Source organism: Mustela erminea, chromosome 12 (genome assembly GCF_009829155.1).
Source record: "Mustela erminea isolate mMusErm1 chromosome 12, mMusErm1.Pri, whole genome shotgun sequence".
Classification (NCBI taxonomy): Eukaryota; Metazoa; Chordata; class Mammalia; order Carnivora; family Mustelidae; genus Mustela; species Mustela erminea.
Window position 1 is genome coordinate 3,711,996 of NC_045625.1, and position 101,079 is coordinate 3,813,074.

At 52.4% G+C, this 101,079-nt stretch overlaps 3 protein-coding genes and 1 non-coding gene across 6 annotated transcripts; 1 reads left to right on the top strand and 3 right to left on the bottom strand.

Moving 5' to 3' along the window:
* Positions 1–1,531: 1,531 nt before the first annotated feature.
* GTF3C4 (general transcription factor IIIC subunit 4) lies at positions 1,532–20,819 on the bottom strand. Of its 2 annotated transcripts, XM_032306453.1 has the most exons (5): positions 19,880–20,818; positions 10,757–12,583; positions 7,633–7,763; positions 4,120–4,208; positions 1,532–2,710 (listed from the first exon to the last, which is right to left on the bottom strand). In XM_032306453.1, the coding sequence occupies exons 1-5, from the start codon at positions 20,234–20,236 to the stop codon at positions 2,646–2,648; spliced, it is 2,469 nt and encodes an 822-aa protein (XP_032162344.1). In that variant the 5' UTR covers positions 20,237–20,818; the 3' UTR covers positions 1,532–2,645. The 2 variants fall into 2 exon arrangements, with proteins under 2 accessions (XP_032162344.1, XP_032162345.1); XM_032306454.1 differs by lacking the exons at positions 1,532–2,710; positions 4,120–4,208 and adding an exon at positions 4,222–5,242 and having other exon boundaries at positions 19,880–20,819.
* Positions 20,818–88,325, top strand: DDX31 (DEAD-box helicase 31). Of its 2 annotated transcripts, XM_032306455.1 has the most exons (20): positions 20,832–21,052; positions 25,657–25,913; positions 26,020–26,095; positions 27,090–27,133; positions 28,278–28,348; positions 29,315–29,379; positions 34,437–34,481; positions 35,832–35,873; positions 36,868–36,932; positions 38,465–38,584; positions 38,693–38,799; positions 40,055–40,290; positions 41,043–41,219; positions 44,424–44,483; positions 54,144–54,194; positions 55,771–55,910; positions 61,195–61,276; positions 67,589–67,700; positions 72,814–72,982; positions 88,114–88,325. In XM_032306455.1, the coding sequence occupies exons 1-20, from the start codon at positions 20,957–20,959 to the stop codon at positions 88,313–88,315; spliced, it is 2,217 nt and encodes a 738-aa protein (XP_032162346.1). In that variant the 5' UTR covers positions 20,832–20,956; the 3' UTR covers positions 88,316–88,325. The 2 variants fall into 2 exon arrangements, with proteins under 2 accessions (XP_032162347.1, XP_032162346.1); XM_032306456.1 differs by lacking the exons at positions 67,589–67,700; positions 72,814–72,982; positions 88,114–88,325 and adding an exon at positions 61,677–62,018 and having other exon boundaries at positions 20,818–21,052.
* LOC116571265 lies at positions 60,461–60,565 on the bottom strand. Its single transcript, XR_004277823.1, has one exon. It is a non-coding gene; the product is annotated as a small nucleolar RNA U13 (small nucleolar RNA).
* A 3,148-nt stretch (positions 88,326–91,473) lies between the features above and the next one.
* BARHL1 (BarH like homeobox 1) lies at positions 91,474–100,736 on the bottom strand. The gene is made up of 3 exons (XM_032306457.1): positions 99,552–100,736; positions 95,440–95,662; positions 91,474–93,796 (listed from the first exon to the last, which is right to left on the bottom strand). The coding sequence occupies exons 1-3, from the start codon at positions 100,015–100,017 to the stop codon at positions 93,502–93,504; spliced, it is 984 nt and encodes a 327-aa protein (XP_032162348.1). The 5' UTR covers positions 100,018–100,736; the 3' UTR covers positions 91,474–93,501.
* Positions 100,737–101,079: the final 343 nt, after the last annotated feature.

A 101,079-nucleotide genomic window follows, 5' to 3' on the forward strand; every position in this document is an offset into this window, starting at 1 on the left:
TGTCACACTCAGCCACAAGCTTCGCCAGCGGTTCTAATAACTCCTGACACTGAAAAATAATTGGTAGCTTTGGCAGATGTGATAGTAGGTAGAGACGGCTTGAAGAGCGGGTGCCGGGCACAGGAGGGTTTTGGAAGGAGTATCAAGCGTAACAAGCCATCAATTTCTTATCTGGAGTAATGGGGACAAATTAACCCCAGGCAGAGAGCGCAGGATACAGGTGTGGGTATCAGACGCCCCGAACGCAAGCGTGTTGTAGCTGGAAAGGTCTAATTGCATCCGGTCTTCATGCCTGACTCCCGGGCAGCACTGCAACACGGCCTCCACCATCTCTGCCGCTTCTCACCCAGTTCTTAGGTGACAGCCGAGATAAACCTGAAATCCACGAAACGGATCAGGCACGTTCTAGGAAGCATGGAGGGCAGGACAAGTGTAAGCCAGGAGAGCCAGTGGGCCGGAAGATTCGGGGTGTCACCCCTGCTTTCCCCAAGTCCCACTGATGGGCAAGCAGAAGCTGGCTGTGTGCGCGATGCGGCCATGCACGATGGGGGCGTGCTGGGGCGGGGGCGGGGGGGGGCCCTCCTGCTCCAGGCACGGAATTCAGGCTGAGGTGGTGGGTGGATTTTTGAGTCTGCAGAATGCCTACCCCCATGCAGAGAGAAGTCACGTTCTAGTAAAACAGTTGCCATGTTTATTCCTACAGAAAATACATAATAATTCAGGAGACCCTTTTAGTTAACTCCCAAGAGGTCCATCTCCCCCAAAACGTACAACTGCTTTAAATAAAAACTTAATGTAAGTTTTAAATGGCAGCGGCACAAAATTCCCCGTAAGAACAACTCAAACACTGACCCTGATAAGGAACAAAGAGTAAGTGAAACTAAGCAGCCATGATTATGAAAAACTTCCTTGACATGATCTCCACGTTTACCGCCTGGTCCCCGGGACGTGAGACAGCGACGGGCCATGTGATGTCTGAGCTGTGCAGCTCGCGATCCCCGTGCCGCCTGCTTCTCTTTCTGGAAAACCAATTCAATGTGCGGCCCCCGTATCTGGATCAACACTATTCTTGAAATGACTGAGGAGAGAAAGTGAAGCAGGAGACTCCAGCAAAGACAGAATTAAGCACAGGAGACAAGACACAATCTGAACAGGAAACAGAAGCCATTTCAGGGCAGGCCGCTCAGAGGCGCCTCGGAAGGGCTCTGGGGGCCGGTGCCTGTGGCGGGGAGGAGGGGGAGAGGTGCGGGGGAGGGGGACCCACAGCGGTCTGCGGTTGTGTGTCTTGTCCACAGAGCAAGTTTTCTAAAGCAAGGACAAGAAGTCCTTCACTGAGGAATCACGACAGAGGCAGGAGTAAGTGTTAGAATAAAGGCGAAATAGCCAGCATGTAAGCGGAGTGAGACTCTCCCATTTTGTACTTCCTTCCTACGCCCCAGAAGGACGCACCATTTCCACACGTGGGCAGCACAGTCCTGTTGCTTAGCACCGAGCTCTAGGACGCTATTTTCGCAATCCAAGAACACTGTAATTCCCAAATGTCCATTTTTAATTTTAGATTTTAAGACCAATTAATGTCTAACGTCTCTGAACAGCCCACAGGAAAAGAGCTACATTCTAAGTATCAGGGACCCTTGCGGGGAAGAAATTCCTGGGCGCTCCTCCACGGAGCTGCCGGCGGCACTGGGGCACGAGCACCCGCACGCCGGGGCTGCCCGTCGCTTTCTGCGAGTTTTCTGAAAGTCTCTAGATGGCCTGCAGGTTCTTATAGCGGATACAACTGAAATGTCTGGACACATCAACATTAAAAACACTAGAAGTTTAAAGGAGAAAATATTCTTTTTCTTCTGTGTACAAATATCTCATCTGGGCTACGACAGTCAGGAGCAGGAAGGTGAGAGCGCGGAGAGGAATCCCCGACCTCCCTGACGGGGCAAGGAGTCAGGACTGGAGATCCAATCACGCAGAGCTCATCAAAAATAAGTCACCATTATCTACTTACAGGAATCACCTGATCTTTTGACACATTAAAACCAACTTAGTCTTGGCCTCGACCTCTTAAAAATACCGTTTTATGAACACGTTTTCAGTACGCAGCAGAGACGAGACTCCGTGGGATACAGATCTGTGGCCGTTCGTGGGAACAGAGGATCGGGGTCAAGCGCCGTTTCGGACACGCGCCGTGTCTGCTGGCGCACGACCGCCCGGGCCCGTGACCCACGCTCTGCGGAGCCGCGGGGCAGTTCCAGTCCAAGGCAGGCATCAAAGCCCAACTCGGTCCAGCAAGGCCCTTACCCCCACTCTCCAGAAGAGATCATTCTGTTCCCAGAAATGACAGGGCATTCTTTCTGTTCAGGTTGCTTCAGTCAAAACACTTGAAAAGTAAGTGTTCCTCCCCGGGGGAGGAGTGGGGGGCTAGCGCTCCGCTCACAATGACTTACAATCTCTGCGTTCGGTCGTTTCAGAGATATCCCGTAGTCCCTGGAGACGAGACGGGACTTCAGAAAGGAGTTCCCAGGCCCTGTCTCCGCTCCCGAGGAGGCCGGCCCACGCGCAGGCCGGGCTCAGCCAGCACATCCCACGTCCTCAGCCCGAGGGGGTTTTCCGCAACGCAGCGCGCCCGTCCCGGCTCCCACCGCCGCCGCTCAGAAGACCGGAGAATCGCAGAAAGGGCAGGGGCTCTGCAGTAGCCTCTTAATCCAGTCAGGATCTGCAAGAGAGAGACAAGCGGTACCCAGCGTGAGCTTCAGAGAGGGCAGGCGGCCGGGCTGCCGAGGCCGGGGACGGGCCCGCCGGGCCGGCTCTGTGTTCTCAGACGCGCCTCACTCCCGCGCTCCCGAGAGGCTGGAAGAAAGCGCGCTGCGCACAGCCACGTGTGTGGGGACATTTGCATCCCTATGCGAGGGGATGGGAACGCAAGGACCACGAGCGAGGGATTCACAAAGCTCCGTTTCTTTGGCTGAAAGGACTGAGCTTCGTTCCGAGAAGACATCCTTCCTACGCTGTTAATGTGCAAATCCTCTTGGATAAAATGGCAGTAACGGTCCTTTTCTAGATGCGTGACTCGGACAGGCGCGACCGTACTGGGGCAACACCTTCTCCCGGTCCCTGTGAGCGCCCTGCTCCCTGACCGTCCCCCGGACCCCGCAGGTTCTCTTCTCTCCCAAAACTGCACGGAGCGCAACCCCACGGCCGCCGGCAGCTGCTTCTCTGACCCGTCTCGATCTTTTCCCGATTTCCCGTCTCGTCAGCACAGCGACTCAGCTGCACGGAGTGTTTGCGCGTTCCCCAAATTGGTTTCAAAATAATGCAGTGTTGGGGAAGGATGGGGGACTACGGACCAGATGGAAAAGGCCACGAGCTGACACCAGCGGAGCCGAGGGACGGGCACGTAACGGTTCTTACACGCTCCTCTCTGCCCCAGTACGTAACAAGCCAGAACACAAGCTGCCAACGCACCGACTTCTCAGAGCGAGACAGTTCTGGAGTAAAAATAAAAGGGCAGTTTCATGTGGAATGTTTTCTGTTTTAGGTCCCCGAGACCACAAATCTTCCCCAAACACGTGTATAACCGCGTGACGCTCACATCTAGTCAGCTCGTGTGGTGGGGGTGTGATGTGACTGAGCCTCAGGTCATGAACCTGACGTTCATGTGACAATTTCAGTCACTGAGTCCTGGCTCGTGTCTGTGATCTTATTTCTAACTCATCATCTCAGCAACGGGCTCTGTCACCCGGGCTATCAGAAAGGAGAATACGGACCAACCCGAAAAACCCCAGCGTGGCTACTGAAGAATGACTCCACGTGCGCGTGTGGACACTCCGCCTTAGCGACTGTGTCTTTGTGTACCCTACCATCTGCAGACCTCCCCTCCAAATATAACCTCTATCTGCCATCTAAAACAAGCTCTGGCATTTTCTTGAACGGACGCTCTGTCTGCAGGGACAGACGAGCCCACTGCAGCCCTCCTCGTGCGCTGAAATGCACGCGACCTGCTCCAGTTCTCATCTTTTAATGAGTTGTTGCTTCCTGACCATCCCGTCGAGAGCGGAACGAGCCTGCCGCCCCGCACGGCCGTAGGCAAGGCCAGGCGAAGCCCGAGGCTGGGGAAGCACTCACCGTCCGGAGCCGGATGGCGGGCAATGCTGTCGTGGAGCAAACACCTTCTGTAGATCAAGCTCTGGCAGGACTGGTAGGTTAAAAAGCACCTGAGAGAAGGCAGACGCTATCATCAGGAGGAAGCCACAGATGATGGTACCGCCGACCCGCACACTAACCAGGAAAGCACAGAAAGAGTTCTCAAGCCTGTGGCAACCGCGTATCCCTCTGCACAAAGCTGGCCAGACTCGCCCACATTTAGCAAGGGTCTGCATGCTGAACCAGGAGATAGAAAGCTTCCAATCCAGTCGGGGCAGCTTCTTTTTGGCCAATTGCAAGTCTGAGAAAGAGTTTATTCTGTCCATATTTTGAATTTTTAACATGTTAAAAAAGATGAACATGTATTATATGGAAAATTATTCTTGTATGTGATTTTTAAGATTAGGTAAAAGCACTATCTTTAAGAATCTGACAGTACAGTGGGGAAAACCTGAAAGATACAAAATTAATGGTGCAAAAAACGAGATGGGACATGAACAAATGTTCACAGGCTCAGCTCTATGCTGTGACCACTCCCTGGGCATCCACCGGGACCAGGCTAGTGAGGGAAGGGGAGACGCCAGGCGATGGCAGAGTGCACGGTGGGTTGTGTAGGTAAGGCTTCCCAACAGATCAGTTCTTCAGCTGAGTAACTAAGGAGCAGAGAAACACAGAGAGGAAGGGGGTGAGGGAAACAGTCCAAGTAGGGGTACCTCGAGAAAAGACTTGGGTATTACAGGAAGAAAGGCTACACCTGAGTGAGAGCAAGCACCCATTCTCCCATGGAGAAATTACACTGAGACCTTCCAGCATTAACTCCATCCAGCAAATGTGAAGATAATTTCTGTGGAAGAACCCATCGAGAGACAATGGTGCACCGTGGTGACACATGTGAACTCTGGAGCCAGACCGCCAGGCTCTCAGCTCTGCGGTCACCAGCTGGATGACCCTGGGCAAGTTATTCATGTCCCCCAGGCCCCCCTTTCCTCACCTGTAAACACAGAAACGACTGCAGTGCCCCCATGCATGCTTGCTGTGCTCAACAGATGTTAGCTGTTACTACCACAAGCCTACTACTACTACAAACTGGCTTCCCATTCGTCCCCTAAAAATCAAATTAGAAAAAAGCATAAGAACACAGTAAAATTCCGAAGAAATCCAAGTATCTATCAACAAGGAAGTAAGTAACAGAACGTCTGTACTGGGAAACCTCTACAGCCACTGGAAATGGGGTCTAGGGGCGCTTGGGTGACTCGGTAGAGTCCGACTTGATTTCGGCTCAGGTCATGATCTTGGGCTCATGGAGCCTAGCCCCGCATCGGCTCCACGCTCAGCAGGCAGCCTGCTTAAGATGCTCTCTCTCTCCCTCTGCCCCCCGACCCTGCTCACACCAGCCCCCTCTAAAGTAGACCTATCTTAAAAAAAAAAGGATCTACGTAGTAATGTGAAAAAAATGTCCACAATATTTTGAGAAGAGAATTGTCAGGTTGATAAGATAGGATGTGCAGCAGGATGCCTGGGTGGCTCTTGATTCCGGCTCAGGTCATGATCTCAGGGTCCTGAGGCTCTGCATACAGCACAAAGTCTGCCTGAGGATTCCCTCTCTCTCTCCCCCCACCCCCCCCCCACCTCTCCTCCTGCTCACATGCTTACTCCCTCTTTCGAATAAATACATCTTCAAAAAAAAGAAAAGAAGTGTAGCACAATCCTGTTTCTGTTAAAAATAAATTTAAAAAATTAAATGGGTGGGGGCGCTGGGGTGGTGCAGTCGGCTGGGCATCCAGCTCTTGGTTTTGGCTCAGGCTGTGATCTCAGGGGCGTGACACCGAGCTGCGTCTGCTGGGGCTTCTCTCTCCCTCACCCCTCCCCACTGAGAGCACACATTCTTAAATAAATAAATAATTTTAAAAGATTAAATGGGTGCCTACCATGGACCAGGCATTGTTCTAGGAACAGCTGTGGACAAAACAAGCTTCTCTGTCCTCATGGGGCTTTCTACTCCAGAGGAGGGGGAGAACCAGGAAGTAAAGCATCTGTGAAGTGGTGATGGCCACTTGGGAGGCCAATATGGCAAGGAAGAGCAACTCGAAACACTAGGGCATGCCAGGGGGTGCTGGCAGGGCACGCCGGGGGGGTTGCTACAGTGCTGGCAGTGTGGCCACGAAGGCAGGCTAACTGATAAAGGGGCACTTGAGGAAGCCATGCGGCCACCCGCTGGGACAGCAATCCAGGCGGACACCCTGAAGTAGGAGAGGCGCCTTGTACACGTGCGGAACCATGAGGCCGGTACGCGGAGAGTGAAGTGACGTAAGCAAGGCGGGGAAACGGGAGATGAGGTGAGAGCGGGGCCGGGTTGTGCAGCTCTGATCACTAAAGGGATTCGGGCTTTTACTCATCAGGAATGGGCGGCCTCCGGAGCGTTCTGAGCAGAGAGGGGTGGAGTGGGTGAATCTTAGCAGGCTTAGCAGCCGTGGCCACGCGGCACCCGGGCTGGAGGGCAAGGGAGGCAGCGGGAACCCCTGTGGGGAGGGAACCACAGAAATCTGGGCGAGAGTGTCTCACGCGAGGACTACAGAGGTGGAGGCAGTGAGGAAAGGCTGGATTCGTATCTGAAACCCCTCTGAATCTTCCAAGCAGAGACAGTGAACAGGGGACCGGCAGAAAAGCAGACGGTCCACGACTGCCAAGGAGTGTTGACAAAAGAGAAGCAGGTCCACGATGGACATCAAGGAGACGGGAGAGAATCAGGAAAGACAACAGAGAAAGAGGCAGAGGCGAGGGGAAAGCCGGGGGGACTGCGTGTGGGAAAGCCAGGAGATGAAGGGGCCGCGGGGAGGAAGGGGGAGCAACCACGGTGTCAAACGCAGCTCACGGGTCTCTAAAACCCGAACACAACTGAGCTGCCCTCTTACAGTGACTCGGGACGGTAAGAGAAGGAAGACCTCCACCTTCAGTATAAAGTTAAACCAAAAGAAGTGCATTCGCTCTTCTTTTGTATTCCATTAGCTTAAATAGGTACTACGTTTGTAGCAATTTTTAAAAATTTAATGCTCCTTCAAAGGAAAACAGTATTATCAAAATAAAGAAATCCCTCTTGGGGCACCTCGGTGGCTCCGGTGGTTAAGCCTCGGTCTTCAGCTCGGGTCCTGATCGCGGGGCCCTAGGATCAGGCCCCACATCGAGCGCTCCGCTCAGCGGGGGGCCTGCTTCTCCCTCTTCCCCGCTCATGATCTCTCTCTCTCTCTCAAATAAAATCTTAAAAACAAAAACAAAAACAAAAAAACACCCTATCTCAAGCAGTAAAAAAAAATCCTCTAAAAGAGTGTCCTGCCTAACTCAGACTGATAAAGTCTACATCTTGTTTTCTAACAGCCGCGTTTCTCCAACCCAGTGGCACAGGGAACATTATTCTGGATACACACTACCCAGGGGCTTGCACTATACAAAAGTGGAAAATGAGCAAAAACACGGGCTGGCTTACAATGAATGGCTTACCGGAGCCAAATGTGGCCGTTGGAGCAGACTGCCTGCTTGCGGTCTGTGAATGGCAAAATCTCTCTGCACAGACTACAGTGCTCAGGGAAAGTCTGTTTGTTCATCTTCTTTGAGATGTGTCCAATCAGCACCTAGTGGGACAAAGCAGTAGCAACACTGAGCGGCGCTGAGTGCGAGACTTCGCAGAAGCAGACCGGGGGCCGACAGAGAATGCAGTGCGAACCCGGGCTCGGAGGCCTGCATTTCCACGCAGGCTGGTCATACTGTCTGGAAGCAGCAAAGCTAGACCCTCACCGTGTGTGGACCGGCTGAGTAGGACAGATTCATTTGGTGACCCTGTGACAACAGGGTGAACCCCAACAACTAAAGAAAAAACTACTGAAAACACAAACCTTATCACTTGCCTTGTTTTAGCAGCTCCTGAAACACAGAGTTCAGAGTTCTACTGGAAGACCAAGTAGTTAGGTCTTCTGTAACGTGACTTTAAGAAGGAAAAGCATCATCTCTATGGGCCAAGTATTATGTGAAATTCTAACTTTGTAGAATTGTACAAACGTCCATTCTTATACAAAATTGTACAAAATACAAAATGCTCATTCTAAGACAGGTTTGCAAATATAACCAGGATTTTGAAAGATAATTCCCCTTTCTGACAGCCCCAGGACCTGTGAGCAACCTAGTCCAGCAGCCCGCAGCTCGTGGTCCACTGAGCCCCATCGCAGAGGCAGGGTGGGCCCCGCTGTGGCGCTGGGACTGGCAGAGAGAGAGGCCAACAGGGCAGGCTCTAGACCCTGGCCCTACTTCAGAACCGCTATTCTCTGCCTTGATTATTAGGATTATACCACTTTAAAAAATGGAAGTCTAAAACACGCTGCTCTACTTCATTATTTGGTTGAAAAAACCTTCACTGGCTACGTCATTCGAAGGTACGGGGTACACCAAGCCTTAAGGACTCTCATCTTACGAGGAGACAACGTCCTTTGAGGTTTTTAAACCATTTATACGTAAGTTCTCGCAGAGGAACTCTCTGCTTCAACCATTCACTGAAATTAGTTCACTGAAGTTTTGAGGGTTTCTTAATAGCTCAAAACGAGTGTCTTAACTACGCTGTATATAATTTACAAACTTAAAGCCCATTGGCTTTGGCCTTCTGTTTTTTCAGCCTTAAGAGTTCTAATCAATGATCCTTCCAGCAGGGACCACCACACTCCCTTCTCTTCCAGAGAGCCCAAATATCCTGGTACCGGTGCCATGGCAAAATCTGTTTAGAACTGCTCTAAGAGAGACGCGGTCCAACTTTACATGAGGAAGAACCGCTTCTATGTGCTCTCACCAGCCTCGCCCAGCACGCCCTCCTGTGTCAGCGCAACTCACACATCCCCAAAGGAGACATTCCTTCCAACACAGCAAATACTGGTTCTTGGGGGGACAAAAACTCTTACCCTTTTTATGCAGAAAGTACATTTAGGCAGTATCTACCACAAATATATACAAAATATAGCTGTGGAACTATTAAAATGTCACAGGCAGGAACAATTACGAAAAAAAGGTCTAAAAAGGCCAGGGGGGGCGGGGTGGCGGCGGCGGTAATAAACACCGCTGGTCTAACGGCACTGACACACCAGGCAGAGAATCTCACAAACAGTGCGCAATCACTAGTATGTCAGTGCACTAGGTGTGGAAAGGTTCATTTTGTGCACATGGTGGGATTTTTTTTGACATGAAACGCAGTGTTTCTACTCCAAACTCGGTTCTATCGATAAGCAGAGGCAACATCTTCCCTTCTTCAAACTGGCTCTGCTGGAGGCCCGGGACTGCTGGCCGTCCCCGCATTCACGCCACACGTGGACAACTGCCTAAGCTGTCACTGCCAACTCGCACCTCCTATTTCCTAAAATGTTTTGTCAATCTTTCACAGCCTCTTGTGATACTCCCTCGAGGTCCTGTGAAACAGTGATCACCAGGAAACTTTTCACAATGGTCTGCTGTGTGTGGTCTGCACAATTTGAGACCACAATGAAACAATTTTTAAAAGCTTTCAAAGATGGAAAATTAGTTACATGAAAATCTCCTGTGTGTAATGATTTCAGGGGTGGGGACACACACACACACACACTTTCCAATAAGAAAATGCAACAAGGAATTTGTGAGTGGTTTAACGTTAGGCAAGAAGATATTTTCATTTATTGCCTTCAATTTTAAGCAAGACTTTAGGCAGTGAGAATAAGTGTCAATCTTAACAGTAGTAAGGAACACAGGCTTTTGTGGTCTTGAATATTTTAGTATAAAATAAAGTATGTTCCTTGAAACAAGTTCTTCAGGATTTTGTTGTTGTTGGTGGTGGTGTTCTGGAGAATTTTAGCGGCTGTTCGTTCACAAAGAAAGGTTCCCTGATACCAGGATAACAATGAGCTACATAAAGTTAAGTGGTTTCTCTTCCACAGGAATTCTCAGAATCCTTAGAAGGATAAGGTGCACTGGGACCCTCTAAGAGGAGGACGGGAGTGTATGGCATTTCCTCAAGCTTGGAACCCTGGTGTTCTATCAGGGAACTTGAATTCTGTGGAATACATTTTGGATAAGACTCTAAGATGCTTATAAATCAAGATCAAGATTATGCCCAGTTTTTGTAAAAATAAACATTGTGAGTAATCATTTGCTTCCTTGAACACGCCCTCCCTCACTGTATCAAAGATCTCAAGTCCTCCCAAGTGTCACCAATCCCTGTGCTGCCGCCAGTGCTGACCCCCAGACCCCCAGAACCTTTGCAAACAGGAAGGAAAGAAAGCAGGGTGTCACCCTTCCCCTGCTGTGACCGCCCAGTCACATACTACTCGCTAACTGAAGCCTCCGCCAGCTCATCCCGGGCCTGGGGATCTCGGCCCGCCCGCAAGCCTTGCCTATCAGTGAAGGCTGTGGTGAATGGAAATATTTCCTGTGTGATCTGAATGTGTCCTCTGCATTAATCCGTGTTCTCTATTTATTCTCCTGCACTTCATGCCAATCAACTACCTACAAAACATCAAAGCGAAAGCTGGGTTAGGAATGCCACGTAGACCATTTCTCCCTCATGAAGAAAGCAGACCTCTTGCGGTTTTAGCATTTCTGCTGAGAAAACACGTACCCGTGCCGTTCGGTCATCACACTCCTCGTCAGACATCAGGAAGTTACAGAGGCCTCGAGTGGGGATGCTAGTGTTTTCTGTGATCCAGGTATGCAGGTACACCTCCCCTAAGACTCGCTTCATGTGCTCCCTGGTCAAGTGCATTTCCACAGCTTCGATCTTCCCTTGGATCTCCAGGAGCTTCTCTTCCATTGGCTCGCGGCCCCCGGCATCTCCAGCCTGGGTCAGGGAGTCGTCGGCGGGGTCCTCCGCGTCGCCCTCTCTGCTCCTGTCCTGCAGGCCCTGCCGGTTCGCCTGTTTGGAAGACGTGCCTTCCTCCTGCTGCTCTTCCTCGGCATTGCCCATCCCAGGGGAGTCAACCAATGAGATTTTGGAGTCCTCGTGGGTGGGTTTCCATAATGCTTCTGAAGGGGTTTTCTGCATGGACTGATATAAAATCCTCAGGAGGAAGAGTTTGAAACGCCAAAAATAGGTGGCTCCGCTGCTTTCAATCTTTTTTTCCAAAGCTTCTTGTAAAAACTGAGGGATATGTTTATCCTTTAAAATCTTCCAGCGCACAAGGTCTATTAAATCCACCTGCTTGAAGAGATTTTGAACGGAAGATTCCAAGAGCTGAGCAGCTGCCTCTTCAAAGGTTTTGAGAGTAACAAACTGGACCTGGTGGTTCTTGTTCACGGGGTGGAGGCCGTTGACCATGCCCTCGGTGGTGATGACAGCCAGGTATGCGCCGCAGGGGCTCACTGCTATCCCGTGTGTCCTCACCGAGCCGAACACATCCGAGAGTTTAATTAACTGGTGTTCAAACTTTAATGCGACATCGGTGAAAATGGGAATCAGCTGCCTCACCTTCCCGTCGCTGGAACAGGTATATACGGTTCCATTCTGCTTGTCTGCAGTCATGGAGACAATCGGCAGTGAGTGAAGGCCTGTGACGTGGGAATTGTGGACGTTGAGACCTGCTTTGGAGATCAGGAGAAGACACCAAAACACGTAGGATCCCCGTGCAGCCACCACTAAGCTACAGCTGCACTTCTGGTACGGGTGGTAAAGTGGAACACATTTAATGCTGTGCACGGGCAACTGGTCCATTTCTTTCCACAAGACAACGGGCTGCCTTAAGGTGAAATAGCCTTTAACTGCTTTGAGATTGACAGGAAGAATTTTTACAGGTCCAAAAGCACTCCCCACAATAAGGCCGCTCATTTTCCGATTATTGTGCTCATATTCCCACCAAAACAAAACACTAGGAGAGTTGATCCCTGACTCAATCGTGTTGCACGAAGAGATGGATTCCTTCCCTACAAAGGGCAGCTGAAACTGCCACACAGCAATGTTACCGTTCTCGAAGAGGACTGCCAGGAGCACACTGCCCACATCCCGGCACTCGTTGTTATGCTTGACCTGCTGCGTGGTACAGATGCCCGACCACTCCATCCGGACTGGGGTCTGCATGCTGTGCCGCCTCTGAAACTCCGCAAAGTCCCCGAGATTCCCCTCTGGAGCCTCACTTTTAGAGAGCCTGTAACTGGTCTCATAGAGTCGTTCTCCATAAATCTCAGTCAGATCAACCAGCTGGACCCACTGCAGTCTGTTGAGGTTCGCCTGGATGGTCAGGCGGTTGTCCATGGTCAGTGCTGCCAAGAGGCACCGGCCGTTTGCATCACAACCCATGGGGGACCAGCTGGTATACTTGAATCCTCTCATCGGTGGCAAGGCCTTCCCCTCAGGGTTGAACACCCTATCTAACATGAAAGTCTGACTGACTGTGGGGTCTTTGGAGGTGGCAAATTTCTCCTTACACTCAGCAACCTCTGCTTTTGAGCCAACCTGAAACGAAGAGATACAAAAACTCTCAGATAAATACTGCACTCTAGGAGGAATACATGGACATTACTTATGTACTAACTGATTAATCAGTTTTAACTGGGCCACATTAATATACACAGAATTTTGTATCAATTCCGTTAATTTTGAAAGACATACATTTAAAAGATCAAGTACATGTCTGAAAGGAAACAGGTACTTACTCGGAAAGTAAAAATTTTCTCAAGGATTAGAATACATGTCGCCATTATTCAAAGCCTGGCTCCCACACTCTCCTTAGAACTGCCACGAACAGCAGCCGTCACAGGGACGTACTTGATCCCTAAGTCAACACGGCACTTCGCTGACCTAGTCCCAAAGCCATAGATATGTGACATATTCATGAAAACACACCTCCGCATACATCATTGATACAACTGGGTATCTGGGTTTTTACAACGTCTTTGTGATACAAATGTCAGTTTTAAGTCTCTATTTAAAATTTCACTTAGGGATCATGCTGAAAGGCCACTTCCAACTGCTCTGTCCGCTGCTTCCATAGAATAATGTCCACTCCGATTAAACCACTTGCCATTCCTTGAGTACTCCCTCCTCGGCCTCCCGTGGGCCCTAGTCTGGGATGCTGCTCTCCTGTCTAAATCCCATCCGTCCTACCAGACCTAATTCTCTCTCTGAAGCCTTTGGAGATCTTTCTGGCTTTCTCCCATTTCTCCTTCTCCAATTCTGTGCCACATACCAGCGCGGCTGTTTATTTAGTGCCTGGCTGTATGATGGCAAGCTCTTCAAAGGAATTTTAAAGGAACATTAAAGACAAAGGAAGAGACAAATGACCAAAAAAGAGCGATCTGGAGCCAGGAAGGCTAAAGCCAAAATAAAGCGTAAGTCAACTGAACCATGTCTTCTGAGATGTGCAAAGCAGGAAGAGAAAAACACTTGACCCTACTGTCCTTAGGGAAATTGACCCAGAGCAAGAAAGCAGAATCATTCAGATTTAGTGACAATCTCCTTTTATGTAGAAGCGGATCTTCAAACTGGAAAGGGTAGTTATTACACAATTACAAAGGAATTCAAGCCTAAGACATATATGGATATAATAAAAATCACGTTAAATGAGTTTAAGTCCCCAAGCCCAGAGGAATTACACTCTAGGACACACAGGATAAACCTGGAAGATACTGAACTCCAAATGACTGACGAGTCTTTGATAAAGCTTGGATAACTGGGAATGTGTCAGAAAACCAGAGTACAAGAAACACTTTTAAAATATCTCCTAAATGAAAAATAGGTAACAAATACTACAGACCATAAAACCTGCTAGGGAATAAAATCCCTCAGTTGTTAACAAAAGAAAGGTTTGTGAAGCGCCTGGGTCGCTCAGTTGGTTAGGTGTTTGACTCTTAGTTTGGGCTCAGGTCATGACCTCCGGGCTGTAGGATGGAGCCCTGTGCTAGGCTCTGTGCTCAGCGGGGAGTCTGCTTGGGATTCTCTCTCCCTCTCCCTGCTCCCTCATGGTCGCATATGCTTTCTCTCTCTCTCTCTCTCACTCAAGTAATTATATTTTTTAAAATAAAGATTGACTTATTGGAGAGAGAGAGAGAGCATGCACAAGCAAGCCGGTTCAAGCAGGGGTGGGGGGATTCCGTGGGAAAGAGAGACACAGACTCCCACTGAGTAGGGAGCCCCGGAGCCAAGACGCCAGGCTGGATCCCAGAATCATGATCTGAGCCGAAGACAGATGCCTAACTGACAGAGGCACCCAGATGCCCCTAAACAAATATATCTTCAAACAAACAAACAAACAAGTTTGTGCAGACAGACGTGATCATTAAAAACCAGCATACGATAGCTGGAAAAATCTAATCTTATTCTCTTTTCTGCTGGAATTGCTAAATGACATAAGAAGTACAGAAAGGTTGGGCGCCTGGGTGGCTCAGTGGGTTAAGCCGCTGCCTTCGGCTCAGGTCATGATCTCAGGTTCCTGGGATCGAGCCCCGCATCGGGCTCTCTGCTCAGCAGGGAGTCTGCTTCCCTCTCTCTCTCTCTGCCTGCCTCTCCATCTACTTGTGATTTCTCTCTGTCAAATAAATAAATAAAATCTTTAAAAAAAAAAAAAAAGAAGTACAGAAAGGTAGATATAAAGGTATCCAACAAATGAGTCAGATGACTAACTTTTCCTAAAGTGTGTTACGTAGAACATTACTCCCCTAAATTGTCTCTTGAAAAAGAGTTCTGTGGCCACCTTAGTCTTGGGAACATCGTAAGTTACACATCATTTCTCCGTGAAGGCTCTCAGGAGCACATTAAATGCCTTGGCCAGGGAGCTTCTGACTTAACCAGTTTTCCAAACATTTTAAATTTTTATTTATTTATTTATTTTTAAAGATTTTATTTACTTATTTGGCAGACAGAGATCACAAGTAGGCAGAGAGGCAGGCAGAGAGAGAGGAAGGGAAGCAGGTTCCCTGCCAAGCGGCGAGCCCGATGCGGGGCTTGATCCCAGGACCCTGGGATCATGACCTGAGCCGGAAGCAGAGGCTTTAACCCACTGAGCCATCCAGGCGCCCCCCCACCCAAACTTTTTTTTAAACAATAAAACTTTGTCGGGTGGTATCATCCTATATTTTCCTAAAGAATACTCTGGAAATGGTGTCTTAGGCAGTATATCTTGATTTTGAAAGGCATTTAAGATAGCCTCTTAGATACACCTATGGACATGCCAGTGAAATAGACTGGAAATCCCAATTAAACAGAGGTGCAGCTGGCTAGCCTGTTAATAAAATAATGCTAATCAAAGCCCAGAGCTTTGTATGGGTAGATAAAATCTGAAGTATTACACAGAAGCACAGCATAACGACTAAAAATGCCAGACTACCTGGGTTCAAATCCTGGCTCTATCACACATGAGCTCTGTAACCCTGCACAAATTACTTAAACCTTCTGGCCCTAATTTTCTCATTCATAAAAAGAACACAATAATATATGTGTCACAGAGTTAGGAAAGTTAAATAAGTCAATATAAATAAAGCATCTTTTAAGTAGGCTTCGTGCCCAACTTGGGACTTGAACTCACCACCCTGAGATCAGAGTCCCTACAGGCTAAGCCGCCCGATGCCTGTACAGCATCTATTAATAAGGGTCAGTAGCTGTTAGTGAGGAGGAGGAGGGAGACTCTCTGGGGATTAAGTACAAGTTAATGAGCCCTAATAAAGTATGTAAAACGCAGAGTAGACATGAAATTGTCCACCAGATAAAGGGTAGATATAAAATCACCAAATCTTAAGACACCGTACACCAAGCAATAATCCTTAGGACAGGTAAATGTACTACAAATAAGTTACTCTAGGTCTAGGGAGTAAACTTGACAGGACCTATACCCCAGAACAGCAGCAGAGGACGACATAAAAGAAACACTAGGTCCTGCTCACTGTAGGAAGAATCCTTGACAGGATAGAGAGAATCTTGGATCTCAACAGCAGGGAAAACCTGAATGGTTTTGTGTAGCAATTACTGATGTATTAGTTTGAAGGAGTCCAGTGCCCCTCCTTTTAAGTCTCCATGTCACAAAACCAGCCATCAATTAAAACATGTGCTCAGATGGCCAAGGAGTACACTACATAGCAGTCCAGTTCCCAGAGGACCACACCCAGCCAGTCATTGAATTACAGACTACTGTTTTCAATTGGCCATTATGACTACTAATAGCTAATTCCTTCGTAAGCACCTAATGAACGGAAATTCACTTGAAGCTATTCTACAGGAAGCTTCTTGAAGGCAGGAGTAAGATTCCAAAGATAGCCAACAGTTATTTAACTTAATGTGGATGGAGTTAATGCTTTCTAAGAAGCCTGAAAATTCATGCAGAGTAAAATTAGTCACTCAAATTTTATTAGAATTTGGAATTGTATCCAATTAGATGAGTCACTAAATCAGCAGTCCAATGGGCAGAAAAATTGCAAATTACTCTTAAATCACAATTTTACTGCTTTTCACATCATTCACTTACATCGTTCTCCTTGGTACCATGTAACTTCGGTGTCCAGGACAGTAACTTGCAAATGGCAGATATTTGAACTACCATGAAACTGCACATTCTCCTGAAATTCATAATCTAAATAATGGGATCCCAGAGCAAAAGCTTCAGAGGGGCTGAGCATCTAGCCTTCTAGCAGGGCCCTGCAGTGAACTGATCCAGGCTGCAGAATGGCCGCCCACCTTTCATGTCAGAGCCAAGGCAAGCTGGACGTACAGAGCTGCTGAAATCCCTAGGCACTGCCAAGGGTAAAGGCATCAAAGTACGGATACAGACTACTTTACATTCCTACCACTGCGGCCCTGATTTACCCGACAGAGGCCTCTTTCAGAACTGCAGGGACGGCTCAGCATTCACTCACCAAATGCTCCTAGTCTGGTGAGACTGCAACTGATGGATGGTTTGTGTGACACGCATACCGAAGAACGGTATGCAAGGGGAAGGTGCCACTCATTAACTTCCAAGCGAGCCACTAATTACAAGCGGCATATGAAAAATTTCCTATTACTTATTATTTCCTATTACTTATTAGACAGTTGCACAACCAATGAGTCCAGTTTTTATCAGAGTATTACGGCTATCTTCATATCCACAGCTACAGTACTGATGGAGCCGTTGCTTTCTTCGTATCTGCATGACAGAGTTTATCACTTCAAGTATCTACAGCCTGCCCGTGCACTCCCTCAGCCCCTCCCCACCCCTTGTGCACACGCCTTCTTTCTTTCCCTAAAAAAAAAAAAAAAAAAAGTCGTCTAAACAACACAGGTTTTATCATCATCCTTGTATAGACAGGCCTATATTGCTGTTTTGTGCCAAAGCCCAAATTTGTACCCTCTATTTTATACTAACCCTAATCATCGTCTTCTGGCCCCCCCAGATTCATATTGCTGAACCATTCCAGGCCAGTCCATGCTCATGAAACTGTTACAGCACCTTTGGGCTTCCTAGATTGAAGCCAACTTCTTCAGACTGACCTTCGGAGTTCCTAAGTTGGCCTCACCTCACTTTCCCTCTCTAGAAGAGATTGTCTGTTGACCCATCATTACTCACACAAACGATAAAGTATGTCTACGACTTAATCACGTATGCGAGTCAGATGGACACCTCGCTCCTGCTACCCGGATGCCCCTCTGCTCCTCTTACAAGACAAATCCAATGTTCTCTCAGGTCTCCTTCAGATTCACCACCAGGTAACACTCCCTGATTAAGGGCCTCCCCTCATTATTCCTGCCATTCTTTAAATTCTCTCTGCTAGGGATGCCTGGGTGGCTCAGTCGGTTAGGCATCCCGACTGTTTCAGCTCAGATCATGATCTCAGGGTCGTGGGACTGAGCCCTGCGACAGGTTCTGCACTGAGTACAGAGCCTACTTAAGAGCCTCTCCCTCTCCCTCTGCTCCTTCCCCCACTTGAGAAATCCTCTCTGCTGGGGCACCTGGGTAGCTCAATCAGTTAAGTGTCTGCCTTTGGCTCGGGTTATGATCAAGCCCCAGATCCGTCTCTCTGCTCAGCAGGGAGCCTGATTCTCCCTCTCCCTGTCACTCTGCCTACTTGTGCTTTCTCTTTCTGTCAAGTAAATAAACAAAATCTTTTAAAGAAATTAAATTGAAAAAAAATTCTCCTTGCTAAATCATTAAATCTGGACCACGTTGGACACACACTTCAAGTTTTCTCTAGTTTGTGTACACATGAACATCCTTAGAAATGGTAAGGCTATTCCTTTTAAGCTACTTTCTTCTGCCTCCACCTGTTTCTCAATTTCATGGTATTAACAATATCTGTCTACCTGATGCGGTTACACTCGAGCCAATTTGTTCATACCTTCTCCAAGAAGATTTTCAGGGTTTAGTCTTATCAGTCTACCAGTGACTTAATGCAACAACAAACTGTTTGTTTAAAACATTTAAGTGTGAGACGCCTGGGTGGCTCAGTCTGTTAAGTGGCTGCCTTCGGCTCAGGTCATGATCCCAGCGTCCTGGGTTCAAGTCCCACATCGGGCTCCTTGCTCAGCAGGGAGCCTCCTTCTCCCTCTGCCTCTGCCTGCCTCTGCCTCCCTGTGCTCTCTGTCTCTCTGACAAATAAATAAAAATAAAAACTTAAAAAATAAATAAATGTAAAACGTTTAAGTGTGCTAAAGATATAAAAAGGGGGTGTGGGCTCCCTGCTCCCTACCCACAGCTAATGATTTCATGTCTAAAATGGCAGTGCAGAAAAAGTTTTAAAACCTTCCACTTTCAAATAAATACATTCGCTGGGCGTGGATATACACCTTTACAGTGCTTATCACCACCTGATATTACAGTCGTACTTGTTCATGACTTGCCAAAGAATGTAAGCTCCATGAAGGCAGGCACTTGGCTTGGTACGCTGCTTTATTTCCAGAACCGAGGTCAGCACCTAGCTCATACACGGTGCTATTCCAGTATCCGGGGAACGAATAAATACACACTCCTTATAGATCACATACACGCAAAAAGATTTATAAAGGAGACAGGAAACGTTTTTATACTTTAAAACCATTAATGAAGGATATGACTATCTGGGGAAAAAAAATAAATTCGAAGATAGTGATACTAAAACAGTAAAACTAGGAACCCTAAAGTTCTGAAAGCAAACTTGGCTTATATGAAGGTGAAAACACTAAATGTACACAGAAGCCCTGAAATCCGAGAACCGCATTTATTTCCGAAAGCTTTTCCTTCCATGCCAATCCCAAAGATTTCCCGCTGTGAAAGGAAAACCCTGGAATCCCCAGCTGCTCGAGGTGAGAAGGAACACTCATATACTCAAGTCGCTAGAGAAGGCCCAGATTGTCTTCTCCAAAGCAGAAGCGGCACAGGAGGAGGGCACGTCACAGTAAACAAAGCCAGACAAGGGCCCAGGGAGTCGGTTCCAAACAATGGGAGCCACGGTAGAGGCGAGGTCTGGGGTTGGGTCAAAGGGGGTGGAGTCTCAGAAGGCACCACCGAGTCATCAGCGCCAGCAGTGGGGCAGGCGCCGGGGCCAAGCGAGGACCTGGCTCCGACGAAGGCTCCGGGGATACCTGTGTGCGTCGGAAGGGGGTGGGTGGTCTGGAAAACGGGGCGCGAACGGCTGCGAGGTTTTCTGTTTTTAAATACGGCGACCCCGGCCCTCAGCCCCCAGCGCGGGATGCGACCAGGGGACTCCCCGGAATGGGAGCAGGCCAAGACTCCCCAGGGACCGGTAACGCGGCCGCGGGAGGGAGGCAGAAGCACCCCCTGGACCTGCTGGGGTCCGGGGGGTGACTTACTTTGAGGAGGCAGCTGTTGAGGGGAGCGGGCACCGAGGTGCGGTGGATAACCAGGTCCTGGCCCGGGTTGTGCACGTCGCAGATGAGCTCCAGCACAGCGATGCTCCGGGCCGTGGACACCGACACGCGGTGGTCCTCGGACCAGGCCAGCGGCTCTAAGCCGCTCACCGCGTACTGCAGCTTCACGGCCGGCTCCCGCCGACTCACCAGGAACCGGAACGCGGCACTGGGCCCGGGGGCCGCGTCTGCCGCCGGCTCCTTCCCGCCCGCCTCGCCGCCCCCCTCGCCCTCCTCCTCCTCCGGCGGCGCAGGCCCGTCGGCCGCGGGCCCCACCCGGGCCTTGTCGGCCGAGCTCATCTCCTCTCAAGTGCAGAGGCCGGTTCCGGGGCGCGCCAACCCCGCGCCGCCGTCCGGTTGCCGCCTCTTGCGCCGCCGCCGCCGCCGCCGCCGCCACCGGGCCCCGGCGCCCTCCGCGGCCGCTTTCTCCCCTCAGGCCCCGAGCGCCGCCGAGCCAGGAAGGACCCCGCCGTTGCTAGGCGACCCAGCCCTGCCAGGTGGCCAAGGCGCTGCCTGTCTAGAAAACGCGCCTCCTCGGTGGGGGGGACGGAGGAGCGGCCGGGGTGGGCGAGGGGAAGGGGGCCGCGAGGGCTCCCTCTCCGGGCGACCGAGCCCCAGGCCCCTGTGGAGACCTCCCGGGCAAGTAAAGTGCCGAGGCAGCGGCGGCCCGGCAGCAAGCGAAGGAAACGTCGGCTGGGCGGCAGGCGGCCCCTTGTTTCTAGACGCACTCGGAGAACTTCACCAGCATGAACTCCAGGGCTGGGTGTCCTGTGGCATCGCCCGCCGCGGGGCGAGCCGCGAGGGACGCCGAGCGGAGCGGCCACCCCGCCCCGAGTCCCCGGCGCCGTGGCCCGTGGGCCCTTAGGGACCCGGAAGGGGCGCGGCCGCAGGAGCCGGCGGGGCAGCTACGCGGGGTCCTCGCGCGCCGCCCACGTGGGGCCGAGGCGAGCCCCGGGCCGGGTTCCGGAGCTCCGGCCGCGCCCGCCCGTGTCCGCCTGAGCCCGCGCGCCGCCGTGCGCCATGGCAGCCGCCGGCGGGCTGCTCCTCCACGTTGCGGAGTCCCCGGCCGGCGGCCCCGGGACGCTCTCCGGACCCCGCCGGGCCCAGGCGAGGCGGGTGAGTTCTGACCCGGCTTCAGAGCCGTCCGCCGCCGCGGCCCCGCCGGCTGCACGACGCGAGCCGCCGCCTCGCCTCTGGGCGGGTTCCGAGCTACCGACCGAGTTACGGGGGAGGTGGGCTGTCTAGCAGCTTCTGGAGAAGTCGCTGAACGGCACGTGTCGCCGCGCCGCCGGGGCGCTCCGGGCGGCCGCGGAGCCGGGGTGGAGGGGCGGCTGCCTTCTCGGGCTGCCGGTCGGAGGGCCCCGAAGGTCGCGTAGGGGATGGGAGCGGACTCCCGCCCGAGTTAGGGACTGTCGCCGGGGTGTGCCAGCCGGGTGTGCCAGCCCGGGCGCCTGCTAGCCACACCTCCTGACTTCTCTCACCGCCGGTGCCTCGGAGGAAGGTCGTTCGGTGCAGGAACGGGGACCGGAGCCTAGAGGCCTCCTTCGAGAGCTTTCCGAAATGGCATAGATTCTCACCCACGTGCAGCGGGGAGGAACACGGCGCGTCCGTATAACCCGCTCCCTGGGGAGGGGAAAGATGCTTTAAGTTTCAACCGAGCCAGAGCTGGGAACTGGTTTGATGGTTGACTTCTCGCCTGGAAGGGAGCAGGGCTGCAGGGCAGAAAATCTGTTGTAGAATCCCGAGTTAACCACAGAGGCCAGAAATTACACCACCTCGTGCGGAGGAAGGTGTGTGTTTTCTCCAGAAAGCAACAGGTAATCCCAGCGTGTTGAAGCTGATACTCCTCGAGAGCGTAGAAGGATTGTCTTTGGTGACTTTTCAGAGATAGTCAAGTTTTAGGATATAGAGGTTTGGGAGTAGGAGTTTTCAGCTAAGCAGTGGGGTTGCTGCTTCTCTGGGAGGAGGAAACGGAAGCACTGAAGAGCCTCTGGGAGCCTGGGATTTGGAGTAACACAGACCTGGAGTTAGATGCCCACCTTGCAACACGCTGGTTCTGTGAACTTGGGGAAGTTATTTCACCTCTCTGGACCTTACTTTTCCAATCTGTAAAATGATTGTAAAATGCAGGGTAGACATAAAATTGTCCACCAAATAAAGAATAGATATAAACAAGTTTCTATTTTATATGAAGTTATTGTGAGGAGTAAATAAAATACACGAAAACTATATTTTCTGACCCAGAAAAGCACTTAATAAATGCCACTGGTAAGTAAAGTCGTGTTGGTTCCATTTTGAGTAACGGAATCGCTGTGTCCAGGGGTTATTGGGGTGCTTTTGCTGTGGAGGTGCCTGGTAACATAGGGGCAGCACTATTAACTCCTCCTTGAGTGAGCTGAAGGGATAAAAATAGGATGTCTGGCTTCATGATCGCTTGAACCGCCACGTCAAAAGGATGTGTATTAGTGAGATGATGCTGGGGATCTACATGGCCCTCATCTGCATCCACATTTTTTTGTCTTGAATGGGAATTACAGGTATGCCAGTCTCATTTGCCAGGGGCTCGAATTTGGGGCGGTTAACTAATACACTGCCTTTGGAGAGGCCTCGACAACTTAAGTGATGCTGTACATAACAGTATGTAGTGTTTTCATTCTAAAAAAATTTTTTTTATTATTCAGGTAATAGAAGTTTATTGTAGGAAATAGGGAAATAAGGACGTTAAAGGAAAAAACTCCATAACTGCTGTACTCAGAGGTGACTCTGGTTAACGTTTTGGTGTATATCCTCGTAGAAAGCAAACAAGAGATCAAGTTACACATGCTGTTTTCCAACCAAACAGGATACAGTTAATAAATAGTATTACAGCATAACCATCCGGAACCCTGGCTGTAGAATCAGGGCCTGAGCAAAGCCTGGATCCCTCAGCGATCCTGGGACAAATTACCTCGTATCTCTGCCTCCGTGTTCTCATCTTAAAATGGGATGATACATTAGCTAATTCACATAAGTATTTAGCATATTTCCGGGGCTCTAGTGTACTTATTAATATCAGAAGCATAGTATTTAGACTTTTAGGGCTAGGTGGGCCGTAGAGGTCATCTGCCAGAAGCCCCTTGTTTTACAGGTACAGGAAGGAACTCACAGGGAGGTAATTTGCTTAGTGTTGCGGAGCCGACGTTTTAGAAGTGCAGGTGTGTCCTTGCTCCTCATGAGGCATTTCTGTTCCCTCCTTTCCCTTATGACGTAGGCCGAGGTGGCCTTCTTGTTTCGTGCTTCCATAATCCTTTGTACAGACCTCTTCTGAGTACAAACACAGGTTTGGGTTTCTGGTTTTATACTTTTGTCTCTTCCACTAGCCTGTGAGTTCCTCAAGGGCTTGACTAGTTTTTCAGCCTTGTATCCTCAGAACCACACTACTTACACTACTTGACAGCTGCTGAGTGGTCAGTTTTTTTAAAAGAATGTGTTGTGGCTGCTGGGACAGAAAAGCTAACAAGCACTGGAATAGCGTCCACCTTATGGGAAGGGATAATCCCGTTGTTGTCATTCATCTTACAAGCATTTATTGAGCACTTACTCTGGGCAGAATTGAGCCCATACGAGGGTGCAGTGCCACGCAGGACAGACTTGTCCGTTTCCTTGTAGAGTTTACAGTCTAATGGGGATGACTGACATCACGTAACAAATTACATTTCATGCTTGTAATTGTCCTGAATGCTACAGTGAGGACAAAGGGTGCCTCCTAGGAGAGCCAAGAGTAGGAGTCCTGGCCTGACTTGGTGGAGAGAAGAGGAGAGGAAGGTTCTTCTGAGGACCCAGTAAGCCTAGATCTAGAGGATGAGTTTGAGTTAGCCAGCCAAAGGGTGGGGGAAGGGTGTTGCAGACATGGGTGTGGCAATAGCATGTGCAAAGGCCCTGAGGAAGGAAGAAGCATGGGGCTTTCTGGGAACTCAGGAAGACCAGGACGACTGAGGCACAAGACGAGGGCACTGAGATGAGCAGAGGCCAGCTTCTAGAGGGCTTTATAGATCATATTACAGGTTTTTTATTTTAGCCTAAGAGCAGCGGAGAGCCTGTGAGATATTGTGCCTAATTCTGAATACGTGCTTTTAGAGAACAGATGACGTGAGAATAGTGACTGGGATGAGAAAGGATTGAAAGCTTGTGTCCTATTTGGGCTACTAAGTCTGAAGAAGAAACAGGCAGTTAAACGATGTGTGAAGGAATGCGATGCCTCGGACTAGCAGAGAGTTGATCAAGGTGGCAGATCTTGTTCAAGTGTCAGAAATAGCTTCCTAACCCCTAGAATTTGGTGTCTCCGGCGATGGAGAATGGTAAGGGGAGATGTGTAGGCAAGGCCTACCGCAAGGCCACCTGTCGAGGAGCGTGGAGTAGGAAGTCCATGCCTGGTGGGAGTGCTCCGAAGAGTGTGTTGTCCCATAAATCAAGGAACGACAACACGTTTCATTCTGCCTTGTAAATGATTGAGCAGACCTGGAACGTGACTTTATCTCTTTCTTTAATCTGAACACTCATAAACTTGGGACTTTGTAAGAATAGATTTGTAAAATGATGGAGTAGGTCAGTACTTCCTTTATTACTAGTAAATTCTCAAAAGTGTATTTATTGAATTATTTAGACAGGAGTTCTGTAGTTGTCAGGAACAAACAAGTGTTGCTGTTGGTGGGTTAGCCTGCAGCTGACAGTCATGGCCAAAGCAAGCTGATGTGTAAATGGAATCCATCTTTTCAAGCTAAGGGGAAAATAGCATTCCAAGAGAAACCAAAATGCCAGGACAGTAAGTCCTGGCTACTCATGGGATGTTTTTTATTCATGTGGAAATTGGAAGAGAAGGCCAAAGAAAATAAAATGTTTCTTCAAAGAAAATTGGATGTTTCTTCTCCTGGGAGAAGTTTGGACATCGGGCATGTAACCACATCCACGTTTCAGAAATAAGCAACAGGCAGGAGAATGCCGAGTGTTGTAGCCTGTAATCGGTGATCAGGTGGGGACTTGAAAGGCAAGGAGAGTTGGAAGTAATTGTGGTAGAAGTGATGGATGGAGCAGAATTCTCATTTGGAATGGAAACGGCGAGTGGGAATCGTCTCCAAGCCATCTGAATCCGGGGAGCAGCGTGAGGGGAGGGTGACAGCGATCCAAGCACTCTGGGGTCGAGCAGTAATGAAGGTTCCCGCTTCCTGGGCATGGGCAGGCCTGCAGCGTCCCATGTCTAGTCACCGACAGGCTTTGTCGGTGGAGAAAGAGGATGTGCTCCCCCCTCCCCTGTTCTTTTTGTGTAGGTGGACATCTAGAGAGAAGGATTGACAGCGCGCACTCTTGACAAGGTGGGCTTCTCCTCCCTTAAAAAGAGACTCGCGTTTGTTCACATACAGCCCCACAAAGGGTTCTCCCTTCTTGATCCTTACCCTCATCTTGGTGGAGTTGATGGTGAAGATGGATGGTGAGGTCTAGTGGATGAATGAGCTCAGTGTTTGTGTTTCGATCTGTTTTATTTTGTTTGTTTTTTTCTTTTTGGGGGAAAAAAAAGGCTGAGTCAAAGAATCTGATTGCAGACCCTAAACTGTTGCTTGACATATGGGACATAATGATCTCTGCAGGGAGAGATGCAATTCCGTGGGCAGTCAGGCTTCACTCTGAGGTCTGTCTTCATGGACTAATGCATCTCTTGTTGCTCTTGCCTTTTGGGAACAACGCAGCAAGCAGAGGCCACCAAAAGAAAACACCAAGCATCCGGGGAGGCTCCCCCAGCGAAGCGGAGGAACAAGGCAGCGTTTCTCCTGGCCAAGAAAGCTACTGCTAAAGAAACACAAAGGACTTTTAAGGGGAAGGCACAGAAAACATTTTCTCCAAGGAAATCTTTGGTCGGTGTGAGTGACGGAACCCGAGAACAGAAACTGTGCGTTAGGACTTCGTCGTTATTTAAAAACAACCCTGAAATCCCAGAGCTCCACAGGTATGTTCAGGGGCAGGTGCGCTCAGCAACAGGAGGAGTTCAGTGTTTTCTGCCCTTTTTCTCTGTCAACGGGAACTGATGCCTGGGTTTTGTTCATCGTTTGCAGACCTGTAGTAAAGCAGGTACAAGAAGAGGTGTTCACTTCGGAAGCTTTCCATGAACTGGACCTGCACCCACATTTAGTAAGTGTCTCTTGGTTTTTTCAGTGTGGTTATTCCTTGGGAAGGTCTGTGAAATGACAGTTCTAGGAAGAAAAATCCAAGGCTGGTTACTTTGCTCTAAGTTACCTGAATGAAGTCAGATGGACAAGATGTTCTTCCCGGACGATCCCGGTGAGCTCAGCTCACCGTCTGCTGGCCTTCCCTCCATCCCCAGCCCTTTTCTCGAGAACGAAACACTTTCCTCACCTAATTCAAAGTAGGCCTGGGGCTCTGCTTATTGGACTCTAGGACAAGCTCCTAATTAGTGGGGGGATGGGACGTGGAAGCTCATGTGGGTGACAGGGGTCATAATGACTAGGAGGGGGGACTGAGCTGGCATCTTCCTATCAAGGGTAGTCTCTTGTTAACAAAGAATTGAGGGAAGATGAGGCTATTTTAACATACATTGTCTACAGACAAATGGGTGGGGGTTTTTTGTTTGTTCGGACTGTGAACTTTCCGCTCTTATTTATGAGTAAGAGAAAAATGCATTAACTTTTAGGGAGTCTGGATTTCCTCTATTCCTATGGTCACAGTTTACTTACCCCTTTAGGGTGGCTCACATAAGCTGTTTTCTTACCTATGGGTTTGAGCGAGAACATCGAACAGGTTTATGCTGTGGCCATTTGGGGATGGATAACTCACGGGCACTGCCCTGTGCGTGATAGGATGTCCAGCAGCCCTCCGTGCCTACTCATTTGATGCCAGTGGCGTCCCCTGCCCCACTTGGGACAACCAAAATTTCTCCAGACATTTCCGCTTGCGCGTGTGTGTATGTGCGTGTATGGGGGGGTGGGGAGTGGGGGTGGTGGGCAGAGCCACCCCCGGTGACACTCGCTGGTAGGAAGAACACGGGTTGGAGGGAGCACGGCCATTGTCTTTCTCCCGCTATCTTCTTCTTTGCATCCTCATTTGCATTAAATATATTTGTGCCAAAAAGTCAGTAGTTAAAAATATTTTGTGTGTTCTCTCCTAGATTTCCACAATAAATACGGTCTTAAACATGACTAGTATGACCAGGTAAGGGTTCTAGGCCAGCCTTGTTTTTGTTAAGACTTGAATGTATATGACCAGTGAAATCGGAGTTATCTGTGGAGCACTGAGCACATTTGTGTCTCGGTGTTAGAGAACACTGCTGGATTGTTGCCCGCTGAGGGCTTGAGACAGCACTCACCCACCCGGTTCTCCCACTTGTTAAATGGAGAGACTGAGTCCCCAACTGCCTCTGTTCGGAGCTCTGATCCGGTCCAGAAGATGTCTGCATGGATCCCGCTGGTGTCCTTGCCACACTGAAAATCACATGTCCACAATAGAGAATTTGTCACGTCATTTTTTAGTAGTAAGAACTAGAGGCAGCCAAAAAGAAAGGAGTAAATATTGTGGTCGGGTGTAATGGGATACGGACACAAATGTTTTCGAATGTTTAAGAGTGATGATTCTTGGAAAATGGAATAGTGAAAGGTACAGAGAAGAGATGAAATTCCTTTTCGTGAGTGTGTGTGCTTCATAGTTTAATTTTACTCGTTATCACATATAAGTCATAGGTACATATTAGTAAGGGTCTTGAATAAAAGGAGGACCCCTCTTACCCATTTTTTTTTGTTTAATTTTATCGATCAAATTTAAGTGAATTCTGTGCCCTTTTTGTTGTTTGTTTTTAAACACATGTGTGGACACACGTCTTTGTGTGTGATAGTCACACCTCGGTGTTTTGGAAACTGGGAAGCAGCTGCAGGCTGTGTGGTTGGCTCACAAGCTTCCTTGTATTCTTGCTGGGAATCGTCCTGTCACGTCTTACTGGGTCCCAGAGCCTGCCACGGGAGGCGGGGGTCGGGGGACGGGTATGCTCTCATGGGAGCTCGAGCTTGTCATCATGCCTGTGCCATTTTTCTTTGTGATCCGTTTGCTAGAGCGGCCAGTCCTGGCTCACCTCAGTATTTTCAGCTGAGTTCCAGAAACTGAACTGAGCTCTTATCCTTCCATTCATCAAAAGTTTTTCTCAGCACCTTCGTTTGAATGATTCAGTGACTTTTAAAGCAGCAGTTGGCAGACACAGCAAAGAATGGGGGCGGTTGTGGTTTGTGTGTCCTGCGTCTGTGCCTGTGAACAGGGGAGGGTAAAATGTTACAGCTCAGCATGTGTTCTTTCTTTTGGGCTGTCCAAGCGTTCAGAAGCAAAGTATTCCGGCGTTGCTGGAAGGCAGAGATGCTCTGGTGAGATCACAGACGGGCTCAGGTCAGTTGCCACTTAACTTCTGACCCTTTTCCCGGACACCCGGGCCACACTCACATGGTAGGTTCCATAGGGAGGTGTCTGTGGCAGCGGTGGCTTTACTTTGTTGGGGGAAGGAGGGAGGCCATGCCTGCTCTGGAGGAGAGCCCTGAATTTGTTCCCCTAGTGAAAGGAAGGGCAGGTGGGGAGGTTGGTGGTGCTGCGGTTAGGAATGATCAGGAGGTGGTCGGCCTCTGTCAGGACTGTGCCCAGTCCCACATCTGTGCACCCGAGCTGCCCTCCGCACTCCAGCGGGGATGAGTATTTTCCTCTGATCCCAGAGCACGGTGCCGGTGTGAGCTCACACTGTTTGGATACCAGTTCTGCTACCGCTTTTGCGGGTTCCAAAATTTTCTGCAGACTTGGTCTTCTGCCCCTCCTGTGCCCAGAATGGCAGGTTGGCTCTTCACCACGCTCCCCGCCCCCAGCTCAGCCACCATTCAGGTGTGTGGAAACCTGAAGCTTTTGCCATTCCTTGGTTTCTCCACGGTCTTTAGAGGCCGGCTCGGGGTTCAGGCTGTCTCCCAAGCATGTCAGCGCCGTGCAGGTCATTTACGTAACCGTGAAGTTCAGGTGCATGGTTAGGGGCGACCTTAAAGGGGTTTTCTAGCTTTGAGGGGCAGTCCTCAAGTCGAGCCTTTGTGTAACTTGAGACATGTGTCATTGTCTCCCTTTGTTAGCTGGATGAGGGATTTTAGCTGCAGGTTTTTTTGGGAAGTCCTGGATTTACAGACAAGATTGGGAATTGTGGCAGATGGGCAGATTCCGTTCCTGCCGCTCCTGGATGTTGGGTGTGCGCTTACCCGTCTCCGGAGTTCAGTGCTCTCCAAAGTAGCAGAGCCCTTTTCTTAACTTCCTTTGCTTTTCCTACATCTTTAGGGTCTATGATTTTAATTGCTTTTGTTCTTTTTTTTTTTTTTTTTTTTAAAGGTAAAACTCTTGCCTACTGCATCCCTGTGGTCCAGACGCTTCAAGCAATGAAATCAAAAATACAGGTGAGTATAGTGTTTTTCTGTTACTGCTCAGAGTACATAAGCAACATCCAACTGATCCAAAGTAGTTATACTGGGACCAAAAGAATCTGTCTCCATTTAGCAGTGTTTTTTTCTTTTTGACTCATTTATTACCTGAACACTTTGTGTCTGAGGATTGTGTCTGGAGAAACTAGAAAAACTATACTTGTAGTCATCACAGCAGGTCTAATAGGAAACATTTGTAAAGTACATGCTCCTTGTGTTGGACATTGTTCTGGATTCTTTGTCTATGTTTATCTTCTTGAATCTTAAACCCCACGCCTCGGTCTGGTGAGTTACAGGTATTACTGTTAGCCTGAGTTTACAGAAAGAAACGGAGGCTTGGGGAGCAGCGGGGAGTAGTACTTGTCTTTAGGTGGGAAACACAGTTAGTGCCCGGGCCAGAGGGGCCGAAAGTGGGGTCCCTGGGTCCTGTAGGAGGTGCGTTCACTGCCGGGCTCCAGGGGCACAGGCACTCTCTCAAAACCCAGCCCAGAGTCCCACAAATACGTTCTGGTTATCCTCTGTGGAGAGGACGTGGTGAGATCTGAACTAGGAAGTGAGGTGGGCGCACACGCAGGTGGGAGGAGCTCCTCCGTTACTTTTTTCCCCTCAGTTTGGGCAGACAGAATGAAGTGTGTGTCCAGCCCACCTGATACCGAGTGACAAGCAGGCAGTGGTAGCTTTGGATTATAGCCCAGAGGTTAAAACTAACACCCATGAGTACAAACTGAGAGATTATTGTAGATAGATAGATTGTATTGTAGATAGATTATATGTAGGTAGATAGTACAAAGTGATGAATTATTGAGGGAACAGATAAATAGGTGGGAAAAGGAGAAGCAGGTCTCACAGTGTCGTAGGAGAGCAGCACCATCGGCCGGTGCCTTAGTAACACAGTGTCACACGTCATAGATGCCAAAATGAGGGGTGAGAGTCTGATGAAAAATGGGGTATTTACCTAGGGAGATCTTTTGAGATCTCCCTGTAAAACACCTCTTAACCTCAAAGGGACAAACAGTCACTTCACACTGGGGAGGCCTGGCTGCCACCGCCTTCCCCAGGCAGCCAGTGTGGGCATCCCCAGTGCCAGGACGTGTCAGCCTGCACGTCTCCAGAGAGGTCACGGTCCCACTTGTGTGGTTTTCCTGCCCCACTCGCGTCTCCTGGATTTAATCACGAACAAATATCAGACAAACACAAATCTAGAGACCTATAAAGCAACAGGCCGCTAGTGTTCCAGAGTATTCCGGTCACTAAAAACAGAAATGCTGAAGAACTACCCTCGGTTGAAAGAGACGAAGGAGGCGTGACAGCTCAGTGCGATGCGTGGTCCTGCTCCGGGTCCTGGTCTGGGGGGGGACACGGAGAGGTCAGTCACTGAAGTCGGGGTGTGCGCTGTGGATTAAGTCGGTCTCACGTCAGTGCCAAGTCCCTGCTTTTGATCATCGTACTGGGATTTTGAGACTTGAGAACCGTAGGAGTAAGCTGGAAGAAAGTATAAGAGAGTTCTTTGCACTATTGATAGAGTTTTTTTGTAAGTCTTCATTTATTTCAAAATGAGTTTTTAAATTATACTTAAGTTTTATTTAAACAATTTTAAATCAATAAAATGAAATCCTACATAACATCTAAGTGGTGGGACCTTACATAGACATTAAAAGTGGTTTCTCTTTGTGAACTTGACAAGTGTTCTCGCATGTTAAAACGAAAAAGGCAGGGTACAAAACAGTATATACAGGATGATCTGATTTCATAAATAATACCCTGCGTGTGTACATAAAAAGACAAGGAAGAAACTATTCATACTGGTTTCCTCTGAGGTAGACAAATGAGGAATTTATTTCCTGCAGATGACTGATTTTTTCCTTCCCATTGGGCACTCTTCAGTGTGATAACTCAAATAAAGGACTTAGCACGGGACTCGTACCTCGCTAGAGAAGGAGAGAGGCCGAGTGTTGCCATAACGTAGGAAAGTCTCATCCATTTATAAATTCTAGGGGAGTTTCTTACTAACCATGGGTTTTGGGGGGCTTTTTGTTATGTTTTTTATAAGGTTGGAGAGTTGGGGAATCCTTGAGCTGGCGTGGGTCCTGTAGCTCCAGCACAGCTGTCTCATTTCGTAGGTCGGTGACCTGAGGGCAGGAGAGATTGGATTACGTACCTAAGGGCGACCGTGCGGTGGGCAGCTCTGCTCAAGGCCCGGATCTGAGTGTGTCTTTAGGCAAACCATTTCGTCCCTCTGTGTGTCAGTGACTTCACGTGTGGTGCGTGGCTCCAGGGATGCCGTGAGGCTCCTGAGCTAACGCACATGGAGGGCGGAGAGCCGGCTGGTAGCCAGCTTCTGCAACAGCACCTGCTCATGCGGCTTCGGCCGTGTGGCTCGTTTGAAAGGCAACAGTTTGATTTGCTTATTATCTAGAAATGTTCACCAGCCTGTCGTCGTTTTTATTCATTCCATATATTTTAGCATCCGTAGCAGTTCATCCTATTAAAGATTGAAATATTCTGTAAAAGAGTCCAAATTTAATTCATTTATTTCAAGTAATATTCAGTTAGAGACCCTTGGAGTTCATCGTAAAATGATTTGACCTGTGAAAAACCTATCTGGAGGGAGCGGCGAACTCAAGGCACCCAGCAGAGTCGTACATTACTTGGGTGATGGGATGAGAACGGATTGCTTTCCTGCGCTTTCACTCTTCCAGTTATGTGGGCTCTGATTTTCTTAACAACACATCCGTCCTTCTTTACTCACTTCTGCCCTGCGAGGAATTGATTTTCCTTTCTTCTTCTCTGTGTAGTAACACCTTTTGAAATGTCAGAATCTCCTAACGTCACACCGCGGCACGTTGATACTGTTGTACTAACATGTTTACTGTTCCTCGCCTGGGCCCCGCAGACTTGATGTCGAGTACAGACGGCTCTAGTTCGAATTCCAAATCCTTTTCTCCTTATGGGTAAATGTTGCCTATGCAAAACAGAAAGACCATGCTTGTGATTGAATCGGCTCGAAACCTGCACTTAGCTCCTGCGCTAACATCGTTTTGATTAATTCCTAAGTGTCTGTGAGCACTCTAGAGATGCAAGACACTGCTGAGCTGACCGAGGCCTTCACCGGCTTGCTTTTTGTTTTCTTATTATTATCTTTGTTATTATTTTTTAGATACAATGTACACGTTAAAAAAAAAAAAAGTATCAGACAATACATGCTGGGAAGTAAGTCTCACACTTCCTCTCCCCAGCAGCAGGGCAGCAGCCGGGCAGCAGCAGGGCACCACCGCTCTTTCAGGCGCGAGGGTCTTCTGCCAGTTGGGTGGTCCTCCCAGGGCTCATCTCGAAGGAGTGAGCCCACGGATTCCCCTTCCCGCTTTCCTTGGAGCTTTTGTGTGTGTGTGGTTTGATGCACAAGTGGTTGTGTGCTGTGCATTTTGTACCTTGCTTTGGTTCACTTAGTGTGTTCAGGGATAGTGTCTTAGCAGTGCCCCGCCCATCTGCCTTGCTTTTGTAACGGCCCCTAGTATCTCGATGCCTGTCGCCTCCACAAGGTACCACACCAGTCGCTAGTTGGTGGAACTTATGTTAGGGTCAGTTTTGCTACAAACAAGGCTAGTCTGCACACTTCACAGTCTGTAAAATATTTGACTTTTTTATGCGTGCTCACAGGAGCATCGTTTAGAGAAATCCCTGGAAGTGGAAGTGGCATGTTTACTTAGTAGATAAACACAGTTGAACTTGCAGTGGGCGAAGGCAAGGTACGTGCCCCACAGCAGGGCGCCCAGGAGCTCCTCGCCACGCCCTCCAGACGCTACCTGCTGTGCTGGTTTTCCTGCTCCTGTTTTCTATTTCAGTTGTTGTGGGTTTTTTTTTATTTTTATTTTTTATTTGAATCACAGACCTTTGTCAGCCAAGGAAATTGACCCTTTCTCTTACAAATGGCATGTTTTCCTCTCATTTCGTCATTTAGTACTTGATTTTGTTTAGGTATTATTTTTCCATTCTGAAGTTAAAAATTTTTATGTAATAGAATTTATTAGTGTTTTGTTTGATAGTTTCTGAGTTTTGCGTCGTCTGTAAAAAGGCCTACATAATTCCAACTTGACTTTCCTGACTTTGTTCTTGAAGTCTGAATAATTTGTCTTTCCACCACGGATGCAAGACGCAGCTTCCTTCTTCCCGTTCCGTGTAAACTGGATTCTGTTCTGGGCTGTTTGCTGTGTAATCCCAATTTATATTCCAGTGTCAATTTTTTAAATTAGAATGTCTTAAAGTGTTTTAACATCTGATGTTTTTCAGACATACTTTGGTTATTCTTGCACATTTATTTTTCATAGGAAGTTTTTAATCAGCTTGTCTGATTGTATGTATTTTTTACGTAAGTTGTGTGCACATGTGCATACGTGTGGCAGCTTTGTTAGGTTTATATCACAGTTGTGGGTTGACTTTGAATTAGCTTATCTTGTAATATGGCGTCCTCTTATCCAAGAATAGGATACATTTTGGATGTATCCATTTATTCAGATTTTATTCCCATTTATTCAGATTTTATTTTATGCTCCTCAGAAGTGTTTTAAAATGTGTGTCATGAAGATTTTGTACATTTTTTGTCAAGCTTGTTGCTGCTCTGGTGTGTTTTTTCCCCCCCTTCCATTGTATTTTGTAACTTTTGAGTCAGGCTATAGATTTGTGTACTATTAATTTTACGTTCAGCTACTCGACTAAGTTGTCTTTTTTATGGTAGATTTTCAGTTGATTCTCCAGGTTTTTGTTTTAGGCTAAAATGTCATCTGCTAACAATGACAGGTGTACCTCCTACTTTCCAAATTTATATGTATTTCTTTCTCTTGTCTGATTGCATGGGCCGGAACGTTTAGAACAAGGTTGCATAATAATAGGATAATAGGGTAGTGGGCGTCGTAGTCTCCTCCTTAATGAGACTACCGCTGACATGTGCAAGGGGCCACCGTCAAGTTCCGTCCACCTGGAGTCCTGTGACCTTCATCCATCCTGCTCACGGCATTTCTTTCCTTCTGTATTGATAGCGCAGTGATGGCCCCTATGCCCTGGTACTGGTGCCGACAAGAGAGGTAAGCTGTCTCATCTTCAGGTGGGATCTTAAGCAGGTACTTTCCTTTTGGAAGTAAGATCCTTTTGAATTTAAAGTGGGTTTTTTCCATTTTTTCTCCCTCCTGCATCCTTACCTTTGCCTGGGACCCTCCTTTTGATTCCCATCAAGGAGAAAAATTCAAATACTCTTTGAAAATCATAAGCTGAGTATGGAAAAGCATTCCCTTATTGTCTAAAAACTAATGACACTATAAATTTCTGTACTTTTAAGTGGAATTTAAATAATTACATTTTCTACTTTTTTGGTTTGTTTTATAACTTAATTAAAAATTAAAGCCATTGGCCCTAAAATAGGCTTTCTTTTTTTCTTTTTTTTAAGAGGCTGCTGTACTAAAGATTTTACTTGTTCTTCAAAGTTTAGCTTCTTAACGTTTTTCTTCTTTCTTGGTGGAAATCTCTCCCGTCTGATCTATTTTATTTGCCTAGAGAGGCGAGTTTCGATGAGGGCATCTGTTTTCTCTGTCAGATGCTGATTACTTCCTTGCAGAGAACAGATCTTGAAGACAGAGGGTTCTACTAGCCTGTCCTGCGGCCTGCATGCCCTGTCTTGACTCAGTCCTGTGAGGGAGCAGGCTGAAGCTATTTACATTTTTACAGCAGCAAACTTGCTACTTCCCTAGGATGCACCGTGAATACTAAGCATGTGGCAACTGTATACATACCCTCGGATAAAGGGATTATGTTGAGGCTTCTTGATGGCTGTTAGTGGTTATGACCTACATTAATTTTCACCTCCTCTAGTTTCCACTGGGATTGTTTGATTTTGTTCCTTTAATAAACTTGGGGAGTGACGACCTCTCCGTGCCCTGTTTGGCATATTTGAAGGGTACCTCATACCACCTTTAAAGAAGTGTGCCCAGAGGCTGGCCCGTTGAGCTCTGTTCCAGGTGATTTCCTCCTGCATGTTCTGTTGTCTCTTCCCGAAGGGAGGCACATTCAGGGTGACGCTGTTCACTTCTCCATCCATGTGCACCGTAGACTTGTGCTTCTCTGTGTGGCACTCTGGGAATTTGAGCCAGCAGAGGGAGCACAAGACACTAGTTTTGTACATGTCCAAGGAGTGGACGCAGTATCTCTGTCCGCAGTCTCCAAACTGACAAGTTCCAGAAGGAATATAACAATAGGATGTTCTGTTCTGAATAGATGCTGTGTATCCAATTTTGTTTTTCACAAATCTTAACTTAAGGTCTGAGTTGGAATCCTAATCACTTTACGTTGTCTAAAGGTTTTTAAAAGTTGGGGGTGAGGGGGTGCGGATGGGAGGAGGAACAGCCTCGTTTATTATCTGTAACTTTTCACTCTTTTTACAGCTGGCTCTGCAAAGCTTTGACACTGTCCAGAAACTGCTTAAGGTGAGGTGAGCCATGAGTTCAGTTTTATCCTTGTTTTCCTTTTTGAGAAAAGAGAAGTCTCCCAGTCTTATCTTTATTTTCAAAAAGCAAGAAATTCTTTCAGGTTTTCTGGATTCCCTGGGCCTCTCTGCTCTGCCCAGGTATAATTTGTAGGATTTTACTTATCTAGACTTTACTAACTGCCGGTTTCTAGCTGAGATGACAAGTGTTTCCTGGCACTTGCTATGCTGTAGTTTGCTCCCTGTGGTCCTTGGCAAGCCACATGTGGAGACTCACAGGGACAACCACGAAGGGATAGCATGGAAAGCTAAAGGACTTAAGAAAGAAGAGAGAGGGCTTCAGAGCCAAAGCCTGCCAGCCTACCAAACTGATCCAGAATTGAGCTGTCCTTTCTTTTGTCTAGGGTGGGGAATAAGGAAGGTTTGTGCTTGGGTTTTATTGTACCCAGGAAGGAGGAAGAGGCAGTAGACTTAGTGAAATGTGTTTTTAACTCAGGCTCCACGGGGAAAGGCAGAGAAGCTACTGGAATCATTTAGAAAGCTCCCATTTCTCTTGCTGTCCTAGAAGCTAGTTATAGAGCCGTAATTTAAGTGAATACTGCTGCTATCTATCCATGGCAGGGACGAGGCCTAGGAATTGTGTCTGCACAGTCGTACCTCCTACACTGAGAAGCCCAGGTCTTCTCTCCCAGCTTCTCTAAGAAAAAAGAATTTGGAATCAGTCTCTGTATCTTCAGTAAAGGGGGCTTTAATGGGGCGCCTGGGTGGCTCAGTGGGTTGTGTGTCTACCTTTGGCTCAGGTTGTGATCCCAGGGTTCTGGGATGGAGCCGCACCTGAGGTTCCCTTGTCCACAGGGAGCCTGCTTCTCCCTCTCCCTCTACCATTCGCTGCTCCCAACTTTGTGCTTTCTGGCGCTCTCTCTCTCTATCTATCAAATAAATAAATAAAATCTTTAAGGGCTTTGCAGTGATTTTTGTCTGCTATCATTCCGTAGCCATTTACCTGGATTGTGCCTGGAGTGTTGATGGGAGGAGAGAAAAGGAAATCAGAAAAGGCCAGGTATGCACGGGGACCCTTGTTTGTTACCCATTCCTGTTTGGATCTGTCTGTTCTGCCTTCCTAGTCACTGGGATTTGGTCCTTCTAACCTAGGAGAGAGCCTTATCTCAAACTGTGCTTCCTCGTCCCTAAGCGCAGGGATCAGTTGAGGCAGCAGGGAGTGGTCACCTCCTGACGGTGTTGTCCTGACAAATACTGATGAACCTACAAGGGTTTTCCTTCTGATGTGGTTGGTAGCAGTGCTCACTATCCTCTCAAGTTCTGCCACCCCACCGGCACCCCTGAGTCCCCCTTTTTTCGTGTCCACCCCCTTGACGATTCTCTTTTGTCTAATTGGGAGTTTAGGGTCTTGTTTGGCTCCACAAAAACAAGGTCATAAACTTATATAACGCTCTACACTTTGCTTCTTCTATCTAAAACACTGGTTCGGACTTCTGTATTGGAAGTGGTATTGAGGGTCAGGAGAAAATGTTGCAACAGGTAAATTCATCTGTATTCTTTTTGAAGCGTCTTTATCGTATTGTATCTTCGTGCTCAGTAGTAACCCCCAGTCACGTGTGTGCAGTTTGTAATGGAGGAGTAAATACTAAACTTGAAACCTAAGGGTATTGGTTAGGTTTGATTCAGCCATAAATAACAACAAAACAAAAAGCAGTGGCACAAACACGTGGCCGTTTTCTTTTTCTTTCACATTTAAGAAGCCAGCTGTAGCCCATCCCAGGCTGGCATGGTGCTCTGGGATCAGGATCTAAGTCGCTTCTATCTTTTTGTGCTGCCAAGCAAAGCTTCCATTTTCAAGGGTACTCCATAGTTTTAGGGTTGCTAGAGCTCCAGCCATCACATCTTGTTCCCTGCCAGCAGAAACAAAGATAATCATACTCCAAAGATACTTATGGTCTTTGTCCTTCTGCCCCAGGCTCGAATGTAGGCACACAGCCATATTTAACTTCAAAAGAGGCTGGAAATATACTCAGCTAAAAATTGGAAGCTTTTATTGCAATGGAAATATGGGATAAAGGATGTTTGGGAGTAAGAACTTTGATTTATTCTCCCTAGTCTACAGAACAAAGCTGGGCCTTGTCGTATGTAGGTTACAAAAAAGATTCAGTAGAAGTAAACATTTTAGCCGTCGGATCGCATTTGTGTCGGATAACTCATTAGGTCCCTGGCACAGAAACCTTCAAGAACAGGCTTAGATGATCATCGATCTGGACTGTTCTAGAAAGAAAGGATGCACGGATCAGATAAAGGACATTGATTTATGTAGTACAGATTCCTTTCAAATATAAGGTTTTATGAATTTAATATAATTTTGGATCTTAATAATTACATTCTATACAAGAGAAACTTTGGAGGAAAATGAAAACTCAGCTCTATCTTTGTATCCCTCCGTCATCGTGTTTGTCATGGCTGCACACTGTGCACGTTGGTGCTGGACATGAATCTGTCTCCCGTGCCGGTTTGCGGTGTTTTCTGTTGATACAGCTGGCCCCATGTGATTTACTTTCTTTCCCGATACATAATTTTAAACAGACTCCGCAAAGGAATAAATATCCTTATCTCGACTCCTGGGCGGCTGGTGGATCATATCAAATCCACGAAGAACATTCATTTTCGTCGGATACGGTGGCTGATTTTGGATGAAGCAGACAGGTGAGCCTCACCCAGGAGCCTGAAAACTGGGGAAAAGAGCTGCTTCTGCCGGCTCACGGCAGTCTTCCCTTCGCATGTGGAGTAAAATCCCCTCTCTTGAAACTGCAGAATCCTGGATTTGGGTTTTGAAAAGGATATCACGGTGATACTCAACGCTGTAAATGCTGAGTGCCAGAAACGACAGAACGTCTTACTATCGGCGACACTCACAGAAGGTGAGTTGAAAAGGAGTGCTCCTTGTTCCTAACCAGGAGGGAGGACATAGATGTAACAGGCGTCATTTGTCCGCGGTGGTTCTCGACGCTGGGGACAGGCTGAGGAGGGAGGTGTCCCTAAGGCACTGCCTTTTCAGACTCCTGTCCTGCCCTCCTCCTCTAGTCTTGTCAGGCCCTCCTGTGCTCCCCGGGCTTGGGGGGGTGGGGGAGGGGTAGGGCAGGGCCAGAGCCACGTCCATTAGGAGAGTGCTCCCCGAGCTCTTGGCAGGGCGAAAGGAGAGAACAGGCTGACTCCCATCTGTCCAGAGGTGTCATGAGGGGTTTTTGTGGGTGTTACCAGCCTACCTTCCTCTTAAAGAGCACTGACCCTTAAACAGAGATTTCAAGTTCATTTCTGTCTTTCCATCTGCATGAGATGGACATCTCGAGCTTTTCTTCATAGACGGGCACTGGGGCTTGGCAGAGTTACCCTCTCAAAACAACCCAGCCTGTGTGCTCTCAGGGCTGGTTCACTCGTTTTACTGGCCCTATGACAGTGTGTACATACTGGTTCTCAAAATGTCTCCTAAGTCACGTTAATTTTGAGAGATAATCCATGATTCTGTGCTCAGAAGTTTGGGGAATGCCACGCGTTTCCTCGTGCTCTTAGATATTCCTCGTGTGGGGGCACCTGGGTGGCTCCGTTGTTAGGCCTCTGCCTTCGGCTTGGGTCATGATCCCAGGGTCCTGGGACCAAGCCCCTCATCGGGCTCCCTGTTCGGCAGGAGGCCTGCTTCTCCCTCTCCCGCTCCCCCTGCTTGTGATCCCTCTCTTTCTGTCTCTCTCTCTGTCAAATAAATAAAATCTTTAAAAAAAAAAAAAGAAAGAAAGAAAAGGAAATTCTCTGGTGTGTGTCAATACAATAAAGTTTCTGAGAAGGCCTGTAAACCTATAAAACCCGTGACAGAAACCTGTGACACCCTTTTATCAGTAGATAGAACCATAGAACCCTTTAAGGGGGCTGGGGGGCGGGGAGAGAGCGCTATTAGTGACCCTTTCAGTGGTCCTGCCCAGGTCAGAGCTGAGAAACGCTGGTGTGGAATCGTCGGACCCCCCCCCCCCCCCATCGAGCACGGGGCAGGCCTCTGCGTCCCTGGTGTTCCCCATAGGGAGCCTCTTCATCAGCCTGGACGTGTGGTGTGGGCGGGTTGTATGTACGAGATTAGTCCCACAGTGTGTTCCTGTCACCGGTTTTGCCTGTCACTTTTGCTTCAAGGTGTGACCCGGCTAGCTGATATCAGCTTGCTCAATCCGGTCAGGATTTCTGTCCTGGATGAACACCGTGGCCAGTCTGAGCCACAGGGCGGAGCAGTTCCGGAGGCCTCCCTTCTCCCGGCTGGCAGCGAGCCGGACAGCTTTGCGATTCCGGAAAGTCTCCATCAGCACGTGGCCCTGGTTCCCAGCAAACTGAGGCTCGTCTCCCTGGCGGCCTTCATTCTGCAGAAGTGCAAGGTGGGCCCGCACCCGAGGCCCGCGCCCGAGGCCCACACCCGAGGCCCGGCTCTGTCAAGGGAAGAAGGTCCCGTCTTCCCGTGTCAGTTGTTGATGGCAGCAAACAGAGGGACCCTCACGGACACACACGCACGAGAGTTTTCCAGCTCACCCGTGTTTGCTGATGCAGACCTTACCAGTCAGCAGTTCCGGGGTTGTGGTAAAGAACCAGAGGTCAGGGCCAGCTGCCACGCTCGACACGAAATCTGCCCGAATCCTCTTCCGGGCCCGAGAACAGGAGCATCTCAGGCGGCAGAAACATGCTGAATGTGGGCAGACAGAGTTTTGTGCTCGTGGTTTTGGAAGAGTGCCAGTATTTCTGTGTTGATGAGATCTTGTGCCACCTTTGCCTGGTCGTGGCAGAGTAGCGGGTGCAGGGGCTGGAGGGCGAGGCCTCCCGACTGCTGCCCGCGCGGCGAGCCCTGGGTGGGCGCAGAGAGCCCCCAGCGTGTCTGTCTCAGATTCGGGAAGGCCGGTCGCAGTTTCAGCTCTGCCGGCTTCCTCTCATCTCCGCTGCGTAGCATGGTACATCGGGGTTATGTTTGTGAAATGATTCAGAGCTGTCCGTCGCCGCGTTTCCAAATCGGGGCCGGCAGGACTGTGTATTTTAGAGAAATACTCACTAAAATACTGTGTATCTTAGAGAAATACTCATTTTAGTGTCACCTGATCTTAAAAATGTGGTGGTTCTTTTCCTGTCTGTACTGATGTAGTTTGAAAAAGACCAGAAGATGATCGTCTTTTTCTCGAGCTGTGAGCTGGTGGAGTTCCACTACCACCTCTTCCTGCAGACCCTGCTGAGCCGCCTCGGGGCCCCGGCGTCCGGGCAGCCGCCATCTGCGTCCACGCGATTAACATTCCTGCGGCTGCACGGCAGCATGAAGCAGGAGGTGAGCAGCGCGCGGGGCCCCGAGAGCCGAGGCGGGAGCCGACCCGAGGCCCAGGAGCAGGAGCGTGTCCTCGGGGGTCGGGGGTCGGCGCCGCCCTCCCTCTCGGACCCCACCGGGCTGGGCAGGGGTGCGCCTCAGGTGGGCGAGTCGCCGGCCCTGGAAGCAAACCCCACGGCTGGGCGGGCCGGGCAAGGGCGTCCATTGTTCCCGTGTGCTCGTGCTCCGCGAGCTGCCCTCTTCCACCTGAGAGAGCTCGCAGGCCTGTCTTGGCCCGAGTCTGCCTCAACCAGCTGTTAAGGCAACAGAGTACCACTAAGTAGCTGGCACCGGGGAAGGGTTTTGCCTTTTTAGTACCCAGTGTGTAATTAGGGCTTGATGTCTTCAAATTAAGAGCATTAATGGAGCTAAATTGTGGATCCCATATGGTACTGCTGAGCGCGACTGCTGTCATTGTCAACAAGATACAGCGCTCTCACTCTTAACACCTTGGTCGGGAGAGGGGCTTCAGGGTCTCCGTTCTGTCTCGGCTTGGAGTGCTGTGTCGCTCGGGAAGAAGAGAGCGGCTCCCGGGTCTCAGGTTCTGGGCCATGAGGCCCGCGTTCCGTTGAGGTGGTCGGCAGAGAGCAGACTGAGGGGGACATGCTGGCGTGGAAGGGGACAGGCTCCTTCTTGTCCTCGACGGAGGTGACCAAGCGCTCAGACAGGGAGAGCCGACCAGGAGTCAGAGCGAGACTTGACTGGAACCAGCCTGAAAACACGCAGCATTTCTAGAACCGAAGGAGACGTTCAAGTTGAATCCAGGCCCCTTCTTGTGCTCACTTTTGTTGTGTTAATAATTAAGGATATGGAGCCTCAGAAGGGAGCTTGCTCAAGGTCACTCAAGGACACAGCTTCTTATTTACCACAAGATTGGGTAGAGTTTCCCGAACAGTCCAGCCTTTGTGCATTTTATACACTCTTGGTTTTCAGCTTCGAGGCCCCCAGTCCAGTTGGATTTGTTGATTTCCTAATTTCATGCCATTTACAGTGTTTGTTCCTCATCCTCTCCGCCTTGAATTCCTCCGAGACCCTCTGCAGGCTGGGCGTAAGGATGACAAGGCAACCGGCGCCGGGCCCGGGAGGATCTAGGAATTTGCAGAGGCCGTGCCGGAGCTCTGAGTGAAATTATCTCAGACCGTTTGCCTCACACTCGAAGGGCAATGGCCCGGCGTGGCGCTCACGGCTGCGTGCTCTGGTCCTGCCTCTGCCTTTCCCGGCTGTGCAGCCTCAGGAGAGCGTGCCACCTCCCTGTGCCCCAGTTAGCCCGTCTCTCAAAGCGAGGTGACACTGGTACTTACTTCACGGGGTCAGTGCGGTGACGCGCCGAGTGAATGCAGAGCACGTGCGCGGTGTAGGACCTGGTCCGTGTGTGCTCTGGGGGTTGGGTGCCCTTACCACTGTTCTCGCTCGTTCCCAAATGGTCAGCCTGCCCGTTGTTGTTGTTCTGTTTATTAAGTGTCTTGCCTCCACGGCCTTCTCCTGAGGTGGGTAGAAGATGGGCGGCAGGACCTCTAGATACCGTTTTACTGGCGTTCTCGTCCCACAGTCCCAGTCCCATCTGCCTGGCCGCTGTTCCGCGGGACCTTAGTATGTTCCCGCTGGGGTCAGTGTGGTCCTGACCGCATCTGTAAGTGTTTAAGAGAAGTTGCCACCGGAAGACGGTGTTGCCTGACCGCGTGAGGAATGCTCCGGGTTTCGCAGTGTTTCCTTATCCCAAATCTGAACACGTTACGTCTAGTCCATAGGGCATCTCACAGGCTTTTATGAGCTTTCCTGATTTTTTTCTAATCTTCAGTCTACAGTGGGTCCATTAAACATGATCCTTCCAAAGACGGCAGCACTCTGGGCAGATGCAGCTGTCTTCCCCGAGGCCTGGATGCCATTCGGGAGCACAGCCCCCTGGGTCCATGTGCCAGTCCAAACCTCTGCGGTGTACGTGTGCCTTGGACAAGAAGTGACTTCATCTTTCTGTGCCTCATGCCTTCATCTGGAAATGGGGGTGGTGATAGTTCTGCTCACGGGGTTTTGTGCGGATCAGGCGAAGTTCAGGCCTGCGGAGCACAGGCCACCGTGTAGGATGTGCTAGTGCTCTGTGCGTGCTGATGGCGTTCCCTGCTGTGCCCAGGGCCTCCAGTCAGATGACACGGGAGATGCATGTGAAGGACTGGAGTGAGGGAGACCCCATTCCTGTTCCCGAGCCACCCACATGTTTAGTGCTTTGGTTGTATTCCTTTTCAGTTGCTGATAGACGGACACGGCCAGGTCTGAGCTGTTCGCCGTGCTGTGGCTCGGGCCACATGGGGCGTGCTCTTGGCAGGCCTCTCAAGTGGACATGCCCTGTGGTGCGGCAAGACCGCCTTTAGGGTTCCACCCCCAAGGGATTGATGAAACACCTGTACAACAAATTATCTATGGAGGTGTTGATCCCGGCCCTGGGCGTAACAGCAAACAGTCGGAGACAGCCCAGGTCCGGTCATGGAGCACTGACAGCCGAATGCAGACGTAGTGGCATGACGGGACTTCCGTGTTGTCTTGGCACGAGAGCACGTTAGTAGGAGAAGTAGCACACTGCCGTTCTGGAAGAAGCCACATCTTGGGTCCCATGCCCAGAAGCGGTTGCTGACAGTGGTTGGATGTTTGCTTTGAGTTGGGGAACGATTTGGTTTTCTTCCTCTGACTTGAAATATATAATTTTCTACAGTTAGAATATATGGTTTTTATAATTTTTAAATTTTCTTTAAAGTTCATTTTTTTAAACATTGCCCTGTAGGAAAGGCGGTTCTTGACGCCTGTGGACCACCTGTAGAAAAACGTGTTTAGAACAGATTCTCAGTTGGGAACCGGGAGTGCAGTCATTGTGGCCTTGGGCCTTGTCTGCTCCCGGGATTAGCCGTTCCTGAAGGCTGCGCCAGCCCTGGCCCTGTGTTCCTGAGATGTGCTGCCCCCAAAGCTCCACTACCTTGTCAGAGTCCCAACAAGTCCAGTCCTGGAAGGACAGGGTCTGAGGAGAGGATGCGGACGGTCTACTTCTTCCTCTTTCTCGGCAAAGCCTCTCAGGGCCTAAAAACGGATCGAGCAGGAGGAAGCTGGGGAGTTATGGGGTCTAAGCCTACAGTGCTGGGTCCGACCTCAGAGTTGTAAGACTGTTTTTCCTTGTTTATATAGGAAAGAACAGCAGTGTTTCAAGAATTTTCGCATTCCAAGACCGGCGTCCTTCTTTGTACGGTAGGTACCCCTCTGCACTCCACCGGGAGGCTGGGCCCCTGCTGTTCCTCTCGCCAGGTCGCCCTGCGGCCAGCCCCTCAGGGTGTGGCCGGTCGCCTTTCACTTCTGGCGCGTCACCTGACTGTGCTGCTGCGCACAAGTCTTGCCGATTTGCTCACTAATAGTGGCAGCTGTTGGTCTGAAAATGTGTGAATCTTGGTGATTTCTATCCACCAAAAACGTGTAAATTACAGCTTTCGGGAGTAATTAGAGCTGAGAAAGTCTCTTTGCGACAGAACCCCTCTCCTGCCTCTGCTCGCCTTTTTTAGAAGGAAAATAGATGCGCTTGCACAGACCCTCTCTGCTGCTGCCTCAAACTGTCGTTGGCCCTGTGGTTCTCGGGACCAGGTCATTCGGCCTCGGTCATGGCGGGCTTGCGTGGCCGCTGCCTGTGGCACAGAGCTGGCCTCTTGGATGCACCTCTAATGTGCTCTTTTGAGACTGAAAACTCACAGCTTCAGTGTCCCCACCTCTGGGGACTCACTTCCCCATGGTTGTCGCCAGCTCCTGAGGTTCAAGTATCTTCCCTTCTTGTGCCGTCTCGGATGATGCAACTTAACCCCCCGTGGGGTGTCTGAGAAGTCCCTGTCTGTGCCGTCCCGAGGTTGCCCTGAAACTGGCTTGTCCTGGGGGCGAGTGCCGGGCAGAACAGACTGTCGGCTCTTGGCTCACCTGTCCAGGCCTTGCTTCTTCGTGCAGTTACTTTTCTTTTCTTTTTTTTTTTTTTAAGATTTTATTTATTTATTTGACACAGAGAGAGAGCGCGCACACAAGCAGGGGGGAGTGGCAGGCAGAGGGAGAGGGAGAAGCAGGCTCCCTGCTGAGCAGGGAGTCTGACATGGGACTCAATGCCAGGACCCTGGGATTGTGACCTGAGCCAAAGGCTGATGCTTAACCCACCAAGCTACCCAGGCATTTGTGTAGTTACATTTTAAGGAACCTCTGCTCTGCCTTCAGTTTTCAAGGCAACGGGCATTGTTCCCTTCTTTAAGGCAGGGTTTACGAGTGAGTGCAGCTTTGCTTCTCCTGTAGGAGGGGGCCACCCGGTCACCCGTTTTATCACAGGGTGCCAGTTCGCACATGAGTGTGGCAAGCGGTGACTCTGTGAGTCGGTTGTCCCGATCTGGGAATGGTCACTACTGGCACGCCTGCCTCCTGAGGAAGACCTAGTCCGACCAGTGCCCTCCCCTTTGCGAAGCCCATCTGCAAATCAGACGCAGTGTGAGCGCTCCCCCACCCCCAAAGGGCGAGTCTGCCGCGAAGATGAGGCCACGGGATCTACCTGCCAAATTCGCCAGTGGTCCTTACCGTGTCCAGTCAGACTTCCTGGGTCCTGACCCCTTCCTGTTTCTTTGGTCTCCACTTCCCCCCTTGCTTCCTGCCCTCAGCCAGGCAGGCTCCTCTAACCACCCCCTGAATGCAGCATCCATCCTTTTCCTGGCCTTGGGGCCTTTGCACGTGCATTCCCTCTGCCTGGGAAGCCTGCCCTGACTTGGACGAGTCCCTCCCGAGACCCCCCACTTCAATTTCAGTTTTTGAAGAACGTGAGCTCCGGGAGCGCGCATTTCCCCCCGTTAGGCATTCCCACTGAGCCCTCACTTACGGTACTCATCATGCCGGGTCTAAGTGTCCTCTCCCCACGATCGCGAGCCCCTTAGGGACGGACTGTGTCTTGCCTGCGGTCCCTTGTCAGTGTCTGGCCCGGAGCAGGTACGCGCGTATACTCAGTGTTTGTGAGCCGAATGGGTCAATATTGGGGCCCGAGAAACACAGTGTTGAAAACCACCAGCGTCTGCCTGCCTTCTTCTGAAGACGGAGAGAGGCGCCGTTGCGCTTGCTCGTGGGAGTCAGTCCCCTTTTTCATACACGTGGTGGACCTGAGGGCTGAATGTTACAGCTTGTCCATATTGAAACAGGAGCAGTAGGAACTTTTGTGGGGGAGTTTAAGACAGGAACAGAATGTTTTATCTTTGACCTTTAAGATGTTGGGTTTGTCCCTGGTGGAAAATTTTCAAGTCTCCTGGTGTTTTTTACAGACATGGGTCAGCTCTGGGTCTCAAAGTGGGCTCTAGGGATATGAGGTCAGTGTTTTGGTTGGTTTTGATTTTGGTCTTTTTAGTAGGTTTACATGGAAGTGAAGGTCATTCTTTTTTAAAGGTAATTCCCAGTGGGGTCAGAAGCCATGATGACTTCCCTTGATTTGTGTGGTTGACACTGCAGGTAAAGTGAGGCCAGCCAGCCAGGGAGCACCCCTGACTTAGCAGAACACAGCACCCCCACCCCTCTGCCCCCTGCCAGTCCCAGGTGCTGCACAGAAAGCCGACTCTCACTTGCCCGCAATCTGATGTCACTAAAGGTTCTTGGTGTGTGCTCGCTCGCTTGCCGAGGAACCTTCCAGAGTGCTGACCTTCTGCCAGCTTTACGTCGTCTTCCTTGTGCAGTGAAGATCACCGGAGAACACCCGGGGGTGGGTGGGCTCATTTCCGGTCATCTCTAAGCCCAGACCTGAGCACGTGGTCTCTGGTGAGAGGAGCTCTTCCTTTGTCCTCTCCAAATTCCTGCTGGTTCTGCCATGGTCATTTGCTTCATCCTGAAGCTTCTCGTGCCCGAGAGCTTTAGGCACAGGAGACCCACTGCAGTAGATCGTGGCGAGGTTGCTGTCACTCTGTGTCCTTTTAAGCAGCCTGTTGCTTGCCAGGCCCTCTGCATGCTCTCCAGGAGCCTCTGTAGTGTTAATGAGGAGCGGGGGCCACGGCAGGACAGGGCAGATGGAGAACGGGCTTCTTGGGGTAGAGCAGACTCGTGCTGTCCGTTGTGGCGGGGCAGGGGCGTTTCCCTCCTCCTCATACCGTACCTTTTGCCATTTTGATTTATCATCCCAAGATACATATATATACAGATATATATAGATATATATATATATTTTTTTAATTTATTTGACTTAGACACAGCGAGAGAGGGAACACAAGCAGGGGAGTGGCAGAGGGAGAAGCAGGCTTCCCGCTGAGCAGGGAGCCTGATGCGGGGTTCTGTCCCAGCACCCTGGGATCATGACCCGAGCCGAAGGCAGACACTTAATGACTGAGCCGCCCAGGCGCCCCTCATCCCAAGATGTTTTAACGAGCTCAGAAGACTGGCTCTTGTGTATGAGGAGTTGGGAACTGCGGAAACCGCCCAGAAACTCCCAGTGTTGCTCGTTTCAACTTGAGAACCCTCCCCCGGTCCGTTTTCCTCCCTGCCGACTTTTCTCTTACTAGGAGCCGTTAAGGATGTGTGCGCATGTTTTCTGTCATCTTAATTACGAACAATCTTAAAGCAAGGACCTTTCTCATTTTATGTGGCCTTTCAGGACCTAGTGTGTGGCTTTGTGTCCCACGGGTTCTCGGTGACTGTGTGAGGCCTTGCGGGTGTGAAGCGTAGGCAGAAGTGAGAGGGCAGTGGGGGCAGGACAGACCAGTCTGTGAAAGGGCGCCCCTGACGCGTTCCGGTGTCAGCTTGCGTTCTCCGGAGAAGTAGATCTAAGAAGCCGTGTTGAGAGGGAGTAGGGATTAGCAGGAAGGAGCCGTTTGAAAGTTCCGAGCCCACTTCCCTAAATGGAATTAAGAAATCAAAGGAATCTGGGTGCCTGGGTGGCTCAGTGGGTTAAGCCGCTGCCTTCAGCTCAGGTCATGATCTCAGAGTCCTGGGATCCAGCCCCGCATCGGGCTCTCTGCTCAGCAGGGAGCCTGCTTCCCTCTCTCTCTCTGCCTGCTTCTCTGCCTACTTGTGATCTCTGTCTGTCAAATAAATAAATAAAATCTTTAAAAAAAAAAAAAAGAAATCAAAGGAATCTGATGGGAGATACTGGGTTACCTACAGAATATTTCCTCCTGCTTCTGGCGAAGAGCTCACCCTGAGCCAAAGGAGGGGACAGGGGGTTTCATCCCCATTGTCATATGGATGAGTCGGTAAAGGGAAGTGGCATGGAGTGACCGGAAGGTGATATTCCTGCGCCGCATCCGGCCGGCAGTCCAGCCCTGGGCTTTCTGTCGTACACTTGGCTCTCCCTGGTCGTCTGCGGAAGACAGGAGCGCGGTCGCCTTTCTCCCAGCCTGGAGGGGCCCTCCCAGCTCCCCTCGCTCTGCGGGCCGCTTCTCCGTGGGCCTCCACCTCGGCTGTCCATCAGCACGTGCTTTCTTTCGGAAGACACCTGAGCCGCCTGTGCTGCTTTCCAACACCTTCTCCTTTTATTTTTTTTGGTCTTGAAGCCCACTGTTGTGTCTGTGCGGTTCCTAATCTCCCTTCCTCCTGGGGAATTTCCACTGTGCCAGGACGTGGGAGACAAAGGACGCTGGGCGGTGAGGCCGTGAGCGTCGCGGGAATGTCACTTCGCCACCAACAATAAATGTAGACTTCCTTGGTTTTCTCTGGGGCCTGCATTTGAGGTAAAGTTGATCTTTTCCACTTTATTTCATTCGTGTTAATGGCAAGATCATTTGGAGATGGTTGGCTGTTTACTCAGTTACGCTAACTCGTGTTGCCAGTTTTTTGGCGGCTCCAGCCAAGATCTCTCGCCTCTGACAGCTTCTGCACTCTCTCCTTCCTCCTCTGATTACGCAGCCCAATCTGTCACCCGGACAACGGGGGCCTGTACCCCGCTGATGGCTTTCCACACACGGCAATAATGACTTTTGGCAGGCCGGGAAGGCGGCAGAGGCGAATTTGCTGCGTCCCTTGCTCAGAGAGCCGGCAGGCCCCCTCTCCCTGTTAGTAAAAGCACTTTGTGAGGTTCTTGGGTAAATAAATGAGTCATTTTAATCCAACTGACAGGCTGGCACCTGAGCAAGCTGCCTTCCATCTGTACTCCTTGGTCTCGTGGAGGCAGCCGATTGTCAAGCCCCGGGCCTTCAAGGCCTCACCGTTGAGTGTCTTTCAGAACTGACTTTAGCAATTCTTTTGCCCTAATTAGCTCCAAGGAATACAGTTGGGCTGGGTCTGAGGTTCTAAGAGCGCAGAACACCGAAGCCTTTGCTGAGTCTCGGGCAGGTCAGTTTCCTGTCGATCCGGTGCCGCTGGCCAGTGGCGTTCCAGACAATGGAGCAGACCCTGGCTTCTTTGCCGTCCTCTGCCCAGGTCGCGTGGTGGGGGCGAGGAGTATCCCACCACTGCCCATTTGCCACCGTGCCGATTCCCGCCCCGTCGTGGGAGGAAATGCTTGGATCTGGAATTCTCAGTGCCCTTGACACGAGCAGGCCCATTCGGTCTTCGCAGCAGCCTCATGACATGAGATTACCAGGGGGAATCTTAGAGCCAGCGTATAGGTGGGTAAACGGACGGTCAGGGAGCTGCGTTGACTTGCCCAGATGGTGTGGCTGTACCGGGATGGTAGAGTCCCGCTCTCTGTGTTCCTGGACCGTGGAGGTTATCCCTTTGTCCCACTCTCTGTGGCAGCCTGGGCTGAGAATAGAAAGGAGGACTTGCAGAAGTGCCGGGTGATACCTGAGCTAGGGTGGCTGTCCGTGAGGGTCCCCACCCTGAGACCAGAAGTGGTGGGAGATAGGCAGATGCTGTCTCGGCCAGCACCCCCCCACCACCCCGCGCCGGACCAGCCAAGCGGGAAATGGAACCGCGAACGGTCCCGAGAAGGCTGCTGGCGCCCTTCCCCACCGTTCCAGCGGGTTTGTGCTCAGTGGGCGCCACGAACGTCATATGCTATTTCAGAGTTTCATCTGTGTTTCTTGGTTGAATTTACTAAACCGATGAGCATTAAATTTTTCACAAAGCCTGTCTGTAAAGCTTAGACAGCCCATTGTCTACACGCATCTCCCACGGCAGAGCACTTAAATAAAATAAATCACTTTTTAACAAGAGCTTAGCAGATGTAAGAACCCGTCAGGTTTTCTAAAGACATCAACTGTGGTTAGTATAGAAGACAGTGCCTGCTCCCCTTTAAGACAGAGAACTCTCTAGATTGTGTCCTCAAAGACTTCAGCTCTGGAACATCAGCCCTCCTCATGGCAGTGGGAGCCGCTCTCAGGGCAGTGGGAGCTGTCTGAAAACACTTCATGGCTGGTTGATGCACTTCGTACATTAAACTCCCACTTAACACTGAATAAATGCAGCCCAGCCACTGTTCAGAGGAACCCCGCCGGCTCGGGCGTAGTTGGAGCAAAGGCAGTCCAATCCTGATTTGCCCTGCTCGGTTCCCCCACACTGGTGGCTTAGATGACCGTGCCCAGTGTTTTCGGCTTCTGCCCCCGGCACTGGGCAGCACAGCACAAGGCTGTCTCAGCGAGCTGCGGGGACTTTGCTCCGGGTTATTGTTCTCCAGGAAAGCTCTCTGCATGCCAAGGGGGGAGGAAGGCAAGCTGTGCTTTACCGAAAAGTGCCGGCTAGTAGATGGAAGGAGAGGCGCCTGGGTGGCTCAGTGGGTTGGGCAACTGCCTTCGGCTCAGGTCATGATCCCGGAGTCCCCGGATGGAGCCCCGCATCTGGCTCCCTGCTCAGCGGGGAAGCTGCTTCTCCCTCTAGCCCTCCCCCGCCCCATGCTCACTCGCTCTCATGCTCTCTCTCTCAAATAAAATCTTTAAAAATAAATAAATAGATAGATAAACAAATAAGTGGAAGAAGGGAATGACAGACTTCAGAAGTGACCCGTTTGCTGCCACCAGGGCAGTCACTGATGTGGACAGGCAGCGGCAGTAGACACCGAAGCCTCTGGGCAAACAGTTTTGGGAAGCAGTCTCCAAGTTTTACTCCCTAGCTTACTGATCATTGCAAAGGAGAGAGGTCCCTTCACATGGATGCCACTTCCTTGCGGGGCCATGCACAAGTCCCCCCAGTGCCAGACAGGCTGCCCTCGGTCTCTCCTGGCAGCCAGTCCTGGGAAGCACACCCACGGGAAAGCTTCACCGGGATCTTACCACGAGGACACAGTTAGACACAGATTCTGGGACGTCCTTCAGGACACCTGGACTCCTTCAAAAGTGAGTTGTCAAAAAACCACATAACTAAATAATAAGGGCAGGGAAATCATTCTAGATTATGGAAGTGTCGAGGTGAGAGGTGGCGCTAATAAAAGAAGAATGCGTGATCTATGAGCCAGTTCCTGAGTTGGGCAAGAAAAACAACTACAAAAATCAATCTTAGGTGCCTTTGGAGAAATTTGAATATGAGGTGATTATTAGGAAATAATGTTATTTGGGGCACTTGGGTGGCTCAGTCGGTTAAGCGTCTGCATTCAGCTCAGGTCTTGATCCCAGGGTCCTGGAATCGAGCCCCGCATCAGGGTCCCTGCTCACTGGGGAGCCTGCTTCTCCCTCTCCCTCTGCCTGCTGCTCCCCCTGCTTGTGTGCATGTGCTCTCGATCGCTCTCCCTGTCAAATAAATAAGATCTTTAAAAAAAAAAAAAGTTTAATATTTAATTTCTTAGGTATGATGCTGGTATTGTGCTTGTGAGGAAGAATGTCCTTTTACTTAGGAGGTACCGCGCTAAAGTAGTTAGGGATAAAACATCAGTGGTATTTGCAGCTTCCTTTCGAAGGGCTCAGAAGAATATGTGTGTAGAGAAAGAGAAGGCGGATGTGCGCAGACTAGGGCTGCCGGGTGTGGATAAAGGATCCGTGGGAGCTCATCGTACTATTCTTCCAACTTTGGGGTTTAAATTTTTCTAGATAAAAACTTGGGAGGAAATAATGGGCAAATAGTACAGGAAAACACAAAGAGAACCATGAAAACCACCCCAGTCCTTCTACCCGGAGCCAGCCGCAGGGGGTAGTTCCGGTGAACCTCCTTCGGCCGTGGGCTCCCCGGCCGTCTCTCCGTTCCTCTCTCCGTGTATCCGCCGACGCTTCTCATGTCTTGTTTTCTGGTACCCTCCTCTTTGTTTCTTTGGATTTTTTTCTGGAAGAAACCAGGCTGTCCATGCTTTAAAATACTCCACGCTCCAGATTTGACTTCATGTTGGGCCGGCGTCCTCCTGCCTCCCCCACACCTCCCGTGGACTAGGAGTTGGGGCTCTGTACCTGGTTAGATGTGCTCTGGCTTTTGGCAAGAATACACCCCCGGCCGCACGCGTCCTTCCCGCGGCACCACAGCCCGTTGCCTCTCCAGTGACGTCCACACATTGACGCCGTTTCTCCGTCAAAACTACCCAAGTCCTTTCAAGGACGTGCAGCTTCCGCCCTTGTCTGCCGCCCCCGGTCCTGTCCCCTGCAAGTAACGTTCTCTGAGCTTTTGGCTTTTCTCCTCCGTTACTGTTTTTCAAAGTGTGAGCAGATACATTTGTATTTCCTTCATTTCTCACACGAAGGCCTACTCTGCACCCCAGAACGGATGGTAGATTCTCTGTGTCCGTACGCTGGCGCCTCTCTCCCGTCGCAGCCGTGGGACACGCTGCTGCAGGGGCTCCGTGGGACAGTCTTTCAGTCCGCCCGTCTCCGGCCAGACGCTGGGGCTTTTCCACACCTGCAGTTACAGATTTTGCCAAAATGAGTAGCATTGTGTATGCAGTATGCTGTATTTTTGCCAGTGTCTTTGGGATGGATTTCTAGGAGTGAGATTGCATCTGGGTCAGAGGGCCAGTGCATCTGTAGTTTCGCTGGGTCCTGCCGGACTTCCCACGGGAGGGTTTTAGAGGATTTTGCGTTCCCATCAAGAGCTAATGAGGGGTGCAGCATCTTTTTCGATGAAGGAATAGCACACTACGGCCTTGGAAAAGTGAAGTGGACCTGGATTTGAGGGCTGCCTCTGCTTCTTAGTTGTGTGTCTCTGGACAGATTACCTCGTCTTTCCGAACCTTGGTTTCCCGTCCGTCAGGTGGGAGGGGTCATCTTGCTGCAGAGTCATTGGGAAGAGCCCTCGAGGTAAACAGTGAAGCTCTCGTGCTGCCAGTGCGCAGTCAGTGCTCAGGACGTGCCGACTGCAGATAACCGTGTTAGGACTGTTGTGCTTGGACATGAATTCCCTGCATCAGCTTGTCCCTAACCACCAGAAGATACCCGTTCTCCAGTCCCTGCCACAAAGGTCAGGCAGACGCTTGAGAGCAGAGAGCCTGTGCTCCTTGAGTGGGACGTTACTTGGTCTCTGCTGCTCTTTGAGGCTGAGAAGTCCCCAGTAAGTCTTTGCAATTCCCCTCCACAGGGGAATACTTCGGGGTGACCTTCCACACGTCTCAAAACCATGTTGCTGTCAGGCGTTGCCAGTTGGTAAGGGGCCAGGGAAAGAACCCACGAAGGCATTGATTGTAGAGTGGTTCTTCAGAGCAAATGTGAAAGTAATAATACATGCTAGAAGTTTCCAGAGTTCTTACATGACACAACTGATCGTGACTTCAGTTCTCGGGCTAATAGTTTATGTACTAGTAGAGTGGGTGGTGATGCCTGACCAACAGGTTCTGGAGAACTTACCCCTGAGTTCGAATTTTCGAGCACAGATGGACTTTAGTGGGTCTCTGAGTTGTATGCCACTGTGTGTGTGTGTGCACGCGTGTGCGTGCGTGTGTGTCTGTGTGTGTGGACGTACACCGCCTGTGCTCCCTGGGGGTGCTGAGCCCTGGTCGTTTGCATTAGATTATCAGACGGATCCATCGCCCAAAAAGGTTCAGAAACTCAGTCCTAAGTCATATTCTTTTCTGTTTTGAAGGATGTTGCAGCTCGGGGCTTAGATCTCCCTCAAGTCACGTGGATTGTTCAGGTAATTTTTTAGTTGTTAAGGTGTGAGCTCAAGGCAGGAATACATGATTGCAAATAGATGCGTTGGCTTTAAGTGGAATAATTATTATTAGGCTCTTGGGTGTTGCCCTGGTAACCAGGCAGCAACCAGCCTTATCTGCTCATTGCTCCAGATAGCTTTCCCGAACCCAGCCAGCCCACCCCGCCGCTGCGGGGAACCAGCCAGACTGAGCAGTCCTGGGAGGGAGGGGCGGGCTGCCCTGCTCCCAGACTAATGCGTGTCACACACAAAGTTCCAGCAATGTGAAAATAACAGGAATTACCAGGGCCCTTGGGAGGTCTCATTGTGTCCAGAAGGAGATGGCTCAGCTGTCCTGAGAGCCGTGTCCATGTACATTGACCTGCAGGGGGCAATTAAGTCCCTGACAGCGTCTTACACGTACCTCTAGCCTTAGACGCTTTGCCAGAGGGTACAGGTGTTAGCACTAGAGTCTAGTGGTTTCAGTTCTGTTTTTTCTTTTCGTTAGTCTGCAGGATGGTATTTTTATGCCCTTCTGTGTGGGGGCCAGAGGACACGTGCCCCATTTACGTGAGTCATGGTTTATTCACATTTTAGTGGAATTGCATGCCTGTCACTGGCTAGGAAGTCTGATCTGCTTGCTGCAGACGGCCGCCTTTCGACTGGAGGCATTGTGTCTGCTTTCCTGATGGCCACAGAGCAAAGTAAAGATAAAAAGGCAGGACAGTTTTAATAGTGGGGGCAGGAGGTGGACAGAAATTTGATCATTCAGAGCTTTTCTGTATCAGATGGATTAGATCCATGTGCCTGCCCTTCCCCCATACAGTGCAGTCCTTTTGGGCCTCTGGTCTTTGAGTCGTGTAGCAGCAAAGAACAGAAAGGAAGCATGGTTAGATGGTCAATTCCTTTTCATGGTGACGAAGTTAATGCCCTAGAGAGTCTGAAATGATGTGTTCTGCCGAGTTGGAGTCTGCCTTGTCCGTCAAGTCAGGAATCCTGTCCTTAGGAGCAGGAGCAAGTCTCTGTGTCGGGGGAAACCGGCCTCTCAGCTGCCCCCCAGCTCCGTGCCTTTGGGATCGGGTGGAAGTGCAGTGAGGTGGCGCGGAGTGAACTCCGATCCGTGCAGCCGGCCCCTTCCTCCTGACCCCGTCCAGTCCTCTGTGGCCTCTGCCCACTGCTGTGTCTGCCACGGGAGCAGGCCAAGGTCACGCGGCCGTCCTGCAGAAGGGTGCCCCGCTGCCTCGGACTTCACCTTGCACGGTCACCGTGGTGAAAAGATGCAGATAGGCAAGTGAAGAGACCTGTGGAGAAGTAAAATTACAACGGAGATGCTGGGACAGGAAGGCGGCTTGCTCATCGGAAACTTGGCCGCTGTTCACGTTGGCGTGTCAGAGCCTCGTTATTTCCAGTGAAGTCGGTGGTTTCAGGGTTGAGTGACTTCTCCTTGGGATTGCGTGAGGGTAACCATAGCACCGGGGTTTAATTCTTGGGATACCTGGAGGCAGGTGAGGGGTATTGCACTTCCAATTAATGGCAATCCCTTGATCTGTGAATGCTTCATTTTTGTTACCCATTTTAGTACAACGCGCCGTCGTCACCTGCTGAATACATCCACCGGATCGGGAGAACCGCCCGGATTGGCTGCCATGGGAGCAGCCTGCTCATTTTGGCTCCTTCGGAGGCAGAATATGTCAACTCGTTGGCTTCTCACAAAATCAAGTGAGTCAGAAACCTGAACGGGGTTTCGGCTGATCTCACCTAATTAACTTTCTGTCGCCTTTACAGTGGATGGGCCTTGTAAGCTGACGGAGAGCCATTAACCCTTGTGATCCCTAAATGAGTCCCAGAATAGCCAGTGGCAAACACCAAAACCCTTCATCCCGTCAGCACATGACAATTCTCATCGTGTTGCCAGACTAAGTCACAGAGCGATCTGTTGCGCCTGGTTTTTCTATAAGAGAGAGGTCTGTGTTTCATTCCCCTTTCTGTCGGGAACGTGTGCACGGCCCTCACAGCCAGTCGCTTGAAGACCTTCCTTAGTCACAGTTTTTATTTTTATGCTCAACATTTTGTACGTTTAAAGGGGATTTGTCTTTGAAAAAAGTAGTATTTTTGACTCATCACACAGCACCCCCTCCCTCAGGAAAATAAACGCAGGGAGGAAACATTTTCGGGGTAGCCCAGACGCGCGCACCCCTTCACAGCCCGGGCTGTGTGGCCACCGTCTCGTGCGCAGCCGCCACACTGAGCGAGGCCCCGCTCCTGCCCTGGCCTGCCAGCCCAACGACCGCAGGAAGGGCAGTTGGGGCCTCCAGCAGACCCTGACCTCGCCCAGGAAGGACAAGCGAAGCAGAGGTGGAGAAGAGTGTCTCAGCCTGGCCGGGAGCGAATAAGTCACCTGCGTCACAGAAATGAGTGTTTCGTCGTGTTTTCTGTACAACCTCCGGCAGCTGAAGTAACAAGCCTGGAGAATAGGCTGCCGAAGGGGTACGGTTTTCACACTGTCTACTTGCAATCATTTCTTCTGCTCAGACATAGCACAGTGATGTGCAAAGTGTTTCTGGAGGCACAGAAGAGTCCTGTGTGTGCGCCCGGGAGGGTGGGACACGATTCCTGCCGTGCCCGGACTCCTGCCCGTCTGCTGCTGGGAACCGCCATGACGCTGGCACCCGAGAACCTCGCGTGCCAGCGCTTCACCTTGCCCAGCCCGGTATTTCAGGAGAAGCATCGAGTCAACGATGAGGTCTTCTCTCTCTCAAGTATAGGGCCGGCAGAATCCCAGCATTCTGCACCTGGACCGAGATTTCCAGACAGGTGGCATGGGACCTAGTCTGGGGACCAAGCGCAGGCCATCCGCACGGAGAGCTGCCTGTGACCGTCCCCGCCAACCTGCCGTAGTCCCCACCGGCAGAGCTGTCCCTTCCCGTCTCTCGCAGCACTTGCAGAGAAAGTCGTCCTCCTCCGTCCTCACACCAGGGCCGACTCCGCAGCACTCAGCTGTCTCGGGGTTGCTCGTGGGAACATCTGTGAGCTGGGCCTTCCTCAGAAAATGTGCCTGCGCACACCCTCCAGTGGTAGGGAGGCAGGACCCCACTTCTGATGAGCCTGGTGGCGATTTTGAGTGGGTCCAACTAATCCCGGCTTGGGTTTCCTGTCCTTTAATATCTTAAAACGATTTCACTTTGAAAGAGTGGTTTCTCTTGGTTTCGGGAAGACTGCAGATTCGATCTCCCTTGTAAGAGGAATGCTGACCGTCAGTTGTTCCCTCCCCTTTCACCAAGAGCTTCCTCTCCAGCTGGTTTCCCAGGCCTGTGGGCGGGGGGCTGGCCGTCCTTCCTGTGGGTGCTTTCAGGCCTGAGGACAGCCCTCCACTGGGCAGCCGGATGCCGGAGACACCGAGGCGTGGAATGAAAACCCACGGACGTAGCCCCTTCTCCCGTTTTCCCTACCGCGTCCTCACAGGCTGGGAGCCTGTCACGGCACTGCGACTCTTTCCCTCGAGCATGGGAACTTGTCGACCTCCAGAAAGTGTTTTCGGAGCCGGTGTCAGCATCCACAGGCGAATTTCTCGTCACTGCGCCTCGGCGGCCTTTTACCCTCAGCTGTCTTCCCTCACCTTCTGTTCCAGGCCTACAGATTCGTGTTCTCCATTCCTTCCTGTCCTCAGCTCCTGGATGTTCTCCTGGGCTCAGTCACCGGGACCTGATAAGCTCAGAAAAGTGGGTGCCCGCGTCATGAAGTCAGGCGATAATTGCCCAGGCCCACAGCCTGCGCCTGGGTGCCTCTGCCTCTCTGCTCTCAAGCTGTCTTTAATACACATTCAGGCTGACGGCTCTGAAAGGCTCAAACGTAAACCTAAATTCGAAAGGGGAAAAGAATAGCACCAGCCTGAATATGAGTGAGCCACGTGTATTTTAAAGCTACAAGAAGTACACTCGTTCTCTGTGACCGTCCCTGGAAAAAACTGTGCCAGCGGTATTTGTGGGGGATCCAGCGCAGCCGTTTGCCCATTCCGGAGAAGCGCCACGACCCAGGGGTTCTGAGTGGGCTTGCAGGGGAAGCTCATAAAGATCAAGACAGAAGTACCCAGAGGAAGAGAGTCAGATCTCTTGTGGAGAGACCATCCATTCCCGCGGCAAAGAGTCCTTTTCATTTCTGTCCTGAAAATGCCTCCACTGAACTTTGTGCTCCTCACCCACTGACTGCTCTGTGGGCCTGATGTAATCAACAACCCCCACCATCACCCCGAAATACTAGTCGGAGTTACTCTGTAGCCTTGGCTCATGCTTCTTGATTTCTGAGGAAGGGCTAGGTGTTGGGTATCTTGACTTAACACAAAAAAGTTACACGTAAGAAGACCTGATTACAAAGTGTGCCATGGAAGGAAGCAGACTTGAGCATTTTTGGAATACAAAAGGTACACTGCTAAATATTAAAAAGGAAAAAAAGAAAAGAAAAATGGAGAAGAAAGGTAGGGGTGTGTGTGTGTGTGTGTGTGTGTGTGTGTGTGTGTTGCCTGAGAACCAGGGAGCCAGGCGGCAGGATGCTGGGAGGCTGATGAATTGGAGCGGAGATTCAGGAAGGCAGGCTGAGGCTCACGGCAGCAAGGGCCATCACAGCAAATTGCCGCCTGCCTTCGTACACCGCGCACTGTGGAACTCGCCCTGACAGTGTCATTTAGCAGCTGGGGCAAGAGACAGGCGCCCTGGGCCGTTGCCACCTCTGTCTAGATGCCCAGGACTTTGTTTCTGCATCCTTCTGACTTCCTGGTGTTTGCCAACTTCTTCCCAGTTTTCCGCTTCTCCTTTAAACGTGTTTCTAATGAAAGTCGTCATTGGTTTATTAAAATGTAAATGCTTCATCAAAACGTGTATTTCTTAGATCAGGCATGAGACAGTTCCCTGAATTTATTTTTCTGTCTCTTTTCCTAGTAAGGCAGGGTGGATCCGATCTGTTGATAGAACCATAAACAAGCAGAGTAGATTGGCTTTGTTCCTCAGAAGCAGCGATTTCTTAGAATAGGAGGGAGGCCCTTCTAAACTGTAAATCACTGCAGTCCGTTGTCCGCTGCCGCGCACTCACGGTGCCTGGGCGCCCCGCGCTGTCACGTGGACACACAGCGGGGCCGGGCCTGGCCGCAGTGTCAGCGCCTCCCTCCTTCCAGAACGCGCGGCCGCGGCAGCATGTGCAGTTCTTTGTATCCCCGACTCTGAGCGGCCTCTCTCTTTGTTTCCTTCTCCTGCTTCCGGAGCTCACCCCCAGGTCTTTAGTTCCTTTTCCTTTTCCCTTTTTTCCCCTCAAGAAAAGAAGTGACGGGTAGGGGCAGGTCCGCTAGGTAAAGAGAAGGAGAGGCCTGGCGGTGTTTTCACCTTCAGATTTCCGGGCATCAACAAGAAGCAAGCTCGGCAGCCACAGCTTTGCTCTCTCACATGAAAAATCGATTTTCCATGAAATCATGAGCCCTTTCCCCCAAACTGCTACCCTCACCGTACCTGCTCTGCCTTCTCCGGTTGACTCCTGCTGTAAAAAGATTTCACGTTTCCATAGACCTGCGAGCTGGCAGCGGAGAGAATGTGGCGGGGCGGGGGCTGGGGGGTTCAGGGAAGCGGTGACACATTTCAGGTAATCGCTGTCAGAGACAGTGACATTTTCATTCATAGCTTTGTCAAAGTAACCTTTGGGGGAAGGGGGGGTGTCTTCTCCCACGTGAGAGGTTGCCATTCATGTATTAATTTGCTGTTACATTTTAAAAAAAGAAAAGAAACAACATACAAGGAAATCATTTATCTTTTTATGATCTGTTTTTCTCCCCGGAACTCCTCCTTCCCTTTTTTTTTTCTTTCCCCTCCCTGAGAAGTATGTTTTCAGCAGCTCCCGCTTCTTCCTCAGGCCCTAATACCTGAATCTGCGCGCATCGCCCGAGCCTCAGTGCCGTGGCGTCACAGGATGTGGGGGACGCGGAGGCTTCCCCACCCCGTCACGAGGCAGGGTGGGCCTCCTCGCCTGGCTCAGGGTGGCTTCTGCTCACAGCAGAAGCCCAAACTGTGATCTCAGCTGTTTGTCCACAGCTCTGGGCCCGTCAGAGGTCATTTGTGCCCTACCCCTAATAATTAAGAGGTGAGAAGGTAGACGCCCTTCTGGGTGGGGAAGAGAGCTCTGGTACTGTGGGGTCACTGCTCAGCCTTCCCTGAGGAGCTGACCCCAGTGGTTAAGAACCTTTGGCCACCTGGACCCACCCCTGGCTTTTTTTTTTTTTTTTTTTTTCTTCTCCTCAGATGGGTAATGTGCCGAAGTCGTAACAAGGTTTAAAGGGTGGCACATATCACACAGAAGCGTGAACACCCAATCATCATGCTTATGAACTACAAAAGGATCCCCCTGGCTTTTTTTTAAAGTCTAAAACTAAAGAGACTATCAGAATTGTTTTTGTTTTTGTTTTTTTAATTTCTTCTTCTGCCCAAGTCAAGGTAGTCTAGAAATAAGCAGGCCTCCATGTTGAGATGTATTAAGAAACAATGACGCGGGGCGCCTGGGTGGCTCAGTGGCTTAAACCTCTGCCTTCGGCTCGGGTCATGATCTCAGGGTCCTGGGATCGAGCCCCACATCGGGCTCTCTGCTCAGCAGGGAGCCTGCTTCCCCCTCCCTCTCTGCCTGCCTCTCTGCCTAATTGTGATCTCTGTCTGTCAAATAAATAAATAAAATCTTAAAAAAAAAAAAAGAAAAAGAAATGGCATGATCCCTACAGAGGAGACTCTAAATGTAGACTGTTTGCAAGTCATCAGAGAAGATGGAGAGTGTTGGAAGTATGACCCCATCTGTCCCTGACGTGTCACAGAGGTCCCTTCATTCCAGACTCCTTCTGAAGGCTTAGGAAACTATTTCCTGTAAACGTGTAGCTTCTGCTTTATATCCAATTAGCTGGAGAACAGGCCAGTTTTATGCATCAAGATTCCAGATGTTGGAAGAACAGAAAGTTTACCTCGATGTGCTCTTCCCTTCACAGCGTGTCTGAGATGAAGATGGAAGAGATTTTGTCTGTTCTGACAAGGGACGACTGTTTCAAAGGGAGCCGGTGGGGAAGCCAGGTGAGTTTTTTACTTATTGTACTCGTGAACAGACGTCACTCGTTTCTTGATTTGGGGTGATGGAGACTGTGTGCGTGGGACAGTTCATTCCTCTGTCAAGCAGGCATCGAAGGGACCATGAACATTAAGGGAGACCAAACCTTGATTGTGGTTCTCTCCCTTTGCCTCCGGATGCATTTGCTGGTCTCATCCGGTTAATGGGCTGCCGTCCATTCCGGAAGTCTGCCGGGCCGCAGCAGGCTTCCCAGAAAGGAGGGCTCCTTCTGGCCTAGAGTGAGTTTGGGGCAGGGTTACATGCTCGGCCCTGGTGGTCCCTGTCCAGATTATCAGCGAGGACAACTGATGGGACCCATCGGCCCAAGACAACACGGAAGAGTGAGATCTCTGTGTCTCCTTCCAGACACCCCGCTTCATCCATTTTCGTGTGGGTGCCGCACTCCGAAGAGGAGTCATGTTGAGATTCAGGGAGAAAAATCCGTGTTATCCAGGCAGTTCCACGGAGAGACCCGGGGCATCCCTCCCTGCTGCTTCTCTGCGGCTGGGCCCCTGCTCGGATGCTGCTCCCCACCCCACCCCACCCCACCCGTGCCCAGGAGACACACACGTCACAGACACGTGTGTGGATTGTTGCCGAATACAGTTTTGTCTATGAAATATTAATTATTTAAATATTTTACATTTGTTTTCTTAAGCCTAAGGATAGACTAGAAAATTAGAGCCAAATAGATGAGGGGTAAGAGTTTCTTTTGTGTGTCAAGAGGTGTCTTTATTTGGATCGATCTTCTCCCTGAGGCTGGGACCTGGTTTGACAGGCCCTGACTTTAGTCCTCTTGTTCCAGAGAGAACCTGAGGAAGTATATCCTAGAAAAGGCAGAGGGACATAGTCCCAGCACGTGTCCCAGGCCCTGCCGCACTCTTCACACACTCGGTCCCATTGACTCCTGCCAGCGGCCCCGGCAGGCGGGTGCTCTGTCTCACGTCCTCAGTGAGTGGACAGGGCCTAGAGCGCGGGGTGAGGGGCCGTCCACAGGGGCAGCCTGACTTCGGAGCAGGTGGTCGGCCCGCTGTGGCAGCGTGCTTCCCTTACTGTTCCCGAGACCGAGGCAGCACAGCTAGACGGTTGTTCATTCGGGTCACGTTAGCCATCGTCGTCACTGGGGTGAGACTTGGTCAGTGAGCGCCACCGCAGCAGAGAACCCTGCAAGCGAGAGAAGCAGTTAAGCAAGACTCCAGCGATCAACAGTTGCTTTAAGCGGTATTTCATCAGGAAACGTTCCACAGTAATCGTTTGTTGTCAGGGGAGGGGACCAGTCAAAAAACAGACTCTCGTTGGTCCTGGCACACTTCTGCATGCTTCTAGGTCGGGTTTTCTCATGTTCCCCTGGACACTTCATTACCGGCGCGGGGCAGTGTGGGGGAGGCAGGGAACCCTTCCTGCAGGCAGCATAGTGGAGAGATGACGGGCATGGCCTCGGGGTCGGATTCCTAATCCCCGTTCCCAGCTCCGTGGCTCTGGGCAAGGACTAGAGCCTCCTAAGCATTAGTGTCTTCGTACGTCATGTTCCTGTTCTCGCGAGGAGATCGGAGGATTGAGTGAGAAAGAACCTAAAAACCCCAACACAAGTCTGAAGGGTGTCCGTCGTCGTCGTCAGTCAGTGGCAGATGCGGGATTCCGAGTTCAGACTCGGTGACACGAAGCCCGGGGCTTTCTGCTGTGTCGCCTGCAACATTAGCATCTGTCTGCTCCCCAGAAATAAGAGCAACCGTGAAGCCACAGAAGGAGACGGTGAAGGCTCAGTCCCGTCTCATCTTTACTTACACTTCCTGGGACCGGCTCTGGTGTCGGTGTCTGTCCCCGAACCGGGCACACACCAGTTCTGTCCGGGTTGCTGATCGTCAGGTGCTTCTGTGGATGGGACGCACGTTCCCCCCTGAGGGGCCAGGGCAGCCTCAGTGCCCTCTTCTCTTCCAGGAGCGAGCCACAGCCGTTCCGCCACCTGCGCCCTCCCATGGCCTCGTGCTCCGACGCCTCCCCACCCCCCACCCCCAACCCTGTAAGTCCCTTCCTGGGCGTGAGGCCAGCCTTGAAGTCTAGCTGGGGCCCCAAGGCAGGCAGACTTGGGTTTCAGTCCCTGCCTCACAGCTGGTGGTTCTGCAGCCCGGGACAGGTTGTCATCTCTACAGCCCCAGTGTTCCCATCTGTAAGCTGAGAACATGGGTGCCCATCTTGAAGGTTCCTGTGAGGTTGACCTAAAATTCAGCAAAAAACACTCCATGCACTTCTGGGCCCTGTCAGTTTGTCCCAGCCCCTAACTCCTGCCTTGATGGAGGGGGACAAATAGCATATTTTTATATTTTTAAGGTGTGGTGGACTTTGTTTTTAAGAACAAAAAAACGCTTAGAGCACCTGGGTGGCTCAGTCAGGGAAGCATCTGTCTTCGGCTCAGGTCATGATCTCAGAGTCCCAGAATTGAGTCCCACATCAGGCTCCCTGCTCAGCAGGGAATCTGCTTCTCCCTCTGCCTCCCCCCACCACCCCGCCCCTGCAACTTCTGTGTGCTTGCTTGTTCTCTCTCTCTCTCTCTCAAATAAATAAATAAAATCTTTTGAAAAAAGGAAAAAAAAAAAGGCCCAGCAAGGTTGGGCTTTCACTGATACCAAAATAACTGGTTAGCTTAGAATACTAATCATACTAGGTCCCATGTGTCCCGCTGATGCAAACCTGGCTTGTTTAACCACAGTTAACTTGAATTCAGAGGCCAAAGAGAAACTAAATGAAATTGACTGCATTCCTAATTATCACACAGATCTACCGCCTGGAAGAGGGGTTTACGTGTGTGATCCGTGTGAATAATAAGACGAATAAAGTGGGTGCTAGGTACAACTTGTAGTACCGTTTCTCCTAAGAAATACAGTACGTTTTAATTGCTGTTCGCGATCTGGGCAGTTGTGTCTAACACATGCACCGGCATCAGACAGATAAATGTGAGCTCAGTAAACAGGCCTTTTACACACATAGCCAGACACCTCATTATAAGGCCCTCTTCTCCTTCCTCGGTTGAAGTCCATTGTAAATGTCCCTTTGGCACATACATTTTTGGGCTTCTGTGAACAGAAAGAGAGTGAGTGAAGCATCTGTAAAATGTATATTTCATATTTAGGTGTATGAAATATATATGGCTACGTCTGGGTGTGCGAATCCTCACCCACCTACAAAGAGAATAAATTTGATCTTTCAACTTTACTGGGAAGCACCCGGAAGGTTCTAGGGAAGCGTGAGGGTGAAACTCCACTTGGCAATCAGGTGATTAAAACAAAACCCTTCCGTTTAGTTTTTAAAATACCTTAGAAGTTAGCAATATCAAGATGTGCTTACCAAAAAAAGGAGAAGAAAAAAAAGCCACGCTCCCCCCACCACGGCTACCACCTACAACTTCTTACAACAGAAAAAAACCCAAAAAACAAAAAATGCAGCCCGAGTATCTTCAGCTCCTCTGTTGCCTCTTGATAGGTGTGAAATTTTCATCTTCAAAGTATGCACACAATCCAAACATGTTTTTTCTACGAGTTTTTTTTTTGTTCTATGAAACACGCCTGTAAACGGATCTTAACGAAAAGCCTGGGCCGTGGTAAGATATTAAAATGAGATCAGCGGCCCCTTTCGTCAGTCCCTTTGATCGTCCTTCTCTCCGGGATCAGTAGGGCTTTATGGACGAAGGAATCCTGGGCGTGGACCGTTGCAACCGCGTTTTCCTAAGCTAGCCCTGGTCCACTGGTTGCCAGTTAGCACCATTAACCAGCACTGGGTCTGTGCGTCTTTGAGGGGTGGGCGCGCTGGTCCTGCAGGGCACTCGTGCGCCCTCCGGGCTTTGACCCACTCTCATTACGGCAGCGTTTTCCCTGTCTGGGCCCGAGCTGGTGCTGCGTGCTTGCCTCTGCCCCTGTCTTCAGTTTAAATTTAGACTGTCCTCCCCGGAAGACAACTGAGAAACACCTCATTCTCAAGAGGGGTAATTTTAAAATAAAGTACTTCTGGAAGAGGGGGTAGAGAGAGAAAGACATGCTTTTTCCTGAGTATATTGTGTTTTCTGCATTAACTTTTCCTCATATTTCCCTGAGACTGACCTCCTCATTTCAAATGCATGAACCTAGTATTACCGCCTTTTTTCTACCTATTTCACTTGTACACACACATTATATATGTGTGTGTGTGTGTAATTTTTTTTTTTTTTTTGGTTGGAAAGAAAAGATGCCTCATTTTGAAACCTAAAGGGAGAATAAGAAAAGCCCTTTGTAATATATTGCCATATTATCACTAAATCCCCTGACAGTTGTGACACAGAAGCAAGTCACCTGTCACTTAAGCTTGAGGTCTCTTTAATTTTCTCCTGGAATTCGCACCAGGCTGTCTTTAATTTGAGGCCTTTATTGGAATTCTGAAACCTCTCTGCCTCCCTGGCTCTCAGATCTATTCTGAGAGCTGTTACAGAATGTATACAATAACCAACAGAGGGATTCGAGCGGGCTGGAGCTCTGTTTATCTAACACTCTAGAGGGATTTTTGTGCTCATTCGGTCCTGGCTGCCCGGCTTTCAATATCGCTTTGACAACCATTCTGCCCTTCTCATTAATTTTAAACAGTTAAAACACAGGAAAAAGAGGAAAAAGTTTTCATTATTAAAGTGCTTTACTTTTTAATAACAGAGGATTCTGTCCGCCAGGGGAAAGGGCATCCTCGCTAATTTCACATTCATATTAAAAAAACACACACACAAGGAAGGTGACAGTTGCATTGCTGAGGTGGCTTCACGAAAGGAGGGCAGCAAAAAAGAAAAAAAAAAAAGTTTGCGTTTCACATCAGTTAAGAGGGTAAAAAAAAAAAAATCCTTGTTAATGACAATAGCAAATGTCCACTTTCATAACACCGCCCCTGAGTGACTTTTCTCTTGACATTTGAGTGGATAAAACCCTTAGGGGACCATGTACTATGAAATCAGCTAGACTGTCATCAACCAAACAGGTAGCAGGAGTGACTTGACGAAGCTAAAAACATTTTCAGGTTGTTAAAGTCTCTATTAATATAGAGAGGGACGTGGACCCAAAGAATGAGGCTTTTTCTTCTCTCCCCTTTGTTCTTCCTCTGGCAGCTTTAAAAGGGAAAGAGACTCTGGAGCCTAGGTCAGGCTCCAGACACAGGTGTGGACACCCTGTCTTCTGCGGGGTTAAGGGAAGCAGGGACGGGGCTCACACTGTCTCCTGGTGACCCACGTGGGCGGTGGGTGTTGGCTACTGTAGAGGCTGGGTAGCATCTCTGAGGGCATCGATGTCTTGGGGGAGACGTATTAGCCAAGTTGAGTTTGGAGAATCTGGGTTCTCTGGATCTCAGATTCACGTTCAGTAGAAAGCACCCGTGTTTTCAGACATAGGAAACAGGGGTCCCTAGCTGGCTCAGTTGGAAGAGCGTGTGACCCTTGGTCTCAGGGTTGCGAGTTCAAGCCCCACATTGGGCTTCAAGCTTACTTTAGGGGGAAAAAAAAAAGGATATAGGAAACAACACTCAGTTTTAGGGGGATATAAAGAAAGGAAATCTTTTCTCTGGGATTTTTGAAGAATGAAAAGGATATGAGTTTTTATTAACGTTTTCCGTCTGTAGAACCTGAGTGCGTACAGATGTCACGTTTGCTATGGAGATAGTGTGGTCTTCTCTGAATGTGGTGTGAAGCCCCCACTCCGTGACAGGGCCCTGGCGTCCAGCACAGTGGTCCCGGGCTGAAAGAGTGGATCTGAAACACTGCAAGTCTGTGCCTCCCCAGGAATCAGGGAGCACACTCTGAAATTCAAGGACAGGCTCAGTGTCACGCAGGCCCCTGTGGGGCCGTCTTAAAGAGAAGGTCCCATTGTTCCCCTGAGGAGCTTGAGGGAAGGGGAAGATTTAAGGCCTTGGTAGGACACACAAGTCATGTGAAACCTGCCTGTGTTCAGTGATGTTTTAAATGCCCAGATTGGACTTGGAAAATTCCAGAGTGTCTCCAGTGGGCATTCATTTTGAGCAAGAGGCCAGGAGGACGAGTAAGTAAGTAAACAAGTAAATAAATAGACCCGATCTTCTCCCTCACAAAGCCATCTTCATCTCTGCTTGACTTTAACATCCGTAGAGCTCCCGTTTTTCCTCTAGTAATATTGAAAGGATTACCCTTGTTGGCCCCTCAGTGGTTACCGGGTGATTTTACTGTTATTAAATCTATTATAAAGTGCTTCATTATTCCTGACTCTGACTCTGTCTCTTGTTTAATCCTTCCGCCACCCTCCCAGAAATCCCGTGCTGCCGGCCCCCAGGAAATCCGAGAACGAGCCACAGTCCTGCAGACGGTATTTGAAGATTACGTGCACTCCAGTGAGAGCAGGGTCTCCTGGGCAAAGAAAGGTCGGTGGATTTCGTAGGTGCTCGTGGACGGACAGCCCCCAGGACACCGTCCCACCTCCACCCGCAGACCCCCGACAGGCTAAGAGGCCAACTGGGGGTCTCTGCTCTCCAACAAAAGCCTTCGGCCTCCCTTGTTCCACAGGGTCTAGAAGCAGGCACAGAAGGCTTTAAAGCGATATTAAATGCTAATTTCATCCTTCCCCATGTTTCACACAAATGAGGCTTTATCTTGGCTTACATAGGACGAGAACTTTGACCCAGTGACTTGGATCTCAGGGATCCATTTTTGTGTTTCTTTGAAAACCGCATAGATGAGACATGACATGTCAGCAAAGACGGTTGTAGGCATGGAAATTGGAGTTGAAGGTAAGGACCAGAAGCATCAGACCTGAGCAGTCTTGGTTCGGTCATACAAAGGAGGAGGAGAGAGAACGGACCGAGGGAAAGTCTAGACCTTGAACCCGATCCCTGGGGAATTTCCCGGAGAGCGAGGTGTTCATTTACTCTTCAGGCCCTCTTATTGGATAACGTGGCTCCTGGGATCACCAGGCATTAGTGGGAACTCAGCAGTTCATGCAGGAAGGGGCTTAGAACAGCAGGATGTTTCTTACGGCGGTGTGCCGCGTGTCATGGCTGGTGAGTGTGTCGCATGTGCTGGTGAGATGTGGTCCGTGCTGGGCCCTTGCTTCTTTCTGCTGGTTATCTGCTGCTTTGAGAAGAATGTCAGGCTGGCTTACCAGTGTGTGAACGCCACAGCATCAGCTTTTCCTTTTAGAAATTGAAAATTAAAAAAAAAAAAAAAATCGTTCATTTAACAAGTTGTTATTGAATTAGTCACCGTTCTGGGTGCTTGGGATACATCAGGAGTCAAAACAGAAACCCTAACCTCTCTAACACTCTAGTTGGGGGGCAGACAGTGAGCATAGTGTAAATAAATAAATAAATAAATCTTTTAAAAGGTGTCAAGAACTGTAGGAAACAAGCAGGCGAGGGAGGTGGAGGAGTGAGTGGTCAGGGTGAGCCCTGCTCTGAAGGCAGCTCGAGCAGATTGAGGGTCACGTACTGCTAACAGAAGGGCTGCCGACAGAATGGCGTGCTAGGCCCAGAGGAGGGGAGGGCCCATGCAACAGAGGAGACTTGGAAGCTGTCGAGGACTTTGGGGGACCCCAAGGGCAGTGGGAGCCATTGCAGGACTTGGAGCAGAGATGTGGCATGGCCCACAGAGGCTGGCAAAGATGGTTGGTGTGAGAACAGACTGGGGGGCAACGGCGAGGGCTCGGGGAATGGTTCCAGATAGTTGTGGTCATCAGGAAATTGAGCACAAGAATGAGTTAGCCGGCACGTGTTCTGAGTGCCTACTGTATACCCTGGCATACCTACAGGTAGCCCTCAGTGGCTGCCATCACCCTGGAACAGACCAGGACTGTGTAGGACGGAAGATGAAGTCCTGGGGATGGCCCCGTGACCAGAGATACAGCAAGCGCACAGCCTCCCGGCCCGCGCTCTGCTAGTCGCCTGTGCTCGCGTTTCCCTCCGGTGAAGTCCCAGTTCCTGAGGGTTTTCCTCCGGACCCACGTTCAGAGAAGCACCAGCACGCGTCTCTCAAGAGGAGTAGATAATCTGTCACGGCGGGGCGACAGATGCTGGGCGTCTGTTCACAGGCGCAGGGAGCTTGCTGGGGGTGCGCCACGAGGGGTTGTGCAGGATTTCTTGTTTCATGACCAAGTGGCGATGAAAAGGAAGAACTCAAGGCCACGCCGTCGTTTTTGTCGTTGGTTTTGAGGTCAGAGGTGTTTTGGATCTCCTGGCGACACTAGGACTGTCTCAGGGTGTCTGGCGGTCAGAGTAAAGCTGTAGCGAGGCGTCCTGAGTGTGGTTTACTGTTTTTGTTCGGTGTCGCCACCGCGGGAGTCGGTCATGCCAACAAGCAGAGTGACTGGTCTGACGGATACTGGAACGGGCCGCTCTGCTGGGTTGAGGCACCAAGAAGGAAAGAGATGGGCATTTTTCTCTGCCAGTTGACGTCCACCTCAGACCGGTGATGGTCCAGCAGGAAGCCGCCCGTGGCAGGTGTCGGCCGCTGCAGGCCCCCTCTGCTGCCTCAGCGCGTGCGGAGCGCGGAGGAGGTGCGGGTGCGTGCGGGGCCGTTCAGTTCACGACACGGGACGGACGGCACCTCAGGTCCAGACCGTCTCTGCCTTTCAGTGTGCGCGTGCAAATCCCCCGCTACTGACGGGCCTCCCTTATAGGCCATTCCAGAGCCCACCTCATGAATAATTAACGAAGCAGCTGGGTTTTGCCTTTATGGCAGAAAACTAGTTAGAAACTGGGCCAAGTACGTATGCCTTTGTTTTCCTTTTGCATTTCCTGGCCCAGTCATTGCGCATAGCCAGCGTGGGATTGCTGTCCGTTTCCGGAAGCAGTCGCCCTTTCCCCTCATCTCTTGCCTCCTTTGGCTAGATTCAAGTGGCTAAAGACTGTGCCGACAGACGGCTGCACTCCGGACTGCTGAAGAGAAGTTGAGGAATCTGGAGTTCTTTACCTACGAACCTCTGCTTTCCTGCCGTGGGGCCCCTCCGGCTTTGGGGGCCGCGTGCGGAGGAGTCGTGCCTGCCCAGGAGGGGCTGCTGCTTGAAGTCAAGAACACCCAAGCCACTGAGGACAGATTAGCTCCTTCCCTCCCTCCCGCGGCGTGATGGCAGGCGGGCAGGTGCTCGGACAAGCGCTTTGCACCGTGTGTCAGGAGGGACACGTGTCTCCCCTCCCTCCCTCTCTGACCGCAAGTATCATCCGGAAGACACTTCTGTTCCTGATCAGGTGGCCAGTGACTCTGACTTCAGGAGCAGGGCTGAAGTAGATTTCTCTTACGACTGTGAGACAGGAGCCCGCGACTCCGGGGCGCACCTGTCAGGGACCGCGGCGTCCCCAGTGAACGCCCCCTCCCTCTGCTCTCCGTTCCTCTGGGCCCCACAGCCCCTGCTCACGGCGCGTTGTCGACATTGCCCCCAGGAAGCCTCTGCGAGCAGCTTCTGCAGGAATTCCTGCTTCCCTGGACCATCCAAACACGGGAGGCCATTCAGGGATGTGAGGACAGCCAGGTGTCGCAGGCCCCAGGGAGACAGGAGCCGTGAGGACAGGGAGGGTCAGTAAAAATACGCAGCGCCAAATGCTGCACAAGCAGTGCTGGCGGGAGAAGACCCGTCTGCCCTTTCTTGGCAAACTCGTTCCATAGAGCTATTGGCTGGGCGGCTGCGGGTCCGGGGACAGAGGCTCCCCAACCTCAGCTCTTCCGTTTGGTGCAGGAATAGGGGGCTGCTGGGCTTCCTGGGGAGAGCGGTGTGCATGAGGGGGCCTGGGCCGGCCCTTGGGCCACTGAGACTGTACAGGTGCGGAGTCTCTGGCTTGGCTTGGTGGGGCTGCCGTCCACTTCGTTAGACCACGAGTCAGGGTTGAGGCTTGGGAGGGAAAGGGGCGGGGTGTGGGGAGAAGAGGCCTGCTCCCCCCGGGCGGTGGCCGCGGGGCTCTCCTGAGAGAGGAGGACTGTGCAGCTCTTGGGTCTGAAACCCCGTGTCAGAAGCAGCAGACGGTGCAGGCCATGTGAAGTGTTGAAGATTCCCCTGAAAAAGCGAGTCCCCGGTTATTAAAAAGGACAGTGCGCACAGACGGACGGCGGGGTGCAGGGGAGAGTGCGCACAGGCTGACGGCGGGGTGCCGGGGAGTTGCCTTGGTTATTATTTCTCATCGATTGGGAAAAGGAGTTCACTTTACTCAGTAAATAGAGCTTTCATGGATTCCCAGGATCCTTCCAGGAGCTGATCTGCTAAAATGACACTTTTTATTACTGTTCATAAACGCCAATCTCCCGGTGCTGCTGGGATATTACGTTTAAGCTGTGGGCAAACTTGCCAGTCCAGTGGCTCGACAGGCGAGGGCAAGCGAGTCTGGTGTTTAGCGCCTGCTTTTCCGTGCGACGTGTGGTGCTGGGCTCCGGCTTGGCCAGGGGGAGAGCTGGGCTCGAAAGGGAAGGAAGCTGTGCTGGGCTTGGGGCCCCTCGGAGCCATCCCTCCTGCCCTGTTGCAGTGAGAAGGGCAGACACTGTCATCGGAACCGCAGTACTTTCCAGAGGAACTGGTTATAGGAACGTCTCTCTTTCCTCAAAGGAATACCAAGATAAGGTGTAGCCAGAGCTCCCCACTCCCAAGAACCACGTCTGCCTGTTCTCTGGCAGCACCGGGCTCCAGAACAGGGGTGCCACCGCCTTAACTTTAAGACAGGACCGAAACCTCCACGACGCGCTGTCGGACGGACACCTCTAGGCTCTTGGCAGTGCTTCAGGGAGGAGGGACCATTTTGTGGGCTGTGTTAGGAGTTTAATAATTGCCTTTCTCCTCTTTAGAATTCTGTTTTCATTGCCTTTTTTATGCCGTTTTCAAATGGGTAAGGAGCACTGTATCAGTAAATCTTAGGTGCTTTAGAATGAATTTGTTTTTAACATGCTGGCAGTCCACAAGGACATGGCAGCCGTCCCTGTGGAGGGCGGGCGGGCGGAGGCGGGGCCTGCGGGAGAGCAGTCACCGCCCCGGTAACGCGGCCTGGCGGTGAGCAGAATGACAAGCACAGTAAAGCCTTGGGAACCTTTTGAATTTTATAACATGTGCATGTATTAGCTATGCAAAAAAGTAAGTGAAATTGAATTAGGAAAATGTTTCCGTGACGTAAAGTTCTAAGGATCTCGTTTTTCATGAGGGAATGCCACACTGACCATGTCCTAGTTTCTTCACTTGTTCTGCTTTTCATTCCCTTATACAACAAACACTTACCAGCTGCCTGCTGGGTCCCAGCAGTCCAGGGTGGGGACACGCTGCACAGTAAAATCTGAAAATAGATGGGGTTTAGTCAACAAATACTTGCGTCCTCCTGGTTTATTTTTTGAGGAATTAAAAAAAAAATTACGCAAGTTAAGATCTGGGTGGTTCCTGTATGTGGCGCTGTCCGGGCTGTATGTCGCGCGTTGTCCGGCAAGATAAAGTGGGCAGGACGGCTGCCAGGCCAGGGCACGTGGGGCGCTCCGAGCCCCCATCCTGACGGCCTCTCCGACCCTTCTTCCTCCCAGCTCTGCAGGCCTTCATCCGCGCCTACGCCACCTACCCCCGGGAGCTGAAGCCCATCTTCCATGTCCGGTCGCTGCACCTCGGCCACGTGGCCAAGAGCTTCGGGCTGAGGGACGCCCCCCAGAATCTTGGTGTCGCAGCTGTGAAGAGAAGCAAAGCAAACCTGAGCAGGTGAGCTGAGTGGAGTCTGCCCCGCGACAAACGCTGGGAGTCAGGCGGGTGTGGAGAGCTCCGCGCCCAGCGGCAGCGGGGAGGGACGTGCGAGGCTGCGGCGCTCCGGGTAAGCACCTCCGTCTTGGGTCCTTGTGGGAAATCATCACCAGGGTCTGCCCCTCTCTCAGTGTAGTCAGTGCTTGGAGCCAGAGGAGAAACACCTCCTCTGAAGGTTTTTAAGGCACCTGCAGAAATGCAGTGGGGTCTCCTGCCGGGTCCAGATGTTGTGGGGATATTACAGGGGCAGCAAGACAAACCTGTGGTTGTCCTCCCTGCCCACCAGCAGGGTGACCTGGGGACTTGCTGGAGTCAAAGCTTCACCCTGGAAAGTTCTCCAGGGCTTGTATGAAAACTTCTGGCATGTTCTGTGAAATCTGCCTGGCCCTGTCCTGGTGAACTGGAAGGAGCAGTGTGTTCTAGCTTAGTGCCTTTCTCCTGCTGGCTGGGTGGGCCCTGAAAGGCGGGCTCCAGGGGCCCCCACGGGACGCCTCGCACCATGTCGCTCTACTTGGTGCTGAGCACACTCAGGGGCAAGCGCCAGGCACGCCGGCAGAAAGCATGTTCCCAGCTATCCAGAGGTCCTCCGGAGGAGAGGGAGGCGGGCTGCCCTGTAGGCCGAAGCCTGGGCTCCACAGTTTCAGGAAGTCCTGAAACTCCACAAAATACCTTTGCAAAAGGTCTTTCTCTCCTCAGAGCCAAGCGGTACCTTTAATACCAGCCCCAGCCCCTTTGCAGGAACCTGAATCCTTCCGATCCCACGGGCTGCTTTTAGGGGGAGTTTGTGTAGCACGTGGGTGGGGAGGACAGATTGAACAGACACTGGGGGGCAGGGAACCCTTGCACGCTCTGGGCAGTTACTTTGTGTGGAGCGCCGTTCTTTTTGCTTATTAATTACAAATGCCACATCCACCTGCCCTGACCGAGAACCTGTGCACGTTTCCTGCACGTCCCCGCAAAGCGGCTGCGGCGCATTCGCCACCGCCACCCTCGTCAGCGCCTGATTTCTCTGGGGCACGGTGACAGAGGGAGAGAGGACCGCCCGGTGCAGGGACGTGATCGCTGGCCTTGCCTGCAGGGGACTTGAACTCCGCTGCAGTGCCACTGTGATGGGAGCCGCTGGGCTTTGGGCGGCATCTCTGCTCAGCTTCCCAGGGCCTCAGGTTCCCCAGCTACAGAAGGGAGGAGGAAATCGATGTGTTTCGTGATTTCCCGGGACTGTTTTGAGAATCAGCACAAGGGCGGGTCCTACAGATGAAGCACCTGAGAACACAGACCCGGCAACCAGGTGGGTTCATATCCTGGAACATCCAGTTTCCTGTTCCGGGACTTGGCACCTACAAGGCTCTTTGTAACAGATAAAACTCACCTAAATCTATTGCCAGCCTGGGGATTTTTAAGAGGGTTCCTTTTTTTTTTTCTTATGTTAGCACCTCTCACATGGGACTGTCCTCCAGTAATTCTGTGAAGCAAGCAAGTCGTTCTCAGCACTGCTTTCATCCGTGCCCAGACAAGACTAAGACACACCGGCTCTGGTTTCTTCCAGGCGGTTTTGAGGGGCAGGGCGCTGCCCGCCACCCCTGCTACATGTTCTGGGCAGGGCTGCAGCCGGCGACTTCTCTGCCCGTCCTCCCAGAGGGAGAAGATGCCTCTCATCCACTCCCAGGCACGATGGCGCCGGCCTCGGGTTGCCGTCTGGGGTTGGAGGCGGCTGCTAGCTCTCCAGGCTGACTTTGATTTTGAGTGTGTGAGGCCTGCGGTCAGGTCCGAGCGTGACCTCCTGGTGATCCGGAAGCCAGGCCGTCCTACCGCCGTCTCTAAAATGCTGGCACTGCGAGAAGATGGAATATGCCTGCCGGCTGATTACTGGTGGGAAACTCGTATTTTGCTGCTTCCTCTCCCCGCAGATAAACGTGGCTCCCGTATTTTATTGTTTGCAGCTGATGTACCTTTATGACCGGGCATTTCATTAGCAAGTGTTAATCCAGATAGCAGCTCCTCAGACTGGGATGTCCTCAGCTCTTCCCCAGATCCTGGAAAACGGAGCGGCAAGGCAGGGAGGCCGTTGGGAGGGGGACTTGGAGCCAGCATTGTCCTTACCTTGAGAAGCCACTAGGGAGAGAGCAAGCCGCCGCCTCCTGCTTCGGCTGACCCTGCTAGCAGATGGGCACCAGGACTACTATACCCCTGTGAGCAAGGGATTTAACAGGGCTTTATTTAGGGAAGAATGGGCTGATTAGCCGATAAAGAGCATGTAAGATGGTATGGGGCGGCCTTTGATGTCTGGCTGGCGCGGCAGGGAGCCGGGTGGTGAGTGACAGCAGTGTGTCACAGGATTACTCTGCCCGTGACAATGCCGCTCTCTGTTCTGGCCATGTCACCACTCAGTTACAGCTACTTTTTGGGTTGTTATGCCCTTCTTTTGAAGGCATTTCTCTCCACTCTCACACCCCCGCACCTCACCCCTCCTCGCTGACGCAGACGGGCACTCGGGGGTGCAGCAGGCACCGTCTCTCGTTTGGGGAAATCTTGTCACTCCTGCAAGAATGACTTTGCAGCTAATCTGCACACGGACCGTATAATCGTGGTCAGGGTAAGCGGCAGAGAAAACGTGACAGATTTTCCACACCTCAGTCAGGGCTCAAGCAAATGCCAGTTGCTGCTTTTTGAGCGCTGGGAAGAAAAAGTCCGTTAAAGCCCACGAAGTGCAGAGAGTTATGCTGTGGCCACAGTGATTGTTCTGAGCTCAGGCGTCTCTTCTGAAATCCATCTGTCAAGAAAGAGAGTGGTTCCCTGTTTTCTGTATGGACGGATCAAGTAATAGCCCTAAATTCGCCAAATTATGCCGCATTCCACTTGATGGGGTTTACTGCCTGGAGTAGTTCTGTGTTCGTGCAAACCTCAGATACCTGCAAACCAAATCCACCTCACGCTGCACGAAATCCTGTCTCGCTTTGCCGTGCACCAGACGAGGAATTTGGGTGTTAGAAACTCAAACCAAGGGCCTGTGAGCTCAGGGACATGTTTCCCCGCCACGGCACAGGGAGGGTCACCTCGTCCGTGCTTCTGCTCCTCCACTTGACCAGTCTTCAGGGAAAGAAACAGTGTCCCCAAATGAGATCTTAATCACCAGGTCTGTGGCTCCTTTTGCGTCCTTGGCTGTGACAGGGAGCGTGAGGCGTTTCTCCCCGGCACGCAAATACAGTCGTATTTACAAAACTCTCCTGACACCTACATGCGGACCTGTCAGAGCCGCCCCCCCCCACCCCAGACCCCGACACACACAGCTGCACAGGGAGTCGATGCTGGTGGTAAAATATTGAGTGGCCCCTTAGCAACATCCGTCACAAACACAGCCTTTCCCCCTACAAAATGCAGTTCCGATTTGAAGCTTGGTAGACTCAGCACTTGCTTCAGAGAAGCAAAGGTAACAGACCTTCCAGAATTTCCATCTTCCCCGGAGACACGGAGGCCCGGTACTATCTGCTGCGGGAGGGTGGAGCTGCCGTGTTTGCCAGGGCGTCTGTCTGCCTAGGCAGCCGCACACCCGTCATGAGCAGGCGTGCCGTGGGGGGCTGCGGATCCCTCACCTGTCCGACACCGTGGAGAATGGTCCAAGAGCAGAACAAGGGCCTTACAGTCTCAGAGCCACCGTGACAATGTGGACGAGCAAGTCTGTGGGCTGTAACCGCCCTCTCTCGTGTGAGTTCTGTGCTGGAACCATGAGAGCGCTCCTCTTCCCCGGACAGTTTAGTCTGTAGCTGCCTAAGACTTGTCTACCCGGCTTCTGCCACCTGTGTCTTTCTGATGTTTTTCTTAGTGCCTAGAAACGTCTGGGACATCGCCTTTACCAGGAAGCCAGTAACTGCTTCTCTGTTCTCGCCTCTCTCCTCTTAAAATAAGTCGAGGAACAGCAGTCTGAATTGGTGACTGTTCTTAAAGGAGACACAGTTTTGTTTTATTTGTATATGTTTTCTCACACCAGCCTTCTTGAGTGTTGCCTGATCTTACCAAATGGGCAAACAGTCTGAAACGAAGGCGCTCTTAACCTCGGCTGCTGGCTGCTGGCCGCTGGCTGTGTGCGCGCGGCCGGTGCTCAACGGGCTGCGGTCAGTAACGCAGGGGTGTGCAGGGGCCGGCTCCCCTGGGTCCTGGTCTCAGGGCGCCCAGAGCCAAAGTTCCAGATACAGTGCATCCTCTACAGCAAGTAAACATCCTCCTGGAGAGGGTGCGTGCCGGACTGCCCGTGTGAGTGATCACAAGCACTTTATCCCCAGGGTTGAAACTGGGGGTTTTGCAGACTCCGTCTAGGGCATTTTTCAATTTTGAAGGCCTCTGCCCTGTCACTGGCTGTGACTGTCGCCCCCGGCTGTTCAGCAGTTGTTAAATAACTACTGAGAGTCCCTCCTGACTAGTACTGTAGTGTCCCCTCGTGTCGTCGGTGCCGAGCCAGGGAGGGCCACACGGTGATGAGGAGTTGGTGATGCGCCACTTCCCCTGCTCGTGCCCTGGGTCAGGCGACTCAGGCTTTCTCCCTGCCTAGTCCCCTTGCCTCCCAGATGGGGAAACTGGAGCTTCATGGTGCCGCCGTGGGGACCAAACCAGGTGATGAGTGCAGGACATCGACACAGTGTCACACGTGAACGTACGGAGCACTTGTTGCTGGGGACGACAGCGACAGTACTGCTGGTGGCTCTTCGCGCCCGCCTTCCCCGTGTCTGCGAGTATCTGTGGGATAGGGAGCAGAAAGTGTGGCCACCCTTGAGCTTAGCTTATCAGGAACAACCTTGAAGACACGGAGCGGGTCCTCTCTGAGACACGCATGGGGAAGCGGCAGCTGCCCCTCCCCACAAGGCAATATTCTCATCATTAGGAGCAGCTTGCCTGCCAATTTTTATGTGGCATTTACAGCCTCCCTAATATCACTTAATTAGCTGAAGGCAAGCCTGGAATCTTGCCCACTGAAAATTCTCTCGATTTCATTGAGCCAGTGATCCTGTGAAAAAGACAGATTGGCCAAACGTGAGATCAGAGGCTGGACAAAGCCACGCTTGAAAACGTGGGGATCTCTGTGAGCAGCGCCACCCCTGCATGTGGCCGAGACCTCTCCTGACCCGGCCACACCGCTGACCGCCGCGGCCGCTGTGCACTGGCCTCTGCCTGCCACTTCTCTGCCACCTGCCACCCCGCTGCTGTCGGTGGCAGCTCTTGGCCCCTCACCTTCCTCTGGCCTTCTGGACTACTCTGCGGCCTCTCTGCTCCCGTCTGACCTGTGCTCCAGGCCGAACAGCTGCACACCCCTCACCCATCACCCTCGAGGCCAGCCTTTTGCTGGGTCTCGTGGCTCTAACGACTCAGGCAAGCGACAACAGCAGACCTGCTCTTCCCAAGGACCTGCCTCGCACGGCCCCCGTTTCCCCATTCTCTCAGGGCCTGTGCCGAGCACCCTGAGGCCGAGGCCTCTGGCCCAGTTTCCCTGGCTTCACAGGGGGCCTAGGCCTGGGGATCAGCCCACAGAATGTGGGGACAAGCCGGTTCAGGAAGGTCAGATCACGCAACTTCAGCCTGAAGACCAGAGGGAAAGAGCTAAGGACCACCCGACAAAGCCTTGAGGACAGATGTGTGTGTCCGGCAAGGCGAGGGAGCAGAACCTGCTCTCAGACTCCCCGGGGGAGCTCTATACACACAGAGGCCCAGGCCCCAACCCAGGTGACCCTGGTTCAGGGAAGTCTCAAGTGATGAAGAATGGGGTGGAGGTGGTCACGAACTTGACTGACAGACCCAGGTCCTTGGAGCAGGTGATGGAGTGCCCTTCACACAGGAAGGCCGTGATGTGCCGGCCGAGTGTATGTGCGCTCTGAATGGGAGGCGGGATGAATCGATGCTAATTTAACGCGGAACCTGGATGAGCTGCCCCGGTTGTAGATGGGACCGCGTCCACCTGGCCTCTGCTGAGGGAGAGAAGGTGAGTCGCTTGGAAGTCCGCCTGGATCGTTGCGGACCGTGGCCGGGTCTCTTCTGGTGGAGCACGTGGCCCAGCCCAGCGTTGTCGCCCGGTCCCCTGCAGCTTTTGAGCTCACTGCGTTGCATTCGTAGGCCGCTCCGGGTGGGTGGGCTCCAGTGGAGGGCCCGCCCCTTCCTGCAGCTCAGCCGGCGCAAGACCGTCTCCGTCCCCTTCCTTCTCGCCCGTCGGGGACTGTGGGCCCCGGCGTCATTACAGTGGTGCACGTGCAGCTTTTTACATTCGGCCTTTTGCTTCTACCACTATTTCTTTTTCTCTCTGACACCATGCAATTACCAGCCCTGTGCCTCCTCGTGAAACCAACACCCCCTCATCCCCACCAGGCTAATGAGGCGATTAGAGGGATTTCACAGTGACCCTGCTCGTCCTCCACACCTGGGTCACCTGCAGACGGCGGCAACCACGGGGTGTGCTTTCAGTCAAGCAGTCAGGGCTGACAACAAAGAACAGGAGCCCAGCCAGCCTCTCCTGGGAGGGTGCCGGGGCGGTCACGTTCACTGTCGGAGACCCCCAGGCACCAGAGTTGGCAGAGGCGACTGGCCCGGCACAACTCGGCAGACAGCCGTTGAGGCGGTGTGCAATAGGAGGGGCCCGGCCCTTCGTTCGGTTGGCCTTGCTCGGGGCTCTTCTGGTTCACGCCACTGGGCAAATAGGAACGGACGCCATGGGGGCCCCCAGCTTTCCCCTCGCTACACATGGTTCAGTTCCGCGTTCGTCGTCCTGGCCTGTCCTGACTCGCTCCTGTCCTCTGTCCCCATGGTCTTCGGGCTCCCTTCCTGAGTAGGAAAGTGTGTGTCCCCAGCCCTTCTGGGGACGAGGCCAGAACCTTTGCACCGTTACGACCTGAATGAAATGGCTGCAGGTCTTTTTCAGATACGCTCTTCATTCTGGCCCTGAAGGTACAGCCACAGTGCAGAGCGGAGCGCAGTGTCTTCCCTACATAGTGATCCAGAAGAGGGATGCGCGGAGCACCGCCCCGGAGCGGCAGCGTGGGTCTCGGGCTTCTGCGCACCTGTGGCTGTGCCCAGTGCATGTGCGGGTCCCACAGAGACGTCAGCGGGGCCCTGTGACTGAGGCTGGTGTCCAGTAACCCGGCGGGATGTGGGCAGGCCTGGTCCCATGGCCCCGTGTCTGAGAGAGCCTGGAGCCCGTGCTCTGAGCACTTGAATGCTGCCTTGCGTACCCTTAGTGGAAGCTTCCAGGTTCTAGAGTTGATATTGGGCAGAGTAACAGATATTTGGAACTTGCTACAGATGTTTTTCTACATGAGCAGGTAGTTGTTCACGTAGGGAAAGAAATAGGCTTGAAGCAAGAGGTCATTGGTTTGCGTCTGTGGAAGACTGGTTTGAAACCAGCAGAGGAGCAGCCCCTCCTCCGGGTGGTAGAAGCTTGGTGTTTTGGGGGGCAGCTACCTCAAAAGCTGTCTGAGAAGATGGCAGGGAGAGTCTGGATCCCACTTTTTCTCTGGCTTCCTTCGGGGTCCAGAGGCAGAAGGACGCAGTGCGGCGGGGAGACCTGGAGCCGGTGTCCCTGCTCTGAGCCTGATCGTGGCCCTGGTGCTAGCGCGCCCGCACCGTGGGCCGTGGGGGCCGTGGGGGCCGTGGGGCCGTGTGGATGGGAGAAGGTACTGAACGTGGAGCACCCGGCCCGGAGCCGGTGCTGCTTTCTCCCACTGTCCCGCTGCCTCTCTCTGAGTCTGGAAGCGATGGGCGAGTGCTTCCTGGAATCCTCTGGAGTCCTCCTGCCGCAGCCGGCCCTTGACTCGCCTGTTGTGTGGCTCCTCCATCCAGAAGGCCTCTGCTCCGGGCCTCCCAGCTGTGGGGGCCCTCCGCCTCCCCAGTGGACCCTGCTCGCTGCTAGAGCTCCTGAAGATGAGCCCCGATGGACCACTTTCATTTCCCCCCTTTGGTCTTCTTTCCACTCTGTGGTCTCTGTGAGATTCAAATACTGAATGCGCATGATTTGCAAACACAAAAATACAAGGTGTTGTTATCATTGATCAAAGCCGTCCCTGGGCCACATGACATGTGTCAGATATCTGATGATGGCTCCTTCTCTCCTGCCTTTCCTCTTTTCCATACTGTTAATAACAATAACAGTCAACGTTTAATGAGGGCCTTCGCAACAGGCACTGTGAGAAGCGCTTTGATTCATTAGTTCACTTAATCCTGTTGTGGGTGAGCAGACTGGCACGAGGAGAAATCGGGCCTTAGCCAGACTCAGAGAGTCGCTCAGCCCTTGCGGGGCGGCGCCAGCGTCCTTCCCCTCGGAGGGGCCAGCTTTGGCCCGCGGCGCCACCACCAGGCCCTGCAGCCCAGCGCCTCCAGCTGTTCCGCGGCCACAGTCATCCCTCAGCCCGGGTTCTTTTCAAAATCAGGCTCATGAGATTCCCCAAACGTGCAGCAGAGACTGACCAGCACGAAGAGGACAGCGGTCACATCTGTTGGTCTGTTAATGGTAAGAGCCGGGACTGCAGCGACGGCTCATGTCCGGCCCCCCTGGGCCAGGCTGTCAGTGCGGCAGGCCGGGGGGACCTCCCTGCGTCCCGCCCCTCACAGGTGGGGCTTCACACGCACCCAGACCTCCAGGCCCATTCTTGACATCCGGGTCATCCTGGGGCTTACGTTGAAACTGAACAACTAAGCCCCTACTTGTCTGCACATGTGATAGTTCCAACCACCCAGCTGCTTTGCGTCTCGAGCAAGACGTTGCCTGTGCCCCCATTCTGTTTCACCTTTCATCTGAGGCCCGTCCCTCCGGCCTGCTAGGGTGTGGCAGGCGTTCCGTCATCCCGTGGGTTCGCTGTCCCTGCAGGCTGCTTTCCGTTGGCAGATGTGATAAATGTGCCTCAGATACCATCCAGGGCATCCGTAACGCTGTCAGACAGGATAGGCCCAGAGGGCTGAGCTCGGGGGGGGTTTGGTGCTGAAATTCTGCACCGAGCCGATCAGTCTCTGACGGCGTTTTCAGGATATAGTCTTACCTGTTACAAGTGCACTTAATTGTTTCCGTGTCCACTCAGTATTTCTCCATCTTGGTTTTTTTTTGTAGAAAATTGAAACATTTAAAGCACTCTGACATGCTTGTGGGCCTCAATGTGGAAGCACTTTTTGACATGGGGGAGACCGAGCTTGGAGGAACCGGTTGACTGGGGGGCATTAGCTAGATGAGGGGCAGAGCTGGGGTTCCAGCCAGGGTCATCAGACCTCTCGTCTTAAACCCTTTCTTTCTCCTGCAGTGCCACCCCACCCAGCAGTGTCTGGGCCTCGGTCCTGACAGAGTGTCTGTCACTTGGGCACCTAATCTCGAGAGTTCCCATCCATTTCCAGGATTCTGATTCCGCTCTTTACTTCCTGGTCTCCGCTGTCTCTAAAGATGATCTCTGTCCTCGCCTTCAGTGTGCCTGCCCTGCCAGGCGGCAGACTGATGCAGCTTCTGTGTATTGGTCACCTGAGGCCAGCGTGGCCTGGCGGCGTGTGCGTTCTCAGCCCAAGGCTCAGAGCTCCCTTCTGCTTTTCACTGGGTCTTACTCTCAGTTGTAAGGCAGGAACCCACTTTTTATCAGTCCTCGTGTCCACAAAGCCACTGCCGGGAATTTTCCTGCGACGTCCACTACCACAGCAGGGCTCCCCTGGAATGGGGTGTCTTCTGGGACCCTGATAGCTTCAGAGAAGCTAGAGTTGGTCTAATCCTAAGAAATCACAAAGGAAGCGTCCCTTATGTGGTCCACCCACCAGCTTACATCTCTACCGAAGCAGAATCCAAAGGGTGAAGGAGTCTTGGTACAGTTGCTTCTCCTTCAGTGACCGCGGAAGGTTTGGAACACATGCTGGCTGGCTCCTTACCTGAACCACTTTGTTGCACCAGAGGGACTGCTCGTCAGATTCTCCTTGGAGCTGTCTGTTACTCTTACTGCCATCTGAGAGCCACCGAAACCCCCGCTCAGACACTGTCGCTGTCCTGCATCCACAAGAGCAAGGCAGAAAGTAGAAACTTTTGAGTCTGCCTCAAGCCGCCTGCAAGCATCCCAGTCTCCTACCGGGATCACTTAGAACACGGGCTCTTCTTCCAGCCAGGGGCCTGCCTCCCTGCAGAGTCCTGGGCGGGGAGGGGTCTCACTCTGGCTCTGGGTCATTCATTTTCGTGCAGAATCTTTCAGATCAGAAAAGTAAGTACATTGGACTCCTCCCTCTTCTGTATGTCTGTCTGATTTAAGAGAAAAATCCCTCACAGAATCAAGCAAACTAACAGCCAAAGGGAAGGACATTTTAATAAGTAAAGATTAAAATACTTCGATGTTTCAGCATAGGACAAAAATCTACCATTTGATTTTTCTCTCCTAAAATATGCTTTTTTCTGATTAAAAAATAATACATGTTCATTGTAAAAATTCAGGAAATAGAGGAAAGCTTTAAAAACCCCCCATAAACCCACAATCCAAGTTAACCTTGAATCACATCTTTTATGCCCTTCAGACTTCCTCTGCAAGTGTACGCATTCGGGTCTCTTCATATCTGTAATGAAGCTGAACAGATTGTGAGTTTCTGAAGTGCTGTTTTTCACCTGTTATCCAACCATAAGATGCACTCTATCTTGGGCTCTAAGAGTCTCTGAGATTTTGAGATAATGTGAACGTTGTCTTGTTACTGAAAGTATTTTGGGACTCAGGGGTGGCTCAGTCTGTTACGCTTCTGTCTCTTGGTTTCAGCTCAGGTCATGATTGGGACTGAGCCCCTCACTGGGCTCCGTGCTGGGTGTAGAGCCTGCTTAAGATTCTCTCTCCCTCGGGGCGACTGGGTAGCTCAGTGGGTTAAGCCTCTGCCTTCGGCTCAGGTCATGATCCCAGGGTCCTGGGATGGAGCCCCGCATCAGGCTGCCTGCTCCTCAGGGAGCCTGCTTCCTCCTCTCTCTCTGTGATCCATGTCTGTCAAATAAATAAACTAAAAAAAAAAAAAAAAAAAAAAAGATTCTCTCTCCCTTTCCCTCTTCCCTGCTTAGATGACCGCAGCACGGTGGTTAAGTGTACACGTCATAGGGTCAGATTTTTGGGGCTGAACCAGCAGCTCTTCTGTCACTGGTTCATGACCCTGGGGGTGCTAACACTACCTGTGTCGTGGGGTTGTTGGCAAAGTAAGTAAGTTAAATACCTGCCAAGTGCCGAAAATGGTACCTGACCTACCCTAAGTGCCCCGGGAACGGGAGGAGTAGAATTATTATTACAGTCGCATTGCCAGTTCGAAAGCCATGGATTTAAGACTTGTTTTACCTTTAAATCCCTTCACCGCCCATGTGAGTTACATGTTGTTCTAATCGAGTTGCAGACTGCGTTAATGCTGGCCGTCTTTGGACATCACTTGCGGGAAGTGTTCTGAACATCAGAAAGGGGGTGATGGGTGCATTCTGAGTCCCTGGGGGGCAGGGTTATTGTCCAGTGACTGTCTTGCATAACTGGATAGCTGCTGGGGAGGAATCGTTAAACCAGAAGAAAATCTTGATGGAATTAAGGCAGTAGCAGACGAAAAGAAAGTATGCCTGAACGCTTTTCAGTGCGAGGATGAGGAAGACTTTCCTAAGCCTGACCTAAAGCGATAAAATAGAAAAGAAAACATCGATTGGCTTGACAGTACATAAACAAAAGAAGATAAAGTGAAACCCTCCGTCCCGCAAGAGGACAGCACTGACACAAGCCTGGGCTGGGCCGACTCCCTACCTGGGGCGGCACTCTGGGAGTCTGTCCATAAAACTGGGAGGAGGGCCCGAGGCCCCTCTCCTGCAGCGGTCACCCTAGCGACCATACAGATTTCCTAATTAGGCTGTGATTTCGCCTTATTGGCAGTGAAAGCGGCATCTGCCCGTCCTGCCGGGTGATCCAGACTGGTGGCCATCCAGGCTGCCGGCCGAGGGGGCTCGTTCAGCCTTCACTACAAGGGAGCTCCCCGTGGTTAGATAAACTGATCTGTTGCTTGGTAACTGCCGGATTACTCGCAGCCCCGGGAGGGCCACTGGAGAGGGGCTGGAGTGTTTGGAGGGCAAGGAGGGCAAGGAAGTCGGCGGGTCCCCGGGAGGACTGCAGCTTGGCCGGAGAAGGAAGCTGGAGCCCACGTGCGGCCGGCGCGGGCCCGGGCTAAGAACGTCCCACCTTCCCATCTGCACTTGGCCTTCTCGGCCCCGGCCTCAGAACAAAGGAACGGCAGGCATGATCCGGCCAAGAGGGAAGATGGGTCCTGCTGCTCCGACAGCAGGGGAGCCTCCTGCGGGTGACCCTGAGGTCCGTGTCCTCAGGAAGGGCTCTGGGTCTGAAAGCTCAAACCCCGCTCGCTCTCCAGGCCACCAAGAGCCTTGGAGTTTGGCTGTGGGCCCCGACTTGAAAGTACGTTCATTGACTAGAATGAGATCATGACATAGCCCGGAGGTTTTGCGATCACAAAAGCTCCAGGCTTCTATGCAGGACCACCTCCAAGACGGCGCTTTCAGGGGCGGCCTCTTCCACAGCGCGGACTTGAAGCTGCTGGCCGGCGCACCCCTACACACGCCCCCCACCCCCCCACCCCGCCCCGTGCCCAGCAGACGGGGCCTTTTGCGGCCCGGAGCACCCAGCTGTGTGTGCGTGTGCGCGTCCACCTGCCGTGTGGCGCCAGTGGTGGCGCGGGGCACGCCGCGGAGCGCCCTGGCCCGGAGAGTGTCACTTCTGCAGATGGCTGCTCTCGGACGCTGGCTGTTGATATTGCATTAGCAGGTGGCAGGAGCAGTCTCTGAGGCAGCAGAGACATTGTGTGCTGGGGTGGATATTTTGACTGGAAGTTTGCATATTTTGAAACTCAGTTGTTGCGTTTAAAATTATACACATTGTAAGTACCTGGCGTCAAAAGGGAAGAGGCAGTGTTTCTTCCTGTCAGAACCTTTCCACTCCGTCTGTCATGTAACCCGACTAAAAATAACTTCCAGGCACAGAACTGGCAGCCTTCGGTGTGCAGCAAGCCGAGCGCTCCCAGCTGCAGGCCTGGCTCCTGCCGCTTCCCAGCCCCGATTCTCAGCCCCGCTTCCCAGACCCGCTCCGGCCCCCTGAGCTGCGGCCTTCCGCCAGGGCATGGCGGGCCACCCTGCCCACCCCGGGTGGGCCCCCCTGGAGTTGGACGGGGGGCCCTGGAGGAGAAGGGGGAGCAGCCAGAGGTGCCCTGGCCTGCCTCAGCCTGCGCGTCGTACTTCACCCTCACGGCTCCGTGAACTTCGACCTGAGCGTCCTCCCGGTTCGGATGAGGAAGCTGGAGCCCAGAGAGCCTCGGTCCCCGTCGTTCAGCTAATGAGCGAGGTTCCAGGCCAGGCACCTCCATCACCCCCGGCCTTTCCTCTTCCTCCCCACTTGCCCCTTCCTCCTCGGCCATCCAGATTCGGCCCCCGTGGTCCCCCTGCAGCATCCCTGTGTGACCCGGGACTCCCCCATGTCAAATCGTGGTTGTCACCCTTGATGCTGCTGGGCCGTCCTGACTGCTCACCCCGGGCCCGGCGGCCTGGTTGGAAGCACGCCAGCTTGAGTCCCTCTGACGTGTGTTTGTGTTTGCGCCTCTGCTTCTGCCCCCGTGAGCTGAACAGTCCTGGGCAAGGTACGCGTGCGCCTCTGGATTAGGTTCCTTGTCTGTGACGGGAGGCTGCTGCCACGCCGCCCGCATCCCGTGGGGGCCGTGTGGGATCGTGCGGAACCTCTGTACCCCTCGTCTCCGGGATGCAGCCCTGCAGCCCCAGGAGAAACTCTGGCCCTCGGGCCAGGCCTCTCGTCATCCTCAAGTCTTCGCTGTGCCCAGCCAAGGGTGACTGTGGCCCCCATGTGTTGTGGTGGGAAACCTCACTCTGCTGGCACCCCGCCCGCACCCTGTACCCTGCCTACTCCCCACCCACACCCCGCACCCCGTGCATTGCGCCTGTAATTCGGCGCGGCCGCCTTCGCCCAGGGACGACGCCGTCCCACGGCTCTGCGGCCTTTCATTATCCGTTTATTAGCGCAACGTTGGTCCTGTTCCTGGTTCTGGAGTTTCACAGGAGTCCTGTTTCGTTTGTGTGGACCACGGCCCTGGTCCACCTGAGCTGCGATTATTACAAAGAAAATGTAACTGTAAGTCACAGAGTGTGACATGTGCCTTCCGTAGGAGCCCCAGGACACTATGTTACCCTGTGACCCTGCCATCGGGGGGCTGAGGGAATGGCCCACCTAACACTGTGGGTTTCTGTTATTGTTTTGGCTAAAATCCTGTCTTAGGAAACATTCACTTTTCCATTTTCGTAATGGTTCTTCCTGTGTACAACTGAACTTCTACAGATTTCTCCCTCTGATCTCTGGATCAAATGGTAAGGCTGCTGTCTTTGAGAACAGTTACTAGTGTTCAACGTCCGAGGTGGATTTTCAGCCTTTGGCACTTACTTTCTGAGTGGGTCGGGCAGGGAGATCCCCCTCGAGCCAGAGCCACAACTGTGGTCCGCGGAGAGCCACTGATCCGGCTGCCGTGCGGACGCTGACTGCGCTGGCCCAGTGCACCCCGGGCTTGGGGCCTTCAGGGTCAGAAGTATTTACTTGAGTCTCCTCGCTCAGTGAAGAGGTGACTGTCACTGACACCCCAGCCGTCCCTGTTTGGCCCTGTCGGGAGGAGGCCAGTGGCTTTGAACGGTGCGGGCCTCACCGGCCGGGAGCTACTGCTGAGCTCTTACCGCTGAGCCTTGTGGAGTTTCAAGGCGGGTCTTCTCCCTCATCCTTTGGCAAACTGCTGTGTCACACGCTTCATTTGCCATCAGAGTGTGAGTGTGTATATCGTTCTTTTTTTCCCATGAAAACAACATAGAACAAAGCCTCACTTTTAAAAATGCCATGATATTTTGCCACTGTTATGAAAATCTGTCAGCGCCGTATCTAATCTTCTGGTGCATAGGATATCAAAACAGGCACTGTTGAAGGCATTGTACTTCTGTTAATACAGAAATGTCAGTTCCGCAGTCTCCGAACCGGCTGCTCTCAGCCTCTTTCCAAACGGGAAGGAAAAAAATAATAAAGTTTCTTTTCCTTTCTGCTGTTACTGTTCTTCAGGCCTGACCTTCATAAGAAGACCCGGAGTAAACACTGCCTCGCTGAAATCTTGCGTTCGGAATACTCAAGTGGGATGGAGGCCGGCGTCGCCAAGGTCAAAAAGCAAAACAAACAGGCAGAGCCCGGCAGCCAGCCACGCAGCGCTGTCTGCCACCGGCGCCCAGCCTCAGCCGTGGGAAAAACTAAGAAACGTTTCTCGTGAAGCAGAAAAACCCAAAAAGACTTAACTGGGGGACAACAGGACTACCCCAAAAAAGTTTTCAGTTGTTCTTCTTTTTTAACTCTGCCTCCACAGGCTGGGGCTGGTGCCCTGTCCTTGTCGGGAGCCTTGTGGGAAGTTATGGTGCCGCTTTTCCCTGAACACGATGTCCCCAGCCCGGAGAAGTCACAGCCCTCGTCCTGGCAGGGGCGGAGGTTACTGCTTACCTTCGTGAGATAGCTTATACTTCCTATCTCTTCCAGCAGAACCATCTTGGCCCCCGGGTTGCAGGCACTTCTTGACCTCCGGCGAGGGCCTGGTGGGGCCGGCATCAGCGGGAGGCCTCTTCCTGCCATGGGATAGGGTTCTGAACAAGTCTCAGAGTTTTCATTAGCTGCCCTGTATCAGCCACATGGACTAGCATGCATTTTGGAAAGTAGGATTTTAAAAACTGGAATGCAGTTTGTGAAAGTGGAAAAAAAAAGACATCAGCTCCTCTTCTTGATGTACAGGTGCTTTGTGGGGAAGGATCCAGCAGGTTAGGGTGGGGGTCACAAGGCTCCTGTCCTGCCGGCGGGCTGCTCCGAACCTGTTGCGTTCACTCACGTGCATGGCTGCCTTGTCCGTGGCCACGGAAAACTCTCAGGGCTGATGGATGTACTGCTGCCTTTTCTCCTTTTTTTTCTTTTTCTTTCTTTCTTTCTTTTTTTTTTTTTACTGTTGCCTTTGAAGTCAAAGGGCACCAGTCTCTGACTGTTTTCTCCCATCGAATCCCACCTTGTCTTCAAGTTTTGGGTCTGGGTTCTTTGTAGCGAGGCCCAGGCCTCAGTCACCCCTCCCCCCACTCTGTTTCCCTGCGAGGTTTAAAAGCCCTGCCCCCACCCGACCCCGCAGTGATTTCCCATTGGGACCCGGGACTCCAGAGGGGAGTCTGCGCAGACTGTTCGGACTCAGTCTGTCTGTTCCTCCACTTCCTCTGTTCTCTTTGCTGCCTGCCTCCTCCTCCAGCTCCTGCCGAGGGAGCTGAGGCCCCATTTCATTAAACCCTCCAGATCCACAGGAACTAAGTGGCCAGGAGCGGGTCATGAGAGTGGCATGGTGGCTGCTTGTGGGGTCCGTGGAGGGGTCGGCTTCCTCGCCACCATCCCTCTCTGATAGGCAGGGTAGGGGCCGGAGGCGGCCCGGGGGAGAGGGCCAGTGGGAGCCCAGTGAGTACTAATCCTCCATGGTGTGGGGGGGTGGGGAGCGCAGCGAGAGTGTGACCTCTTCAGATCACTTGTCACATACGCATTCATAGGGACGGTTGGTGAAATTTCTAACAATAATAATAATGATACTAATAGATCCCTGCGGCACATGTCAAGCTGATTTGGGGAAATCGGCCACCTTTTTTTTTACTTCTGTGCGTAACGGTTCACAGGATTTGGATGAGAAAAGGAGGCACTGAACTTTAGAGACAAAACCCAGCTGTGTGAGAAACAGGATTAAGGCCAGTGATTGGGGAGGATCCAAGAGAAGGCCTGCTCCCCGCCCCCACCTACCCCCCAAGTACTCATTCCAAGAGGGGTCCAATCCGAGTTCTGCATTCCTGCAGCAGCCAGGCTGGGACCTGCCCCTGCAGAGTATAAAGGACCAGAATTCTGAGGTGGAACTTGGGCTCGATCTGCCGACACTTAGGTGAGGGCTTCCTGCCATAGATGCTTCGAGGGCCTGTTTCTAAGCAGAATCAATATATTACCCCCAGTTAATAAAGAAACACGGATTTAACAGATTTAGGGTTAATATTATCTAAATTTAAATAACCTTAAAATAAATCTCTTTCTCCTATTCTGGCTCCTGACAGATTATACATTTCAGGCATCAATTAGGCGAAGCTTTAGCCTAATACCACTGTACATATTCTAATTTTGTGTGTGTTTTTAATCGTGTCCTTTTTTCTGATTTCCCAAACTTACCTATTTAAAGTCACAGAGAACTTGGGCATCTCGTGGAGTACTGCAGCCTAAAGCTTTTTCCCCTCGTGGGCTTGTCGAATGCTGGGTTTGCATCCCAAACCTCTCCGCGTTTGCAGCGCCTCCGAGGGGCCCATTCCCATGTACCGAAGGGCAAAGAGACCTTGGCTAGTGATCGAGTCAGTCTGGTGCACACAGTGTCTTCTGCTCTCCGAGAAGCCAAGAGACCACGAGGTCTCAGCAGAGGACATTCTGACAAAGCCCAATGGGTTCCTCTGATTTTTTTTTTTTCTTTTCCTTTCCTGTAGTGAAGGGAGGTGAGATTTAGGGAAGAGGGAGTCAGTGAGAGCCCCTCGAGGCAGGTGCATCCCACACTGCTAGGGACCTCTCTAGTCACCACTGCGGGCCCTCAGCACAAAGTCAGGGAAAGCCATGTGAGTCCAAGCATCGCCTCCATGACGCGGGAATTTAAAGCTTTTTCTACTGGAAAAGTGGCCCTGCTTGGACAGGGCGCTTCGCGGGTCTTGTTAAATTGCCTGTGTGACCATCTCACCTTATGTCTTAATCCGCTCCCACCAAGAGAGGAGCTCCGAGCAAGGCCTACCTGTGTGGGGGCAGTGGGACACCCTTCGAGTCCGCTAGGCTCCTCAGAAATTTCCAGAGCCCTAGTAACGAGGCTCACAGGGGAACCTAAACTTCCTTTAAACTTCACTGCTCTGACCCCGCGGAGCCTAGGTTCCTAAGAGAGCAGGGTGGACCGGTTGGGGAGCGGAGAAGATGCCTCCTGGGGGCCTCTGCCATTGTTCGGCCCACTGCGGGGCGGGGGGGGGGGGGGGGGGCTTGCATTCATTCTTTCCTTTGTATTTTGAAAAGAGTCCACACCCAGCCTCAGGGTTGGGAACAGGGAAGCCAATTTCGTCTTCCAAGTGGATGAGAGCCCATGCCCACCTCGTCGCAGAGGTTGTGAAGTTATTATTACAGATGGGAAGTGCAGGACAATTTAAAATATTGTAATTATAAACTTGTAGGGAAGCCTTGTTCTTCATTAATGTAAGATATGAAGTCGCCTCCGAGGTACAAGGACAATTACATAGTGGAGAATGTGTGTGCGGTTTACACTGCCGCTGTGTAAACGCGGGGCCGGGCGCTCTGCTCTGCCTCCTTCAGTTTCACAAAATGAAAAGCACACCAGTGCAAGTTGTCCTTTGATAGATTTTTAATATGATTTTAAAGAGTTTTGTTTGGTCTCATTCTTATTCAATGAGATTAATTTAAAGCACTTATCCCCTGGGCTTAAGTCAATCCATGTAGGATTTCGGCTGGGTTTGTTGCGTGGGGGGTTTTGTTTGCAGGAGGCTATGAGAGACTCCTTTCCCACTTCATTAACCCTGAGTTGGGGACAGTCTCCCCTCGCCCCCCACCGCAGCCAGAGCTGGGGATTTACCAACCCCCATTCACATGCAAAAGAACTCGAAAGCCGAGAGGCTCCTTGACTTAATTAGCTGCTGTGCATTTTGCAAAATTAGAATAATACCCTCACCGTCCCGGGAAAGAAAAGCGGTTGGGGGGGGGGGAGGAAACAGTAGCAGGGTCCGTTTGGGGAGGGTAGTTTAAACATGCCCTCCACCCCTCCCCCAGGAGGCAGCCCTCCCACAGCAATCCTGCCACAAAACTGGAGGGGGCCCTGCTTGCAGGGCCCCAAAACTTCTGGGCCCTGAGCCTGTCTTCTGCCCTGAGAGTCCGAGCTGCAGGTGGTGTGTGGGAGGGAAGCACCTGCGCCCACTTCCCCTGAGAGCCACCGGCCTCAGGAGGTGACCTTGGCCCTTTGAACATGAACTGGAGGCCTCGAGTCTGGCTGGAGCCTTAAACCCCCTCCCCTGAGATCCTGGAGCCGCAGGCTGGGGCATGGGGCTGACGCGGGGATTTGGCTCCCTTCTGGGTCTCATCTACGTGCTCCCAGGGTCAAGGGGAGAAGTGAGAAGATGCGGGATTGGGGGGTTACCCATGCAGCATCAGGATCCCAGCGAAGGCTTGTCGGGTCCTGGCGGCGCGGGGCCTGAGCCGCCTTGGCGTTCGCGAGCGGCCGGAGCCCGATCTCGGCCGGAGCGCGGGGCGGAGGGGGCTGGCGGGGGGAGTAGCCTCGGAGCCCATCTGTCGGCCCCGCGCCCGGCGGGCCGGTCACCAGCTGCCGGCGCCCTTGTTGCGGCCAGATGAGCCGGCTCAGCGAGGGCACCGCAGCCCGGCCCGCCGCCGAGCGAGCCCAGGCGCTGACCCCCGCTCCGGCCCCCGGGACCGGCTGGGAGCCGCCAGGAACCAGATGGAGAGGGAAGGGGGGCGGTGGGGAGAGCAGTAGGCTCGCCTCACTGTAGAGACAGGAAGACTGAGGCCAGGGAGCGGAGGCCCCTGCCCGGGGACCCCAGCGAGGCCAGTGGGCCCCCTGACCACAGCGCCAAGGAAGAGAGGGGGACAAAAATATTTCCTATTGCGGATGGAAGGAAGCCGCGTCCCAGGAGGGGAAAATGAATCTTAAGGAGGGGCCGGAAAGAAGGGCTGAGCGCGGACAGGCGCATGGTCATTTGTAAGAAGTTTATTTCGACATTTAAAAAAGAGAGAGAACCCGAGGGCCTGCCTGCCGCCGGACAGGAGGCTGGGGGTCGGGGTGGTGGACAAGCCCGACCCCTTCCTGCCTCACCTGGGAGGGAAGAGGGCACAGGCCACAGACTCACTGATTCACGGACACGGTCACGGGCTCATGGGTCACGAATAAATAACTTCATATACACTTTGCACACCTTATGTACAGCTCTGCTGCGGCCCAGGAGGAGGGCTCCACAGTCCCCTCCGCCTGTCGGGGTGCGGGGGGAGGGCCGGGTGTACAGCTGCAGCATGAAGGGGGAGCGGGAAAGAGTGCAGCGTCGGGGTCGCCCCCCACCTCCTCCCAGGAAGGTGCAGGGCGGGGCGCCTTGGGGAGCCGTGGGGGGGGGCGGTTATGTACACCGGCGGGTGGGAGTGGCTCCTTGACCGCGTGGCGGGGACGGAGCCCGCGGGGGGTGTTAGGGAGACTCAGTCCGGGTCCGGGCTTCAGTAGTCTTGGCACAGGGCCCTTCGGGGGACACTGGCTGGGAGTCCAGGGAGGGCCGGCCAGGGGGCCCCGGGGAAGGGGCGTTGAAACCCCGCGCCCCGCGAAGGGCAGGCGGAAGGGGCGCACGCGGAGCCCCAGGGAGGCGGTTGGGCGCTTCACCGAGGCTGCGCGGCGCGCGGGAGGACGCCGGCCAGCGGGGGCAGCGGCGGTGGCGGCTCGCTGGCGCCCTGGAGTCCGTGGATGAGGATGCGGGGCACCAGAGGTCTCTGCAGGGCCGGCGGCGGCGCGCTGGGCCCGCGGTACAGATACAGTGCGGCGCCGGGATCCAGGTTGGAAACTAGACTCTGCGGGTAGAAATAAGGCGACGGGAACATCCGCTGGAGCGCTGAGTAATTGCCTGCCTCCGCCAGCAACTCCAACCCGACTGCCGTCTGTCGCTTCCATTTAGTCCTGGGGACCGAAATAAACGCGGACGGCGGGGTCAGGGCTGTGGCGCCCAAAGACCCCTGCCGCTCACGAGTGCTTGGCCCAGAGCACCTTCGGGGAGGCCAAGAGGGATCCCACGGATTTGTTAATAAATAGGGGGGTGCCAGGCACCGTGCTCAGCTGTCACATGCATCGGCTCCTGTCATCCGCCAGCCTTCGTGGCTGTTATCTCTGTTTTACAGATCAGAAAACTGAGGCCTTGGCCAGTTTTCGAGATGGTCTCCAAAGAGGAAAAGCCCAGGCTCTAAGCCAGGCTGTCTGACCCCAAAGATGGGGTTCTCACCTGACCACACTTGGCTCTGGAGATCACAGGAGACACTCGGAGCTGGGTGTTGGGGCTCCCCCTCCCCTGTGTATGCGCCCCCTGGGAGGATTTAGGAACTCGCCCCCCCCCCACGATGATGGTGGGGGTGGAAGAGGGCCCGTGGCCACTGAACCACCGACCGGGCAGATGCCCCATTGGGTGAGCTTCTGTGGAAGCGTGCAGACCGGAGTCTGCAACTGGAGAGTATGCGAGTATGCGTACTAGCCTCACACCCTCTCCACCACACCCGCTGCCCTCAGCACCCAGCTCCCCGGCACGGGAGGAGCCCTGCAGGCTGCGGGAACCCCCACAACCAGCCGAGTGTTGGCCTGGGACTGGAGGAGGCAAGGCAGTTGAGGCTCCGCTTCGGCTGGGACCCCTGGGTGCGCCTGGCCAGTGAGGCTGGGCCAGCCTGCCCTGGTCCCACTGAGGCGGGCACAGCCACACCAAGCGCGTTTCTCTCCCTGAATTATTCATCATCATCATAATTGTGTAATTACTGTAACGGGCCTTAATTATTGATGCCCCGAGCAGTAATCGGTATTTATTATTAATGGGGAGACGTGTTCTGAGGCGTGTTTATGGAAAGCACCATTCCAGCTCACACTGAGTGTGCGAGTGAGTGTGGGTGTGTGTGAGCTGTGTCAGTGTGTGTTGGGGGTGTCTGTGGATGGGTGTGAGTGATTTCATCCTGTGATGGTGTTGAGGAGGGAGATTAGGAAGCACCAGCTTCTAGACCAGTGCCCACTGCCAGTTTCCCAATCACCCTCTCCCCAAGGAGCCGGAACTGGGTCTGTTTCTTCCTCCAGTCCGGACTGTGAAGGCTGAGGTGTCCAGAGGAGCCCCCAGAGAGCTCAGAGAGCCCCCCAAAACACACACATCAGGGCTGCCCCTTCATTCCCACCCCCCCACACACAGGACTTTCTGGATACTGAGAGCACCACCCTTCCCCTGGCCTGGCACCCTTCCTGGATTGCTCAGCGGCCCTAGCAGGGGCTAAGGCTGGTCCTGGTGGGGAGGGTAGGATCCTGGCTGAGGTAGGGGCAGGCTCCTAAGTCTGTCCATCCTCCTGTCCTGGAGGGGGATGACTGGGCGCTGGAGACGAGTCCAGTCCTGTCGCTGTCCCTCACTGTGGACTTTGAGCAAGGCCTCTGCCCCGCAGGGCCTGAGTCTTCTCACTTTACAGAATAGGGAAAGTGCAGGGGTCCCCTCTGGGTCAGGCCAAGGCTTGTGGGTCCCAGGGAGGGGCAGTTAGGAAAGGAGGGGGCCCTCTGCCCGCCACCACCCCGCAGACAGGCCTCACCTCCGGTTCTGGTACCAGGTCTTGACCTGCGTGTCGGTGAGGTTGAGCGAGGCGGCCAGCTCCATGCGGTCCTGCACGCTCAGGTACTTCTGCCGCTCGAAGCTGCGCTCCAGCTGCGCCAGCTGATGGTCCGTGAAGGCCGTGCGCGCTTTGCGGGGCTTCTTCAGGCGCACCGGGGGGCTGTCCCGGGAGCTGGAGATCTCGCGGTCGCCTTCCTCCTTCACTGCGGAGACACAGCGGTGCGTCAGGGCCCGGCCTCGCCTCCGCCCGCCGGCGCCCTCCCCGCCCCAGCTGGCCGCCGGTTCGCTCCGCTCGTGTAAACGCGACTCCCGACGGCCGTGGCCCCACGGCACTCAAGCGCGTGGGGCCGCGCGGCCAAGTGGCTCAAAGGCAGACTCCCCGGCTCCCCGCCCCCGCCCCGCCCGCCCCAGACCAGGGCGTGAGCCCTGACGGAGGAGGAGGATTGACACCTCCGGGGACAGACGACCCAAAGCGAGAGGACCCGACCCGCTCGCTCTCCGCCGCGCTCCCTGGAGGGATGAACAGTCACCGTCCCGGAGCCCTGAGCCGAGCGGCCAGGCCGAGACGCAGGGGTGGAGGGAGGGGGTTCCAGCGGGTGGGCCGCGTAGGTGCGCGCTTCAGGGGTGCGGGTCTGTGCTCCGCATCCGCGCCCCGATTTCCTGGCCGCGTGCGGACCCGGAAAGGAGGAAGCTGAGGGCCGGCATGTGGGGAGAAAAACCCGCGTGGAGAGACAAAAACCTGTTAGCCCCGCAGCGAATCAGTGTCCCGAGAAGCCAGTCACTGGCCTTGAGAGACGCGACGTCGTAGCGCCGGCCTCCGCGGTCCCTGAGCTACCTACAGACCGCGGGGCGGAGGGCGGAGCGCCGGGCGCCCGAGCCGGGAGCGCGAAGCTCTCGGAGAAATACCCGGCGCGTTTGCCCCTCGGCTGTGCGCGTCGCGGTGGCCCGTGTTTCCTTGTCAATACGCGCTCCAGGGTCGCGACACCCCGGCAGGGGCCCCGCTCCTGAGGCCCAAGAACGGACCCGACAGGGACCGTTTCTTTTTTCCCCCAGACGCCTTCGTTCAGCGCCGACTGCTCCGAAAACGCACACTTGATAGTACAAGCTCCATGATCTCCTTCCTTCCCTCCCTAAAGTGATGATCTAACCCACAAGACCATGTCCCCAAAGTTGGCTGCGCCAGCTGGGGCTTTCCCCCTCTTTTTCCTCTATTTTCCTTCATGGTGAGTTTCATTGTGCCTGGCGTGTGCAGTGACAGGGTTCAGCTGAATGCAAGTTGATTCTCTCTGTAGGAAACAATAATCCGGTTAATTGAGCCACTAGGGAGTGAGACTTTTCGACCAGAAAGGCAGAGGTTCTCGGCCGGGAGGGCCCCGGCCCCGGCTCGTGGAGGCAGACGGAGACGCCTCCCTCCTGTCTCCAGCAGGCTGGTGCGCCAGGCTCTCTCCCTGCCCTCTCTGAGCCGGGGCCACGCTGGGGTACGGCCACCTCAGGAGGTGCGTTAGGCAAAATCTGAGTTGTGTCTGCGCCCGAAGGCAGAAATTGAAACGAGTGTGAGAAAACAGTTATTCAAACCTCAAACTTAATATCGTGGAAATCTGGCTTTTTGAGGGAGCTGCTGGGACTGACTTCGGAAATCCCCAGCTTCTTAGGGCTGAGGTGGGGGATTGAGTTTGTGGGTCAGGAAGAACGGGTTGGAGACTCCAGCGTTTCTCTAATCCCTCTTTGACACAGGCTGGTGCCTTGAGGGGCACTCGGTGCTGCTCAGCCTCAGCCTCCCGGACAGTCTCAGCCCAGTGGGGCCTCAGACTCTGGTCTGGAGGCCACATCTCAGTGCCCCAGAGTCCCGGGCCCACTGACCCAGCCTACTCTGAGCAAAGCGCTGGCTCAATTTCTCCATCCGATTTATTTCTCCACGCACATCGGCTGTAGCAAGCAGGACCCAGCGGCAGACCGCCTTACGTCAAAGCCTGGTTTCAGTTTCTTTCAGTGTGACCCTTGAGGAGCCTTTGATGCCAAAAACTCCGGGTGGGGCTGGCCTTCCCTCCATACCCTCCTTGGAAGAAATTATTCTTAGCATGGAAGGCGGACGGGGATTTGAATTGCTCTGACGCCCACCCCCGCTGGCTCTCTCTCTGGCTCGCTCCGTGTGTGTCTCTGTCTCAACAAGCCTTCCTAATTCAAGCCCTGAAAAACTCGCTTCCACATTGGAGAAACACTCCTGACAGTGTCTCAGCGGTGGATGTTTCCGTTCTGTCTTCCACCTTGGAGCTTTGTAAGTGCAAAGGCAGCGGTTCCTAGGGATGGGGGTGGGGGAGAACTTCACACCCTCTGCTCCAAACCTATTTAAGTGATACGTGGACAGCCGGCCCTCATCACTTCCCTGATCAGATATCATCAGGGACGGGAGAGGAAAATTGATATTCCAATTATCTTAAACGAAATCGTGCCTCAAAATCCCACCTACGGGCAAAGAAATGAAAGAAGACAAGAGCCAAACTATCTTCCACGTCCGCCAGCCCCAGCCGTTGGCATGCGGTGTGGGAGACGCTCACCCCTTCCTTTAACCATAAAGCTGGGATGTTGCTGAGAATTATTAATATTAAACCGCTATCTTATAAATACAGATAGACATTGCCCACCCCCGCCTCCGCCCCCAGCACCTGTCTTTCTCCAGGGCAAGCCTTTGCCTCTCTAAACGGGTCCCAGGGGGAGGGGCAGGGGTCGCTGGGCCACATGCCTCCAGACCTCGTTCCTGGCTTCTCGGCTTAACCGGCTCAAAGACACTCTCTGGCAGCTTGGGTGGGCAAGCAGAGGGCAGTGGGATGAGGAGTGGGGCCCCAAAGGGGTTTCGGTTTGTGGTCAGGGCCTGTCCACGAATGAATTCTTGGTTGGGAGGAGAGTGTTAAAGGGACGTTCCCTAAATTCTTGGGAAGACTTAGTGCAAATAGGGGGAGCAGGCACAGGGCTCCCCAGACAATAAGAAGGTTGCCTTTATTAAGGAAGTTTTGTCTCATGAAAAGGGTTCCTGGAATTAATTGCAAAACTGAAAGAGCTCTGAGCAGCCTCTGCCAGCCCCTAGTTTTCTGCTGGACAGGGACACAGGGCTTTACTCCCTCAATATCCCGAGACTCCGTCCCATCCTGCCTCCTGACTTCTTTCTAGAAAGAATTTTGCGCCTCTGGCTAAAGTCGAGGTAGTGGTTGGGGGTGAGAAAGAAAATTAGGGCCTCTTTTCTTCTTTCCTTCCCCCTTTCCTCTTAATCCTAATCTGGTCTTCCTGGTCAAGAGGACAACAACAACAAAAAACTCCCGGTGGTGGAAAAGCAAACGAAGGGGCAGCAATTCTAATACTGGGGAAGCGGGGCCGGTCACTTGCGAGTTTCTGGGTCCCACACACAAGCTGAAGTTGGCTGCTCGATGCACTTGAAATCCAATTCAGTGAGAACGGTGGGGTGGGTGCAGGGTCCTCCCCTCTCTGACCCAGACCTCTGAACCTGCTCCCGGTCAGCTGCCTGGCTGATCTTTCTACTTTGAAGTGAGCCTTTCTTTTTAATGATTCCCAGGGCCCAGGTCACACTGGGCCCAATGGGAGGGAAAGCTCAGTTCCTCTTCCCGCCTACAAGTTCAGATTAAAGGGGAAAATTCTGACTGTTCTTAAGGCTCCATCTGAAATATCCTGCTAGGTTTTCACCCTTATAAAAAGGCGTTCAAGCAGAACCCTCTGGACCTTCTATTGCTTTTGCAAGATCTTTTCCCAGAGAAACTCTAGCCAGATAGGAACCTGCTCCTGCCCACCAGTGCTGCTGGGAAAGTGGTCCCAGGTGAAGTTTAGAAAGTTTGCTTGGTGCATTTTGGGGAATCTTTCCTGGAGCACACAGTGTCCCTCTTGCACTTTCTCCACTGCGCTCTGCTGCTCAAGGCATAGCCACGGGGCCAGCTGAAAGGTTCAGACAAGACCAAAAGGTTCAGCCTGGGCCCCGGGGGGAACTCTGAGTGAGCATGTACATATTCCTATATGCTTTAAGAAATATAGCAGTTCTTAGAAATGTAGCATTCCCCCCCCCCAAGTTTTCTCCTCCTGTTTTCTTACCTTTATACTCGGAGTCCGACGAGGCGTTACTGCCACTTTTGTCCAGCTTGTCTCTAAAGTCCTCCCCAGCCTTGGCCACAAGACGGCCCCCAGGCTCAGGGGCGGCCGACTGCCCGCTGCTAGAGTAGGGTGCACAGGCCGCTAGTGGTTTGCAGTCGGCAAGGATGTCCCTGATCAGAAAGGAGGAGGTCACGGTGCGCGACTGGGCTGGGGCCGAGAGCTGCCCAGGTTGCAGGTGGGAGTCCAAACCTGGGCCTGATGCCCCGCCAGGCCTCGGGGTGCCCGTCTCCAGACAGTCCCTTCCTGGTGAGGCTGGTGAAGAGCAGTCGCTGCTGCTCTCCGAGCGCGGACTCAGCTCCAGGGGCGAGCGGCAGTCCCCAAGCAAGGGGTCCCCCTTGGGAAGGGCGGGGCTGCCCGCACGGTGGGAGAGAATGGAGTCGATCCCAAAGCCATTGGAGCCTTCCATAGCCAAGCTGCGACCTGTCCTCCCCAAAAGCTCCCCACCCACCCCCAACCCCAGCCGCCGCTGCCCCTGCCCCTAGCTGCGGGCTGGCATGGGGAAGGCGGGCAGGGAGCCTGCGGGCACCTTGGACGGAGTTCAGCCTTGGGGGAGCCGGGGAGCTCTGGGCCAACCTCCTCTGCGCATTAGATCCAAAAGGGCTCAGCGCGTCTTCTGCAGCATCGCGCCGAGCTGCCGAGCCGAGGGGGGGTGGTGGGAGTGTCAGGGAGGAATGGGAGGGAGGGTGCGCCAAGTTGGGGAGATGGACGGCCTGAGCGCCCGTTTGGCACAGAAGAGATGCGAGGATGTTGGAATCTAAATAAAGAACGGCTTTAAAAAAAAAAAAAAAAAAAAAAACCCAAACCGCAAGCTTCCTCCAGGCTAGCAGCCGCTGAGGGCAGCGGGGTCAGTACCGCGGAGAGCAGCGGGCCGGAGCCGCGCTACCAGTCGGCGGAACGGAGCGCACCTGGCGGCGTCAGCACCGCGGATAGCGGCGGCGGCGGCGGCGGCGGCCCGCGGCGCATGACGCTCCACCTGGCCAGGGAGGTCCTGTCGCCGCGCTCCCACCGCTCCAGGGGCCCGTCAGCACCGAGGACAGCGCCTCCGGCTCCGAGGTTCTGCTCCTCCGCGCGCGCCTTCGCCTCCCCCCTTCCTTTAAAAAATGAACTTGTGTCACTTTTACTTTGGGGCTGGGTTTTTTTGTTTCTTTTTTTTTTTTTTCGTTGTGTTGTGTGTGTGTGTTTTTTTTTAAAGGGGACTCGCCCACGTGTCCCCGGAGTGATGACGCTGATTGGCTCCGGCCGATTTTGGGGGTGATGTCACGGTTCCGCAAGCCGCTGCCCGATTCCCTTTCAGTTTGATTAAAAGAGACACTGAATTAATTACACCACAGACCCAACTGTTTACCGGCGATTTCCACACGGTTTGCTTTCATTAGGCCGGTGATGAGGCTCCTAATGAGGGTGATTAGCCGAGGGGGGCACGGGCTAGCCGGGAGGGGTCCGGAGCCGGCTGCCGCTGCCTGCCGCT

Coding starts and splice junctions, on each gene's coding strand:
- BARHL1 (XM_032306457.1), bottom strand. CDS start 100,017: ATGGAAGGCTCCAATGGCTTTGGGATCGACTCCATTCTCTCCCACCGT. Junction 95,663..99,551: donor GTCGGACTCCGAGTATAAAG/GTAAGAAAACAG, acceptor GTGTCTCCGCAG/TGAAGGAGGAAGGCGACCGC. Junction 93,797..95,439: donor ACCTGGTACCAGAACCGGAG/GTGAGGCCTGTC, acceptor TTCGGTCCCCAG/GACTAAATGGAAGCGACAGA.
- DDX31 (XM_032306455.1), top strand. CDS start 20,957: ATGGCAGCCGCCGGCGGGCTGCTCCTCCACGTTGCGGAGTCCCCGGCC. Junction 34,482..35,831: donor TACTGGTGCCGACAAGAGAG/GTAAGCTGTCTC, acceptor CTCTTTTTACAG/CTGGCTCTGCAAAGCTTTGA. Junction 40,291..41,042: donor TCATTCTGCAGAAGTGCAAG/GTGGGCCCGCAC, acceptor GTACTGATGTAG/TTTGAAAAAGACCAGAAGAT.
- GTF3C4 (XM_032306453.1), bottom strand. CDS start 20,236: ATGAGCTCGGCCGACAAGGCCCGGGTGGGGCCCGCGGCCGACGGGCCT. Junction 12,584..19,879: donor TCAACAGCTGCCTCCTCAAA/GTAAGTCACCCC, acceptor TCTTCGTTTCAG/GTTGGCTCAAAAGCAGAGGT. Junction 4,209..7,632: donor AACGGCCACATTTGGCTCCG/GTAAGCCATTCA, acceptor GCCTTCTCTCAG/GTGCTTTTTAACCTACCAGT.